Raw genomic sequence first — 115,311 nt, forward strand, 5'->3', positions numbered from 1 at the left:
CTCTGTGCCGACAGCTCAGAGCCTGGAGCCTGCTTCGGATTCTGTGTCTCCCTCTCTCTCTGACTTTCCCTGGCTCGCACTCTGTCTCTCTCCCTCTCTCAAAAATAAGTAAACATTGAAAAAAGAATTAAAGTAGGTTTCACACCCAGTGGGGAGCCCAAGGCATGGCTTGAACTCATGACCCCGAGATCAAGTCCTGAGCTGAGATCAAGAGTCAGACGCTTAACCCATTGAGCCACCCAGGTGCCCCTGGGCCTGGACATTCTTTGATTTATTTCTTGTCACTTGGAGAAACTAGACATGACTAGTCACTCTTTGGGGAACCTACAAATATATAATGGGATCAGTGTTCCTGGTCACCCTTGCTGTTGGAACCTTACATGGGTGCCTTCAGAACATCTATGACTGGTCTATGCTGCAGAATAATGACACTTTGGGGACTGCTTATAATATTTACACTCTTAGCCATTTGTAAGGGCACAATTCAGGGGCATTAAATACATTCACAGTGCTGCGTACTCATCACCACCATCTCTACCCAAAACTTGTTCATCATGGCCAACATAAACTCTGTGCTCATTAAAAAAAAAACTCCTTCTCTTCTCTCAGTCCCTGTTAACCCTAATCTACTTTCTGTCTCTATGAATTTGACTATAAGGTACCTCTATAAGTGAAACACAGAATATTTGTCCTTTTGTGTCTGGCTTATTGCACTCAGCATAATGTTAATTATACATTATGGACATTTGGGCTGTTTCTTCCTCTTGGCTATTATGAATACTGCTGCTATGAGCATGTATGTACAAATGCTTATTTAAGGGTCTGTTTATTTATTTATTTATTTATTTATTTTTTTCCCAACGTTTATTTATTTTTGGGACAGAGAGACAGAGCATGAATGGGGGAGGGGCAGAGAGAGAGGGAGACACAGAATCGGAAACAGGCTCCAGGCTCTGAGCCATCAGCCCAGAGCCCGACGCGGGGCTCGAACTCACGGACCGCAAGATCGTGACCTGGCCGAAGTCGGACACTCAACCGACTGCGCCACCCAGGCGCCCCTTTAAGGGTCTGTTTTTAATGCTGTTAGGTATATACCTAAAATTGGTGGGTCATACGGTAATTGTATGTTTAATTTTTTTTAGCAGGATTTTTTAAAAGTTTATTTATTTTGAGAGAGAGAGAGAGAGAGCGAGAGCGAGAGCGAGAGAGAGAGAGAGCATGCATGAGCAGGGGAGGGACAGAGAGAATCCTGAGCAGGCTCCATTCTGCCAGCACGGAGCCTGACGCGGGGCTCAAACTCATTAACTGTGAGATTATGACCTGAGCCAAAACCAAGATTTGGATGATTAACCGACTGAGCCACCCAGGAGCTCCTACTTTCTATCTCTTTAATTTGTAACCATCCTAGTGGATGTGAAGTGGTACCTCACTGCAGTCTTGATTAGCATTTCCCTAATGATGTTGAGCATCTTTTCATGTGCTTGCTGGTCATTTATGTATCTTCTTTAGAGCAATGCCTATTCAGGATCTTTGCCTATTAAAAAAAAAAAAATGGGTTGTTGGGCGCCTAGGTGGCTCAGTCGGTTAAGTATCTGACTTCGGCTCAGGTCATAATCTCAAGGTTCGTGAGTTCGAGCCCTGCATCGGGGCTCTGTGCTGACAGCTCAGAGCCTGGAGCCTGCTTCAGATTCTATGTCTCCCTCTCTCTCTGAACCTCCCAGCTCACACTCTGTCTCTCAAAAATAAACATTAAAAATGGGTTGTTGTCTTTTTGTTGTTGAGTTGTAAGGGTACTTTATATATTCTGGATACTAGACTTTTATCAGAAATATGATTTGAAAATATTTTCTCCCATTCTGAAAGTTGTCACTTTTTTGATAATGTCCTTTGAACAAAAGTTTTATGTTTCACTGCAATCTAGTTTATCTATTTTTTTCTTATTTTGTTCATTTTTATTGCTGTCATATCTAAGAATCCATTGTTAAATCCAAGGTCATGAATGTTTATCCTTATGCTTTTCTTCTAAGAGTTTTATGGTTTTATCTCTTATAACTTAGATTGTTGTTCCATTTTAATTTTTTTTTTATACAGCATGAGGTAGGGGTCCAACTTATTCTTTTGCATGTGGATATCCAGCTATCCCGGCACCATTTGTCAAGGAGACCATTCTCTCTCCATTGAAAAGCCCTTGCACCCTTGCCAAAAATCAACTGGCCATAGATGCATGGATTTATTTCTGGACTTTCACTTCTATTCCATTGGTCTATATGTCTGTCCTTGTGCCAATACCACACACTGTTTTGAATACTGTAGATTTGTACTAAGTTTGGAGTTGAGAAGTGTGAGGTCTTTAATTTTATTCTTTTCAAGATTGTTTTGGTTATTTGAGGCCTCTTGCAATTCCATATGAATCTGAGGGTTGGTTTTTCCATTTCTACAAAAGTGAGCATTGGAATTTTGATAGAGGTTGCATTGAATCTATAGGTCACTGTAGGTAGTACCGACATCTTTATTATTATTATTATTATTATTATTATTATTATTTTATTTTAGAGAGAGAGTGCATGCATGAGTTGGGGAGAGGGGCAGAGTGAGAGACAGAGAATCCCAAGCAGACCCCACACTCAGTGTGGAGCCTGACATTGGGCTTGATCCCATGAACTGCGAGATCATGACCTAAGCTGAAATCAAGAATCAGATGCTTAACTGACTGAGCCACCCAGGCGCCCTGGTAGTACTGACATCTTAGCAATAGTAAGTCCTCCAATCCATGAGTCTGGGATGTCTTTCCATTTACTTAGGTCTTTAATTTCTTTCAGCAAAATGTTAGTAGTTTTCAGCATACAAGTCTTTCACCTCCTTGGTTAGATTTATTACCAAGTATTTAATTCTTTTATTAAAAAATTTTTTTAAAGTTATTTACTTTGAGTGACAGAGAGAGCAGAGGAGGGGGAGAGAGAGAGAGAGACAGAGAGAATCCCAGAAGGCTCCATGCTGACAGCGCGGAGCCCATCATGGGGCTCAAACCCATGAACTGCGAGATCATGACCCAAGCTGAAATTAAGAGTCAGATGCTTAACCGACTGAACTACCCAGGCACCCCTAAATCTGGGATTTATATTTTCTAAGCCTTAAAACTTATTCTAGGTTTATTTATACATACATAAAAATACATGTATACTTTTAACTTATAAATATTATATAATGTTGTATTCTCTTTTATATCATTTCTGATGATAAATATTTCCTGCTTTTACAAAATTCCAATGATAGAGAAACCCTACATTTGGTGAGGTTTGCTGCTCTCCACCATCTCATGTATTCTCCATTCGGAATTATGTCATCATGTCACTGTGCTTTTCTTCCACTAAATGTTTTACAAAGGGCACCCTGGTGGCCAGGGCACTGTCCAGCTTTGTTCAGGCTCAGTGACCAGGCAGTGCTGGGGTTTTCTATGAGCAGCTACAGTGGATCAGCTCATATGTGGATGCATTTTCCGCTCCCAGGCGCCCAGTGCATGGATGGTGGTGACAGCTGATAGGAAGGAGAACCCTCCATTCCCGTTTTGTACTGTCTGAGGAAACAAGCTTCACGTACCAGGCATGAAGCCGTCTCTCTTCCTTTTGTAGATTGGAGAAGGATTTCTGCCTCAACAGAAGGCCACTAAAGGTCAGACCTTCTAGGGATCTACTTGCTTCATGTTTGCTTTTTACCTTGATGGTAATTTTGATACTTACTCTGTCTCATAGTACAACTGTAACAATTACTTTCATTTCACAATTTGTGTAGGTGACTTCATGTTCTGTCACCTTTCCGGTGGTACTACATTTTTACTCTCTCTGGGAAGTTAGGAGGGCAAATCTCCCACAACTTAGGGAGGGAACATTTCCTCAGTCACCTTCCCAACAGGGAGTTTCTCCATGCCACAGAGTTTTGCCTTCCACCTGGATTTTGACAAAGGGAGGTGTTTTCTTTTCGCAGAGGATAGTACTAGACCCTTCCTTGGTCACCTGTGTGCCACCAAGACCCATCATGGTCCTTGACACCTTGTGAAACTGATTGGGATGATTTTCTGTGCTGGTTCCTCCCCACCACGGCACCCTAAGGTATCACTTGGTGGACACTTCTGTTCTCTGACAGCAGCCTGGGGCCCTGACTAACAACGGGTGTCTTCAGAAGCTAGGCAGAAAGGCCTGATGAAGTGCTGTGGCCTGTAAGGTGCAGGTGGGTATTCCATCTCCATTCTTTCTAGGTCCCTGGACCCCAAACAACCAAGAGGTAGAGCCTAGGACTGGGACAGGAATAAGGGCAGTGCCCATAAAGCCTGACACCAAACTGAGGTCCACCTTAAGGCATGGGCACACCTTCCACCCTCTTACTGTCATCTAATATGCTCAGGGGAGCTGGGAAGCGATCAGATGGGTGAGGTACCTGAGTTCTAGCAGAGCGCAGGCTGGGTGCCAGGGATGCTCCTTGGCCATCTCACTGCCTGAGGGAGAAGTCCTGTGTCCTGGAGGAAGGAACAAGTACGTGTTATGAGGGCCCTGCCTTTGTCCCAGAGGCTCCTGGCTCTTATTCATATCTGGGTTCTACCTGTCCCAAGACTTATTCCTGAGATCAGCTTAAGTGTGAAGCAGACGGAGCAGACATGGCTCCTTAGCTGAGAAACCAAACTGAAGGAGGCCAGGCACATGCCCGAGGGGGCTGAGTTTCAGTGAAGGGGCTGGGGCGGAGTGATTTGGCGAAGATGACGGAAGGCCAAGGAATGAGATGGGACACCCAGAAATCAGGTTGATAGAGTACCTGGGTTCAGACGAGGGTCTCTGAGTGATCCTGGTGGCTGGCTGATGACGTACCAGGGGTAACAGCAGGCTGAGCTTAGGGTTCTGTGGGGGCACCAGGAGAGAGGTGTTGGAGCAGTCAAGATGGCCCACAGGGTGCAGGGGGAGGCCTAGGAGGCTCTAGAAAGGGCAGGTGGGTTTCTAATAAGACAGGCTAATAAAGAGAAAAATACAACTTTTGGATTTTCTTTATTTTGTTCATTTTTCCCCCCTCTCGACAGCTTAGAAAATTCCTTTGGAAAACTATCCCATCTCTGCTGAACTCAGGGTAAGGGAGGTCCAGAGGCTGCCGGAGGAGGGGAGGTGGGGCCTTCAGCCTTGGCCCCTCTCACGCACCCCTATACATCCTGGGAGACAATAGTGCAAATCTCTACTTCACACCTGAGGTGACAGGAGGTTGCACTTTCTAAGGCAGAGCTTCCTGTCAGGACACCATGCCCTCCGTGGTCTCTCTCAGAGGCCAGCCTGCAGGGTTGGCACCATGGAGTATGTGCCCGCCCACCCCTCCCCCACTGGCCCACAGTGGAATTGTCTTCTTGGGTTTCTGGTAATTTCATCAGGGCTGCATCATGTTGCCAAAGCTACAGATAGCATCTCACTATGCTCTTCCCTAACAGAGCCTCTGAGGCTGGACACAGGCTGAGAGTTGGAACAATAGGGTGGAGATCTGGGGGGCTGTGAGGGTCTGTGAGGGTCTGGGATACCGGAACAGCTTTGAGGAACGATGTCACTCGCCACTGGAACCTGTGGAAAAAGGAGAAGGGGCGGGTTTGCCTGCAGAGGCCCTGAGCTCCTGGAGCTCTTGTGCATTATGTTGTCTCCTGACAGCTCCACCTAGACAAACCCCCAATCCGGGTGTGGGCGAAGAGACCCCCCCCCCTCAGGCCAGGCAGAGAGACTGTCCCCCAGCACAGGTCCACCTTAACTGGGCAGCCCTGTGGGCGGGGCGCATTGTTGATGCCTGTGCAGACAGCAGTCCAGGCCCGAGTGTGGGACAGACTTGCAGGCAGCACTCTAAGCTCCCAGCCTGCGACCCAGCTCCTCACGCGGAGTCTGCAGCCCCGCGCCATGGTCCAGGGGGCCTCGGAGCCTGATGGCCCCGGCTGGGGCTGGGATGGGGAGGATGACTGGGACAGCGCTGTCCTCACCCTGCTGGCGCTGGCTGTGGTGGCTGCCACGGCACTGGCTTTGCACTGGTTTGGCTCCGGGCAGGACCAGGAGGCGGCAGGACCTGCATCCACAACCCCCGGGGCCCAGCCTTCTCAGGCTGGAGGAGCCAGCCCAGCCCTGCCCCTGCAGCCCAAGGTCAGTGGTGGTGTTGAGGGACACAGCTCAGGGCAGGGGCAGCCAGACCCTCCAGGACGTGGCCAGGGGAGTCCAGCTGCAGCAGGGGCCCAAGATCAGGAGCTCCGGGGAGGTGGCCTGGCTGCCACAGCGGCACCTCCGCTCAAGACACCCGGCGAGGTGGCCAGTGGAGGGGCCTTGGGACGGCGGCACGACAGTGCCACTCCGGAAGCCCTGCGAGGTAAAGGAAGGGAGCCTCTCAGGCCAGATACTGCCTTCCTGGGTCGGAGCAAAGTAGGGGGGACATCCGGCCCCCTCCTGATACACTTCACCCCTCGGAGTCCTGGCAGAGAGACTGAAGGGCAAGTGGAGGCAGGAGGTGTTCGAGCCAAGGTGCCAGCTCACCAGGCCCTGGTCCACACAGCAGAACAGGACACCAGCCCCTGGCAACAAGGTGTAGGGCCACCTGGCTCGCTAGAGAGAGGTCGAAGAAGCCGGCGGTGGCAGGTGGACCAAGGCTCAGAAGATAGACACCGCCGCCTCCCAAAGCTGGACCTCCTCCGCCTGGGCTCTGTGGTGAGTGTGTGGGATGCCGTGGATACAGCCAGCAGCCTCTCCACAGGCTCCCAGAGGCCTCCTCTCCCCTTGGAGCTGCCTCCACCACGTGCCACGCAGACTGGGCCTTTGACAGAGGGCACAGCGAAGGGGCACAGGGAGAGCAGCCTCCATCCAGCCTCAGTCCTAGCTCTGGAGAGCAGGGAGGCTGGGCCCCAGGCTCCCAGGGAGTCTCAGGGACCCCCAGCCTCCGTGGAAGGCTGGCCGTGGGAGAGGAGCTTCGTCCAGACCCCAGACTCCATGGGCCCATGGCCAGAGGGGTCGCAATGCGGACATCCACTCTTGTCTCAAGGACGGGGGACCGCAGACGCCAGCAATGCGGTAAAGGCTGGGGCTCAAGGCTCTGGAGACGGCCCTTTCTTCAGCTCAGGGCCGGGCGGGGCAGAGCAGCAACGGGGCCATGGCCTCCTAGAAGGGAGACCATCTTGGCAAGGCCAGCGCGGGCAGAGCAGCGGGCAGGAGGCAGGCAGTCTGGACACAGAAAAGCGCCCCCCAGACACCCCCGGCTCAGCCACGCTCTCCCCGTGCATCCCTAAGCCCCTCCCGCCCTTGGCTTCCCCGCCCACAGCACATCCCCATGGAGGTCTCTTACCTGCAGGCTCAACCCTTCCGACCTCCTCTCCTTCAGACTCTTTGTCCTTCAGAGTTAGTCAGGGTTCTGCCGAGGATGAAACTCTCAGGGCAGTGTCAGCCCCAGCCCCAGCCCCTGCCCCTGCCCCTGCCCCTGCTCCAACTCCGCCCTCCTCCCCAGCCCCTGCCCCAGCCCCAGCCCCAGTTCCGACCCCTGCCCCGAGTAGTGAGTCAAGGCCTATGTCCCAGGAGCCCAGTGTGGCTCTCTGCAAGGACAACCAGGAAGGGCAGATCTCATCTAGCTGGGAAAACCTTATTTCGATGGTTCTTAGGAGTCACCCTTTCCCCAGGCAAGAGAGACGCCAAGGGAGAGCCCCAAGGGCAGCTCCCAGGAGCCCTAGAGATCCCAGCACCGATGCACCCTCTGAGAACAGAGAGTCTGGTTCTCCCCCCGAAGGGGCCGCCACCAGCCTGGAGGTCAGGAATGGCTCCGCCGTTGGAATGGTCACAGAAGCTGGCACAGGGGGCCTGCCTGAGGCTGGGTGTCCGCAACAGCAGAGAAGCTCGGGTACCAGGGAGGCTCCTACCCCAGACCCTCCCTCAGGCCCGAGGCCAGATGCAGTGGATGAGAAACATCTAGACTCCCCACTGCCTGGAGCCGCAATGCCCGGGGCCCCATCACGGTCCCCTGGGCAGAGGCAACCCGGCCCTGTACCCTCCCCCACCGCGAGGGGGGTCTCACAGCCTGTCCCACGGCCCCGGAAACGCAGCATGTGTGAAATAGCAGAGAGCTCTGAGCGGGAGGTCAGCCAGATGGTACCACTGAGGCAGGAGGGAGAGGCTCCAGGGGAGAGGCCCCGCCCTGCAGGCAGCGGGGCAGTCCTCACAGAAAAGCAGGAGGCCCGAAAACTCAAGGTGCTTCTGCAGAGGCCCGGGAGCCGGGGGGTGGCGGAGGGGCCTCGGAAGCCCAGCTCCCTAGCCCGGGAGCCCGCTCTGGCCGTGGCTCGACGACAGCGGCTGGACCTGGGCAGCTGCCTGGATGTACTGGCCTTTGCCCAGCAGCACGGGCAGCCTGGCCTGGTGCAGGAGACCTATGCACTGATGAGCGACAATCTGCTGCACGTACTAGGAGACCCGGGCCTCTACCGGCAGCTGAGCGGGGCCGAGCGGGAGCGCATCCTGAGCCTTCGGACGGGCCGGGGCCAGGCGGTGGTGGGGGTCCTTGTGCTGCCCAGCCTCTACCCGCTGAGCCGCTCGGGGCTCACAAGGGGCCCTTGTGGGGAGGAGGCCCCTACGGTGGGACCCGCACCCCTGCCTCCTCGCACGCACCTGCACGTGTTCAACCCCCAAGAAAACACATGGCGGCCCCTGACACAGGTGCCGGAGGAGGCCCCGCTGCGGGGCTGTGGACTCTGCACCATGCACAACTACCTGTTCCTGGCGGGGGGCATCCGCGGCTCCGGTGCCAAGGCTGTCTGCTCCAACGAGGTCTTCTGCTACAACCCACTGACCAACATCTGGAGCCAGGTGCGGCCCATGCAGCAGGCCCGTGCCCAGCTCAAGCTGGTGGCCCTGGATGGGCTTCTTTACGCCATCGGTGGAGAGTGCCTGTACAGCATGGAGCGCTATGACCCGCGCACGGATGCCTGGACCTCGCGCGCGCCCCTCCCTGCGGGCACCTTCCCTGTGGCGCACGAGGCTGTGGCCTGCCGTGGGGACATCTATGTCACCGGGGGCCACCTCTTCTACCGCTTGCTCAGGTACAGCCCTGCGAAGGATGCGTGGGATGAGTGCCCCTACAGTGCCAGCCACCGGCGTCCCAGCGACATGGTGGCATTGGGAGGTTTCCTGTACCGCTTCGACCTGCTGCGGGGTGTGGGCGCTGCGGTGATGCGCTACAACACTGTAACGGGCTCCTGGAGCCGGGCTGCCTCCCTGCCCCTGCCCGACCCGGCCCCCCTGCACTGCACCGCACTGGGCAACACCATTTACTGCCTCAACCACCAGGTCACCGCCACCTTTACGGTCTCTGAGGGGACTGCCCAGTTCCAGGCCAGGGAGTTGCAGCCCTTTCCTCTGGGGAGTAAGGGGGTCCTCTGTCCATTCATCTTGACTCTGCCTGCCACCGACCGGCTGCAAACAGCCCTCTGAGCTGCTGCTCTCTAGGGAGACCCTGGGCCTGGGGGTCTGAGGGCAAGTGGAGCACAGGAGGTGGCTGGCAGAACCTTCTGCTGTTGTTTCTGGGACAGCTTTGTTTTTCTGTTCTAATAAGGGTCATGATCTCCCCCTTCCCTACCCCCTTCCCTGAAAGAGCCCTCTCCCCCTGGAGCTCAGGCTCCTTGCATCTGGTTAGAAGCCGGCTTCTAACCTTCCCACCACAGCATGCTGTTTACTGCCTTTTCCGCTTAGTTCTTGCCCTGACGCCTCAGCTGGCTCACACAGCCCAGCCCCTCCTCCAGGGGGCTCCTCCTCCTCCTCCTCCTCCTCCTCCTCCCCTTCTCTGGGCTCCCAGGAGCCAGGTTCCCTCTTGCGGCACTGCACTGCCTGGAAAAATCTGTGTGGGGGTCCCTCTGGTGCTTTGAGAGCCAGGGACCGATGTGTCCTTGAGGACCAGGATTTGGCCTGCAGAGGGGCTGAGTGACTGCTGAGCCAAGGAAGGAGGTGGCTAGAGAGATAGTCACACTTCTCCGTTCTGTCCCTAGGGCTCCAAGCTGGGCAAGAGGTCTGTAAGGGAATGGGACAGGGGAACAAGGAACAGAGAGTCCCCAGAAAAATGTTCTTGCCTCAGGCCTTGGGAGCCTGGTTTGGGTCTTCCTGGGAAAAACTCTGTAGCCCTCCTTTGTCCGGTTGATCCCCAGAGGCCTGGAACCCTTGCCTGTGAAACTGTTCTGCTGACTGTAGCCCCTGCCTGTAACCACTTGGGCTCATGCCCCTCTGCAGCCTGTGGGGTCTCTCCCCGCCGCTTTGCCCCTCCAGAAGCAGCCTCACTTCCCACCACCCCCTGTTCTTACGTGAGACCCAGGTTTCAACTGAGCTCTTTCCCTTGTTAGCTGCGGACTTAGCCGAGACATCTGATTCCATTCTTCTCATCTGTGTAGTGGGGAAAATGAACATCTGTTACTCAGGAGAGCTGTGAGGGCATAAGGACACATGTGAGCGCCTAGCGCAGTGCCCAGGATGAATAGATAATGTTCCCCTTTACTCATTTTGGAATCCATCACAGGAAGGTAAATAAATCTGACTGAACACTGCTGCCTGTCCCACCGTGTGCCCTGGTTTGCCCCATCTGGCCCTTTTTATTTTGCTTTTTATTCCATCCTTGGTACTACTGGCACTAAATACGTTTCATTCATTGAAAGCATCTACATCTTATGATTCTCATTTTTTGCTCACAAGGCTCGCTATGCTGCTGGGTAGGACAGAAAGGGGTCCTCAGGTTGCTCTTAAAAATAAGTTTATTGAAAAACAAGTACAGTTCATACAGCTATATATTACGGTTGCTGTTACCCTGCCAAGCAGAGAGGGCTCTGTGTCCCCGGGGCTTCTCCACACTGGCAGGCAGAAGCACGGTGGCCGTGGGTGGGCAGGGGGCCTACTGTTTGTGCTTGGTCTCAGTGAGCAGCTCTTGCCAGTTCTTCTCCATCTCCTCCTTGCAGTTGAGGAAGGCATCCTCCAGCCGGCGCATGGACTCCGCCAGTGTGGGGTTGGTGCGCATCACCACCATGTCGTAGGCCATCCATGTGGCTTGCACTGCAACAACCAGATGGGCCCTGATCAGGCTACTGAATGGGGCTGTGGCTCTGAGCACTCCAGGGAGGGCCAGATGCCTCCAGCCATGCTAAGCATCCCAGGGACCAGATCCTGCTGAGTTGCTGGTAGGCTATACCTTATAGGGTTCATAAAAACCACTATTAAAACTTCTTCCTACACAGAGCACTACTGACACTCCCCTGATCTCACACAAGTCCTAACTTCTGGATACCTCAGCCCGTGATGCTAAGACTGGAGGCCTGTCTGATATAAAATATTAGGACCATTTAGAGCAAACTCAGGTCCTTACCTATCTTCAGTTTACAGCTAGTGGTTGCAGGGTGAACCCTGAGGGGTCGTAACACCCATCCAAGCTCACATGCTCAAGGAGGACTGATTATTCCTACTCCTGCAAAGCCCTGAGCCTCATGTTACCTTACGCACAGTGGCCTGGGATGCCTGCCCACTTCTGTCTGGGTACCTCTGTGCTCTCATTAAGGCCAGCCCAGGGACTCCTCCTTCTGGAAAGGTTTGCTGCATCCCATGTTAGGTGTCCTTTGGTGCTCGCCACTGCACTGAGTTTCTTGCTGTTTCCCATCGAGAGCTACTCGAGGGCTTATAGGTGAACACATGCTTCTTATACAAATTCAACGGAAGTCTGCAGAAACCTCATCTCTGCAGCACCCACCGCACTGGTGTGGTTCTACCCTCTATAATTACAAAGAACAAAGGTCATCTCCCTTCCACATGACAGCCAACCACAGTAGATATATCTCCCCCTTAAAACTGCTCTTTACTGGGCTAAAACATACTGGACACTTTGGGGAACTGTGTCCTCAAGGAAATTAACCAAAGAGGAGATAAGCAAATAATAATAACACATGAATATCTACATACAACCAAGGTCAGCAGCAATGACAGACTTGATGTTTTACAGAAAGTAACATGTTTGGTTAAGGAAAAATTGTTAGAAAAGCTATATGCAGTATCTTAACAGAGGGCATATAGTTATATGGCGTGTACAGGAATTCTTGAACTTTTGGATGTATGAGAGTCACTTGGGACACCTTTTAAAATGTAGATCACTGGCCGCTCCCACAACTCAAAGAGGGTCTTGTCTAACATGTTGTGAATGGTGCCCAGGAACCTGAATTTTAACAAGGAGACCACCCTTATAGACTGCCTGGACAGCAGGTGCAGCATGTACCTGGGAGTCAGAACAGTTTGCTTTCTGGCTCTCTCTACTTGCTACCTGTGTGCCCACAAACAAGTGACTTAAGTTCACCAACCTCATTTGTAAAGGAGAGACAACATCCCAGTCTCACAGCTGGCTATGATTAAATGGAGGATATGTAAAATGCCTAGCATATATTATGGTGTTCAAGACAGGAGAAACCCTTACCATAAAATAAATAAGAGGTATTCAGGGCAAAGAGAGTGGGTAAGAAATAAAAATTCAGAAGGAAAAAAGAGCTTGCAGAAATGAGTCTCATACGGTTCCACACAGCAGTTGGAATTCTAGCTCTGAATTTCCTAAGGCGAAAGCAGAGGAAACATGCTCAGATTTGAAACTCAGTGGCCATAAAATAAAAACAAACCCATGAAGGACACCTGGGTGGCTCAGTCAGTTGAGCAGTTGAGTGTTCAACTGCGGCTCAGGTCATGACCTCACGGTTCCTGAGTTCAAGCCCCACATTGGGCTCGTTGCTGTCAGCATGGAGCCCGCTTTGGATCCTGTGTCTCCCTCTCCCTCTGCCCCTCCCTTGCTCACACACACACACACACACACACACACACACACTCTCTCTCTCTCTCTCTCTCTCTCTCTCTCTCATAAATAAATAAACAACAACAACAACAAAAACGGGCACCTGGGTGGCTCAGTCGGTTAACTCAGCTCAGCGTCTGACTTCCACTCAGGTCATGATCTTGTGGTTCATGGGTTCAAGCCCCACATCAGGCTCTGTGCTGACAGCTCAGAGTCTGGAGCCTGCTTCTGTGTCTCCCTCTCTCTCTGCCCCTCCCTCACTTGTGCTTTTTCTCTCTCTCAAAAATAAATAAACAAAACAACCATTAGATGCTTTTATCCTAAGAAAAAATTTTCCTATAGGTATATTCTATGAGAAGCATATAATATAGTTGAAAATGTCCTTGACAACATCTCTACTTGAAATACAAAGTGATTCTTCTATGTCTATTTTTGTAATCACTGGTAAAAGAAAGCTGTTGGCATATTGCCAAAGCACAGTCCAGAAAAGGCAATTCAATGAGACACCAAAACTCTATATCAAGAGCAAAGCCCTTTTTAATTTGATCCAAGGAAGAAAATTCAGAATGCACAGAAAAGAAAGAACTCATGATCATCAGAAGATCCTCCAGAAATGCACATCTCTTGAGTTTTTCATTCATTCAATATTTATTGAGCACCTTTGTGTTGGCATTTTGCTAAGGCACTCCTGGTCTCCTGGCAATATAGCAGTATGCAAGATAGACACACCCCACCTTCAGGAAGTGTCTATAGGGGCCACGGGAGATAGAATAAACACACAAGACAATCACAGGTTGGGAAGGGTGCTGTACGGCAATAAGCAGCATGTGTTGGGACGGAGAAATGGAGTAGGAGGAGTCTTTAAACCAGATGGTAAGGGCAGGCTCTCTCTGAGAGCTTTTGGTAAGGCCTGCACTTTAGCAAAGCCAAGGTCATAATCTCTGGAAAAGCCTGAACAGCAGATATTCTAAGAAGCCAACTAGGGCTCACCTGATACACTACCTGCTGGGTAGGACTAAAATCCTCATACAGAAATCAAGAAAAAACAGCCAAGATGTGGGGCACCTGGGTGGCTCAGTCGGTTAAGTGCCTGACTCTTGATTTCAATTTAGGTCATGATCTCAGGGTTCATGGGTTTAAGCCCTGCTTCGGGCTCTGTGATGCTGGTACGGAGCCTGCCTGGGATCCCCTCCCCGCCCTCCCCTTCCCTGTTCATACATGTATGCACTCTCTCTCTCTCTCAAAATAAATGAGTAAATAAATAAACAAATAACCACTCAAGCTGTACACCTAAATGCAGGGTTCAAAGGATGAAGATAAAGTGTTCCAAAATTCTGTTGTAGGAGAGGGGAGGACATCACTTAGGGATGTAGTAAGTGAATTTGCTCTGAGGGCCTAGAAGGTAGACAGGGAGTACAGGAATGATGACAAAGGGCAGGCTCAGCCATGTGATAAAGGGACAAAGATGGGCCTGGACTTTATAGCCACGGGCTAATTCCCACCTTTGGCAAAACAGACCAATCAACATTTTAAATGTAATTGGTGAAGTTATATCTCCCAAATCTCAGGCCCCAGATGGTCTTACAGATGAATTCTACCAAAATTTGAAAGAACAGTTAATTCTTACATAATACGATTCCAGAAATTAGAAAAAGAAGAGTGATAACCTCACTGTATGGATATAGGAGCATTCCATTTATGTTCTAGAAAATTTGAGTACAGAGATAAACAAAAATAAATACATAATTTTCCCTAAGTTAGTTTGTTCCAAAATCAAAGATTATATGAAAAAATATAGTTCTATTTTATATCAATATAGATATAAAACTCTAAACATAACATGAACTAACCAAACCTAACAATGTGTTAAAATAGCACGTTATGATGTAGAATTTGTAACAGAAATTCAGCCCTGGGGGCTGAGCGCGGGTGCCATGAGGATGCTGCGCACAGGCTCTGCTCTGCTCTCTGTGCATAGATTCACAGACAAACATGAATGGATAACAACAGAAAATGGTATTGGAACAGTGGGAATCAGCAATTTTGCACAGGAAGCTTTGGGAGATGATGTTTACTGTAGTGTGCCTGAAGTTGGGACAAAACTGAACAAACAAGAGGAGTTTGGTGCTTTAGAAAGTGTGAAAGCTGCTAGTGAACTCTATTCTCCTCTATCAGGAGAAGTAACTGAAATTAATGAAGCTCTTGTGAAAATCCAGGACTTGTCAACAAATCTTGTTATGAAGACGGTTGGCTGATCAAGATAACACTCAGTAACCCTTCAGAACTGGATGAATTAATGCGTGAAGAAGCATATGAGAAATACATAAAACCTATTGACGAGTGAAAATGGAACCCCTAAATAAACTAGTATGAAACAATTTAATCTAGCATAATTGTCTTAAATTAGTGGTGCATGGAGGATTTAAAATAGCAACTTTTGGGGCACCTGGGTGGCTCAGTCGTTGAGCCTGGGACTTTGGCTCAGGTCATGATCTCCGGTTTGTGGGTTGGAGCCCCCCATTGGGCTCTGTGCTGACAGCTCAGAGCCTGGAGCCTGTTTCGGATTCTATGTCCTCCTCTCTCTCTGCCCCTCCCCCGCTCATGCTCTCTCTTTCTCTCAAAAATAAATAAACATTAAAAAATTAAAAATGAATAAATAAATAAAATAGCAACTTTTAGCAATACTAGTGCAAAAAGAAATCACTCGCAACAACATTAACGAAAGAAAACACCCCTTAACTTTCTAATGATTGCAGATAAACATAGCATGTATCTTTTTTGCCATACCTTATGATTTTTAGGCTAGGCTCTAGTTATAATATTCAGAATCCTGTAATTATTTGTGGTTAAAAACTAGTTATAAAAATTATGTAATTCAAGGATAACACTGTCATCTTAACTCTTAGGGAATATCGTAACTTGTTTGCATCTCTCCCTGGATTGGAGTCAAAATACTTAAATGATCTATCCATTGGAAATAACTGGCAGTGGAGAAAGGTTTGTTAGTTCTGTAGTGTCAGATAAAGAATACTACCTTAATTTTGCAATATACTGTGCTTTCAAAATAGCTGGTGCTATTTTTAATATGGTGAAGCAACAGCCTTGCAGGAAGATAAATAGTTTAATAATAATACATTCAACTTCATTAAAAAAATAAAAATAAATAAAAAGGGGGAAATCATAGGAATAGCTCAATTAATGCCCAAAAAAAGGGCAGTTAACAAAATTTAATACCTATTTGTGGTTTAAAAAAATCAACTCTAACAAATTAGAAATAATGGGAGACATCTTAAGCTTACTAAAAGTGATATACCAAAATTTACAACATATATACTTAATGGAGAAGCTATGTATATATTCCCTTTTTATTTATGTATTCATTTTTACTTAAAAAAATTTTTTTAACGTTTATTTATTTTTGAGACAGAGAGAGAGAGACAGCATGAACAGGGGAGGGTCAGAGAAAGAGGGAGCCACAGAATCTGAAACAGGCTCCAGGCTCCGAGCTGTCAGCACAGAGCCCGACGCAGGGCTCAAACTCACAGACTGTGAGTACCAGTATACCCTGGTATACTGTTGGTAGGATTGTAAAATGGTGCATCATTGTGTAAAACAGTTTGGCCTTCTTCAGAAAGCTAGACATAAATTCCACTTCTAGGTAATTCTCCAAACAATTGAGAACAGGTACTCAAACACATACTTGCATATAGATGTTCACAACAGTGCTATTCACAATAGCTAAAAGGTGGACACAACCCAAATATCAATCAAAGGATGAATGAATAAAGAAAATGTGATATATCCATACAATGGGATAATTATTCAACCATAGAGAGGAATGAAGTACTAACATATTCTATAATATTGATGAACCTTGAAAATATGCTAAGTAAAAGAATCCAGAAACAGATTGTATTCACATACCATATGATTCATTTATATGAAATATCCAGAATGGGTAAATCCATAGAGACTGAAAACAGATTGGTGGTTGCCAAAGGCTGAGGATAGAGGCATATGGGGGTGACTGCTTAGGGGTACAAAGTGTCTTTTTAAAAAGTTTACTTATTTACTTTGTGAGAGAGAGAGCATGAGCCCACAGGTGGGAGGGGCAGAGAAAGAGGGAAAGAGAATCCCAACCAGCCTCCGTGCTGTCAGCACAGAGCCCGATTCAGGGCTTGAACTCATGAAACCTGAGATCATGACCTGAGCTGAAACCAAGAGTCAGAAACTTAACTGAGCCACCCAGGTGCCCCCACACAGTGTCTTTTTTGAATGATGAAAACATTTTGAACTGGATAGACTTGGTGGCTGTATGACATTGTGAATGCATTAAATGCTACTGAATGTATACTTTAAAATGGTTAATTATATGGTATGTGGATTTCACCTAAGTTGTTTTTTTTAAGCTTATTTATTTTTGAGAGACACAGAGACAGCGTGAGTGGGGGAGAGGCAGAGAGAGAGAGAGAGAGAGAGAGGGTGAGAGAGAGAATCCCAAGCAGGCTCTGCACTCTCAGAATAGAGCCCCATGCGGGGCTCAAACTCACAAAACTGTGAGATCATGACTTGAGCCTAAACCAAGAGTTGGATGCTTAACCAACAGACCTACCTAGGAACCCCTCACCTAAACTTTTCTATTTAAATTTAAGATGTTTCTATCTTTTATATTTAAATTTAAACTTTTCTCTAAAAGAGAGAGAATGAGTCCGGGAGAGGGGCAAAGGGAGAGAGAGAGGAGAATCTTAAGCAGGCTCCACACTCAGCGTGGAGCCCGACATGGGGCTCGATCCCACAACCCTGGGATCATGAGCTGAGTTGAAATCAAGAGCCGGTCAGTCAACTGATTGAGCCACCCAGGTGCCCCTCACCTAAAATTTTTCTATTTAAGATGTAGGGGGACACCTGGGTGGCTCAGTTGGTTAAGCATCTGACTCTTGGTTTCAGCTCAGGTCATAATCTCATGGTTCTTGAGTTCAAGCCCTGCTGACACTCACAGCCTGCTTGAGAATTTCTCCCTCTCTCTCTGCCCCTCCCCCACTCCCTCTTCTCTCTTTCTCTCAAAATAAATAAACTTAAAAAAATAAAAGCAGAAACTTTATACATAATATAAAAAAAGTGACATACCAAAAAAAAAGAAATGGAAATAAAAGAATGTAAACAAAAAAGGGAAGATTCTTATATGGATTAATGATGATAACATGCTGTGAGCTGAAAAGTATGCCAACTCTCTGCCAGAGAACTCTAAAGAAAAACAAACCAACAAAACCAAAATAATTAGAAAACAACAAACGAAGGACCCACTATGGTAGAAAGGGTATTATCTATTATCAATTACAAATTAAAAACATACCACACTGTCCTCATTTTGCCACGCAAGTAGGTACCATGGAAATTATCATATTCCAATATCTATTTCACTGTTAGCACTGTACTAGGAAAGGATGATGTCAGGAAGCTTAAGATACAGCTTTATTAAAGTGCATAAAAAATCAGGGAGCTAAGACACATTCATTCACTTAAAAAATATCTATTAGGGGCGCCTGGGTGGCTCAGTTGGTTAGGCGATCGACTTCGGCTCAGGTCAAGATCTCAGAGTTGGGGCGCCTGGGTGGCGCAGTTGGTTAAGCGTCCGACTTCAGCCAGGTCACGATCTCGCGGTCCGGGAGTTCGAGCCCCGCGTCGGGCTCTGGGCTGATGGCTCAGAGCCTGGAGCCTGTTTCCGATTCTGTGTCTCCCTCTCTCTCTGCCCCTCCCCCGTTCATGCTCTGTCTCTCTCTGTCCCCAAAATAAATAAACGTTGAAAAAAAAATTAAAAAAAAAAAAAAAAGATCTCAGAGTTCGTGAATTCGAGCCCTGCGTTGGGCTCTGTGCTGACAGCTCAGAGCCTGGAGCCTACTTCGGATTCTGTGTCTCCCCCTGTCTCTCCCCCTCCTCTGCTCACACTCTGGATCTCTCTATCAATAACAAATAAACGTTAAAAAAATTAAAAATATATATCTATTAAACATCTATTATGGGTCAGCATCTATTCTGGGGACAGAGCAGTGAGAAAGAATGTCAAAAAGTCTTGGCCTCATGACCATTATATAATAAATAACAGTAAGTAGGGGCGCCTGGGTGACTCAGTTGGTTAAGCTTCCAACTCTTGATCAGCTCAGATCATGATCTCCCGGGTCGTAAGATCTCCCAGTTCGTGAGATAGAGCCCCCAGTCAGGCTCTGCACTGACGACATGGAGCTGGGATTCCCTCTCTCCCTCTCTCTCTGCCCCTCCTCTATTTGCATGCTTGTGCACATGTGCACTCTCTCTCTCAAAATAAATAAACATTTAAAAAATAACAATAAGTAAACCTATGTAGTATGTTAGAAAGTAATAAGTGCTGGGGCGCCTGGGTGGCCCAGTAGGTTAAACAGCTGATTTTGGCTCAGGTCATGATCTTGAGGTTTGTGGGTTCGAGCCTTGCACTGGGCTCTGTGCTGAAAGCTCAGAGCTTGGAGCCTGCTTCAGCCCTCTCTCTCTGCTCCTCCCCTGCTTGTTCTCTCTCTTTGTCTCTCAAAAGATGAATAAAAACGTTAAAAAAAAAAAAAAGAAAGTAATAAGTGCTGAGGAGAAAAATAAATCCATGAAGGAGGGTTGAGAGTGCCAGGGAAAAAGGATTTGCAATTTCAAGAAGAGCACTTGGGGGGCGCCTGGGTGGCTCAGTCGGTTGGGCGGCCGACCTCGGCTCAGGTCATGATCTCGCGGTCCGTGAGTTCGAGCCCCGCGTCGGGCTCTGTGCTGCCGGCTCAGAGCCTGGGGCCTGTTTCGGATTCTGTGTCTCCCTCTCTCTGCCCCTCCCCCGTTCATGCTCTGTCTCTCTCTGTCTCAAAAATAAATAAACGTTAAAAAAATTAAAAAAAAAAAAGAAGAGCACTTGGGAAACACTTTACGGAGAAGGTGACATTTTTATTTATTTATTAAATTTTTAACGTTTATTTATTTTTGAGAGAGAGTGAGTGGGGCAGGGGTAGAGAAAGAAGGAGACAGAGAATCTGAAGCAGGCGCTGGGCTGTCAGCAGAAAGCCCAACGTGGGGCAAGAACCCACGAACCTCAAGATCGTGATCTGAGCTAAAGTTGGATGCTCAACTGACTGAGCCACCCAGGTGCCCCAAGAAGGTGACATTTAAATTACCTTTTGATGAGTAGAAGTTCTTAACGTTAATGTAGTTCAACGTATCAATCTTTTATTCTGTGTTTAGCATTTTTGCCTCTTGTTTAGGAAATTCTAGTCCACCCCCAAAGTCACAAGATATTCTCCCCTATTTTCTTTCCAAGTTTTAAACATTTTTGATACCTAAGCCCTTATTGTTCTGAAGCTATTGTGTGTATGTGTGGGTAGGGATGCATTTGTAATTTTTATTCTTATGGATAACCAATTTCTCCAGCTTACTTATTAAATAGTTCCTTCTTAAAAAATAAAAATAAATGGTTTATTCTTTCCTTCACTGATCTGTCATTTCACCTATTATATATAAAAATTCCTGTGTGTATGTATGTACACATGTGCATGTTTGTGTATATGAGCATGTTATGTGTGTACATGTGTGTGAGAGTGTGTGTGTTCACGTGTGTATGTGTGTGTATGAGAGTGTGTTATGTGTGCACATATCCATGTGTGTGTGTTTATGTGTGAGTGTGTGAGCGTGTGTGTGTGATGTGTGTGTGTGTGTGTGTGCGTGTGTGTGTGTCTGTCTGTTTCTGGGCTCTCTGTTGCATTCTGTTGCTCAATTTGTCTATTTCTAAGTCAATATGACACTATATTAACTATATAGTTTTATAATAAGTCCTGGTAATGGTAGGGTGAGTCCTCTGTCCTTGTCTTTCTCAGAAATATCTTAGCTATTTTTGGGTTGTAAGTCTCTCATAAATGTTTTAGAATAAACTTGTCAAGTTCCATGATAAACCCTATTAGGATTTTCACTAAAACTACTTTAAAGCAAATGATGAAGTCTGGGGAGAACAGACATATTACTTTAAGTCTTTCTATTCATAAATGTAGCTACAGCTCCATTTATTTTGATCTTTAGTATCTGTTAGTCAAGTTTTATAATTTTCTGCATATAGGCCTTGCACATTTCTTGTTACATTTCTTCCAGGGGAATTAATAGATGTGTCTATGCACGTGCATGTGTATGTTTGTGTGTTACTGTTGTAAATGCCTTTAAAAAATGTGTTCTAATTCCTTGTTGCTGGTATATGTAAATGCAATTAACTTTTGTACACTTATCTTTTATGTAACATATTATCTCCAATTACATGTGTTTTAGATGTTCTGCATAAGTGTGGTAGCCAGCTTCCAAGTTGAGCCCTGTAGTAGTCCCGGCCTTCTGCTAATCACACCCTTATGTAGTTCTCTCTCACACTGTACTACAGTAGATCCATGTGACAAGTAAAATATGACAGAAGTGATGGTATGTCACTTCTAAGATGAGCTTATAAAAGATCGTACCTTCTGTCTCTGGCTCTTTCATGTGTGTATGTAGTATTATACTATATTATATTACATGTAATTGCTCTGGGGTAAGTTACGTCATGAACAGCCTTCTGGTGAGGCCACAGAGAAAGTGGCCTGCCAACAGCTATGTGAGCTCAGAAGGAGATTCTCCAGCCTCTGGTCAAACATCTGGAGATTGAAACCACAGCCAACAGTTTGACTGCAAACTCATAAAATACATATCCAGAGCCCAGCTTAGCTACTCCTAGATTCCTGATCTTCAGAAACTGTGTGATAATAAATATTTTTTGTTTTCAGTTGCTAAATTTGGGTTAACTTGTTATGAAGCAATAGATAACTAATTCAGATTTTGGTACTTGAGTAAGTGCTCCTGTAACAAAACTGTGAAATGTAGGAGTGGCTTTGGAGTGTTTCAGGGGATGGGAGCTGGAAAAGCTGTAAGGATTCTGAGGAAAGCATTAGTGAAAGATTAAAGTACCTTGAGCACACTGTTCATAGGATTTGGAGTTTGAGGAGGCTGCCAATGAGGATTTACAGAAAAGTGAGGAAACTCTTATTGGAAACTAGGGGAGAGGAGACTTGCTATGTGGTGGCAGAAGATTTAGCAACACTGTCACAGGAAGTAATGTGGAAGGGAGAAAATGTACTTAATGAACTATTCATAGGATTTACCTTCATGTTTAATATTTTATTTGTTTTCCATTGCCCTGTGCATTTCAGACCTTCCTTCTGAGATCATATTCCCTTTACTTAAGTAAAACTTTTAGTAGTTCCTTTAAAGCAGGTCTCTTTGTGACAAATATTGTAAGTTTTTATTCATTTGCAAATGTCTTTATTTTTTCCTCATTACTGAATGATAATTTTGTTGGATGCATAATGCTGCGTCAATAGTGTTTTTATGACATTTAGATATTATTCCACTAAGTTCTGGTTCTCACAATTATTGTTCAAAGTTCACTCCGTTCTGATACCCTATGTCTTTTGGTTGGCGCATTTAGTCCATTTATCAAAGTTCACTCCAATTGTTACTCCTTTGATCTCTCTCTCTCTGGTTTCCTGTAGTTTTTCTCTTTGTCTTTGGTGTTCTGAAGTTTCACTATTATGTGTCTAGGTATGGATATAATTTTATTTTACTTAATGTATTTTGTTTCTTGGATCTATGATTCAATTTTTCATTAGTTCTGGAAAATTTACAGACATTATATTATTAGGTATTGCCATTATTCCATTGTCTCTAATGTCTTTTTTTCCTGAGATGCTAATTAGGTATATATTAGAACTTCTTGGTCTATATCACAAGTCTCTTAATCTCTTCATACTTTTACTTTCTTTATCTCTTTTTGATGCATTATCCTGCAATTAATCATCTCTTCAACTGTTGTTGATTTCGTTTTTATCTCACAATTATATTTTTCTTTTTAAGAGACTCCATTTGTTCTTTTCAAAAATGTCTATCCTTGAGTTTCTTTTATTTAAAAAAAATTTTTTTAACGTTTATTTATTTTTGAGACAGAGAGAGACAGAGCATGAACAGGGGAGGGGCAGAGAGAGAGGGAGACACAGAATCTGAAACAGGCTCCAGGCTCTGAGCTGTCAGCACAGAGCCCGATGCAGGGGCTCGAACTCACGGACCGTGAGATCATGACCTAAGCTGAAGTCGGCCGCTTAACCGACTGAGCCACCCAGGCGCCCCCCTTGAGTTTCTTTTATACTCATCTTTGTAACTGCATCCATTACTTCTGTAGCCACTTTATACACAGCTATTTGCATTCTGCATCTGACATCACCTATAGTCCTTGGAGATCTAAATATGTTGACTTGCTTCTGTGGACTTTCACTCACAGCGGCTTATCATTTCATGTATTTGGAAGGCAGCTTTGCTTGCCACTATACCACCAATACTGTATCTGGTAATATTTATCTGTGAGGTCATTGCTGAGGTAGCTTCCAATCTCTTCCACACCGCTATATAATCTTTCTAAACCCTTTCTATAAATCTTTATGTTTTTCCTCTGCTTAGCTTTCTTCAATTATTCCCCTGTTGACTACAGAATGACTTCTTAGTGTGGTACACAAAGTCTTTCATGATTTGACCCCAAATGATTCATTTAGATTTATTCTCTTACCACTTCCACTTGTAGTTTATTCTGTAGAAGTTTAACATTAAATCCAACCAACTTTCTTCTACTTTTGTTCCTTGGCACAAATTGTTCTTTCTATTTGAAAGCCTTGCCCATCACTTGTCTATTTGAGAAACTCCTAACAATTCCTACTTCAGAGAAATGCTTCGTGCCTCATCTTAAAAATTTCCATAATTTAGGGGCACCTGAGTGGCTCAGTCGGTAAGCGTCCGACTTCAGCTCGGGTCATGATCTCGTGGTTTGTGAGTTTGAGCCCTGCATCGGGCTCTGTGCTCACAGCTCAGAGCCTGGAGCCCGCTTCGGATTCTGTGTCTCCTTCTCTCTCTGCTCCTCCCCCACTCACACTCTGTCTCTCTCTCAAAAAAAATTTCCATAATTTACCAGACAGATTTCAGCCATCGATTCCAAATCTCACTGGAACTTTACTATCCTTTTATTATACCAATTAACATAGTATACTGCATTTCTTAATTGTTTATTTATTTATTAAATGTTTATTTTATTTTGAGAGAGAGAGAGGGTGGTTGGGAGGGGCAGAGAGAGAAGGAGAGAGAGAATCCCAAGCAGGCTCCATGCTCAGCACAGATCCCGACACAGGGCTCATCATGTCTAGGAGATCATGACCTGACCGGAAATCAAGAATCAGATGCTTAGTTGACTGAGCCATCCAGGCACCCCTGTATACTGCATTTATATGTCTATACATTTATTTCCCCCATTAGATTATAAGCAATTAACGTACAGGGCTTGGCATGTGTTTATTCAGGAAGTACTTGTTGAGTGAATGAATGAATGAATGAATGGTGCTTTAACCCTGCCCCCAAGTCATGATATTTCTTTGGCTCTGAGATTATATTTTTCCAGCTTTTGAAAAGTATAACTGAGATAAAAATTGTATATATTTAAGGCATACAATGTGATGTTTTGATATTTGTATACATTATGAAATGATTACCACAGACAAGGTAATTAACATTTCTATCACCTCACAGTTATTATTTATTTTGTGTGGTGAGAACACTCAATCTATATACTAAGTACATTTATTTTTTTCGGAGAGAGGGGGAGAGCATGCATGCAAGCAGGGAAGGGGCAGAAAGAGGGAGAGAGAGAATCCCAAGCAGGCTCCACTCTGTCAGCACAGAGCCTGACACGGGGCTTGAACCCACAAATTGTAAGATCATGACCTGAGCTGAAATTAAGTTGGACACTTAACCAACTGAGCCATTCAGGCGCCTCAAGAAATTTCTACAAAGACTTATATTACCCCCAAATCAGACTACTGTGCAGAACATTTATATAAAAATAGAATTATAAAAAAGAGGAAAATATGTGAAACTAAAACTAAGGAAAGAATCAGCTAAAGAACAAATAATGGACCTTATATCAATTCAAGGGGTGTGATATGGAAAAAGCACCAAGCGGAGAGGGTGTGGAATTGTGCATGATAAAAGCCTCATTTATGCCAAGTGTACATAGGCTAAACCTTTTTCATTCCTGTGAGAAAAGAAATGCACAAGCCTTTCAAGAAGTGTAGCTGCTTAAATATAATAGTTGCAAGTATCAGACAACTTTAATTTTACTCACATTTAAAAAATTGTCAAAGCTGAGTGTTTTATGTGACTTATTTCAATATAAATACCTGTCAACCTTATCTTGAAAGGAGAGAGTATTTTTAATAACACTATTACCTTAGCAACATTAACTGACTTAACTACTGTTACTTAATAACTTACTTAGCTACTACCTTAATTATTATTGGAATATTTGCTGAAAAAAGAGTCACTAGCAGATCTAAATAAAAATGCAATATGCTGTTTGGTTCCTTTGGCACACCAGGTGGTTTGGAAGTAAATGTTAAAAAGGAACACAAAGAGGGGTGCCTGGGTAGCTCAGTCGGTCCAATTCTTGGTTTCGGCTCAGGTCATGATCTCACGGTTTGTGGGTTCGAGCCCTGCACTGGGCTCTGTGCTGGCAGTGTAGAGCCTGCTTGGGATTCTCTCTCTCTCTCTCTCTCTCTCTCTCTCGCTCTCTCTCGCTCTTTGCCTCTCCCCCACTCACACTGTCTCTGTCTCTCTCAAAATGAATAAATAAAAATTTTAAAAATTTTAAAAAGAGGAACACAAAGTAAAGTAGGAGAAAATATAAGTAAATATTTCACTAATCTCAGATTAGGGAAAGATTTTCTTTTTTTTTTTAAATCCTTTTTTTAAAGTTTTTTTAAAGTTTATTTATTTATTTTGAGAGACTGAGCAAGCATCTGAAAGCAGGGGAGGGGCAGAGAGAGAGGGGAGCAGAGGATTCAAAAGTGGGCTCCGCGCTGACAGCAGTAGGCCAACTTGGGACTTGAACTCACAAACCTGAGAGATCATGACCTGAGCCGAAGTCAGAGGCTCAACCAACTGAGACACCCAGGTGCCCCAGACTTTATACTCTTAATACATAAAGACCTCTTACAAATCAAGAGATTCTATCACAGAAGTCTGCTATTTCCGTCTTGTTCTCAGTGCCAAGCCAGAGTTAAGGCTAGTTCCTTTTTAGCTTTTAGTTTTGCAAAGCTTCATAATTGATCCTTCCACTAGTCATCCCTCTCCAAACCATCCCTCCTTGGTTACCAGAGGTATCTTTCTAAAACACAAGTGTCTTCCTTGAAATCCCAATGGCTATCTATTACCTAAATAAGAAAAGAAACTAAAGGAAAGAAAAGAAAGGTCAAATTCCTTAGGCTGAAGACCCTTCTTCTCACCTTTTCAGCCTCTTCTTTGGCCTGCCCTCTTGTGGTTCTCATGCGCTAATCTTGCTCCCTATGCCCAGCTTTCCCTCACTGGCACACACACACACTTGGCTATTTCTTCTACAGGACTGCCCCTCCTCTCTACCTCCAGCATCCCTACCTCATCTGTCCAATCTGAATTCCTTCCCTAATGCGCTGTTCAGAGCCTCACTTGCCTCCCCGAGCAGTCAGCCTCTCTTTCTTCTCTGCTCCCTCCCCAGTAGTGGTATACACCATTATCAGCATTTACTAGATTACAGTTTTAATAGAAAATTAAAATGTTTTAATTTATATATTTAAATTATAATTAGTCATCTTGATGTCTGTTTCTGGCCCCCTACCTACTTCTTTTAATGAAGGAGCATCTCTATTTGAGATCTCTATTTCATCCTAATCCTACAATAGCATATAGTAGGTACTAAGTGAATACTGTTAGATAGGAGAATATTTTATTAGATTGAAGGAATTATATAACTTTTGGTAGAAAACAAATTATAGGACTTTTTAATTAATTAATTATTCGTTTATTTATTTATTTATTTTTAAAGTTTATTTATTTTGAGAGAGATAGAGAAAGTGAGAGACTGCATAAGCAGGGGAAGGGCAGAGAGAGAGGGAGACAGAACCCCAAGCGGAGCTTGAACCCATGGACCATGAGATTATGACCTGGGCTGAAATCAGGAGTTGGACGCTGAACTGACTGAGTCATCCAGGTGCCCCCTAGAACATTTAAAAAAATTTTTTTTTCAACGTTTATTTATTTTTGGGACAGAGAGAGACAGAGCATGAACGGGGGAGGGGCAGAGAGAGAGGGAGACACAGAATCGGAAACAGGCTCCAGGCTCTGAGCCATCAGCCCAGAGCCTGACGCGGGGCTCGAACTCACGGACCGCGAGATCGTGACCTGGCTGAAGTCGGACGCTTAACCGACTGCGCCACCCAGGCTCCCCATAGAACATTTTAAAAAGACAGTTTACAAAATATAAAAAACTTTCAAGTACATAGGCAAAAAAATTGCCAACATTTCAAGTAGAAATTTTCTAATTTTTTTTTAAAGTTTATTCATTATTGAGAGATAGAGAGAGACAGAGCATGAGCAGGGGAGGGGCAGAGAGAGGGGGAGACACAGAATCCGAAGTAGGCTCCAGGCTCCAAGCTGTCAGCACAGAGCCCGACGCGGGGCTTGAACTCACAAACCGTGAGATCATGACCTAAGCTGAAGTTGGATGCTTACCAACTGAGCCACCCAGGCACCACTCAAGTAGTAATTTTCTAAAGCCTGTTGTAATAAATGGAGATTGTTTGCAAACTAAAAATGTCCTTAAAAAAGGTTGTTTCTCATTTTGAGTAGAGTATGCACGCTTTCTAAAATTTGTTTTACATTATTATTTTCTCTAATAAAACTTAGGCTTATAAATTAAAGAATTATACATATTCTGAATTAGTAAAGAACAAATTAAAGAAATTATAATGGTGGGGGGATGCCTGGCTGACTCAGTCAGTAGGCCACGTGACTCTTGATCTCAGGGCTGTGAGTTCAAACCCCACACTGGGTGTAGAGATCACTTAAAAATAAAGCCTTTTTTGTTTAGGTTTATTTATTTATTTAGACAGAGAGAGAGAGAAAGAGCACATGGCAGGGGCAGAGAGAGGTAAGAGAGAGAATCTGAAGTAGGTTCCACACTGTCATCACAGAGCCTGACTGGGGGCTTGATCTAACAAACTGTGAGATCATGTTCTGAGCCAAACCCAAGAGTTGGATGCTTAACTGACTGAGCCACCCAGGTGTCCCCAAAATAAAGTCTTAAAAAAACAAAGAAATTATAATAGTATCTCCACCACTGCTGGTTATCACTTAGTGGAAACATGTGGACTAACAGACTAACATTCTTATTCAAAAATGGAGAAATTTGTTCAACTCTATTTCCACTGAACTAACTGTACCTCCCATTTCAGCACCTCATCAGTCTTAGCGCTATTACTCTGAACTCTTTCTATTTAAACGACTCACAGGAAGAATGTTCCAATTCTGTTCATAGGTGTTATATTAACATTGTCATTTTCTGAATACTTGAGCTTGGGTTTGGTACTGTGCCCAGTTACAAAAAAGAAATCACTATTTCTGCCCACAGGAGGATAACAGTCCAGTTGAAGAAGTAACATGAAAACACACATAAAGTAATCAGAAAATAATTCAAGGCAATATTTAGTGGTATTGTCAAATTTTGTGGCATAGTAGTTACATGGTATAGAAGCTGGGAAGTGGTCAGGGAAGGCCTGTTAAGGCACTTGATTTGAGCTCAGCAGTGTAGGAAGAATCTGAGCTACTGGACGTAAGGGGGAAGACATTGTACCTGAGATTTTCTCCATCTCTTCTAGTAGCTTTTCCAAGTCTTTATTCAGGTCTGACAGCATTTTCAGCATGTTGTCATAGTTTCTTTCTCCAGGATCAGAATCAGCCATCTAGGCAGTGCACAAAAGAAGATGCAGTGAGACAGACTGACGTTTCAATTCCAGCTCTATTACTTATACCTGGGTAGCCCAAGCCAGAAACCCAAGGCCATCTTTAATTCCTCCTTATCTTCTTTTCCTGACCAAATGGGCCACTGAAACTCACCAATTTTATTTGTTCATGGAATAAATATTTAATCATCTATGGGTCAAGAAGGTCTGCTGCTTGGGAGTCACCAGTGAACTGAGCACTGCCTTTGTGGAACTCATAGCCTGGCCCAGCTCTTTAGAATCTCTCAGTCCCTTCCTTTCTCTCTCCAAGGTTGCAGCTTTAATTTGGGTCCATTCCATTAACCACCATTGAATAGATTTACTGAGCATCTACTATGTGTCAGATGTCTACTATGGATGTGGATATTTCCGTGTATTTGTAGATCCAGACAGAAAAACCCATGCTCTCACAGAGCTTCCATTCCATGGAGGAGACGAATAATAAACAACGGAATGGTAAGCATACCTTCAGTTTGTGGTTCACTGCACAAAGAAAACAAGACAGGGTGGTTTAATAAAGAGGATATTTCATGGGGAGGGGTGCTTTTGCTTATAAAGTCAGATAAGTCCTTTCTAATGAAGTGACATTTGAATTGACACTTGAATGATAAAAAGGAGTTGGCATATAAAGAGCTAGGGGAAGAGTTCTAGATAGAGGGAACGGCTCAAGAAAAGGTGGGAGTGGCCCTGATATGTTCTGCTTTAAGGCATGAAAAGAAAGTAAAGAATGGGGTTTAGGAGAAAAGTGGTATGAGACGAGATCAGCTAGGTAGGCAAGAATTTTTTTTTTTTTTTTAATTTGAGAGAGAGCGAGCAAGCACACGCACATGTGAGCAGGGGAGAGAGAGACAGAGACAGAGAGCGAGAGGGAGAATCCCAAGCATGCTCCATGCTCAGCAAGGAGCTCAAGGCAGAGCTTGATCTCACAACCCTGGGATCATGATCTGAGCCGAAATCAAGAGTCTGATGCTCAACCTACTGGGCCACCCAGGTGCCTCCAGAATTTTGGTTTTATTTTGAGTGTGAGGGAAAGCCACTGGAGGTTGAGAGCAGGGGATATATTTTAAGATAATGACTTCAGGGGTGCTTGGGTGGCTCAGTCGGTTAGTGGTCAACTTCAGCTCAGGTCATGATCTCATGGTTCATGGGTTTGAGCCCTCCATCAGGCTCTCTGCTGTCAGTGCGGGGCCTGCTTCAGATCCTCTATATACTGCCCCCCTTTCCCCCTCCCCTGCTCACATGCTCTCTCTTTCAAAAAAAGTAATAAATAAACATTAAAAAAAGATAATGACTTCAGCTGCTGGTTGGAAACTGGACTATTGCAGAAGGTTGAGAGGAGGCAAAAGTGGGAAACCAGTTAGTTAAGAGAGCATTAGAATGATCTAGAGATGGATGTAGCTTGGACTAGGGTGGTAGGTAATGATATCAATGGTGAAAAGTGGAAGGGTTCATGCTATAGTTTGGAAGATGAGCCAAAAGAATTTGGAAGAGGATCTGATGTGTCTATATTTGCAGGGGTAAATGATAGGGAGAGAGATATCAAAATGATTCCTAATTTTTATGAGAACAATTTGATACATGGTGGTATTATTAGCCAAAAAGGGGAAGACTAAGAGAGGAGAAGATTAGAAGGGAAACCAAATGCTCTATTTTGAATGTTAATGTGAGATGCCTATTAGGCCTCCAAGTGGAGATTCAAATAGGCAGTCGAATATATAGGCCTGGAGCTCAGGAGAAAGGCTGGAGTTGAAAATACAGAGTTTGGAACTGATGGTGCAGGCTCTCTTCACCTTTCATTTGGACTATTTTCATAGACTCTTGACTGATTTTTCTGCTTTTAGCTTCCTCTTGTCAAATCCATCTTCCAGTTCACCTCCAGAATGACCTTACCTAACATGCAAATCTGACCATGTCACTCTCTTTGCAAGCTTTCAATAGCTCCCATCTTCTTTCAGGATAAAATATAATCTCTTTACTATAGATATAAGATCCCTTAATATCTAGCTCCTGACTGTTCCCATTCTCATCCAGTTCTGAGTTGTGACCAAATAATTGAAGAAAGCCTTAAGAGATCTAGAATTTGGGCTCCTGGGTGGCTCAGTTGGTTGTGTCCAACTTCAGCTCAGGTCATGATCTCACAGTTTGTGAGTTTGAGCCCCACATCAGGCTCTGCACTGACAGTGTGGAGCTTGCTTGGGATTTTCTCTCTCTCCCTCTCTCCCTCCGCCCCTTCCCCACTTGCATTCCCTCTCTCTCTCAAAATAAATAAATTTTAAAAAGAGAGATCTAGAATTTATTGAGATATTTAAAATCTGTAAGAGTTGTGTATTTCCATGAGACGTGATAAAAAAATATCCATGAAAAAACCACAAAACTCTGCAAGGTTAAAAAATCTACAGTTTTCCTACAAAAGAGCTAAATAAATAAAAAATATAATAAAATAATTCTATCATGTAGGTGGTTGCAAAAATCTCTGTGAAGGCAAAGTAGATACACAATTCATATCTATGTTGTGTGGGGTACTTGCTCAATTCACTAATTTATAAGATTGCAGTTATATTCTTTTACCCATACATTTAACACATATTTATTGAGCACTACTCTAGATTCTGAAAATACAGCAGTGAACAAAACAGGTTAAAATCCTTGGTTTCATGGAATTCATACTCCATGGTGAGAGGAGACAATAAACAAGATTAATAAGTGAAATAAACATAAGGAGGGGATAAGTACCAAGGAAAAAAGTCAACCAGAGATGGAGTGTGGGAGGAAGTGTGTGTAAGGTGATGGCTGAAATTTAAATAAGTGTACAGTCTTGTGATGAGCACCAGGTGATGTATGGAAGTGCTGATTAATATTACGCTGTATGCTAACTAAATAGAATTTAAATAAAAAGACAAAACAAAGGAGTAAAGGGGGGGGGAAGAAAGAAGGAGGCAAACCAAGAAACAGACTTAACCATAGAGAACTGAGGGTTACTAATAGGGAGGTGGGTGGGGAGATGGGTTAAATTGGTGATAGGGATTAAGGAGTGCACTTGTGTGAGTACCAAGTCTTATTGAAAGTGTTGAGTTGTTCACTATATTGTACACCTGAAATTAATATTGCACTGTATGCTAACAAAATGGAATATTATATTATATTATATTATATTATATTATATTATATTATATTATATTAATTTTGAGAGAGAAGCAGGGCTCATCCGAAGCAGAGGCTCATGTTTTACCCTAAGCAGGGCTCATGCTCACCAAATGTGGGGCTTGAACTCATGAATCGTGAGATTATGACCTGAGCCGAAGTTAGATGCTTAATGACTAAGCCACCCAGGTACCCAATTAAATATAATTTAAATAAAAACTTAAAAATAAATAAGTGTACAGGGAAGGTCTTTTGACTAGATTTTCACCAGAGACTTGTAGGAGGTGAGAGAATGAGCCATGCAGATATCTGGGAAAAGTGCATCCCAGGCAGAGAAGAGAGTAAGAACAAAGGCCCTGAGCTAGGAGTCAGCTGGATGAGCTGAAGGAAGAGCAGCAAAGGCAATATAGTTGGTACAGAGAGAGTGAAGGGGAGAGCAGTAGAAGATGATGTCAAAATTGCGGGGTGCAGAATTATGGTAGGCCTTGTAGTCCACCAAAAAGACTCTGGCTTTTTCTTTGAGTGAGACGGGAGCTGGGAGGATGATAATCTGATTTATGTGTTAATAAATCACCAGATTGAGAGTAGTTTGTCTGGACATGGGCAGAAGCAGGGCGACTAGGAGGCCACTGGAATAATGCAGGTAAGAGATAATAGCTTGAATCAACACAGGAATGATGTAAGTAGTATGAAGGAGAATAGAATAGTTCAGGGTATATTTTGAGGGCAGGGCCAACAGGATTTGCTGATGAGTCAGTGTGGAGTCAGGGAAGACACTAAAATTTTTGACAGGGTAACCAGAAATGGAGATACCATTAACTGAGATGGGGGGAAACTGGAAGACACTGGGTTGTGTGGGGAGAAGAAAGAACTCAGTTTTGAACATATTAAGATGCCTGTGAGGCATCTGAGTGGGTATGATGAGTAGGCAACTGGATAAAGGAATTCAGAGAGAGTAGGCTAAAGATAGAAACTTGGGAGTCATCACCGTATAGATGCTATTTAAAGACATGACAATGGGTGAGATCAAGGGAGGTAAGTCCATCATCAAGTTTGGGGAGATGTGAAGAATCTAGCCAAAGCAACTGAAGAAGAGGGGCCAGAGAGGTAGAAGGAGAACCAGTCGGAGTCTTAAGTAAAGTCCAGACTCTCAGAGAATCCCTGGACCCCAGCCAGTGTCCTCTGATCATATGACGTCTCAGGAAACTGAGAAGACAACTCTGAAAAGTACAAGAGAAGGGAACTTTAAAAATTGCATGGGATAAAATAGATGCTTCCTTAGTGAGTGAATAACTTACAATGTTGAGAAGGTAAGGAACAAAGATAGGACGTGTTCAAGACCATAAAAAGCTAGAATTACTGCGAGTATTTGGTATTTTATGCATTTCTATGTTTAAGAGAATTTGGCTTATTAGAGTAACAGGTCAACTTTGTCATTCTAGCTTAAAATGTGAAATTGATTATGGCTTATAATTTTAAGTCAAAATCTTACTAAGTTTATAAAGAGATTTAGGACATTTTTAGGGAATCTGAGGTTCATTATATTTATTAGTTTGACTTATGATATTTGTTTTATTTTATTTTTTAATTTTTTCAACGTTTATTTATTTTTGAGACAGAGAGAGACAGAGCATGAAGGGGGGAGGGTCAGAGAGAGGGAGACACAGAATCTGAAACAGGCTCCAGGCTCTGAGCTGTCAGCACAGAGCCCGACGTGGGGCTTAAACTCCCGGACCTCGAGATCATGACCTGAGCCGAAGCTGGCCGCTCAACCGACTGAGCCACCCAGGTGCCCCAATATTTATAAGAATTATTTAAGAGAGTGGGAAGGTTTTGGGGAGCCCGGGTGGCTCAGTCACTTAAGCGTCCGACTTCGGCTCAGGTCATGATCTCATGGTTCATGAGTTTGAGCCCTTCATCGAGCTCTGTGCTGACAGCTCAGAGCCTGGAGCCTGCTTCAGATTCTGTGTCTCCCTCTCTCTCTTCTCCTCCCCCTCATGCTCTCTCTCTCTCAAAAATAAACATTAAAAAAAAAAGTGGGAAGGTTTCTTATTAAGACAATTGAGATACTTAAAGAAATGAAATATATTAAGTTTATAATTAAATGAGTTTAAATTTACAAATAGAAAACATAACAATAATGTTATTTAAATAATTATTAAATTTGCTAGCCTACAACAAGATTAAAAGTTTAGAATGAGGGCACCTGGGTGGCTTAGTTGGCTGAGGGGCTGAGCGTCTGACTTCAGCTCAGGTCATGATCTCGTGGTTAATGAGCTCCAACCCCACATCCGTTGCTTCTGTCAGCCTGTCAGCACACGGCCCGCTTTGGGTCTTCTGTCCCCCTCTCTCTGCCCCTTCCCCGACTTGTGCTCTCTCAAAAATAAATAAACATTAAAAAAAAACCTTTAGAATGAGATAATCTTATTGAGGATAAGTAATCTAATAATCTGATTTAGAATAACATTTATAAACTAAACTTAAATGCTCAAGGAAAGATGGATTTTTAATATTAGTAACTTTAATAAAACATTAATTTTTAAAATCAAACATTCAAATACTCTTTTCTCTGTCTAAATAATGCCTTTAAAGGCACCAAAGCTCATATTTATCAATATCTAGCCATGTCCTCACATATACCCTAAGCTTCAGTCATATCAACGATTTTGTAAATTGGGGTGTCTACCATATGCCAACCACTACAGAAATCGGAGATTAAAAAATAAATAGGTATGGGGCACCTGGGTGGCTCAGCCAATTAAATGTCTTATTTTGGCTCAAGTCATGATCTCACAGGTTTGTGAGTTCGAGCCCTGCATTGGGCTCTCCACTCTTAGCGGAGTGCTTTGGATTCTCCGTCTCCCTCTCTCTGCCCCTCCCCGCCATGCACACACACAGATTCTCTCTCTCTCAAAAAAGTAAACATTAAAGTAAATAAATAAATAGGTACATAGTCATGCCAACAAAGAAATAAGTCTGGTAAAAAGAGACCTGGTACCGCAAGATTCTCTGAAGAGCAATAGCCATTCGTCCAAATGTCCTTGCTCAGTTTCAAACCAAATCCTGCTCATTTAAATAGCCTTTATAGCCGTGTCATTGAGGACTCTGAGAACACCATGTTCTCTCTTGCCTCTATGTGTTTATATATATTACGCTACTGCCTGAAATACCCTTGCCTCACTCTCTCTGTTTTTAAAGACTTAGTTCAAGGGCCACTTCTAGAAATCTCTCCTTACATTTCTAATCAGCCAACCCTGAAGGTTTCACCTCTCTTATGTTCCCACAACTTCTACACCTCCTTGTAGCCAGATATTGTTGTAAGCATTTGCATCTTTATCAAAACCATATAAGGTAAGTACTATTATTATTTCAACTTACAGATGAGGAAAACAAGGCTCAGGGAAATGAACTAAACTGCCCAAGGTCAGACAGCAAAGACACACATCTGAGAATTGCGTCCTGACAATCTGGCTGCAGTCTGCGTGTTCACACATTATACTACTGGTATGCAATAAATTCTTGATAAATATGTGAGTGAACACAACCAATGAAATGTAGTAAGCAACTAAAGAAAAACTTCTGTGTACCCCGAAATCCTGGGCTAGAATCCAGGCTCTGCCACTTACTGACTGTGAGACACTGGGAAGTTTAAGTCTTAGTTTCCCCTTCTGTAAAATGGAAGTGACAGCTCCTTTGTAGGTTATTGTGAAGATGTACATAGCTATGGATAGAGTAGGCACCCAAATTAACAAATTAAATAGTAGGCGTGACTGTATGTGTAACACGAGGTACACACAGAGTAGTTGCTCAGAAAACATTTTACTATAATTAGGTGAGAAAGAGATGTGAATCTAATAATATAAAAGATAACATTTATTTCATGCTTAATATGTGCCAGGAACTGCGTAAATTCTCAACAAACATTGACTGATTTCACAACAACGTGACAAAATTAAGTGCTATGATTCTCCCTGTTGTACAGATGAGGAAACAGAGGACTGTGGAAGGGTCTATCCAAAGACACACAGCTAAATAGTAGTAGGCCTGGATTCAAACCCAGTCCTGATTCTAGAGATGGAGCTCATTAGCATTACATTTTCTCACAACTGCCTCAGACAATACAGTGGGTAGTTTTGAGCTTGACAGATGGAACAAAGGGGGAGAAAGAATGGGGGCAGAGGAATGGAATGAAGAGGCTATAGGAGTTCAATTTGGGGCAGCTTGAGTGTGTGGTGCCTATGGTGTACCCAGGTAAAGTTATTTAACAAACAGTTGAAATACAGGATTGGAGCCCAAGAGAGAGGGTAAACTGAAAATAAATGTTTGATGGTAGTTTAAATTATGGGAAAAGATAAAATCATTCACGGTGAATGTATAAAAGGAGAAGGGAAAATGGACCTGGAAAAGTCCTTAAAAACCAGCTCTTAAGAGCAGTTGGAAACAAGCCCATAAAAGGCACTGATAAACAGTCAGAAATGTAGAGAACTGGGGAGTGTGTAGTCGAGACCACAGAAGAGAGGAGGGACTGGCCAATTAATTCATTTAGTCAACAAATATTTATTAAATGTCAGGAACTGTTTTAGGTGCTAGGGGTATATTAGCAAACAAAAGACAATAAGCCTTGCCCTTGTGGAGTTTACATTCTGGTCAAGGGAGACAGATACATAAATACATAATTTATGTGTATAAACACATCATATATAAATCTGTAAAATATATATGTATATGAATACATAAACATATAAAATGTCAGGTGGAACTAAGCACTATGAAGAAAATAAGGCAAAGTAAGGTAGGCTAAAAAATAACGGGAGTGGGAGGAACCACTATGGAAATCTGCTCTGAGGTGAATCTTCAAATAGCCTCAAGAAAGTGAGCACAGGAGGGGCGCCTGGGTGGCGCAGTCGGTTAAGCGTCCGACTTCAGCCAGGTCACGATCTCGAGGTCTGTGAGTTCGAGCCCCGCGTCAGGCTCTGGGCTGATGGCTCAGAGCCTGGAGCCTGTTTCCGATTCTGTGTCTCCCTCTCTCTCTGCCCCTCCCCCGCTCATGCTCTGTCTCTCTCTGTCTCAAAAATAAATAAAAACGTAAAAAAAAAAAATTTAAAAAAAAAATTAAAAAAAAAAAAAGAAAGTGAGCACAGGAGTCCTGTGGCTATCTTGGGGAAGAGTACTGTGCAGAGGGAACAGGAAAGAAAAAGCCTTGAGGGTACGTGTGCTTGGGTGTGGTTGAAGGAGATCAAGAAGGCTAGAAATGCTGGAGTGGAGTGAAGGAGGGTAGGCTGTTAGATGAGGCTGAAAGACTGGAGAGGACATTGCAGTTTATATAAGCCTTTGGCTTTTATTCTGAGTCATATGAGGAGACGTTAGAAAAATTCGACAGAGGTGATAGGATTTGAATTCTGATTTAAAAGGATCACTCTGGCTGCAACGGCGGAGATGGTAGAGCAGAGAGGAAACTGCGGCAAAACTCCAGGTAAGGGATGACAAGGCCTGGGCCAGAGTGTTAGAAGTGGGAGTAGCGAGGGTTGCTTGGATGGCTCAGTTGCAGTTAACCCTCTGACTCTTGACTTTGGCTCAGGTCGTGATCTCATGGTCCCAAGACAGAGCTCCGTGCTGGGTGTGGAGCCTGCTTAAGATTTCTTTCACCCTCTCCTTCTACCCCTTCCCCCCGCTCACGTGTGTGCACATGCACGTGCTCTCTCTCTCTAAAAAAAAAAAAATAATAAATAAATAAATAGTGGAAATAGTGAGAAGTGACTGGATTCTAAATGTGTTGTAAACACTGAGCCAACAGTATGTCCTGGCATCCAAGTAGAAATATAAATCTGGAGTGTGGTGAAAAGTCTGGCTGAACATCCTTATTTGGGAGTCACTGGGGTACAGATGACACTTAAAGCCACGGGACTAGTTGAGATCTCCTAGGAAGTGAGAGTAGATGGAAGAGAGGTCTGACCTCTTCACTATTTAGAATTTGGGAAGAAGAGGACCAGCAAAGGTAGAAGAAAAACCAGCAAAGAAAGTAAACAAAGAGTGATCCATTGTGTCTCATATAAAGTAGCATAAGCAGGGGCACTTGGGTGGTTCAGTCGATTAAGCATCTGACTCCCGATTTCGGCTCAGATCATGATCTCACCGTTGGTGGGATTGAGCCCCAGGGCTCTGTGCAGAGAGTACGAATGGAGCCTGCTTGGCATTCTCTCTCTCTCTCTCTCTCTCTCTCTCTCTCTCTCTCTCTCTCCCTCTCCGGCTCACACACGCTCTCTCTCTCTCTCAAAATAAATAAACATAAAAAAAAAGTAGCATAAGGAATAAAAAGGTGGATTTGACATGGATTTGACAATCTGAAGGTCACTGGCAATCTTGACAGAAGTTGTTTTCATGAGGTGGCATGGACAAAAGCCTGACTGCACTGTGTTCACAGAGAGGGTAAGAAGAGAAGTAGAAACTTGCGTGTTCTGGTTCAAAGAGAAGCAGAGAAAGGGCCAGTAGCTGGAATGTAATGTGCAGTCACAGGTGTCTTTCGTTTTACGTTGGGAGATGTTACACCAATGTCAAATATTACAAAAGGACCAAACGAATTTAGGACATGTCAGGCCTAAGTGAGTAACAGTAACAACAAGATTTCCACGAATAAACAATTAATGAAGCATTAGATGAAAGAGATAGCACGTGCAGATTTCATGGAGACAGGAGAAATAGGAGAGAGTAAGAAGGTGACAGAGGGAACGTTTTCTGTTTTTCAATTCACAAAGGCAGAAACCTGCCTGTGTGGAAAGAGCTAGTTGAACGGAAAAGGCTGAAGAATGCGGAGAAAGGGTAACTGAGGACTGATGGCGCAGGGACTGGTTTCCGGTAGGAAAGTGGTCACATGACCCTGAGAAGGGAAGGGAAGGGTAAGGCGGGTTAAGGGTCCAGGTGGCCCAGGCTCAGCTGAGGTCTCTAGCTCGCCCGCAAATGGCAATGAAAAGGTTCTTCTCCTAACGGGCATTCTCGGTTTGAGGAGAATAATAAGGGTTAAAGCTGTGTGCCCCCTACAGGCACCCAGACGTGCCGCGGAGAAGCAGGGGTGGCGGGCTGAGGCCACACGGCTGCACAGCACACGCAGGACTCCGGGGTGGCACAGAGAGAGGGGATGGACGTGGCTGGCCGGGGATTTTGAAACGTGTGGGGTGGACGGGCAGGGTGAGGACGCACGTAAGGCAGCGGTCTTAGGGCTAAGAGGATGCGTGGGGAGCCAGCGGAGGCCCAGTGGGGACATGAGGTCCAGGCCCAGGTGGCCTGGGCTGGGGGCTGTGGCCAGGGTGATGCTGGGTCTCAGGGGAGGGATGGCTAGACGGGGAAAGGGGGTGAGCAAGCCCGGGGCGGAACGCAGGGCCAGACCGGTGCCAAAGCCAAGGGAACGCGGGGAACAGGAGACTAGGGGGGTTGGGCGAGCGGGGGGGGGGCGGTGGGAGAGCAGGAGGGTTGGGGATCACTCGGGGCGTGAAAGGCTCGGGGTCGCAGGGGTCCCGGGCGCCGCAGAGCGCACAGGCGTGCGGAACTCCAGGGCCTGGAGTCCGAAGAGTCCGCTGGAGTCTGGGCCCCCCTGGGCTGAGACCAGAGGGGCGCTGGGGTCACTGAGGCTGTGTGAGGGCGAGGGGCGCGCGCGCGGTGGGAGTCCCGGAGCGACGGGGCGACAGGCCCTGGGGCCGCTCCCGGTGAGCGGACGTCAGGAACCGGAGAGCGCGGTCTAGCGAGCGCAGGTGCTCCAGCTGTGGCGGCAACAGGTGAGAGGGTCGCGTTGTGCGGGAAGGGGCGGGGTCTGGGATGTGCAGTGTGTGGTGTCTGCAGGAGGCGGGGAGGGGGGGACGACGAGACTGGGGTGAGGGGTGGGTGCGGAGTGAGGAGACACGTGGGGGGTCGGGGTGAGGAGACGGGGGGGGTGAGGGAGGTGCCAGGTGAGGAGACACGTGGGGGTGGGGGTGCGGGGTGAGGTGACACGTGGGGGGTGGGGCTTCGGGGGAGGAGACACGTGGGGGGGCAGGGGTGGAGGGGTCGGGGTGAGAAGACTGGGGTGAGGGAGGTGCGAGGTGAGGAGACCCGTGGGGGTGGGGTGTGTGTGGGGGGAGGAGACACGTGGGGGGGTGGGGGGAGGAGACTGAGGTGAGGGGGGGTGCAGGGTGAGGGGACACGTGGGGGTGGGGGGTTGGGGGGAGGAGACACGTGAGGGGTGGGGGTTTGTGAGGGGAGAAGACACGTGAAGGGTGGGGGTGTGAGGGCGAGGAGACTGGGGCGAGGTCACGGGTTACGTCGTGATAAGGAGTGGGGACGCTGCGGTCAGGGCGCGCAGCGAGGGCGTGGCTCACCTCCCGCACCGCCTGCGCTCGCGTCAGGATCCGCCGTCCACCTACGCAGCCTGGGGCACGAGGTCCAAGCTCGGAAAGGCACCCCGCCCCTTTCCGTTACCAGATCCGCCCCCAGAAGTGGCTTCTCTCCCTCATTGGCCAGTCTCCCGGAGCGGAAGGGGCGGGGTCACAAACACGTGAATGCGCCCACTTCTGGTTGGTCCCAAGTGTCAGCCTCCAGGTCTCATTGGCTACTCTGTAGAGCGGAAGGGGCGGAGTCGTCTCCGGCTGGTCTCGCACGTAGGGCTCTGGGTCGCAGATGGGCCGAGTTCCCAGACTGAGGACTGGCCGAGATCTCGGGAGAGCAGAATTGCAGCGAGGGTCCACTGGTGGTCCTGATCGTTGTGTTCCTCTCTGTGGTTCATGAGTGTAAGGTATGCACTCAGGGCCCTGTCTGCTTGACCACTGTGCCCCCAGTGTTCAGGACAGCACTTGGCACAGCAGGTGCTAGTAAATGTTGGTTCAATTAGTTCGACGCCCAAATATATTCAGTCTTGACAACTACAGTGCTGGCGGACATTGTTGCATCTGTCTTACAGAGCCGGAAACAGAAGAAGTACATGCAACTGGGGAGAGTGTGAGCTCTGGCTCCAGTCCAGGACTGCCAGGCATCACTGGCCTCCAGGCGGTGGAAGCACATAGCCCCAAGTCAGGACAGGCAAGAGAACCGCTCACGGTTCTGCACGTTAAGCTGTGGGTCTGCACGTTAAGCTGTGGTCCAGAGGAGGCCGGAGAGATTGCTCACACCTCAACAGGCCAGTCTAAGGAGCTCAGTCTTTACTTAGAGGGTACTTCGGAAGGGTGGGAGGCAGAGGAGTGACACGGTGAAGAGGTCTCTCTGGCTGCTGGAGGGAGAGATGAAACAGACTGTTGCTGTGTGGGTGAATGATGTTGGAGATGTGGACAGGGTGGAGGGAAGTACACAGAGTAGAAGACTTTTAGAAGATAGACTTGACAGGGCTTGGTAATGTGGGAAGTGAAGAAGAAAGAAGGAATGGGTTGGTGGCTATCTGGAGGGTGATCACTGGCTGAGTTGGGGAGCAGTGGGGGAGAAGCTGATTTGGAAGGCTGTTAACCAGTTTTGAACACTTTGAGATTCCAGATAAACCTGGGACCCACTGAATTTTCTTTCAAGGATTCTGATTTTTAGTGGACTGATTGCAGAATAGGAAACAGAGCTATAACTGAGCCAGACAGTTCTGGGCACAGACTATTTGCCCATTTATTGAGGCCATACCCCCTCCCCAAGCTGGCAGGTTCCTGCCCCTTCTGAACCTGGTTCCCTTGCTGTCCCTTCCCACCTGTGAGCTACCCTGCATACTTCTATTCCTTCCACCTTTGCTTAGACTTCCCAGAGCTGATTCCTGTTACAGCATCTCAGAAAAATACTAATCAGCAATAACTCTGATGGGTGATGAAGACAGCTTCAGGAAAGAGTAGTTTACCAAGATGAGAACAACACAGGATTTCAGGTAAAAGTTCTATCAAAGGCAAAGGCAAGGATGTGAAAAAGCCTTCTTCATTTAGGGAATGGAGAGTCTGGTTGGGGCTCAGCATTCTTGAGTTGAGGCAGAAGATCATTTGGGCTGGAATGTGAGGGCCTTGGGTACCTTGCCTAGTGGATGAGGTGGGCTATCTGAAGAACCCTGCAGAGCTCAGGCCAAGAAGGATGGGCTCTCGGTAAGCCCAGAGATGTCAGTCTGGTCTTCCCATGCCCCTGTGCATCCAAAACCAGCTAACTATTCACCAAATGTTTTCTTTATATCCTTGTCATATAGCCAGACTGTATTTTCCAGCCTCCCTTGCATTATGAGCCCTGGCCAGTGAATGTGGCAGTAAGTGCCCTGTATCATTACCAGGCCAGATCCATAAAAGCTTCCCACGAGTGATACTTTCTCTCTCTTCCCTGTGTACCTGCTGGATGTTGATGTCCAAGGCAACTTGGGACCTACTTGAGGAAGGCAGGGCTTCTGTCAGCATGCCTTTGAATAATGGTATGGAGCTGAGTCTCCATCTCAGCCAACTGAACAAGAACTAAATTTCCCTTGGGTTAAACCATGAAGATGTCAGGATTTATCTGTTATGGCTGCTAGCCTTTACTAGTGCAGATCTGTAAACCTATGAGAGACAAGTAGCTTGTTCAGGTTTCATGGGTTGTCACCAGAGGTTTATATCTGGTTTAGCACTATGGTTTCTCCTCTTACTTATTTTAACCAAGAACAAATCAGATAAAAAAAAAAAACTTTGGATTTCAACATTAATTAAAAGCCAGCTTTTTGGAGACCCTGCTTACTGATCTCCCAGAGCTGGGTGAACTGATGAGCCCAGACACCTGCCAAAACCCAGACACCTACCCAAGGTAGGTTACACAGACACCCAGAGTGGCAGAGGTCTGTGAAGATATTTTTGGAAGACCAAGAAAGCTCTGAAATGGAACGTAACATTTTGTGAGCTTACATTTAGTTTTATAAGCTTCTCACTGAGACTCAAAGGAGGTTAGGAGTCTCTGCCCTGGGAATCCTCTCATGTGCTCTTAGGGTTTTAATGATCTTCAAAGTTGTTCTCAGGAGCCTACATCTCCTTAGCTTTCAAGTTATATTTTGAAGAGTCTGAGACATTTTCACGGATACTCCCTATAGGCACATCAAACTCAACATTTAAAATTCTCATCCAATATCCCAATCACCCAAAGCAGAAAATATGAGTATCTTTGGTGCCTCCCTATCAGGTTTTTCAGACCTTCAACATTCTCAGTTTCCTGAGACTCCCTTCTTTAGTCTAAGTCCTGCCATTTCTCCCAACCCCGCCCCCCCCGCCCCCCCACCAAGAGCAGTAATGACAGGTCTCCTTTCTGTCCTTACCAGCCCCTACTTTGTTATTTTTTTTTAAGAATTTAAAAAAAAAAGCTTATTTATTGAATTTATTTATTTATTTTTGAGAGAGGCGGGGAGAGGGGCAGAGAGAAAGCGAGGGAGGGAGGGAGGGGGAGAGAGAGAGAGAGAGAGAGAGAGAGAGAGAGAATCCCAAGCAGTCTCCACAGTGTCAGCAAGGAGCCCGATGTGGGGCTCAAACTCACAAACCATGAGATCGTGACCTGAGCTGAAACCAATAGTTAAATGCTTAACTGACTGAGCCACCCAGGCACCCATATTTATTTATTTTGAAAGACAGAGCATGAGTATGGGAGGGGCAGAGAGAGAGGGAATCCCAAGCTGACTCCACACTGTCAGCACAGAACCTGACATGTGGCTCGAACCCATGAACCATGAGATCATGATCTGAGTTGAAATCAAGAGTCAGATGCTCAACTGAGTCGAGTCAGGTGCACAACCCCCCGCCCCCCCCCCGCCGTTGGTTCTAATGTCATTTAGGTTGGCCATGATGATCCCATTAAAATTTAGGGCAGGTTATGTCACCCTCTGCTCAAACCTCAACGTCTCCCCCATCATTCAGGGAAACCAGAGTCTGGCACAGTCCACCTGTCCCCCCCCCCCGGCTCCGCCCCCCCACTAATTTTGTGCCAGCCACAGACCGTCCAGTACTGTTCCTGCGTTGCAGCAGGCAATGCTTCCACCTTGAAGCTTTGGCTCTTGCTGTCCACTCTGCCAGGTATCTGCTGCCCTTGCATGCTCATTTCCTTCAGGTCTGAGTCCAATGGCCCCGTTCCGGAAGGCCTGCCTGTGCAACCCCATCTGAAATTGCCACCCATCCCTCGGTGCTCCCTCCCCTTACTTTTCTCCTTAGCACTTATTACTATCTGACTTACTATATAATTTACTCATTCTTCTTCGTTAATGCCTGCCTCCCCACTAGACTCTAAGCCCCAAAGGGAGGGACTGTTTTGGCCAGTTTTATTCACAGCTGTATCCCAGTGCCTAGCCCACGGTAGCACTCAATAAGTACTTACTAAGTGGATTATTCCAAAAGCCTCCTGGTTTCCCTGCCAGCCACTCCGTTCCCTGATCCATGCCTGTCTCACCTAATAGTGAATTCCACATAGGTCGGTGCCTTGTTCACCACTGAACCCCCAGCACAGAGCTCGACAAACAGAGCTTCATGAGAGAAGGCCCAGGATTATGTCTAATTCATTTCTGGGCTCTTTTTTTTTTTTTTTTTGAGACAGAGACAGACAGAGCATGAGCAGGGGAGGGGCAGAGAGAGGGAGACACAAAATCCAAAGCAGGCTCCAGGCTCTCAGCCGTCAGCACAGAGCCCGATGTGGGGCTCGAACCCACGAACCATGAGGTCGTGACCTGAGCCAAAGTCGGATGCTTAACCAACTGAGCCTCCCAGGCGCCCCTTCATTTCTGGGTTCTTAGCACCAAGCATAGGGCTGAGATTCAGATTCATTCTAGCATGCAGTGATAGTGCTGTCTACTTATACTTTCCAAACAAATTACTTTTTGTTTACTCCTGATGTTAATTTAATGTAAAAGCCAACCTGAGAGGAGGAGCATGTGTTGCTCCAGATTATAGTGTGTGCTGTCTCACAGACATGGCCACTTGGCACCTTGACCTCGGGCCTGAGGTTACAGCCCCTCCCTTTGGCCAGGAGGAAGCCAAGGGCCTCCACAGGGCTGTGCAGGGGTGCAGAGGGCATGACTATTCATGGAGGAGGCAGGTGGGCCCCACTCTCTGGCTGACAAACAGAAGTGGCCCCAGGGACCAGGTGAAGGTTCTAAAGCAAGAATTTATTCCAAGTGCACATGTGAGTGTGGACAGCGGTGACCTCAGGACAGACACGCATTTCAAAGTAGGTCATATGCCTCTCAGTCTCCCAGCCCCAGCTCCCCACCCTGCCACTTCTCTGGTCTGGACTTGGGCAGGGGAGGGCCTCATAGTCCCCAGCAAAACAAAGGTACCTGAGAGCTAAGAGAAAATTACACAGCCTTATCTTTATTAGTATCGAGCAAGAAAAAGAAAATCAAAATCCCCTCCCTGCTCCAACCCCACCTCCACCACCTGGGCCCTCAGCCAGCAGCATCTATCTGCCTGGAAAGTGCCGGCTGCCAGAGCTGTCCTTGGAGCCTGGACACCTGTGCAAGGCCACCCTGTGCCTGTGAGCCGACCACAGGCCCCTCCCTCCACAACGTGGGGATGAAAGGGCAGCTAGCATTTCTCCAGCTCTCAGCTGTCAGCCTTGGGAACTTGGAAAAGATCAGCGATGTCCAGCAGAGCCTGGCGGATGTGGTTCCCAAAGCGCTGGGCATTCTGTGGGAGCCAAGAGCTCAGACCAACCTTCAGGTGAACCCCTGTCCCTCTGCCCCTAAAACTGAGGACTCTTCCCCCACCCTGCCCAGACAGGGCCCCAGGTGGCATCCCCTCCTCAGGCCTGCGCAGGAACCGGGGAGACTCACTGTCTCTGAGCTTGAAAACTTGCTGGAGATGTGGAAGAAGATGGTGTTTTCGCCCGCAATCATGTAGGAAACCCCATAGCCGTCATCTGCCACCTGAGGGCAGCACGAGAGTAAAGAACAAGTAAACCAAACTTTGTGGATCTGAAAGCCAAGCTGACTTCATGCTTGTTCTCTCCACAATATTCCCAGGAAGGGGCCCCACCCCAGATGCTGCGTTTTTCCTGAGGTCAGGAACACCCCCAGGAAAAAGCGTGAAAACCAAGGGGCTCTGCCCGATGCAGCTCCAGACACTACCAGGAACCCAGGACCTTGTGTTTCTTTCAGGAGGCTCAATATCACCACTTCTCTCCGGGTGTGTGTGTGTGTGTGTGTGTGTGTGTGTGTGTGTGACAAACTAGCCCACTTGAACTTCTCAGTGGGAGGCCTGGGCTGTCTCTGGGAAGCACACACTTCAGAGGAGGAAACCAGCCCTGGGTGTGGTCATGCTGCAGCTGGGAGTATTGAGGAGTGTTGGCCTGGGTGGGCCCCAGGCACCCGTCTTCTGTCTTCTGTCTTCAGGTCAGGCCCATAGCTACTCATGCTGTTTCCATGCAGGGCAAGCCCCGGGGCCATGCTCCCACCTCTGGTCTGACTTCAAGACTGCACTCTCCACTGAAACCCCTGGGGCCCAGTCCTGCTCATCGTCCCCTTTCAAGGGCACTTACAGGGCCAAAGCCACCACCGGCGCCCAAGTGCTTCGGGTACTGCTCTGGGTCAAACATACGGATCTGGAATTGAGCGATCTGGCTGGTGGAGAGGCGCCAGGGTTCTGAGAGCACCTGCAACAAGGGGGCCCCAGCAGTGAGACACCATGCACGGAGCGCCATGCACCGAGCATGCACCTGCTGACAGGTGGTGCCTCAGCACCAGTACGAGTGACGCTGCCCCTCGCCCGCCCTGCCAGTCTGTTCTCAGCCATGTCAGCATCTGCACAAAACCCTCAAGGCCCCATGTGACCTAACTGTCCCCTGGGCCTCCTCTCCTACCAGCCTATCCCTTCCTTGGTTCTGCTCCCTCCCCTCCTGCTGTTCCTTGCGCACCCACACCCCTGCCTCAGTGTCTGGGCACCGGAGGTTCCTCTGCCTGGGTATTCTGCCCACCCTGATACTGCAGCCTCTACGTGCATACACCAGCTCCGTGAATGGAGGTTCCCACTCAGAGCCAGGACCACAAGCCTGGATGGGCTGTAGAGTGGGAAAGCCGGCCCCAGCCCTCGAGGGCAGCTTCTGGGGAGCTGGCCAGAAAGAAAACAGGCCAAGCCCCCCCAGGAGAGGGCATGGGGACAGAGGACACACCCACCAACAATGCTGACCTCAGCCAGGAAAGGGGAGCTGACCCCCAGGTACTTGGAGACCACGTAAAGGCAGAAGAGGTGCCTGTCTATCCCAGCCCCTGTCATGGCCAGGCGGTACATATTCTGGTGTTTCTTGGAAGCTTTCCGGAAGAGATCTTGGAGGTCTGCTTTCTGGGGAGCAGAAGTGGAGCAGTGAAGAGTAGCCCTGACCCCCAGGTGGGCAGAAGGTAGAGGGGTCACCTCACAGTGTGGCTGGTCGGGGAGGCTCACCATGTGGGACCCCTTCACCATAGCCTGAACAAAGGCTGTGGACTCGCTGGTACAGGAACGTACAGTCTCGGTCCGTCCCTCTCGGAACATTCTAGTCATGGAAGCTTCATAGGTCAGGCAGAACTTGCCCCTGTCCTGAGGAGCAGAGAGGGGTCAATCTGGCAGGTGAGTCTGGTGCCACCCTGCCCCCTCAGCGGCCCTGCGGGGCTCCTACCCGGAAGTGGGCCAGCTGCAGGGCAATCTGCACAAAGGCGTCAGGGCTGGTCCGACACTTCTTGATGAGGCCTTTGCCAAATGGCAAGAACTGGAAGCAGTACAGCTCCACGTCGTCTGCCAGCGCTGTGGCCACCTGGTAGGAGCTCTCGATGACCGCCTGGCACTGCCAAGACATGGAAGGGTCAGCTGGGGGCAGAGCTCTCTAAGCAGGACTCCAGGGTCACATCTGGGAGGCCTGAAGTTTAGGTGATAGACGAAAAGCGGGGCTGGGCAGGTCTCGGTGCACCTTCTCCGTCTTCAGACACAAAGGGCAACCTGGGGGCAGCAGCCACCAGAGGTCAGGTAGGGCTTTGTGGGAAGAGGGAGGCACTAACAGGTGATCCACGGATGACTCTCACACCTCACATCTTTCTCTAACCACCAAATGGACTCTGAGAAGCTCCTGTCCCTCCCCCGAGAGCATCCCAGGTACTTGTCATACTTGTCACTCTCACAAGCCCATCCCTGTTCCTTCGCAGACGGCACACCTGCTCGGGAATGTCCCACTGCAGCCGCTGGGGAGCTGCAAGCATGCGGTTCGGTTTGCCCAGGCAGTGCCCAGTCTCCGTGTAGCCCAGGTGGAAGGTGTCAGTGCCCAGGACAAACTGCAGGGAGAAGGTCAGGCTGAGAGACCACCCACGTGTCCCGCACCCAGCCTGCCCTACAGGATGCCTGTCAGAGCCCGTTACCTCCCAGAGGTGCCCTATGATAGGGGCGTCTGCCCACGCGTGTTCCGTGTTGAGGCCCAGCTGGCCATTCTTGAAGGCAATGATAGTAAAAGACTTGTCGAACCACCTGCAGGAAAGGAGGCGGGCGATGAGCGGAGCACACCGAGATGGACGGAGAGGCGGGGGGCCTGCACCGGGGCTGGGGTGCCGCACCTGTTGTAGCAGTTGCCGTGAAGTAGGGCCTTGCCATAGAGGCTGAGGCTGGCCTCATCTTCAGGGTCGTAGTGGGGAGACTCCTCGTCCAGGGCCACAAAGAAAGCAGCGCGCTCGATGGCGTCTAGAGCAGTCTTGTTCTTGCCGGAGCTGAAGAAAGCCTGGCGTGCCTGTGCCCACTCCACTCTGGGGGCATAAGGGCAGGGTGAGAGCTGGAGACACTGTGGGTGGCAGAGAAGGGCACCTCCCAGGACCCAGCAGGGCCCAGAGCTGGGGGTACCAGCCTCTCCTGGAAGGTGTCCTTGTCCTCCACACACTCCCACCTGGCCATCACCGAGCTGGATGTGGCTGGAGATGCAGTGGGTTACAGCCACTGACCAGCAGTGCCCCTCGCCACAGAGGGTCCTGCTGTGGACAGAGGATGCCATGCCAGCACTTCCCTCCCTCAGTCACGCCTCTGGCCCCAAGTTCCAGGGCGGCACTCGGGGCCAAGCCCCTCCCCTCGTGGGGCCCTGATACCTTCCCCCCGCAGTGAGGGCTGCCAGCTTCTCCTCCCCAGGCTGAGGTGGGGAGGGGTCATCCAGGATCCTCTGGAACTGCATCTCCAGGTCGCAAGGCTTGAGCAGGTGCGAGCCCTCGTAGAGCCACACCTTGAAGAAGCGGCCCTTGTGGTAGACGGCCACGTGCCTGCTGTCGGAGAGGTGCTGCAGCAGGTCTGCAGCGGAAGCGGGCAGGAAGGCTGAGGCAGCGTGGCATGGCGTGCCTTGCTCCCACTCCACCTGCTCTGTAGGCTGCCAGCTGGGCTTTCCTTCCCCGGGGGGGGGGGGGAGGTGCTGGGGTGGAGGGGGCCTGCATTGAACCAGGCCCTATGCTGGTTGCCTCCACACCTCTTGTTTAAGGCCAACACCCTGTGAAGCACTTCACAGGGCAGGAAGCCCACACACTGCCCCAGGGTCTGCGAGCAGCCTTCTGGTCCTACAGGCTCCATGAAGGGCTCACGGAAAGCTCCGCCCCCCTGCTGCTCCTTCCTCAGACTACCTTCCCCTGGCCTGTGAAGCCCGGACAGGACAGGAGGGGCTCTGTTTTGGGCCCGCAGGGTCCCAGCACTAGCATCGTGCCTGTGAATAGTAGGGTCACAATTACATGACCCTGAGACACCCAGGATGCTTGGTGATGGATGAGCAGGTGGTAGGGTGACCAGCCATGGCAGGCCCAGAGCTGGGCGGGAGGGAACTCCGTCTGGATGGTCCCACCACGGGCTCCTGGTTGTGGCCAGTACCTGTCTCCTTGCCTGGGATCCGGGTGGTGTTGAACATCCTCTCCATCTGGTAGGAGCACATGGGCACGATGCCCAGTGCCATCACCTGGGAGGAAGGCCCAGCATGGCTCAGACTCAGGCCTCCTTTCCCTGTCATGCCCTCAACCCAACACAACTCACAGGCTTGATCTCTTCACGGTCCAGTTTACGGCGATACATGATCATAGCGTGGACGATGTTTCCCAGGCGGGCTGCCTGTATGTCTGTGTTCTTGATGAGCACAAAGTCCTACAGAGGGAGGACAGAGCTTGCAGGTGGTGTGACAAATGTGCACAGGTCACCTGGGTCTCCCTGCCTAAGAACAGGGTGTCTTGACCCCTTCCCCCGGTCCATCCTGCACATTCGGTCGGGGTGCACTGCCAGAGATGAAATGCGTAACTGATCACGTAACCCCTCTGCCCAGCCTGAGTCTTTGATCTGCTTTTCCATAATCTATTTTTGTTCGTATTTTGTTTATTTTGCATCGAAAAAGAAGTTCCCACCACTAAAAAACAGTTTAAAACCTCTGGTGCGGACAAGCTATATATAAGCTGTGAGAAGGACAGTTTTGTGGAGGAGGGGAATTCAGCACAGGGTTCACAGTGTGTTTTGGACAGCGGGAGAGGAGAGAGAGGCATGCTGCATGGACCTGTGGCTGGGCGGTGGGGGGACCCTGGTGGCTGCGCACAAGCATGTGCTGGGGGTGGGGGGCTGGCCATGGGAGGGTTAGAGACCAACAGTGACCTCCTGAGCTCTCAGAGAAGCTGCTCTGGGTCCACATGGTGACACAAAAGGGAGGCAAGATGAAGGAGATTCCCTGGGGTTGGTGTTAGGAGAGCTGGGAACATGCGGCTGGGAGGCCAGCAAGGGAACCAAGGCAGGAAGTGACAGAGCCTGGGGACTCTGAGACTGACAGCGTCAGGCTGTGTGGCTACCCAGTTCTCTAGATCCCCGGTATCTCTGCGGCCCTAAAGCTGCTTCCTGACTGTTCCTCCAGGACCTCCCCCATCTTCCCTGTCCCCGAATTCTCTCGCACCATGACATAGTAGTTGCTGTTCACCACGAGGGGGGCCCTGCTGCGCAGATACACGTACTCTTCCCACCAGTCACTCACCTGCGGGAGGGAGGGAGCAGTGAGGGCTGGGGCAGAGGGCAGGGGACAGATCCCCCTGACACAAGCGGAGGTGAGGGTAAGCCCGGGAGGGGACTCACATAGTTAGTTGCCCACCATGACTTGAGGACCAGGTACTTCTGCAGCCTGGGAGCAGTCTTGTCCTGGAATTCTTTGGCCAGCGTCTCCATTCGGTAATATTCCTCATCATCCAGCAAGGGCCGCACAGACTCCAGGTACTGTCCAGCCAAGTTATTGTCAGTGTGGGGGCCAAACAGCAACAACCACCTCTGTCCCGACCCTCTTCCAACCCAGCCCCATTGCTCTAAACCGCGCTCTTCGCAGGGGACAGTTCCTTATGTTTGCAGAAGTCCTCTGGGTCCAGCCTAGCCTGCACATCGGGATGTCTGACTCAGGCCCTCACCCGGTGAATTGTGGCTGGCACACTGGGCACAGGAAGCTTGGGCAGGGATGTCTGGAAGCTGTAGAGCATGGGCCGCCGGCTGGACAGAAGGCGGACACAGAACTGGGCGTACAGAGCACAGAGTGTTTCTGGTGAGAACCAGGGGAAATAATGGAAACAAACTAGCAAACACTTGAGGACTTGGGCCCCCGACCCTCAGAACCAGGACAAGCCTATGCACCAGGCACCAGTGCCCCGTCTGCCTCTCCCCTCCAAGTTAGAACCCCAAATGAGGCCCCCAGGGTCTCAAACCAGATGCCTGAACCCCTCCCCTGGCTTCTGCTCACAGCCCAGACTTTGGTGAAGTGGCTGGTCTGGCCGTGCATCTCAAACATCCAGCCATGGTAGGAAAGAAGCATTTTCAGGGTTTGGCGGAAGAAGAAGATGCCCATCATCCAGACCCCCGTGGAGAAGATAGCCATGCTGAGAAGTGCCCGGGTCTGTGGGGTCCGGTAGGGGCCACATCTGTCAGAGAAGGGAGAGGGCTGCAGGGGGTCCACTTGAGGCCAGCCTTGGGGAAATTCTGACTCTGAAGTTTTGATGGCACAAACCATCTTGGGGGAGGTGCTGAAGAATAACATTCCTGGGCACACTCGTGTCTGAATGCATAACATACAAACTTACGAATGTGGGACTCTGGTGATGGCAGCCCCCAGGGAGGGCTGCCCTAGGACCTCCAATGGCTACTGTCCTGCATCTGCCCAGCTCAGGAACCCTGGCCTTAGAGCCTGCCCGGCCCTCTCTCATAGCCCTGCTTCTCACCCCTCAGGGAGGCATCTCTGGATACAGCAGATGAGTCCCATGGAGATGTCCACTTTGCAGTAGGAAGAACCCACGGTTGCCATGACGACGACCAGCCAGCTGGTGGGGCTGCCAGGGTACACACCCCTAAGGATACCATTCTGTGGGGCAGAAACAAGCACACTTACAGCAGCAGTGACGGCGGTGAGCAGGCACCTGTGGGGTCCCGGGTCTCTCACCTGTTGTGTTCTTCTTCCTCCCTCATGTCTGGTCTTCCCCTTCTCCACACTCCCACACCTGCAGCACCCCATTACTCACTGTGTCCCTCTGCCACTCCTTGTATGCCCATCTCCCCGCCACACCTTGAGCGCCGCTCTGGTTTCTGGACTGCTAGAACCTGTCACCCAGCAGTACTGCCAGCCAAGGTGGCGGTGGAGGATCTTAACAAAGGGGCAGCAGCTGACACCTGGCCTCTGTCTCCGGGAGGACTCTATTCTGCACTTGCTGGAAGAAGCCAGAACCACCTGCGCCCACCTTGATGCGAATCAGGCGTTTCTTCCAGGAGTTGATCCCAGACAGGTAGACGTGTTTCAGGGCCTCCCGACTGAGCCGGAAGTCGACCCCATCTGGGGTCACCGTGAACTGGAAGGCCACGGCCTGGTGCGCTTCCGCCATCCTGGAGGTTGGTCGTCACCTGGGAGGGGGCAGGAGGGTGCGCGGGCGGGCTCAGGCTGACCCCGCCCCCGGCCGCCCTCGGCGCGGAGGCCCCCTCCCTCCGCCCCCGGCCCGGCCGCGCCCCCGCCCGCACCGCGCTGGCGGCCGTCCCCCGCCCTTCCGCTTCGCACGGCCCCGCAGCCTGACCAACGGCCGCGGAACCCTCGCGCCCGCGTTCCGGGCAGGGTCCGTCACGGTGGTGCAGGGGTCGAGCCGTAAAATCTGCAGAATGGCTGCCTCGGGGTGGGGGCGAGACGCAGAGTTGGTCTGGAGCAAGGCCGGGTCTGGGCACTCCCAGCCCCGCCTGGGAGGGACCCCGGCGCCGTCCTGGTCCCCTGCTCCGGTCTGGGACTCTGAGCCGGACCGGTGGCCCTGTGTTGCCCCCCACTCCACTCACGGGTTGGGTTCGCTCCTGTCAGCGTGTGGGGCGAGTAGCTCTGGCCCGTGTCCCCACGTCCTTCAGGCCTGGCCATCCCCGCCCCGCCCTCACCGGGAACCTGACACCCACTCCCAAATTTGGGTTGAGAAAACAGATGTGGGGCGGCAACCAGAATCCCCTTCCCTCTGTGGTGGGAATCAGGAGTGGGGGCGGTCCCGGTTTCTGCAAGCTGAGATTGCTCAGAGGTCTGGGAACCTGGGGGGGCCTAAAGGGTCTCACGTGAGGATGGTAGCATTAGAGCTAAAAATAGCTGAATGTAGGGAAAAGGTCATCCATGTGTCAGCTGTGCTGCCTGTCCCCTGCTCTCCAGTGCTCAGGGTTGGGCAGCCCCACCCCAGGGCCCTCTTTGTACCCCCGTTACTCCCCAGTCCCCCACCCCAGTCTCTCTAGTGTGCATCACTTCTAAGCTGGAGCCAGGGAGAGAGAGGGCCAGGGGCTCCATTTGGCAGAGTGGACCCTTAAGGACTCTCAAGCCCAGAGCACCAAACAGCCATGCTTTTCAGAAAGGGAAAGTGAGGTTCAGAGCCACGGTCACTTTGTCACCCTGTGTGCATTCCTTGGTTGGTACTTTGTGCTGCAGAGCTAGGACAGGGTGTGAAGGAAGAAGCTTGTTTATTGTCTTAAGGTGCACAGCCCAGGGGTTCCCTCCCACCATCTTCCGGCTGTGGGGAGAGGTCAGCCTCCTCAACCCCAATCTCACTCCAGGGCTCAGCCCAGTTCCCAGAGCCCCTCCCCACCCTTTGCCCCTCCCTCCAAGGTCCTGCCCTGGAGACTCCAGGAGAAATCTGGCGGTTGGGGGCTGTGGAGAGTCAGGATGAGGGCTGGAAGCTGCTCAGCTGTCCCTTCTGCTGGAAGTAGAACTGGAACCGAGACTGGGCGTACTCCTGGGGGAGAACCCACCCCACAGACTTGTGAGAAGGGTGGGTCAGGCACACCCGGCCCCCACCAAGTCTGCCCACAGACTTCCTGGAGAGCACATGGCCCCTGATGCACCCCACCTCCCGTCACACCTAACCTGCCCACCTGGGTTACTCACCAGGTAACCAAATTCTATGGTGGACATAGATGCCTGGAGGATAGACCAGAGACCCCAAAAGAAATGGGATGCCAGAGCATACCTAAGGGGGGCAGGAGAAACAGAGGGGTTCAGAGCATACTTGGTATTACCTGGATCCTATCCCCGAGGTTGGTCAGGCCCCAGAGCTCCAACTTCTCCCCCACTGCCCTAACCCCAGCCCTGTCCTGACTGTCACCACTCTCCATCAGCCTCATCTGCACTCCCTGCCCCCACCAGGCACTGGCACCTTACCTGCAATCCTGTGAGTCGGCCTGCCTGCCTCCTTCCTCAGCCCCCTTTCCTCTGCACCCTGCTCTACCCCTGCCCCCACCCATCCTTCCTCACCGATTAGCCTCTACCAGCAAATCTTCTTCCAGTTTCCTCTGCTCCTCTTGGGAGATGGTCTCACCTTTCTTGACCTCTGCTAGGTAATGGCGAATAAAATGGAGCTGAGATCAACAGACAAGAGTCAGGAAATGAGACTGGAGCATTTCCCAGCGAACATCCTTTCTTGATATTCTTTTCAGACATCCCCTTCCTCGTCCCTCATAGGCCAGGTCCCGCTCCCCAGCCTCTGGTCCACATACCTGCTGCCCCCGGGTGGGGTAGTCTGCAGGCTGTGCTTTGTAGAAAGGCCACTCGTCGTGAGTATAATCATAAACCCACTCACAAAAATGGTTCCCAATGTCAAAGCCCCTGGGGGAATAAGGTAGACACTCAGTCCCCAAATACCCTGGGTGGCTGGGATGCAGAGAGGAAGGCCTAGTCTGTTTTCTACAGTGCTTGGAAGCAGACCCATGGAGACCATTCTCTCAACCCTCACCTGTAGTTGTAACTACTGTACTCAAAGTCGACCAGCATCAGTCTGTCGGTGTTTTCTGGCTCTGAGAGCAACAAGATGTTCCCTGGGAGAAGGGGTGCAGTTCTGGTCACTCCAGGGTCCTCTGGCCCCCCTCACCTTAGGTTAGGAGACTCAGATGCTTTCTCCTACCTTCCTGGATGTCATTGTGACAGAAGACCACTGGTGATGGGGTAGAGTCTAGCAATTTCCTGCAGGGAAACAGGGGCATGGGTCCTGAGTAGGAGTGGCCAGAGGAGGGTGAGTCACCCTCGTGGGCCAGGCCCTGACCCAGCCCTCAGTAAATCCTGGGAAGGACCCCATTCGGTACCTGGAACTGCCTCCTGTGCTATTCTGTTCTCCTGCCCTGCCTTCCCTCACCTGAGGTTACCCATCTCATCCTTCAGGCTGTACATCTCCAGCAGGTTCATCTGTGGGAGGCCAGTGTGGGGCAGGTCCTGGATCTGCTTTAGGTACCTGAAGCCCAAAGAATAAGATATGCTCGCTGTGATCCCTCCCTACTTCCCTCCTATCTACCTTTTTCCTGTCACTGTATGACTTGTCTGATGGATTTTTCTGACTTGTCTGCATTATTTGGAAGCCTGTTCTGGGAGAGACCATACTAGACGACACTGGGATGCGTAATCCGCTCAGCTGGAGGACTGGACAGTCATGGATACATTCAGTTGCAGCCCAGGGTAGTACCTGCCAGCAGTAGGGTTCAGACCAGGTGTGCAGGAGCCCCGAGGAGGCTCCTGACTCACCGTTCCATGGTCCCAAACAGCCAGTGGGGCTCCTTAGTGAACGGCATCTCCATGCCATGGAACCGGGCCATCTTCGTGGCGATTTCTGCTGACAACACCGGCTCTCGAAGCTCACACGTTTTCAGTGGCCGGCTCTGCACCCAGGAACCTATCAGGGTGGTGAGGGGGCTGGGGCAGGAGGGGGAAGGGGTAGGGGAATGGGGGGGGGGGAAGTCAGGGTCTTGGGGAAAATGCCCTACCTGGGGTAAGGGGTGTGAAGGCACGCACTGGAAAGGGGAACAGGGGCTGGGGGGAAGGAGGTGCCTCAGGGAGGTCAGGGCCGGGCTGGGCTCATACTGGGATGTACTGTTCCAGCCGGCCCTCTGGAAAGACTCCATAGAGCTGGGGCCCCAGCGACCGCTCCGCCAGGATGGCGAACATCACACTTTCAAGGACCAAGGAATCCACGCCCTGAAGGAAGACGGACAACAAAGCGGGCAGAGCGGTGCTAACACCGGAGGGCCTGCTTTCCCCTCCCATCACCGCTTCACTTCCCGCTCTACAGCCCGCAGGCTCCAGAGCCCGGCGTGGCTACGGTAATTTACAAGCTGCTTAGCCCCCCCGCCACGCTTGCTGGGAGGTCCTAATGCCACTGGCCGCTGCGGCCCACACTCCCTCCTCACCTGCAGGATGGCCCCGTACAGTCGCAGCAGCACCTCGCGGGGCTCCTTGCCGACGCTGGGCAGGTGGTCCGGCAGCGAGCAGCGGAAGAGCAGGTTACTGAGGCCTCCGCTGCAGACCCACACCGGGGTGCGCTGAGCTCGCGGTCGGCCGCCCCCGTCCCGGACCCCCTCCCGCCGGGCTTCCCCCGCGTCCGCCCCCGGCCAGGCCGGCCCCGCCCCCGTCCCCGCCCCCGCGCGCGCGAGGCTGCCGAAACGCGGTGCCCTGAGGGCCCGAGCTCGACCCCTGACCTCCCACCTCACAGGGTCAACCCTCAGCTCTTCGGGCCGCACTCGGCGCCAGGCCCCGCCCAAGTACTCCCGGCAGCACTGGTAGGCTCGGCGCTCGGCGTCACGCGATAGCGACGAGCTGCGCCGCCGGTTCGGGGCCGCGTCCAGGCACTGAGACTGCAGCAAGCCGTCCTTGGCCAGGCTGCCGCCAACAGCCCCGCCTCCGACCACAGCTGTCCCCTCGGCAGCCATGGCGCGCCTGGGCCAAGCCCAAAGTCCAGTCGCGCTCAGCCCCCTTCGGGCAGACTCGGCTCCTTCCGGCTGCGCTCGGGTCTGCTTCCGGCTAGCCTGCTCTTCTCCGGTCATACTCGGGTCTCTCCGGCTCTTTTCGGCTCTCTGCGGCGGCGCTCGGCTCTCTCCGTGACCCTGGTCGCGTACCTATTCCGAAAGCCAAACCCTGCGTGCTCAGGGAGCGTCCCGCCCCTGCTCCGGGCGAAGACCAATGACCTCTCTCGCTGGGCGGGGCCGCTGAAAAGACAGGCAGCTGTTTGGCCTGCGGCCGGAGCCGAGGAAACGACGTGGGCCGACCAGAAGTGTCTTGAGCAGTTGGTCGCGCTGCCCTGTGGCGCGTCGCGAAGGTGGGTCACGTGGGCGGGGCGGTGTGTCCTCAGGCAGCGAGCGAGCTATTCCGCTGGCGGGAGTGGGGTGGGCCGGGTGCTAAAGGGCAGGTGTACCCAGGGAGGTGCCGGTGAACGGAGATGTGCCTTCGCCAGCCTCGGGGAGCGGACGGGGCAGCGCAGGCGGCGGCGGCCACTCGCTGGATAGGTTTGCGCCCCAACCCCTCCCCCGGGGAAGTCGAGCAAGCAGGACAGCCATTGAGCGCCCGATCCTGAGTGTGGGTCCCACCTGGAGGAGGAGACGGTGTGTGTGACTCCCCTCCATGGAGTAGAGAGTGTGGGGCACGTGGTAGGTGCCGAATAAACATTTGTTGAGTGAAAGAGAGTTTGGGACCCTTGGGACAATTCTGATGACTCCAGGTGCCTTCCATCCCTAATCACCGCTAAGGCTGTCTTGTAAGTTGAAGCGCACCTCTGAGAGGAAGCTCTTGTTGTCGTGCTTGAAACCAATGTCTTCATGCCCGACTCCACTACCCTTGCCTCCAGACCTAGGCCAGTTAGAACATCAAATCCAGGAGAAGGCACACCTTGGAGCAAACACCTGGTGCTGTATAACGTCTCCTTGGCCCACCTTGGCAGTTTGAGGACCGATCAGACTCACCCCACCTTGGTGGGGTCCCACCTAAAATACACAACCTCCTGCATTTCTGCTTCTGCTGCAGACTGGAGTGGCAACCAGAATGACTTGACCTAGGGATCTGTGGCCATGCATGTTGGACCATAGTGTTCTTTGGGATAAAATAGACAGGCAGCTGACTAGAGTGTTAATTGATTTGAATAACCAGAAAGAAACAAAGAATTTGTGACCAGAAGGCAGATGTCAGTTGCTGCTGTGGAAATCAGGATCCCTCCCTCCGTTTAAATCTGAGCCAGTTCTGAGACCTGGAGTCCACTGGTTGAAAGGGAGGCTTGGTCCTTCAAGGAAGGATCCTGTGATGCCACTGAAAGCATATGAAAAAAAAAAAAAAAGTCCTCTAATCCTTCCCCAGAGGAACCTAGAGCCACTTAACAAATAATTTGCTTTGGGAAAGGGACTATCCAGCCCTTTCAAGAGCTGTTAGATACAGGATCTGAGACACTTGTGCCAAGGTACCTGAAGCATCATGAAACACTGGTTAGAGTAGGGACTATGGAAGCCACATAATAAATGGAATCCTGACCCAAGTCCTGTGGTTACTTTTTTGGTCCCAGTACATCTTGGGATAATTATACCTAGCAGTGGGCAGAGCCTATACATTGATCCCTGACCTGTGGAATCAGAATCGTGGGAGGATGAGCAAAGTGAAGCCCCTGAAACTACCCCCACACTGACTCTCACGTCCTCTAGAACACTGTAGCAAGATTCTTGCACGAAGAGTCGTGACACCGAGGCTTTTCTTTCCAGGAAGCAACTTTATTCCTGCCGGCACCGCTCAGTTGGGTTCGTACCCGAAGAACTGAGCCCTGAATGCCTCGTGGTGTAGTTTTTAAAATATATATATATTTTTTACCTCTTTGTGTCCCATATATGGTAACACACAAACATGTAGTCTGATTAAGTGGTCTCATGTTACAAGATCACAACGGATGTTGTCACGTATGCGTATAGCCAGGTTGCCTTGAGGTTTTTTTTCTTTCCTTAGGGAGGGGACCCTACCACAATACTAAAGCAGAAACGTGCTGCATTCCTGGTGGGACTGCAGAGATTTGTCACTCTCAGAGACATAAAGTGGTGATGCCCGTTACATCTTAAGTTCACCTGAATGGCCCCTGCAGAATCCAGGTGGATTCGAGTAAATGGTGGTGAGCCACACCACAAACTTAGCCAAGTAGTATCCCCAATCACAGCAGCTGTGTCAGGTGAGATATTTTTACTGGAACCAATTCATGCACCACTGGCACTTAGTAATGCAGTTCTCAATTTGGTGAACATTCTTTTCAATTTCCAGTAAATTCCCAAAAGCGTCTCACGTTTTTATAGGAGGAACAGCTGAACATATTCATTGTCTTACTTCAAGCTGGTTTTAACTTTCCTGCTCTCCGTCACAATTAATCCATTGAGCTCTCGATCATCCAGACATTCCACCTAACACTGATGACATCGTGCTAAGTGGACATGGTGAAGAAGGAAGTGCCCAGTATTCTGTCCTTGATAAAACAATGCATGGCAGAGGATGAGAGAGAAACCCTCAGAAGTTGTGAGGCTGGGGCGCCTGGGTGGCTCAGTTTGTTAAGCATCTGACTCTAGGTTTCGACTCAGGTCATGATCTGACAGATTTGTGAGTTCGAGCCCCGCCTCGGTCTCCTGTGCTGACAGCACAGAGCCTGCTTGGGATTCTCTTTCCCCCTCTCTCCGCCCCTCCCCCCACTCACTCTCTGTGTCTCTGAAGTAAATAAATAAATAGAAACTTAAAAGAAGTTGTGGAGCCTGTCATCAGTGAAGTTTTCAGGGTGCACTGTTGTAGGGCGAGCCAGGGTATCACCTCTAAGATGAGGAGAAGTTGTATCTTGCAACCCTGTCACAAAGAAGGACACATAGTACTTGGCACACCTCTGGGTTTTGGAGTTGGCGTGTACCACGCTTGGGAATACTATTCTGACCCATTTGTTGGGTGACTTGAAAAGCTGTCAGTTTAGAGTGGAGTCCAGAACAAAGGAGGGCTCTGCTGATCCAGATTGGAGGATGGGTTCCCCTGCCACTTAGCAGAACCGGTGAGTTAGTGTTGGGCTTATTTGTGGTAAGTAGCGACCCTATATGACACCTTTGGCACGCTCCCACAGATTTGTCGTGCATACGCAGGGTTTTGAAGCAAAGCCGTGCCTGCTGCAGTAGAGAACTACTCACCACTTGAAAGAAGCTTCTGGCACACTGCTGGACCCAAGTAGAGACTTAGCGCCTGATTATGGGGCACCAAATGACCATGTGACCAAAACTGCCTGTCCTGAGCTAGATCTTGACAGATCCATGAAGCCAATGGGTTGGGTAGGTTCAGCAGCAATTCATTGCACAAAAAGAATTGGATCCAAGCTTGTTCAGAGAGCACCAGTCATTTATAGGAAGAGATGGCTGTGGCCCCCATGTCTCTGTGGCACTGATGCCTCTATCTTAGAAGACAGGAAGAAAAATTCAGATCTGAATCACTGCTGCACTACAGCCCCATTCAAAGTGGCTCTAAAGGAAAGTAATGGGGGGAAATCCTCTAGAGGGCAGAGCTTCGAGCAGTACACTTGGATAAATACTTTGTAGGGAGGGAGTGGGGTGGACAGAGTAGTGGCCTAAAGAAAGAATGCACATGAAGTTCTGAGTGGTGACAGATGTCTTGCTGGTTGGAAAGAGCAAGAGGGGAATGTTGGAGACAAGGAATTCTGGAAAAGAAGACGAGCCTATGAAGTTGTCACAAATGTGTGCATCTTTGTGCTTCATATTAATACTCACTGCGGAGGGGTCACCGAATGACAAAGTGGATGGATAGATGTCATCCAGCCTGTGTTCTTGGCTACCCTTGTGCTTAAATGGTGGGCCTGTGAATGGAGTTGCTATGTTGGCAGGAGTGCAAGTTATGTCCACTAACATGGGCTCTCTCTTATCGAGGCTTATTTAATTATTACTGAATTATTATTACTAATGGTCACTGAATTTCTGACCTCTTAGCAGCCAGTATCAGTGCTGAGCCCCAATATGGCACCATCCCTAGATGACTCAGTGACAAGTTGGTTTTGGCAGATCCTTGCCACCCAGGAGACGGCATTGATTCATCCTTATTGGAACTGACACCTGCTCTGGCTGTGGGTTTGCTTCCCTATATCCACATATCCACATATCCATGTAGCCACATAGCCACACAGCCATGTATCCACATATCCGCACACCCACACACCCAACACATCCACACATCCACAGTATCTCAGAGTAACGTCCTTATCCAGGAGCTTAGAGAATACTGGATTTACTAACATAGGATCATGTATAACATTATCTTGGGCCAAGAAACTCATTTCGCAGTGAAAGAGATACAATGATGTATGAATGGCCATGGGAGCCACTGTTTCTCTAATATCCTGCATTGTCCACAAGCAGCCCATCTAATAGAGAGATAGAATGACATCTTTCTAGCAAAGGTCCTAGCTCTGGACAGTACCTTAAGGAGTTCAGATACATACACTGAATCACAGCCCGGTATATGGTGCTATCCCCCAGTAGATGCAATATAGGGATCCAGGAACAAAGACACAGGTCTAAGAACCCATGGGTTGGGATATCTTTCATCACCATGCTCAGTGGTCCAGAGCATCGGGATCCTTTCATCATCCAAAGATGATCCTTTCATCATCCAAAGCTCAGTTTGTAGAATTTGCACATTCTGTCTCTGCAAAATTAAACTCTGCTGTTCCCAGGTAGAGAACATTTATTTCCATGAGGGGACTCCACTGGTTCCAGGGAAGGACACCCATACAGAGCCTCAGTCTGAAAATCCTATAGGGTCATTTTGAGCTCCTTATGCTTGTGAACCAGCAGGCAAAGGAGTGGATAATTGATCCTGATGATTATGAGGAGATAGGGTTACTGCTACTTAGGGGGCCTTCAAGAGTTTGTCTGGTACTTTGAGGATTTACTTTGGAGTCTGGTTGCTTCCATGCCAAGTGATAACAGTGAAAAGACATTTTCAGCAGCCTCAGCCTGCCAAGGGCAAGGGAACCAAGGGCTCAGAACACCCAGGAATGAACGACTGCGTAACTTCATCAAATGCTGGCTGAGGGTGAGGGAAGTCTAGAATAGGCAGAGAAGGGAGATAATAATGAGTATGAGTTATAGCCTTAGGAGCAGCTGCAATAGTATGGACTATTTTTGTTCTGTTAAGGCTTTTGTAGAGGTTGTGACCAGCCTTCACCTCAAAGAATCATGACAGATTGGACTTAATGTGGCGCGTGGGTAGATCTGAGGGCTGTAAGGGCTGGTGTCTTGACTAATGCCCTCAGCACACCTTTAATTACAGTGGGTTTACAGAGATGCCTCCCTGGCACCTGCTGTATATCTACACTTTCTGCCCGAGCCCTTCTCTGACACCACAGGAGCCCACCTGACCTGCTTAGCAGCACAGCCCAGTCTCTAGAGGTAACCCCAGGGGCTGGGGACAGAAGGCAGTGGGTGAATAATTGGAGAATCCTAGGAGACATTCTGGACACTTCTCAGGAGGTCCTGGTGAAGTCAAGGTTGTTAGCCAGAGCAGTGACCTTAGGAACACTATGTTTTGATTCCTCCTTTCCTGTCTCACTCACCCCCTCCCTCACTTTCATTTCATGGCATCACTTCCTGAGCAAACCACTTATACCCAAGTCTCCGCCTTAGGCTCTGCTTTCAGAAGAACCCAAACAAAGACACACAATAAAAGAACAGAGATTTTTGCCAATTTATATCCACAAAAAAATACTGGAGAATATGTGTGGGAATGGATTACAAGGATACAAAGCCAAGAACGAATTGTAGATTAGTTCAAATTTATCGACATGGCTGTACTTACTCCAAACAGATTCTGGATTCAGTGTTTGGGCTAAAGCCCTGGGATAAGTTGTAGCTGTGCTTAGTTGGCTGAATGGAGCCTGGACTCATTGGCAGCCTGCACTGTGAGAAGGTGAGAATGTGCTGGAACAGACTTGTTATGTATCTAATGGCCGCCAGTCTCCCGTCTCTGTTTCTCTTCATTAATCCATTATGTTGATTTGAAAATATGTTAGATTATGTCATGAATTTCTTTTCAAGATGGTGAAGGGCTGTAAAATATTTGATATGTGTCGGGTCTGTTGGGTCTGTGAACCCTAACTGGTCTCATTTGTGCCCATGACTCAATTGGCATCTGTATGCTTGTGCTTCAATAGCAGCTGGCCTCGGCTTAATATTCTCGGGTCACCGTTAGTTTCCTATTGCCACTGTAACAAATTACCACAACCTTGGTGATTTAAAACAACAGAAATGTACTCTCTCACAGTCCTGGAGGCCAGAAGTTTGAAATCAGGGTCACTGGGCTGAGATCAAGGTGGCAGCAGGGCTGCTCTGAGGGAGAGTCCATTCCTTGCCTCTTCTGGCCTCTGGTGGCCTCTGGTGGCCACAGATGTTCCTCAGCATGTGGCTGCCCCACTCCAGGCTCTGCCTCCAGGGTCAACATCGCTTCCTCCTCGTCTGACTATGTGATCTCCTTCTGTTTTTCTTATAAGGAAACTTATGATCACATTAGGGCCAACCGGGTAATTCAGGATCATCTCCTCATCTCAAAATCTTTAATTTGATCACTTCTGTGAAGATCCTTTTTCCAAATAAGGCCACATTGACAGGTTCTGGGTTAGGATGTGGATGTCCATTCGGACATGGTTTTCTCAGCCCCCCACAGTACTTTCCCTCAGAGCTCCCAGCTCTTTGCTTCATACTGCTCCAGTATTGGATATTACAGTTGAAAAGGGCAATAGTTTTCTCCCTTGAACATGGTTTCATTTTTTTTTTTGCCTGTATACTTGAAGTATGTTATGTTCACGCTGAATGGATCTTTTACTTATGTATAATTTTGAAACATCATTCATCCATCGGTTATTTGGAAAATATTGGCTCACTAAGTTACATAGATCTTCCAAATTTGGACACATTTTATTATATATTATCAAAAAATATTTAAGCATTGGGAAACTTTAAGCTCATGGTGATAGACACAGGTTTTCCAAAATTCTAATTTTTGCTTAAAAGCTCAAAAATTTTTTTAAGTTTATTTATTTATTTTGAGAGAGAGAGAGAACATGTGTGAGCAGGGATGGGGCAGAGAGAAAGAGAGAGAGAGAGAGAGAGAGAGAGAATCCCAAGCAGGTTCTGCACTGTCAGTGCAGATGCTAATGTGTCGCTGTATGTCACAAACCGTGAGATCATGACCTGAGCCAAAATTGAGATCAGATACTTAATGTACCGAACCAGCCAGGTGCCCCATAAAAACTCAAATTTTATCAAATACTATCAGTTCTTTTCCTTGAAGTGACATGCTACATTATTCATTTTTGAGAAAGTGTCTTCCAGATACCCAAGTGAGAATAAACACAGTTTAGGGGCTCGACACGATGTGGGGCTCGAACTCACAACCATGAGATCATGACCTGAGCTGAGTGAGATCAAGCGTCAGATGCTTAACCAACTGGGCCATCCAGGTGCCCCATTTGTCCATTTTCTTTTAAGTAAAAATGGTGTTTCATGAAAAACGTGATGCGTTCAGCAGCCCAGATAAACAATGATGTAAAGTAGCTATGACACGATTGTACTTTAGTACGTAGTCCTTTATGCCATCACCCTGAATATTAAGAATTGGTAAGTGTCAAGACAATAAAATTAAAATTTTTTATTGCTTAATCAACAAAATTATTTTTTTTGAAGTTTATTAATTTTGAGAGAGAGAGAGTGAGTGGGGGAGGAGCAGAGAGAGAGAGGGAGACAGAAAATCCCAAGCAGGCTCCACACTGTGGGGCTCGAACTCAGGAACCATGAGATCATGACCCAAGCCAAAACCAAGAGTCAGACGCTTAACCAACTGAGCCACCCAGGTGCCCCATTAATCAACAAAATTCCTAAGTGAAACTGCTTTTTCCTCCCTTCGACCTCTGACCATAGTGAAGAATTCAATGATTACTGTTACAGTTTGGTACCCCAGCTTTGATTTATGCTACCTAACCATTGCTTTTGCACAATAAATGCGAATGCCAGCACAGTGGAAAGACACGTCACGTCTTAGTGTTATAAAGATAATTTGGGCCTTGTTGACCTTTAGAAACTCCAGGGTCCACGGACCGTATTTTGAGAAGCACTGTAATAGTATATCATAGGGACCATAGGATATGTGTATTTTCAGTTTTACTAAGTATTGCTAAACTTCTCCCCAAATTGATTATCCCACTTTATGCTCTGTAGCAATTAAAATACTGTTTGGCCATGAATCACAAAGACCCAGGATAACAGTGTCTTAAGTAAAAGGGAAATTTTAGTGTTGCTGTGTGTGGTTGAACACACAGAATACACTTAGTGGGGTCCCTGGAATCACACAGTACACAACATGTACAATTTTATGCAGTTTACATAAGATAATTTTATTTATCTCATGTAAGAGTTTAGAGGTAGCCGTCCCTGGGCTTGAATGGTGGCTCTATTCCATGAAGTCTGTAAAGATCTAGGTTTCTTTTATTTTCTTCTGCCTTTATGTCCTCCATTCCCAAGGTTACTTCATGATCCAAGATGACTGCTCCAACAAGTGCTTCCATTTTTAGCCAGCAAGGATAGGGATGGGCACAAATGCCTCATGCCAGTGATCTCCTAAGGGAAATACCTGGATGCTGCCCTGTGCCACTAGTGCAAGGGGGACTGAAATATGTATTTATTTTGGAAGGCTAAATGGCTGACTGGAAATCAGGGATTCTAAAATCATAGAGGAACAGGAGAAGAGAGGTTGGGGGACAATTGGCAGTTTCTGCTGCAGTACTCTCTTTTGGCCATTCTTGTTATCTGTGCACTCTGCTGTATCTGGAACAAGCTCACTTCATCCCTAAGGGAGACCATTTGTAACAGTTCCAACAGTTGCAGCATCCAGCTCACGGTTTAGGTTCTCTGAGTTATGTACAGTTTGTTCAAAAGGGTCTGATGTAGATTCTTGTGGTCCAGTGATTTAAAAATGAAATGATATGTTGTTTGTTCTCCCAACATAATCAATGTACAGTAGTTTATAAATTTAGTGATTTATAAACTGAAAAATATTTTATGTGTCCCAAATATGCAATGAGAGAGTAAGAATAGGATAAAAGGATAAAACCTCTATTTAGAAAAGGCAACATGGGAAATATATCAGTCTATGGTCCGTGGCAATTTCCAAATCCTATTAAGCATGAATAATGAAGACCTCTACCCTGGAAGAAGAGAAAGTTACTTGTTTTGAAAGCTCCCAGCTCTGTCCTTTAGGGTTCTTCCTTGTTTTATGCTTCATGTTCACATCTGGAGAGGGCACTGAAGAGTATTCTCTTGTATACTACACAGCAGGCTGCTTGTGTAGAATAACTTGGGGGAGGGACCCTATCAAAGATTTCTGGAACTCTTTCTCTGAGTTGATCCTCTCTCTCTCTCTCTCTCTGAAAATTCCAAATACCTTGGCCTCTGCAAGCTCTAACTCTGTCTTTTAAACTCATCATGACTGCCACACTCTGATTTCTGGAAGTTCCTGCAGTCCAGAAGTTCCTCTATGTGGAAAATGAGGGCAATCATAGGCTTTATGTCATTGATTCCCTTAGGGAACACAGTCCTGTGCTGTCCTTTGTCCAATGTCTGAAAATAGTTGCTCCCTATATTTTGTTCAGTTTTCTGGGGTTTCCTACACACCCCCTTTGGAAGGAAGGAAAGTCTGATAGCAGTTATTCCATAATGGCTGGAAGCCATTTAAAAAATAATAAATAATTCTTTAAAAATCATAAATAATTGTTGAATGTTATAAAATTCACATCTATTGAGATGCTTATGCAAATTTCCTCTTAGTCCATGAATGTGGTGGGTTACCATTGGAAGTGAAAGTGAGATATTGAGCCATCCTTGGATTTCTGGGATCAGAATGCATTTACAAATATAAACTGTTGAGCTTCATTATCTAGTATTTTGTTGGGAATTTTGTATATATGCTTGTAAGTGAAATAGACATATAATTCATTAATTTTCTTGAGCTAGTCTTACATGTTGTAGTTTCTTTTCTTTAAAACAATTTTTTTTAATGTTTATTTATTTTTGAGAGAGACAGAGACAGAATGCGAGTGGGTTGGGGCAGAGAGAGAGGGAGGCACAGAATCCGAAGTAGGCTCCAGGCTCCGAGCTGTCAGCACAGAGCCCAACGTGGGTCTTGAACTCACGAGCTGTGAGATCATGACCTGAGCCGAAGTCAGACGCTCAACCAACTGAGCCACTCAGGCGCCCCTATAGTTTCTTTTCATAAAATGAATGCAAATGTAATATGGCAAGCTAGATTCCTAAATAGAACTTCCTGATGAAAATGTTTTGGACTTTTTTTTTTTTTTTAGATATAGAGAGAAAGAGAGAGCATGCGAAAACAGGAGAGGGGCAGAGGGAGACAAAGAGAGAATCTGAAGCAGCCTCCATGCCCAGTGTGGAGCCCAACGCAGGGCTCAATCTCACAACCATGAGATTGTGACTGGACCTGAAATCAAGAGTCAGATGCTTAACCAACTGAGCCACCCAGGTGCCCCATAAAATGAAGGATAAACCAAAAAATAACAAGTGTCGGCAAGGATGTGGAGAAAAAGGAATCCTCATGCATTGTTGGTAAGAATGCAAACTGGTACAGCCACTGTGAAAACAGTATGGAGGTTCCTCAAAAAATTAAAAATAGAAATACCGTATGATCCAGTAATTAATACTGGGTATTTACCCAAAGAAAACAAACACCATTTCAAAAAGATATATGCACCCATATGTTTATTGCAGCATTATCTAGAATAGCCAAGATATGGAAGCAGCCAATGTCCAATGATAGAAGAATGGATATATACACACATATATTTTATACACACATACATATAGAATATATATACACACACATACACATACACATATAATGGATTATTACTCAGCAATGAAAAAGAATGAGATCTTGCCATTTGCGACTACATGGATGGACTTTAGAGGGTATTACTCTAAGTCAAGTAAGTCAAACAGAGAAAGACACATACCATATGATTTCACTTATATGTGGAATCTAAAAAACAAACAAACAAAAAGCAGAAACAGACCCATAAATACAGAGAACAAACTGATGGGGTGGGGCGTGGGCAGAATGGGTGAAGGGGAGTGAGAGACACAGGCTTCCAGTTATGGGGTAAATGGGAATGTAAGGGAATACAAGGTAGAGCATAGGGAATACAGTCAGTGGTCTTGTAACAGCATTGTGTGATGACAGATGGTGAGCACAGCATAATGCATAGACTTGTCCAATCTCTATGTTGTACACCTGAAACTAACGTAACATTATGTGTCAACTATACTTCAGTAAAAGAATGTAGGACAAACTGTTTTCTTAAAAAGTGTTTTCAAAAGTCATTGATGATCTAATAAGAAAATAAGGGACGAAGTAAGAAGGGAGGCCAGAGGGGCAGTGGAGCACAGCATATTGTGTTTGATCAGAGCCATTTGATGAACAGAGAGAATTTGATTGGGGTTTTATAGCCTATGCTATGAATAAATAGTTAAATAGTGTCCTCCCCCACAGTGCATACCCACCCAGAACCTCAGAATGTGACCGTATTGGGATACCTGGTTGGCTCAGTCAGTGGAGTGTGCAACTCTTGATCTTAAGGTCATGAGTTCAAGCCTCACCTTGGGCGTGGAGCCTACCTAAAAAAAAAAAGTGCCCTTATTTATAAATAGTGTCTTTGTAGATAAAATTAGTTAAAATAAAGTCACACTGGATTAGGGTGGGTCCTAATCCGATTACTGGTATCCTTATAATAAGAGAGAAATTTGGGCACCTGGGTGGCTCAAGTCATTAGGTATCTGACTTTGGCTCAGGTCATGATCTCACAGTTTGTGAGCTCATGCCCTGCTTCAGGTGAGTTCGGGCTGCACTTCTGGTGAGCCCCGTTTCTCTCCCTCTGTCTCTCTGTCCATGCTCACTTGTGTCCCCCCCTCAATCAACAATTTTTTTTTTAATAGAGACTAATTTTAAAAATAGGGATATTTGGACACAGACACAAAAACCTAGGAGAGAAGCTCATGGGACAATGTAGGCAGAGATTGGCGGGATGCATTTATGAACCAAGGAGCTGGAAACCACCAGAAGCTGGGAAGAGGCAAGGGAGAACCGTCTCCTAGAGCCTTTGGAGAGAGTCTCGCCCTGCTGACATGTTGACTTGGGGCTTCTAGCCTCCAGAAATACGAGAGAACAAATTTTTGTTGTTGAAGCCACCAACTTTGTGGTACTTTTTAATGGCAGCCCTAGAAAATGAATATGTACCCTTTGAAACGCAGAAGACAGAGACAAATCAGAGTCTGTTAAGGAGGAGAATTTAATAAGAAACCAATCCTCTGCAAACCTTGGACTTCAAAGAGTTAAACCCTCAGTATTAGGGTGAATTAGAGAAATACTCTGTCCTTCGGGGAGTGCAAAGAAAATTATTTCAAATTTGGGGTGAAGTGTGTGTGTGTGTGTGTGTGTGTGTGTGTGTGTGTGTGTGCAAGAGAGAGACAGAGATGCTGAAAACTTAGAAGAGGAAGCTGGCCCTCATGTAGGTTGGCAGTTCAAGTTCATATGGTCAGGGTGCTCCAAGAACCCTTCGATGGGACATTGAATATAGAGTGACCTCAGGTTGCTAATGCTTATAGGTGCCTGGTAGACAAAATACAAACTCTCCCTGGTGGTTTCTACCTCCTCCTAGGCCACAGAGTTTCCCACGAATGCAATCCCAAGGCTAATGGGCATCCCTAAGTTAAAAAAAAAAAAAAAGGTGATGAATGATATTGAGGGATCATGAGAACAAACCAGCAGTAACCACAGACAGTACGCTTCAGGTAATGGAATTATCAAATGTGTTACAAAAGGCCTATGTTCAATATCATTTAAGTAATAAATGGTAAGGCTGAAAATATGTGTGGAAACTGAGAAACTATGAAGAATAATCAAACTTTCTGAAAAGAAGTTCCAGACGGAAGTTCTAAAATAAAGTTTTAAATTAGTTTATGTTTCACTTGAATTTTAATTTCAAATAAATGTAAAACTCAGTGCGCAGCTTGAATAACAGCAAATAATAAACAACTGAAGAGTGAATGCATGAACTAAGAGATAAATGAGAATCAATTATCCTGGATATTGCCTGGAAGATGTACAGGCATTAAGAGCCACAGAGGCCAGAATGAGAAGGTCCACGGGGTCTGAGTGGGGCCCCCGGTGAGAAAGAGGAAATGGGGGAGGCGATATTCAAGGACACATTGGCTGTGAAATTTCTAAACTGAGGAAACTATATGGAGAAATCCATATGGTTAAGAGGCTTAGGGGGAGCCTGGGTGGCTCAGTTGGTTAAGCGTCCGACTGTTGATCTTGGCTCAGGTCATGATCTCACGGTTCATGAGTTCGAGCCCCATGTTGGGCTCTGAGCTGACAGCCTGGAGCCTGCTTAGGATTCTCTGTCTCCCTCTCTCTGCCCCTCCCCCTCTAACTCTCTCTGCTTCTCTCTCTCTCTCTCTCAAAAATAAATAAACATAAAAAAAAGGTTAGTAAACCTCAGGCCGAAAAAAACAGAAAAACAAATGGACACCTAGATCCACTGTATTGAAACTTCAGAAACCCAAAGACAAAGGAGAAAGTCCTAAATGAAGCTGGAGAGGAAAGAGAAATGGTCTTCAAGAGAATGGGGGACTGAGAAATGACTTCTTGCAGCAACAAGGCAATTCAGAAGACAGCAAAATGATACCTTTGAGATGTTGGTGGCAACAAATTACCTGACCTAGATTTCTGTATCCAGTAAAATGATTTTTGGGGAGTTAGGGCAAAATAAAGAATTTCCTAGACAAATGGAGAGTTTACTGCACAGAGCTCCCAATTAAAAAAAAAATGCTAAATATTGTATGTCAGGCAAAAGGAAAGGGTATCACAGGAAGGTCTGAGGTGCAAGTAAGGAAGAATACATAAAGAGGTAAACATTTGGGTAAATCTAAGTAAACATTGACTCTTTAAAGCAAAAATAACAATTCCAGGGCACGTGGGTGGCTCAGTCAGTTAAGCATCTGACTTCGGCTCAGGTCATGACCTCACAGCTTGTGGGTTTGAGACCCACATCAGGCTCTGTGCTGACAGCTCAGAGCCTGGAGTCTGCTTCAGATCCTGTGTCTCCCTCTCTCTCTGCCTCTCCCCTGCTTGTGCTCTGTCTCTGTCTCTGTCTTTCTCAAAAATAAGTAAACATTAAAAAAAACTTTTTAGGGGTACCTGGGTGGCTCAGTCCGTTAAGCGTCCGACTTCGGCTCAGGTCATGATCTCATGGTCTGTGAGTTCCAGCCCCGCGTTGGGCTCTGTGCTGACAGTTCAGAGCCTGGAGCCTGCTTCGGATTCTGTGTCTCCCTCTCTATCTGCCCCTCCCCTGCTTATGCTCTGTCTTTCTCTGTCTCAAAAATAAGTAAAAACACTAAAAAGAAAAAAAAACCTTTTTAAAGCAAAAATAACAATTCCTTGTGTGTCTCTAAAAGGAAAATTAAAATGTACAATGAAATTTAATTGGGACTGCAGTGAATCCAGTTAGAGTCTTCTAGGATCTTTATGCTATTCAGGAAGAGGATAGAAACATCCATTAACTTTAGGCTTTGTTAAGAGTAAACTGGGTGTCATAAGTAAAAGGGTGCCTTAGATCAGATTCTTTCAAAAATAGGGGCTGGGACAAGGGTTCAGGGGTGAGTAGCTTATTTGGAGGTACAGGAAATGAAGGTGACAGGGTGGGAAGAGGAGGCAGGGAAGAGAAAAAGGGGCATCATGCCAGTGGCCTGGTCCTTGTTATCTAACCTGTAGTCTGTGCTGCAAGATTGATAAAGGCAATTTTTGTCAACCAAATAAGGAAATTATGCTGGAATTTCTAGGATAACAAGTTTGTGGATGGAAGAGGCCTTGTACATCTCCACTCTGGGCCTCCCACAACCTTTCAGGACCTCTCCCTGGTCAGGCTGACCACTGTCTAGTGTGTCTTTGGGAAGGACAGGGGAAACTTGAGAAGCCATTCTCACCAAATATTCCCCAGCCTGATATTTCCTGGAGTGCTTTGCTGGGGTAGTCCCTTTGCACTCATCACAACAAATGGGAAGGTCTCTGAGATTCATGTTGTCAAGGCTCCAGTATAGTCCCATGTGGGACAATGATACTGGTCAAGTGTGAAGACTCGTGTGAAAACGTACAGTCCTCTTCTGTATTCAATTTTTATGTAACTGTCTTTGGGTGTCCTACTCTGTATGAAGAAATGTTTTAAGACATTGAGATTTCAGAGATTGTTGCTATTTCCTAAGAGTAACAATCCCTTAAAAAACTTCAACTCTGATTTATTGTCATGACCATTTTCCTTATTGGTAGAAATCTGTTTTCTGAAAGGCATAACTGTTTGTGAGATTCCTTTCTTAAACCATAAAGGATATTCTTTTACTGTCTTTTTCTTGAAGGCATAACAATATCTGTAAACACCATGACTTTGGATTCCTTGTTTATTCCTAGATTTTGCTTGTTTGCTGATGGAAATGATCCAGAAGAGAAGGAGACATTGATGATGCAAGAGAGAAGAGCTTGAATGGCAGTGAGAACAATGAGAGGGTCACCATACTGGAGATCTGTGGCTTTAGAACATGGCCCCCAATTCCTTGACACTCCTCCTACTGCCTACTGAGAGGTGGGTCTATGATCTCTCTCTTGAATCTGGAGGGTCTTGGGACTACTTTGACCATAGGTATGAAAGTCATATAGCAGAAGTGATGCCATATGACTTTCAAAGCTATATCATAAAAGGCCATGCAGCTTCTGCCTGGCCCTCCTAGGATACTCACTCTGGAGGAAGCCAGCCATCTTGTAAAAAGTCCAGTTACCCTGAGACTATACCATGCCAGAGAGGCCAGGTGTAGGTGCTGGTTGACAGCCCCAGCTGAGCTCTCAGTCAATAGTCAATATCAACTGCCAGCCTTGTGAGTGAGCCATCTTGGACATCCAGGCCAGCTGATCTCTGACAGTAACCACACCACACCAAAAGCCCCAGACAAGGACTTTTAAATCCCAAATTTATGACTGCAAAACTGTAAGCAGAATAAAATGCTTTTAAAAAAATCAACTTAGTGATAATTTTCTACACAGCAATAGTAATTGGAACAGGCTTCTTATTGGGTCAAAGCATTGTGGGTGTCATTGTGATAATAGTAAGAAAGCAAGAAAAGTAGGAGGCGTTGGTCAGAGAACTGGATGCCTAAAATCAAAATTCAGGAGGTGGTGGGGCGCCTGGTGGCTCAGTCGGTTAAGCGTCTGACTTCGGCTCAGGTCATGATCTCGTGGTCTGTGGGTTCGGGCCCCACGCTGGGCTCTGTGCTGACAGCTCAGAGCCTGCAGCCTGCAGCCTGCTTTGGATTCTGTGTCTCCCTCTCTCTCTGCCCCTCCCCCACTCACACTCTGTCTCTCTCTCAAAAATAAATAAACATTAAAAAAAATTCAGGAGGTGGTGAAGTTATTGGTTATGACAGCATTCCCCATAAAGTGTGGCTCTTAAGCTTTTCATCCTTTTTATAGATTTCTGTTCATAGTTTCAGCCATTGGCATTTTTGCTTTTTTTGTGTGTGGGACTTCTATGGTATATGAACAGAATAAAAGCAGATTAGTTTGCACTTACTTATTTTCTAATCTATGAGAAAATTGTCAGGAAACGTCCTCTGATTTTTTAGAATTGATCTGTGCTGAGGATTGCTGAAACTGTGTTGCTATATCAATTTTCCCACATAAGTCCAGTCAATTTTGTGTTTTGTAGTAACTGTCCATACCATTAGTGGACCATAGAGCAAACCGAATTATTAAAGTGGTGGAGTTGTTTAAGGGAAGGAAAAGGAGTCTGGAAGGACACTGACAATGGGTGATTAGGAAGGCAAGAGGAAAACCAATAGTGCATGGGACCCACAGGCTGAGGGAAGAAAGAACTTCAAGGAGCGATTGATCAGCTCTCTCTCTGGATCTGTTATTTCATCCATACAAGGATGCCATGAGGATCACATGAGGTGACGTGTAGATTTGAAGAAATGTAGGAGATGTAAGGAGCATAAACCCCTTCAGGAGACTTTGCCTTTTCATATCAATGTATCTCTGAGATGGAAAGAGCAGAGTCCTGAGGGCTTGGGAGGAAACAGGTCCCAGGGTGAGGAGCAGGGAGAGAAGGAATATTGAATGATCATGATTGGGATCTGGGTCCATGCCTAGAGCTTTACATGTGTTATCTCACGTGATCCTCATAGCATCAGTGTATAGATGAAGAAACTGGGGTCCGTAGGATTGGGTAACTTTCCCATGTTCAGAGAATTGATGGCAAGATAAAGATTAGTACCACAATCTCTCAGACTCTAAGGCTGGTGACCTTCCATTTGTGCTCTGGGGGCAAATGGAAGACTTCACAGGTAAAATTAGGAGTGGGAGCCCCAACTTCATGACCTTTATACTCCTGGAATCCGCAGGTGTATCATCTGATAAGAGGGAGGGAAGTAAGTGGAGAGGCTTGAAGAGGATTGTAGGAGTGATAATTTGAGACAGAATTTAGACATATAAGGATTCAAAGTTGGTGCAATTCCAGGCAGAAGTAAATCCTGAGGCTCTTTATGGGAGAGGTTGCTAGAGTTGAAAGAGTTGAAGACTGTTGACTGATCAGAAGTCAAGGAACTGTCTTACCATGGTGTTGTTGGATGGACCATTTATGTGGATGTCTAGTTTCATGACAAGACAGGATTGAAAGGAAGTCTGGGAAGTTGGGGTAAAAACTCTGTGAATTCTAGGGAGTGATCTGGAGTTTTGTGGGGGAAAGTCATGGAGTTGTTAATATGTCCAGACTCCTTGAACCTCAGAAATGAGGAATGTTCTTAGTGCTCCTAAAATTGAAAAGACAGCATGGAGACAAGGACTTAATGTCCCATTTATGGACTGGTGAAGTCCATAAGCCCTCTCATTCATTCATTTGCTCACTCACACATTTCCTGAGCATGTGCCGTGTTCCAGGCACTGGAGGTTCAAAGAAGAACCTCTTTGGAGGCTCAAAGAGAGATAAGATAGTGTCTCTGCTCTCCTGTAGTTCTCATTCATTAGGGAGGATGACATAAACTATTAAGTACCATTCTTAGAAAAATACCATAATTGAGACGAAATGTAAATTGTGATTAGGCACAAAAGCAGGCACAGTCTGCCCTTGGCCATAGGTCTTTCCCAAAGAATGATGTTGCCCTTCCCAACTTGCAAGAGCTCCTTCTGCCTTGTGGTTTCCAGGCATTAATCATTCAAGAGCCACATCCTTCCCACAGAAATAATTTAGACAAAGAAATGTCAGCGCACATAATTTCCATCAAGGGGGGGAAAGGATACTTTCATGGCACTCTTGTTGAAACTCCAGCTTCCTTCTTTAGCCAAGTCTTCTCCACAATGTCTCCCTAAACTGCCCCTCCAACCTGTCTGTGTCAACTGTACTCATAACACTGATCTGCCCTCCCCCTGCCCCAATACCTGCTGACCCTGACCTAATCTAACTCTTTGAGCTCCATTTCAACCATCGCTCTCCCCACACAGCTCCGTAACAAGCCAGAACACGTCAGTATCCTGAACAATGCCAATCACATAGTTGGTGCTCAAGATACAGTTTTTCTAGTTGAATGAACATAGCCTCAGGGTTATCACCCAATTCCCAACAGTACCTCGGTCCAGTCTGCGTAGTCTGTACTGTGTCCTGAAAGTTCCGTGTTAGTCTCAATCAAGCATCCTGTGTGATTAACTTCGAATCCAGCCAGCTCAGCATCCCTGGTCAGATGTCTCTGTCCAGCACCGATCAGCAAGATTTGGGAGAGCAGCTCCTTCAGCTGTGATCAGCTCCCGTCAGGGAAATAGCTCCTCCAGCCCAGTCAGCACGTTTTAGGGAGAAATCTCCGGCGGCCCAATCAGCACCCTTTGTGGGACAGCTCCAACCAGCCCTGATCAGCACCCAGAGGCGGACAGCTCCCTCAGCCCCTTAGGACCCGCAGCCAGCCCAGCCTCGGTCTCCATCCCCTCAGACCCAGGCTTGGGACCCCAACTCTTCTGATTCCTCGGGACGTCAGCTCAGCTCCGGGGCGGCATCCGCCCCTCCACGAGCCCCCACAATCCAATCCCACGGTTAACCAGAGGTCTGTGGACCCAGACAGCTGCCTTCCTCCACTTTCCCACCGTAGGGTTCTCATTTAAGGGTCTCACTCTGTCTCTCCCCACCCGCAGACCCTCCTGTGCATATACCTAACCCTCATCCCCGCCAATCCGCTTCTCACCTGCTCCCCCCACCCCGAGAAAAACCCCAAACCCGATCGCTCCCGAACCAGAGCCTCTCAGTCAAACCATCTTCTCTCCTCCAACCAGCTTCCCCGCCGTCCCCCTCCCTCCCTCCTCTGTCCCCTCCCTCCTCTCCCGGATCCTCCCTCCCCTCCTCCCCTCCCCTTGCGGCGCTGCCGCTCGCCTGCCGCGGTGTCCTGGCAGGGTGTCGAGGTGTGTCGGCGGGCGGGGTGTCGCAGGGCGTGTCACGAGGTGACTCGGGGAGGGCTGAGGATCGAGGGAGGGAGCGACGAAGGGCGTGCGGGGCCGTCGCTCCGCGCACCCCTCCCCCCGCCGCAGTCGGCAGGCCTTTCCCCGGAGAAGATGGCGGATCGGGCGGAGATGTTTTCTCTTTCCACCTTTCACTCGCTGTCGCCGCCAGGCTGCAGGTACGCACTCTGGCGCCCCGGGCCTCGGCAGGCCCTTATCTTCCTGCAGCCCCCGCCCCGACCCATCCCCAGCCTCCTCCGACCCGGGCCTGCCACCCCACCCCCATCGCCTTTGGGGACCCAAGCCCCAGTCCCCTGTCTGGTCCTAAGGCCTCTGACTCCTGTACATCATCCTCCTTCCCTTCAGGGTCTATTTTTGTCCTCCCCTCCTCCCCCTTCTCCAAGGCCTAATGCCCCTACCCCCATATCCCGCTAGGACCCTGTGCCGCACCCAGCTGGGGCAGCTGACCCCTCAAGGGTGGAGGACCTGGGTTGAGCCTTTGAGGGGCAGCCTGTCTGGGCAGAATGCTGAGCCGCCCTCTGTGCTTGGCAGTGTCCTTTTGGCCTTGCTGGGCCTCTCTTTGCTGAAGGCCTGTCTTGGCCTGTAAAGCTCCGGGAGGGAGAGAGTTGAAATCGAGCCTGGAGCCCTGGGGGAAGGGACTGAGGTGGGGAGAAGGTTGGACCTTTGGGTGTAGACCTGCCTTAGGCAGAATGGGAGACAAAGTGGCTAGACTCTGCTCTCAGAGCAGGCCCACCTGAACGTACCCCCCCTTCTGCTGCTGCAGCTTCAGCTCCCCCTTCCCCCCCTTCCCCCACTCTGCTCAGACTGACTCCCCTGGGGCTGAAGCTGTGACCCAGAGGGGCCTGTAGCCTGGAGGAGAGAGGAGGAGGGGGTGGGGAGGATTGGGGGGACAGATGGCTCTTCTGGACTGGTCATGGCTCAGATTGTGGGGGATCCACTGAAGAGCAGAGCTTGGGGTTCAAGGTGATGGCAGGATGTGGATCTGAGAATTGGGGTTTCTGGAGACCATGGGGCCTAGCAGCTGGGGGTTCCTCCTTAGGACCAGCCTCCAGACAGGGAGGGAGTCCAGGGGTGGTGGCTCCCTCAGGAGCCCTGTCCTTGCTCTCTGACCCTGGTCCCCTCCCCAGGCCCCCCCAGGACATAAGCCTGGAAGAATTTGACGATGAGGACCTGTCTGAGATCACCGATGACTGTGGCCTGGGCCTCAGCTATGACTCGGACCACTGCGAGAAGGTGGGAAATGGGCTGGGGTCATGGAACCCTGTTAAGGGAGAACTTCACTTCGGATCTGTTTAATGCTCACTTGGAGTTTTAGGGTGGGTCTGCGCTCAGCCTTGAAATAGAAATCCTTTGACTCCCCCCTCCCTTTTGGCCTCCTGGTCCAGGGTCTTCCTTGATATCAAACCTCTCTTTTCTCAGACTCTATGCCCTCCACAGAGGGCTGTCCCTAGCATTCCTCCCCTGGCCCTGTCACTGGGCTAGCTTGGGGGAGGGGAGGTGTGCCTATGGTTTGGGTGCCTTCTGTCTTCAGACTACTTTCTAGGAAGATCTAACCCCTTCCAGCTGCCATCTCCTTCCTAACCCTATCCCCATCTCTCAAGCTTCCATCTATCTGCCCTACGTCTCCACCCCAATCTTTTCTCCTCCCCATCTCCTCCTTCTTCTCTTCTCCCTCCCTTTCTCCACGTTTTTGTTTTTACTCACTCTAGAACATTTCTGAGGAACTGCCATGTGGCAAGTGCTGGGGGCTTCCAGGTGTGTGGAAGGAGAACGGGACCAGTGTGGCCCTTGCCCTTGGGAGCTTCTAACTCAGTAGGGGAGAAAGTCATAAGAGGCAATGGCTGGCTGCCTGAGTATCAAGGACTGGGCTCCTAGGTGCGCTGAGGGGGAAGGGAACTCAACAAAGACTGAAGCCATTAGGGAGATTTTCTGGTGGAAATGGCACACAACCTTGCCCTTAGGGACAACCAGCTGGGGTTGGGCAGGTGAGGGAAGTAGGGAGTGGAGGAAAGTGATTAACTGTGTCAAAGGCCCTGAGGTGGGTGCAAGCTTGGTTTATCCTGGGCTGTCTTCATGCATTCCACTTAGCATCCACAGGCTGAGTCTTGTTTTCGGTGTAGGGTACACAATATGGACATGGCCCTGCTCTGGTGAGGCTTGCAGCTTGCTGGGGGTGTAGAGTAATTGTGAGTTGTGTCAAAGTGCTATGAAGGCAGGAGTGCTGGTGTCAAATGTGACGAGGTCTGGGAGCAACATGAGGATGGCAGGTGGGTTGCGGCCGCTCTGAGAATTTCTGTCACTTAAGCTTAAGAGTCTGGGCTCTTAGCAAGAACTGAAGGGATCCTTTTGTATCTTATGCAGGTTGAAAAACAAACAAATAAACAACTGATCAGTTGATGGGGAGCAGAGTGAACTGGAGTCTTCTCTCCCTTAACTTACAGTTTTCTGCTTTCCCCTTTCCTGGCACCTGCTCTGGCCCAGCTCTGCCTGTCCTTCCTTCTTGCAGGACAGTCTCTCCCTGGGACGTTCGGAGCAGCCGCACCCCATCTGCTCCTTCCAGGATGACTTCCAGGAGTTTGAGATGATCGATGACAATGAAGAGGAGGAGGAGGAAGAAGAGGAGGAGGAGGAGGAAGAAGAGGAGGAAGGAGAAGGGGAGGGCAAGGAGGGAGGAGGCCCTGGCTTAGAGGCCCCTGCCCCAGAGGAGGCCCTGATCCCCTCCCCCTCCATGGAGGAGCCCCACAAGAATCGGCCCACCACGCTCCACCTGACTACACTGGGAGCCCAGGTGAGCATCCAGACCCACCTACAGCACCCTGGAACTAAACCTGGGTTTCCACCATCTGGAACTCTGCTCCCCATGACAGCCTGTCCTACCCCTGAGAGCTGGAGACCCTCCTCGGCACCACTGTCTTACTGCTGTTCCCCCCCAACCCCCCCCCCCAGGACTCCCTGAACAACAATGGAGGCTTTGCCCCAGCGCCTCCAGCTTCCTGGCAGGAAACAGTCCTGTGCTCACCTCCCCAGGAGCCCCTCAGAGGTTAGCGGGGTGGCGGTGCTGGTGGTGGGGTCACAGGAGGTGAGGGAGGGAGGAAGGGAGGAAGGGAACCGGGTGGGCTTGCTGACATATACCCCTGCTCGGCAGAGTCACCCGCCCCCCTCCAGCCCACAGACGCGAGCCCCTGCAGGGCACAGTCGCCTGTGCGCCCAGGCTGCGATTGCGAAGGGAACCGGCCGGCGGGCCCCCCCGCGCCCTGTGGGGCCTCGCCCTCGTCAGATCCTGGCATCGAGGCCGACCTGGGCAGCCGCTCCAGCGGGGGCCGCGGAGGCCGGCGCAGCAGCCAGGAGCTGTCGTCGCCAGGCTCCGACTCGGAGGACGCTGGGGCCGCACGCCTGGGGCGCATGATTTCCTCCATCTCGGAGACGGAGCTGGAGCTGAGCAGCGACGGCGGCAGTAGCAGCAGCGGCCGCTCCTCGCACCTCACCAACTCCATCGAGGAGGCCTCGTCGCCTGCCTCCGAGCCCGAGCCCGAGCCCGAGGCCCCGTGCGAGCCCCCGCGCCGCCCCGCCTTCCTGCCGGTGGGCCACGACGACACCAACAGCGAGTACGAGTCAGGGTCCGAGTCCGAGCCAGACCTCAGCGAGGACGCCGACTCGCCCTGGCTGCTCAGCAACCTCGTGAGCCGCATGATCTCCGAGGGCTCCTCGCCCATCCGCTGCCCTGGCCAGTGTCTGTCCCCCGCGTCGCGTCCCTCGGGGGAGCCCGTGTCGCCGGCTGGCGGGGCCACACAGGCCCCTGAGGCGGCTGCGGGGCCGGGCGGCGTGGAGCTGGTGGACATAGAGACGCTGTGCGGGCCGCCGCCGCCCGTGCCCTCGGCACCCCGGCCTGGCCCTGCGCAGCCCGGGCCCTGCCTCTTCCTCAGCAACCCCACACGCGACACGATCACGCCGCTGTGGGCCGCTCCGGGCCGCGGCGCCCGTCCCGGCCGCGCCTGCTCCGCCGCCTGCTCGGAGGAGGAGGACGACGAGGAGGAAGAGGAAGAGGATGACACTGAAGACAAGGCGGGGCCCCCTGGGGGCCGGAGCGCGGGCCCCGCCGCGCCGCTGGACGCCTCGCTGGTGTACGATGCGGTCAAGTACACGCTGGTGGTGGACGAGCACACGCAGCTAGAGCTGGTGAGCCTTCGGCGCTGCGCTGGCCTCGGGGAGGACAGCGAGGAGGACAGCGGCGGGGAGGCCAGCGAGGAGGACAGCGGCGGGGAGGCCAGCGAGGAAGAGACAGCAGCTGCACTTCTGAGTGGCGGTCAGGGCCCGGAGGACGCCTCCCCAGACAGCCCTGACCTCACCTTCTCCAAGAAGTTCCTCAATGTCTTTGTCAACAGCACATCTCGTTCTTCCAGTGAGTGGGAAGTGGGGGAAGGGGGACGGTCCCGGGGAGCAGGCAGGTCCCCAGAGTGCGCCCAGGGCAGCCTGAGGTCCCTGACAGGGCGGGGACGCCTGCGGGGATCGATGCTCCTCCTCGCCCCCGATGGGCTGGTTCCCTTTCCCTCCCTGACTCAGGACGACCTACAGCAGACTGTTGGGGGGAGGAAGTTGGCCAGGCCTTCAAGTACTTTCCTTTCCCACCTCTGAGTCTGTCTTTCCCTGTCTCTGTCACTCAGGCACCGAGTCCTTTGGCCTTTTTTCCTGCTTGGTCAACGGGGAGGAGCGAGAGCAAACCCATCGGGCTGTCTTCAGGTACTGCCTCCTCAGGTGCCGGCAGTGATCCCCAACCTTGGTCTGCAGACACCGTGGGGCCCGGGGGGACGCATCCCAGCCAGTGCTACCCCTCCTCCAGTGATCTCCCACCTCCGACCTCATCTCAGGTTCATCCCCCGCCATCCGGATGAACTGGAGCTGGATGTGGATGACCCGGTGCTGGTGGAGGCCGAGGAGGATGACTTCTGGTTCCGTGGCTTCAACATGCGCACAGGGGAGCGTGGGGTCTTCCCTGCCTTCTACGCCCACGCGGTGCCCGGCCCTGCCAAGGACCTGCTGGGTGAGGTCCCATCCCCGAGGTGTAGTTTGCTACCCAGCCGCCCTCCCCCCCCCCCCCCGCCACTGGTCTGAGCTAGACCCCTTATGATACTCCCCTCCCCTCCCCACCCCTCCAGGGAGCAAGCGGAGTCCCTGCTGGGTGGAGCGCTTCGATGTGCAGTTCCTGGGCTCTGTAGAGGTGCCCTGTCACCAGGGCAATGGCATCCTGTGTGCAGCCATGCAGAAGGTCAGTCTGGAGGCAGGGGTCCACCTCAGTCCTGTAGGCTTGCACAGCCTCTGGAGGCCCCACAGAGGGTTCAGGTGGGGCCTTGGGAGCCTCAGGGGGCAGGGATCCCAGCTCTGATTCAGAGGCCTGGTCAGAGGGCAGAGCTTGGCAGCTGCCTCCCAGCACCTTGGGGTCTCTTGGCGGGTTCAGTGGGACCTCTACTTTCCTGCAGTCCGTCTTCTTTTTGTCTGCAAATCAAGACCAACTCTCACTCCGTCATTTGCTCCCTCATTTGTTCTGAGTCAACATTTAATGAGCACCTGCCCTCTACTGGTCCTGTGACTGAGTAGAAAAGCAGCCGAAGAGCGGGACGGCCCTGTGCCTGAGAACTCCCATCCAGCTCGTGGGGTGGGCAGTGAGGAGGCCGGGGGTGGTGGGAGCTGGAGGAACAGAAGGAAATGGCAGGCTTTGTGCAGAGAGGTGACCAGGTGGTCCTGAGCCTAAGGAATGGCCAAGACCCCTGGCTCACACGTTCGAGAGTCAGTGCCAAGAGCGTTCATCCATAATGCAAATGTTGCACCAAGGGGAGACGAAGACACCCTTGTAGGCCCTTGACACCCTCTCTCCCTAACTTCTTCCCCAGATTGCTACTGCCCGGAAGCTGACGGTCCACCTGCGTCCTCCTGCCTCCTGTGACCTTGAGATTTCCCTTCGGGGGGTCAAGCTGAGTCTAAGCGGAGGACCTGAGGTGGGGGTGTAGGGGTCTGAGGCACAGGGGAGGCTGGGGACAGGCTAAGGCAAGAGGGTCCGACGGAGGGAGGGTGGCAGGGGTGCCGGGAGTGGCTCCAGGCCCTCCGTCTAACTTGGCAGACACCTGCCGCCTCTGCTCTAGTTCCAGCATTGCAGCCACTTCTTCCAGATGAAGAACATCTCCTTCTGTGGCTGCCATCCCCGCAACAGCTGGTGAGAGCCTTCTCTTCCTCAGAGTCCCCATAAAACCCAAGGGCCGCCCCTCTATGAGTCCCGTCCTCCACCGCCCTGACTGCCCCGCCTGCAGCCACGTGGCTCTGTGAGTTGAGCCCTTACATGGCGCCCACTCTGCACTGGGCTCAGGAGACATGGATAAAACAAGCTCCCATCTGGTCCGGGTGGGGAAACAGACACATAGACAAGTAAGCACTAGAAGCATCTATCGGGGCCTGGCAGATGTCGCTATGGGGCTCCAGTGAGCAGACCTGTAGAGAGGTGGGTGAGTTCTCGCGGGACTCAGGTGGGGACTGGAAAGCATTCTGTGAGCCTTGGAAGACAAGTAAGTAACGGGGCAGGTCTTGGTAGGGAGCCAGTTGAGCCAAGGCTGTGGGGGGGGGGCACTAGGTGTCTTGGGGAACAGCTGCAATGAGGCTGGAGGGACACTAGGAGTACCGGTGCCCTTTGACTCTGTCAAAGAGCTTGTATTTCATCCCATTTGCAGTGGTGTCGCTGAATGTGACTCAGTTGGGTTGACCAGCTGGCTTGTCAGGATGCAGAGCTGGATAGAGTGTCAGGGCTCAGACCAAACAGCAGGGCGCTCGGGCACCACAGGACTGGTCTGCATGGAGGCCACACCTGCACGGGCGGCGGGCTGAGGGTGGCACTACCGGGAGGGAGACTGCATGCGCCACAAGCTCAGGTCTAGACAGCTAAACACGACCCAAGTGCAAGCCCGTGAGAGAAGGATGGTCAGACCAGTGGTTTAGGATTCAAGCAGTGGAGGTGGTGGGTGAAGGGGAGGGGACACAGGAGCTGCTCTCCTGGCCCAGACCTTCCTAATACGTATTACTCCAGAACTCGGCGCAGTCCTTCATGGTAAGGAGGCGCTGAGGAAATAGCGTTAGGCGAAGGGGTGGCTCATTTCCTTGTGAAGGAGGCAGCGGGTCCGGAATGTGCCGGATGAAACTGGAGTATGTGGCTTGTTAGGTCACAGATTGCCACAAGTACTCCTGCGCTGCCACAGACTGGCCGTGCGTCCTTGGGCAGGTTTCTGACTGCCTCGGCGCCCCATTTCCACCATCTAGAGACAGTAGAACAGGACACTGACCTCACGGAGCTGTCGTGAAGTTTATGTGAGGTGAGAACAGGAAGGGCTGAGGGTGGTGCCCAGGACTCGGTAGACCCATCGAAGCGTCGGTGACGATAAATGTGACTGAACGCGGCGTTTGAGATGCGGCTCTTCACCGACAGCATGAGCATGTTGTTTTGGCCGTGACACTGTCATGTGGATTCCCATGTGGCAGAACCACAGGAGCCCAATCCAGTGTGACGTGGGTTGGATGGGCCACAGTGGGGGAGACTCCAGACTCAGGCCGCGGGGCTCTGACAGGCTCTCCCTCTGGACAGTAACTTTCGTTAATGTCTTCGTGAAGAGAACAGGGCAGATTCAGGGAAGAGTTGGGGCGGTGACTGAAAGGTTGTGACAGAACCAGAGTGGGAGGTGTCTCTCCACGAAGAGGGTTTTGCAGGTTGAGGGCCAACGCCATGCCCCGAATCAGAGCTCAGATAAGAGCTGCAAGAGTTTGCAGGACCAGAGATGGGACTGTGCAGGCTCACGTGACTCACATCTAGAGGGCAGGAAGGAGGCCCTGCTGTGTGCTCTGGGTGGGGAGCCACGGAGGCGGGTGGCCCTGGCGGGGCACCCCTGTCGTGGAGAAAGTAACGCAGGCCACTCACTCCTCTTAGGTGCCGAGCACTGTGCTTGCACTAGAACCCAAAAAGTCACCTTGAAATCTTGAAGTCCTGTGGCCCACACACTGTCCCTTCCCCTTACTCTCCTCCGGAGCCCTCTGTCCCCGACTCCTCTCCAGATCTTAAGGGGGGGCCTGAGGTGTGTGTGCTCTCACGTTCTTCTGCACCAACTCCCCTTCAGCTATTTCGGCTTCATCACCAAACACCCTCTGCTGAGCCGTTTTGCCTGCCACGTCTTTGTGTCCCAGGAGTCCATGAGGCCCGTGGCCCAGAGTGTGGGGTGAGCTGGGGTGGGGAGGGTTGGCTGGGGGGCGTGTGGGACGCAGAACTGGTGCGTGAGTGCCCGGCGGGGGGTGGGGAGAGTAGGGCTGGGAAGACAGGCAGGGAGGTGAGGTTTGTGGGGAAGGCCTGGCATGGGGTGGGGAGTTTGTACAGGAGTGAGGGGAAGGCCAGATGAGGAGCCATAGAGCTGGAGAGTTGGAAGAAGTCGGTGGAAAGCAAGTTTGCAGACGTGGGGCGGGAGCCTAGGGGGAGGGTGTTGGGGGTGGAAGAGGCGTGTTGCCCCACGGGGCCTGGAGAGCTGAGGAATGGGGGCCAGGGGTGACATGGGCAGGCCCAGGTGGGTGAGGAGGGAGAACTTGGGGCGTGGGGGTGCGGGTGACTCAGGTGGCCCCGAGTGGCTGGTAGATGACGCTCTCTCCCCCAGCCGCGCCTTCCTGGAGTACTACCAGGAGCACCTGGAGTACGCCTGCCCCACAGAGGACATCTACCTGGAGTAGCCGCCGCCGGTCTCCTGCTGCAGGTGCAGCTGGGGCTGGGCGTGTCTCAAGAAGCCACTGCGGCTTTGGCAAGGACTGGATTGGGGGCACGTGGGAACTGACGTCCAGGGGGTTTCCTCCGTGCTCCCCAGGGGCTTCGGGAGAGAGGAGTCCGCACCTCTCCACTTTCCCTCCGATCCGTTCTTTCTCTCTGTGTCGCCCTCATCTGCCCCTTGACCTCCTCCTATCTCCTTGTTTCTGTCTCTGCCCCTCTCTGTGCCTGCAAACTCTCACCCTCTGCTCTTTACTTGGGGTCAGAACTGGGAGGGTTGTAGAGGAAGGAGAGACTCTAGGCGGCCAGTGGCACCAAGCTCCCAGGTGATCCCCCCCTGCCCCTCCCCTGTGATTTATAAAGGAATTTTAATTTTTATAGTGAATCTCAAGGGATTATCCCCTCCTTGACCACAGGGACAAAGAGAGGGACCCCCATACTGCCCTCCGTGGAGCTCAGAGGGAAGCAGGGAGGGGTTCCCCAGAAGGGGCTTGGGGGAGATTAGGAGGAGCTCTGGATGCTTACCCCAAGCCCCCAGACGCTAGGAGGAGGGCGCCCGCCCTGGCCCTGGTCGCACCAGCGTCCGCTTCGCCGCTGCACACACTCCCCGCAGTCTAGCGCCTCAATAAACTCTCTGCTTGGTGTGACACTGGCTGTTTCTGGGGGACAGTGGCACAGATAAGGGCCTGGGAGCTGCCCCTGGCAGTGGGGCCCGAGACTCCAGGCTGATGGAGCCGTGAGAAGTACTCTCCAAAATCATGCTGTGGACCTTCCTAGGGATTCTCCCCAAATGTGCTTGATTGGCCAGGGAGGAAGCTGGGCCCAGAGAAAGAGAGGGGGCACTGGTCACACCTGTGTGTTCCTCTGTCCACACCAGAGCTCCAGGCTGGGGGTGGTCACATGGAGGAGCTGGTATAGCTCAGATCAGTGTGTGTGTGTGTGTGTGTGTGTGTGTGCGTGCGCCCATGGGTGTATATGCACGCTTGTGAGTGTGTGAGAGGGAGAGCAGGGGGTCAGTCTGTTTCAATCTTAAAACTGGTGTTGAAAGAATTTTTCACAGAAATCCAGAAGAAGAAATGTGGCTATTTGTCACTAGGCCTCTAGCTGGTTGTAGATACTATCTGCCGGAGAATGGGTTTCCGGTCCCCGGTCCCCAGGTGAGCCCCAGATCTTGGGTGCTGAGGTCAGTGTGACAGGCAGGGCCTTCACGAGGGTGGGTCTGGGTCCTTCCCCCAGAGCCAGACCAGTGCAACCAACACTAGGAAGATTACAGGACAAGTTATGAAATGAGAGTGAGTGATGGGAGGGTTAGACAGATTCACTGCACATAAATTTGAAACTAGTGTCCATGAAAACCACATGCTGTGGGGATGCCCGGATGGCTCAGCTGGTTGAGCATCTGACTCGATTTTGGCTCAGGTCATGATCTCACGGTCATGAGTTTGAGCCCTGCATGGGGCTCTGTGCTGACGGTGCAGAGCCTGCTTGTGATTCTCTCTCTCCCGACTCGCGTGCTATAAATAAATAAATAAGTAAATAAATAAACAGACTTAAAAAAAATCACATGCCTCTCCTCAAAATAAGAGTTAATAAATGGTCCGGACCTTTGGTATGTAGACAGCCCCACCAACAGAGCAGGGACTAGCTGCGCAGTGGACACGCAGCTTACAAACCAGGACACGGGAACGTTCCAGCTCTACTGTCGAGAGTCCAGGTAGAATGTCTGTGAGGAGACTTTCCCACTAAGTTGTGATGAGGCAGAGAGCCCTAGCTGTGTATGTTTGAAACTTGCACCCTAATGTACCTGGGCACGGAAGCATGACCCACAGACCCTCTGGCTGCATCACCAAAAGGACCCCCTCCAACCCACCTGCACTCTGCTCTTCCTTCACTCAGGTGGGAATTCTCCATGCCCTGCCCTCCTGTCCTCACTGCCTTTCTGTCTTCACTGTCCTCACTGTCCTCCTGCCCTCACTGCCCTCCTGTCTTCCTGCCCTCCTGCCCTTCTGTCGTACTGCCCTCACTGCCCTGTCTTCACTGTCCTCACTGCCCTTCTGTCCTCACTGCCCTCACTGTCCTCCTGCCCTCACTGCCCTCCTGTCCTCCTGCCCTTCTGTCCTCACTGCCCTCACTGCCCTCCTGTCTTCCTGCCCTCCTGCCCTTCTGTCCTCCTGCCCTCCTGTCCTCACTGCCCTCCTGTCCTCACTGCCCTCTTGTCCTCACTGCCCACCTGTGCTCACTGTCCTCATTCATCTCAGGAAAGGCGCCACATGCCCACCCACACCTCCACCTCAGTTCCTCCAAATCATCTCCCCATTTTTCTGTAGCATTAACCTTTCCCTCCAGCTTGGCCATGTTTGGGTGTCCTTTATCTGGAACGGCTCCCTCTTAGCAGGACCCTTCCCATACCTGCCCATCTTTCTTCCATCTCTTTGACCTCCTTTCCTGCACCTGCCCGTCTTTCTTCCCCTTTCCAGCTGCTCCTTGAATCTCAGGGTTTCCTCTAGTTCAGCTGTGCTGTAGACCCCATCCCTGGCTGCATCCTGGGTTCTCTCTCACTGGCTTCTTCCCTTGGACTCAATGCCTTCCCTGTACAGAGCTCCAACGTTCTGCCTCTGAGCAGACCACTTGGCTCAGTCGTGTGCTACACGTTAACTCACCAATCCCGGCTGACACTGGAAGCCACTCCTTCAGCTGGTCAGTGGGCTGGGGCTTTGCAGAGCACTGTAAATGGAGTGACCCTAATGAGAGCGCTGAGGTGCAGAGGGCCCAGACAGCTCAGGAGGGGCTGTGGACACTTAGAACTCACATAAGCATCTCCCCTCCTGCTCTTGGTTAACTGTGTTCTGGGTTTTACACTTTTTCTCGGGCACCTGAACTAGAGTTGCCCTAGAGACCCCATTGCAGCCGCGTTCACCTCCACCCCGTCACCCCTGAGTCTGCCCCTTCATCCCCCCACCTCTGCCTGGGTCTAACCACCTTGATGTCCGCCTATATACCTCCGTGCATCAAAAGCCTCCTCCAGACTTCCTGCCTCAACCCGCACCTGTGAATCCGCTGGCACTTTTAACCCCATGCTTTTATTTTATTTTTTTTTTAATTTTTTTTTCAACGTTTATTTATTTTGAGACAGAGAGAGACAGAGCATGAACGGGGGAGGGGCAGAGAGAGAGGGAGACACAGAATCGGAAACAGGCTCCAGGCTCTGAGCCATCAGCCCAGAGCCCGACGCGGGGCTCGAACTCACGGACCGCGAGATCGTGACCTGGCTGAAGTCGGACGCTTAACTGACTGCGCCACCCAGGCGCCCCAACCCCATGCTTTTAAACAGAAACCTCAGCAGACACTATCCCTCCTAAGCTGCAGTGGCTCCCTATCAAAACTGCCCTGTTCCTGCCCCTCTTGAGGCCCCAGTCCCTCCACCCCATTTCTGCCCTTGGAACCTCTGAGCTTCCTGTGGTCATCTGCTGTCCTCTGTATGTCGCTGGGTGACCTGTCCTCCCGGGTGCTGGGGGACCCTGAGCCTTGGAGTTGGATTAGGGGTCTCTCCTGCTTGCTCCCCTGGCAGAGGCTGTGGAATATGAGTCCAAGACAGCAGGGGTGTGGCTGATGCCCCCCGTCCTCTGGGAGCCCAGTGCACGCATGCTGAAGTCCTTGGAGCCCCGTGTGCTAAGACTCTAAAGCCATGGCTCTGACTTCTGGAAACCAGGCTAAGGATAGCATTCTAAACGAAAAGCTTTGTATTCATTCTTGTTTAAAATGTTGAAAGCATAAAAATCTAAATTTTGACCAGCTAAATTAAGGTATACTTACCTAATGGAAATATCGGACAGGTATGAAAAAAGTAATAAGCCAGAAAACATTTGTTATGCTATGGTAGGAAAAAAGGCGTGCAGAACCTGTGTTAGAAAAAAGAGTGAATGTGAAGAAGGGCGGTCTCACTGCTTCGCTTCCTTTTTTCCTGTATGAACTTGTCTTAATTGTTTCAAGTATTATGTGTGCTTATTAGAGACTCCCAAGTGCAATAGAAGCATCTACAGAAAAACTAAAAATACAAAAGTAAAGGTACATTAATTAAATGCAAACAAGAAAGGTTATTGGACCACAATAAAAGTACGCATCTCTGGATGTTGATGAGGCTTCCATGAACTTGCCCCGCAGACAAGGCCAAGAACAGCACTTCATCACATAGTGCTCATTATCATTTTTATAAACACTATTCAAAATAGAATTTGTCTATTTTTCAAAGTGTTATTTTTCCATTATAAAGAGCACACGGTCATCATGGGAATTTTGGACACTGCGGAAAATAGAAGGAAGATAAAAAAGTTCTCATATCAACTCAAAGACAACTATTGCTAATATTCTGGTGTATTTTTTCTAGTCTCCTTTCTCTCTCTCTCTCTCTCTCTCTATATATATATATATATATAATTACTGAAGTACAACAAACATACATCCACCCTGGATTTTACATTCTGCATATAGAGAACACAGTTATTTTGGGATGTCAATGAAAATATTTCAACAATAGATCATATAATAGGTGTGATGCAAAGCATTCAGCTCTAAGAGAAAATACCAGGGAGACCGATCTGATCAATTAGGGTACGAGGTGTGGAGGCTGGCTTGGCTACTAGAAGAAGGCTACTTGGGACATAGCAGGCTCCTTCCCTTGGTCCTGGTCTTGGGTGCTTGGTCTTTGTCCTCATGACTGCCTGAAGGCTGCTGTGCCTCCTGGCGTCGTGCTCAATTTCATGCCAAAGGAGAGCGCGGACAAAGGGGCAGGCAGCTGGTCTTGCAAGAGCCCCACTGAGTGCCCTGGTGAGGAGTGGGAAGGGGAGAGGCACTGGGGGGAGGAGAAGCTGGTGGAGACCCAAACTCCAGGCCTCCCTGAACCATCACCTGAAGGTTGGGGAACAGGAACATTTACCTGCTGGCTCCTGGCCCCCACCAGTTGAGAGCTGCCCCAGGAGTGTGCAGCCCACAGGCAGGCTGAGAGCAGAGTGAAGAAGCAAGTCCTTTAGGGATGGCCCAGCCAGCCACAGCTGAGGTCAGAAGGCCTGCCCCCAACTTCTGAGCCTCTCCAGCTGAGCAGTGTTTCTGACTTCCTCAAAAGAGGCACAGAGGGCAAACCCCATGACCAGGGAGCCTGGCGGAAGACCCCCCTCCAACTGCCAGGTGGGGATCCAAGACCACCCCCGAGGATGAGGGCGATGGGACGTGGATGGCACTCTCTCTGCAGAGGTGATGTTAAGGAACACCGCCTTGGTGCTGAGCAGAGCCAGGGCACCGGGCTCCTCGTCCCCAAAACCGCCGCCGTGAGCTGGCCTTGCCTGGCTTGCAGGTGTGGACACAGGTGTGGCGGGACCTGCACGAGTGTGAGGTGTGTGGGGGTGGGAATTGGCACATAGCATGGAATCTCTCCCCGAACATGCCCCCCACCCTGCGTGGATCATGTCCTGTGGAATTGGCACATAACCCAGAAGACAGGACCCGGCACATGTCTAGCTTCCACTCCCGAGGTCACACCCACCAAATCCAAGGTCAGCTGCACTGCTACTGCTCCCTCACACCTGTGAATGAAGTCCTTTTATGCGCAGAACTTTGCAGCGAGGAGGATAAAAGAGGCTACCCAAAGCTGTCTCAGCCTTCATTTGAGTTGGTGGCAAACAGGAGAACTTTGATTTTATTTTTTATTTCTTCATGAGATTTGGAGCAGACAGGAGCGGCTGGCTCCTGGCCCCTGCCCTGTGCAAGGCCCCACCCCTGCAGAACCCCACTCACCACCCGGTGGGCCCAGGACTAGACATCCTTCATCCAGACAGAACATGCTGACCCTGGAGGGCACGACCTGCGCTCCTTTGGGGCATCCTGCATGAGGCTTACACGCAGAGGAGGCTGACCACCCTGCACTTGTGGGCAGCAGAGGGGCATGGAGGAAGCTCCTGGGAAGGGGACCAGCCACCAGGACGTGCCCATTCTTCCCCAGGGACCTCCAGGTAGGGACTGGACTGTGCAGCCCACATGGGGGGCGGGGGGGCGTCCCAGGGGAGGTGACCCGTCCAGTCAGCGTGGCAAAGGAGACGGAGGAGGTCATGCTGTTCAGACACAGCTCGTCTCCCAGGCAGGCCCCCCACCCAGGGGTGGCAGGGTGGGCACAGGTGGGCCCCCAGGGCTGTGCCTCATGTCTCCAGGAAGCAGTGCCCCATCTGCTACCTCAAACACAGCACATTATACTGAATCTCTGGCAGGGACCTGGATGGCAGGGACCAGTCCTCTCTCCGCCAGCCCACATTTGCTGGGATTATGGGGGTGGGGGTTAGTATTTAACTTCCTTCTGTATCAGTTAGCATTTTGTGGTCACAACCAAACTATAAAAACTGACTCTTGATAACTTAACCAAAAGGAAATTTATTGGTGGGGGGGGGTGCTGGAGACTCCCAGGGGAGAAAGGAAGGCAAGACAAGGGGTGCCCCAGAGGGTCAGGGGCTACCTCGGGAATGGATGGGCAGCAGCTCTGCTGTGGGCAGATGGACTGACCCCTTTCTTGTGTTCTGTGGGTTCCCCGCACCTGGAGACCCATGTCTGAGTGGGGCAGGGTCATTGGACTGACTGTCCTTCCCTTGGGGTTAGAGGGGGCTGCAGTCCCAGTAGGGCATTGGGTATTCGCTGGGGAGGGGAGGGCAGACTCTGGGCATCACGTTACAGGGTTTGCAAAGTGATGAGAAAGTGTTTCCATTCTTGCTGTGGAATCCTGGGCCAGGCCACCCCCCACCTGTTCCCTCCAGGGCCCTGGTTGCGTGTCAGCTCAGATGGCACCCTAGACCCCTCTTTCTACCTTGGGTCCCTTTCTTCTGAGACCACCTGAGGAGAGAGACTCCGTCCTCCCTCCTTGCTGTGGGGTGTGTTGTGCTGGGGCAGGGAGAGGTCAGACCTCACCCCTGTGGCTGTGACCACTCAGAGGAGGAACCAAGGAGGCTGAGGGGAGGCATAAATAAATGCACCCCTCCCTCTGTTATTGCTAACCAGCCCTGGGGTCAAGGACAGGACACACTGGACAGTGGACAGGCACTGTCAGGGTGCAGCAAAGTGAGGTTACACTTAGTGTTACGGTTAGAACATGATTTGTGTGAGCACAGAGAGCCTGATAGTGTTTCTTACCTTGGACTGTGGCTGCAGGCATTGCCTGGGGAGCTCTAACAAGTGCACGGTCCTTTTGTGATTAAAAACATTCAGGGAAGAGGCGAATTTAAATATTAGTCCACGAACTGTCACTTTTGCTCCCCCTTCCGGTCACTTGGGGGACAGGCGAGTAAGGAGTGGGTGATGGAGGGGAGGGGTGGTCTCCCTGAAGGCGCTCCTCTGCTCCAGACACCTCCTCTTCCTTCCTAACGCACCTGACGGGAAACTGCAGCACCAATGTGTTTGTTCTGTTGGTTCCAAGCACACATAGCTCCTTCCAGAAGAGACTGGGTTGCCTGAGGAAGTCACTCTGTGGGAATGGAAAGCCGCCAGCCTGGTGAACGGATGAATCTTCAGCTCACAGGAAAAGGAGCTGTTTTTTTAATTAACAATAGCAGAGAAGAATGGGAAATGCAGGGATGGTGCAGACAGCATTTGGGGCCATGACAGGTGTGTGCACGAATATGTGTGCAGGCCTGTGTGTGCTGTGTGCTCACATGTATGTGCTAGTATGTGTGCGTCTCTGTGCATGTGTGCATGTTTGCAAGTGTGTGTGTACAAACATGGGCATGTGTGTGCACAAAGACTGTATGAGGAGGGTGCCTCCCACTAAAGCAGCGGAAACGATGCCAAACAAGCATTTCTGCAAAAGCATCAGAGCAAAATCAAAAGTAGTGACCAAGTGAGTGAATCTGCTTCTCTCTCGAGGCTTGGGTGCGGAGGGTGGGTTTCAGCACCCTCCTCAGATCTCCGCCAACAGAGAAGCATCCCTGATGTATTCAATTATCTCTGCATCCTCTCATGATTATGCTCTTATAGGACCAAGTACTCTCCCGTTGTGCTATTTACCAGCTAAATTCTCATTTCTCTCAAAGTATAAAAAACATGTGACAACGGAAGTGTGCACCATGTTTCCACCCTCAAGTTAGAGAACACCTGTAGCTCCTGAAGTTTCCCTAGTGTCCTTTCCCAGGCAGTAGCCCACATACCCACCCTCCCCACAGGAGGAGGGATCCTCTCATGCTGGAAATCCAGCCTGAGATCTCAGGGTTGATACTCATGTCCCTTGGGAAGAGGGGTGGGTCCCCTCTGGCAATCTGCACCCCAGCACTATGCACAGCACTGGGTGGCGGATAAACTACAAAGTGTGCTCCTCACCCAGGTGGGCGGCAGGCCTGGTGTTGTGCCTGGGTATTAGCATTTCTGTGGTTCTTGTTCAGTGTTTCGTCTTCGGATGCCATGCACAGACGGTGCCTGCTTCAGTTCTCAGTCCTCACTCTGAAACCAAGGCACCTGGAGGTGACCGTGTGTCCCACTGGAGGAGAAGCTGCAGGCCGCAGGGGTGCGGCACGCCTCGCCCATCTGGGGCCAGTGCCTCCACTCCGACCACACGTGCACCTGGGCCCTCCTTATGCCGGCGTCAACGGCTGCAAGGGCCCCCAAGGAAACGACTGCCCTGAGGGGGCAGCCCTAAGACACCGTGGGATCTGGGGCATGGTCAGTGCAGCACCAGACCAGACCAGAAGTGATGGGAGGGCCACATGGAGAACACAGAGTGGGCCTCAGCGCTCTGCAGCCGACACCATAGGCTCACTCTCCAGGTCACGTGCACTCATATGCGTGGCTGCCATACATCCCACTCACTCGTCTCATTCCAGCAGGACCTCTTTTGGCTGAAAGTAACATGGCCCACAAGCACTGGCTTTAACAGGTAGGGTTTATTATACTGTGAGTTCTAGGAGGTAGGTGGCTGGGGACACTGGTTTAGCAGCTGCACGATGTCTGGTCAGGGGCAGCGATAGCACTGCTCCACCCTCACTGCCCCAGAGTAGGAATGCTGGAGGGGACCCAAGGATCCTGACAGACTGGCCCCGACCTTTCACTGACCAGGACTCTTAGTTACATGCCATTCCTGGACCACTCACTGCATTGGATTGTGACTGGCTCAGACTGGGTCAGGGAGAGCCCGTACGTACCTCCTACTCAATGGGCCTCTGACCACCACTGGAACGGTGGGGGTCTGTTAGGGAAGGGGACGGCTGCCTTCTGGGCCTTGGCCACCCAGACAACGCTCTTCTCTTTGAGCCAACAGTGAGGGAGCATAGGCTACAGTGCGGCTCTGGAGGAACACGGGACCTGACGTCGGCAACACACAGGGTGATTCTGCACGGGCCCCACACTGCTGCGTGAGTCCTCTCTGCTGGCCTCACAGGGGGACAGCCAGGCCAGCATGCCAGGCTGAGGGATGAGGGGTACTGGGTGGGGAGAAGGGCAGACCTCAGAGGGTACAGGACCACTCTAAGGGAGTGAGTTTGAATTTAATTCTGAGCACGATGGGAAGTCTGCAGAGTTTTGGGCAGGAACCAAACCTGATGTCTGTCTTTTCTGGGTGGAGAACGCTTGTCTGAAGTCAAAGGAGGAGGAGGGAGACAGGAAGTGTGTGGGAAAGCGGAAAATGCAGAGCTCTGGAAGGGGCAGAGGCAGGGCCCGGGGTCCATCTCAAGAGCTTACCTCCCCTGATCTGCACCTGGAATGTGCACCTCATCACCTGCCTTCAGACAGGCTTCTCCTAAGAGCCCACGGTCCGGTTATTGAGCCTCCAGGTACGCTTCCTCCAGGGGACACCTGGTGCTCACGGGGGCTTGGCAACTTCAGGGTCTTCTGCCCACCACACCTCACACTCACCCCACCCTGTTCCTGGCACACAAAAGCACTCAGCACAGCTCTGCATGAAGGGATACGCTCACACTCAGGACCCAAGCTTGCATGCACTAACACATACAATCACAAAGGTTGTGGGGCAGCTCCCGGAGGCAGGATGCTTGGGTTCAGATCCCAGCCCAACCTCTTACTGGCTGGGTGACCTCAGACAAGTCGCTGGATCGCTCCATGCCTCAGTTTCCTCATTTGTAACACGGGCAGAACAGCACCTACCTCGGGGTTATCGCGAGGATTAGAGGAATTATCACACCTGTAAGTACCAGCTGGTGTTATTAGCATTATCAGGTACAAACTGCCTCCACACACCCGCACCACAGCAGTCAACCATCGCGTGCTCGGGTCAGGCGAGGGGCCCCCCCGGCTGGCCTGCACCAGTGCTGTCAGGGCTGGGGCTCTGGGCAGTGGCAGCAGGATGGCCGGGGGGTGCAGCTGGGCTGACAGCAGATCTGCAGGGCAGGGTCCTCGCCCCGGGCCATCTGGCTGGGGCTGAAGGTCAAGGCAGCATCAAACTGGGCCTTAAGCAGCTGAAGCTGCTTTAGTGCCTGCAGCGCCTCGGGCGTGACCTCAGCCACGCCTCCCAGAAGGTTGTAGTTCTCACCAGGGTCCTCAGACAGGTCGAAGAGCAGCGGGGGCTCGTGGGCAGTCAGAGGACTAGAGGCGTGGCAGGCAGGGTCCGCAGTGGTGTCGCTGTGGGCAGAGCCTGGGGAGGGGGGGCATGTCTGTGCAAAGGGCAAGGGCGAGAGGAGGGACCAGGCTCTGGGGCAACAACAGGGTTGGCAGGGTTGGGGGAGAGGAAATTACCCTGGGTGAAGAAGTGCGCTTTGTACTTCCCACTCCGCACAGCAAAGACCCCGTGGACCTCGTCTGGGTAGGCCGAGTAGAAGAAGAGAGACTGCCGGGGGCTCTGGGGGCAAAGTCAGGGATCACAGGGTGGGCGGGGCCCTCCAGCACTGGTGTGCACGTACCCAGAGCCATCAGCCTGGGCCCCGGATGCGTTGCTGCCCCCTGGCCCACCCGGGAACACCACTGGCAGCACCACTTGGAGGCCACTCGCCAGAGGGTCTGTGGGGTGGAGCGGGGGGGCCGGGGTCTCAGCCTTGCTGGCCCTACCTTGCCTGTACCCAGCAGCAGGGGGCTGAGGTCAACACCGTCCAAGGTGACGTTGGGCAGAGGGGCCCCGGTCAGGGCTGCCAGGGTTGGCAGCAGGTCCAAGGAGCTGGCCAGCTCATGGGTCACACCTGGAGGCAGAGGATGACCGCTCCATGTGCCACCAGGGTGGGGGAAGTGGGGCCAGGGGTTCGTGGGGGGGGGCCTAAGACTGACCGGGAGCGATGTGGCCTGGCCAGAAGGCCAAGGCAGGCTCTCGGACACCCCCCTCAAAGGTGGTCCCCTTCCCGCAGCGAAGAAGGCCAGAACAGCCGCCATGGGACATTCTCATGGTCTCAGGCCTGGGACACACAAGGAGGTCGTCAGTGACGGGGAGCTCAGGGTGACCCCTGGTGACCCCAGCCCCAGAGTTACATGCTATGCATAAAAACGGCCAGCGTGTGCCCGTCCCCTCTGTGTCCTGCCAAGACCAGCACGTGGCCCCTAGCCTCCCACGTGCCCTGTAGGTCACCGTGATACAGCCAGCATCTCCCCAGACACCCTTATCCTACCACGTCCTCAGCCAGTAGTCAGGATGGGAAGACCCCAGTGACCCGCGGTGAGGGACCAACCAGTATTTCCCCACCCCCTGCCCCCCTGTCAGCAAACCCATTGTCTGCAGTGAAGATGACCAGTGTCTCTCCGAGCAGCCCCAGGTCCCCCACCGCTGTCATCAGAGCCCCCACCGCTGCATCCAGTTCCATCAGGGAGTCCCCGAATGGCCCTCGGCCTGAGCGCCCCGAGAAGCTCTGCCCGCTGAACTGGGGGTAGTGGGTGTGCTGTGGGCAGAGACAGGAGTTAGCACTGGGTAGGAGTCAGGGGCAGCCCCGGGGGGTGGGTCAAGGTCACTCACGTGAGAGGCGTAGTACAGGAAAAATGGCCGGCCCTGGCGCTGGGCATCAGCCATGAGGTCACGGGCGAAAGCCACATAGCGGGCCTCAAGTCCAGGCAGCCAGGGGGGCTGTGCCTCCACGGACAGGTTGGCCAACAGCGGGATAGGGACCAGGCCCTGGTCACAGCTGCCATCACAGGGGGTGGATGGCGGAAAGCAGGTCAGGTTCTGGCAAGGGCCCTGGCGGAGCAGTTCCATTGAGGAGTCTGGGCTGTGGGGTGGGGCTCAAGGGGTCAAGGGGAAGGGGATTGTTAGGAGGTAGGTAGGAGGGTGTCTGAGGGCCCTGGAGGTTCCTACCTGATCATGGGAGTATGGGATGCCCAGGAATCGATGGAAGCCCTGGTGGGGGGGCAGAAAGGCCCCCTCAGGCCCCACCCCAAGGTGCCACTTGCCAGCTATCCCTGTGAGGTAGCCCCGGGCAGCCAGGACCTCAGCCAGGGTCACCTCCTCCAGGGGCAGACCCCCTCGGGAGCTGGGCTCCAGAACTCCAGGGTACAGGCCCATCCGAACTGGGAGTCGGCCGGTCAGGAGGGCAGCCCTATAGGACAAGTCACAGAGTCCGTGAGACAGAGAGAAACTAAGGCTGAAGTGGACATGTGGAGGAGGAAAGACAGGGGAGAAAGATCGAGAAACGTGAACTTCTCCAAAGAGACAGAGCCTTTGCCTCCCCCACAGGAGCCCAGAGTGAATTTGGGAGATGCTGTATGGGCTCCCCTGGCCCCCTCACTTACCGGGAGGGTGTGCATAGAGATACGGGCACATAGAAGTCGGTGAAGCGCAGCCCCCCCGCGGCCAGCTGGTCCAGGTTGGGGGTGGTGGAGCTAGGATGCCCGTAGGAGCCCAGGTCCCCATATCCCAGGTCATCAGCAAAGATCAGCATGATGTTAGGTGGGCCAGCAGTGGCCAGGCCTATGGCGAAGGCCAGAGCGAGGGCCCACAGTACCACCATGGCACACAGCACAGATGGGCCTATCACAAGAGACCCTTGGGAAGGAAAGCAAACTGGCTCCAGAGAGCTCTAACCCAAAGACCCCTAGATCCAAGCACTATCTTCCCCTGAGAACCCAGATCTCGGTACTATCCTCCCCTGAGACTCCAGGCACTGTCTCTCCTGAGACCCCAAATCCAGGCGCTATCTTTCCCCTGAGACCCCAGATCCAGGTACTATGCTCCTCTGAGACCCCAGGCACTACCTCTCCCCTGAGACCCCAGACCCAGGCACTATCCCCCTCTTGAGACCCCAGACCCAAATACTCCCGGACCCAGATAACTCCCTTCCTGAAGTCCCAGAGGACTTCCGGACTTTCCGGAGACCCCTGACCCCAACAGAACCCAGGAGACCGTAACCTGGGATATAACTCCCTGGAGACCCTCGGGGACCAGGACACCTGATTCTCAGGCGACCTGACCCTCTTCACCAGAGGTCGCAGGCTCAGGCTCGTGGTCAGAGACAGAAGTCACATGACACTGACCCGCGGGATCTGGCGCGGCTGGACGAAGGCAGTACCCGGCGGAGGAGAGGCGGGTCGGGACCGCTGGCAGCAGTGCCCTCCGCGGGCGCTTCCGCCTCGGCCCCGCCCCGCCCCCGGTCCCCACCCCCCGCCCCGCGTCCCGTGACCCTCTGCGCGCGGCGGCCGGGGACCTCGCGGGGCGGGGACGGGGCGGGGCCTCGCGGGGCGGGGACGGGGCGGGGCTTCGCGGGGGCGGGGCGGGGCCTGCTCACGCTAAGACGCGCTCCGGGTTCGGCTTCGGGTCGGGGTCGGGGTCCGCGTCTGGGGCGCGGGGCGCGTACTCGGTCCCCCTCTGCACCCCGAGGCCGTTGGCGGGGTTGGCGCGGGTCAGTCTGGGGCGGCGCGCGGGTACGGGCGGGGCGAGGCCCCCAAACTCCGGGACTGGGAGACTCGGGGTCCTTTTTGAAAGGACCCGAGCACCTGGGTGTTGTGGGCATCGCTGGATGAGCAAAGCTAAATGAAAGCCGCGGAGTCAACCGTCTGCTGCTGACTTTTCCTTCAACGTTACTTTTGGTGCTTTTTCGAAACACGAGATTGCAAATTCTTTCAGACCCTTTCCCCTCCGTGCATGTGTCTGCGTGTCAGTGTGTGTGTGTGTGTGTGTGTGTGTGTGTGTGTGTGTGTGGTATATGTGTGTGGTGTGTGTGCACCCTGTGTGGTGTGTGGTGTGTGTGCATGTCTGGGTGTCGGGTCTGGCCTGCCTCCCGCTTACACACTGGGAAGAACCTGTCTACGGAGATGACTAAGCTCCATCACTGGATCGCCTTGGACAGATGACTTCACCTTTTTGCTCCCCAGTTGGTTTAGCTGTCTCAGTGAGAGGGAGCGTCCGAAGAAGGCTGGGTGTAGTAATGGGGGCCCCCCAGCCAGCAGTTGCCCCCCGACTGCCAAGGGCAGCCTTCCAGCCTCAGGTTCCCCCACAAACTCATGTCATCCTTGTGGGACCTCTGGCCTAAGGAAGACTAGGACCTGGGTTTCCGGTTGGGGAGGCTTTCTGTGCTTCCTGACCCTGGAGCCAGCGGGACAGTGGATAGGGCCCTGGCTCGGCCTCTGGGGACTGGGGTGGGGGACGAGAACACAGCTTCCTTCCACTGGAGCCCAGCCGCCATGAAACGTGAAAGCTCAAGACCGGGGAGGGTGTGGGGGAGCAAAACTGAAAGGGTAAGAACTCTCAGAGATGCGGCTGGACACTGGGTTGGGGTCAAGGCTCTGCTGACGTTGTGGGGAAAGGAAGGGGCCAGTCTCTGGCCACCCATCCCCTTGGTGGCACATTCCAGGGTGGTTTCTGGGCCTTTGCGTGGGAGCGGTATGGGGTCGGGTGGCCAGGACAGAAAGTTTTTCCATGGCCCAGAAATCTTTGAACCTGTAATTGGAGCTATCACAGCTGGTCGGCGCTGTGAATCGGAGTTTAAAAGGAGTCGACCAAAAGCACTTTCTTCCCTTTTAACTGCAAGCTGGGAACTACCCCAGGCAGCTGAGGACCTGCCCTTATTCTTGGGAAGAGCCTGCCTGTGGTTGTAATGTTATGCAAATGACTGGCACTTTCCCTGTGGTTTCCGGAGGCTGCTCAGGTGTGCGCACACGGGACCGCTGAGCCAGCCCAGCCCTGACCTCTAGGTAGGGGGAAGGTCTGTGTGCTACCAGCTATGTTTGTTCAAAGCCAAGCCTCTGCAGGCGTCTGAGTCTTTTGGAGATGTGAGTTCTTTTTTGGCATTGCTGCAGGAGCTGGCAGGAGGGTCAGCTTGGGATAGAGCCCTGATGGGGGGCAGCCTGCCAGCGCGCAGGAAGTGGCTCTGGACGCCTGGGACATTGCTAATTTGGAACTGACGCCCACAGTTAGGAGAGGGGCCTTGCAGTGAGTGGTGCTGGTCTTGTCTTTCTGTACCTAGGGATAAGAGGCCTCCGTCTCCTGGGCCTGCGTGGGGTGGGTGGGGTGGGGGAGCGGCTTCAAGTGCGAACACCCAAGCTTGTATGAAGGAATTTTGTGGTGGTTTCTGGGACTGGCTGACTGTCGGGCCCCGGACACCGGAGGCCATCTGTGCAGGCTCCTTGCCCTCAGCTGTCGCTGTTCCCGTTTGCTTCCCCGCAGCCACCCTGAGGTAGTGTGATTGGTCCTAGTTCCAGAAGGGCACTGCTGGTGGGTGCATGTCTCAACCAAGGGGCTGAGCTTTGGTTTGCTTGACCAAACTTTAGTCAGGCTCCTGAACCTTCTTCTAGGCCCATCTGCTAAACCCAGTTTTAGCAAGAACCCTCCCCCACCACCCCCAGCTGATGTCTGATCACCTGGCCTGTCTGGCAAGAATCCTGGTAGATGGGTTTAGCCAGAACCCCTCTCACCCCTGGTTGCTTCTTCTTAGTGACTTTCTGTCTACTGGCCCCCTCCTACCCTTTGGCTATTGTAGGTCAAATTTTCCTTGACCCTCATAGGGTCCCTGGCTGGGTCTGAAAATTAAACGGACAAAGACAGATTAACTGGAGAAGCCCACACATTTGTTTAATTTTATAAGTTTTACCTGACATGGGAGACTTCATACGGAAACGATCCAAAGAAACAGTTAAACTTGAGTATTTTCTGCTACGTTTGATGAAGACTGGACAGCTGTGGAGGAATACGACAGGTTAAGGAGTATGAGGTTAGTATAGTAAGCTGAGGAAACTCAGCAAGGCCAGTTTGTTGGGATTCTTTCCTTTGTATGTGGCACAAGGATGCTCCTTTTCTCCTGGCATAGGGAGGGTACCTCTCACAGGAAGGTTTGATGGCCTGTTTCAGGGGGGAAGGGAGAGAGAGGTCAGAGTGACCGTCTCAGTTCTGCTGTTTTCTCAAATACCTTCAGCTTCAAATATTCAGTATGCTAAAGTGTCGTACTTTGGGGTAGCATGTTCTGAACCCCATCAGTATCAGGTCCCACTTGCCCATGCTGTAATCAGAGTTGAGCCCCTGCCACATAATTTTATCACAGTGGTCTGGGTACCTACTGAGATGGTCCTGAATAAATGAAGTCTGCTTTGCCACTTTCTTTAATTGGTTAAATGTATTCTTTAAAAAACAAACAAACTGTAGTTAGCTACCATACAGTGTTATATTAGCCTCAGATATACAAGATAGTGATCTAACAATTCTTTTTTTTTAGTGTTAGTTTATTTATGTATTTATTTTTATTTATTTATTTTTTTTGTTTATTTATGTATTTAGACAGGAAGAGAAAGTGTGAGCAGGGGAGGGGCAGAGAGAGAGGGAGACAGAATCCCAAGCACGCTTCACGCTTCACGGGCTCATCATGACCTGAGGCTAAATCAAGAGTTGGTTGCTTAAGTGACTGAGACACCCAGAACCCCTAACAATTCTTTAAAAAATGTTTTTAGGGGCTGTCCTGGTGGCTCAGTCAGTTGAGCGTCTGACTCTTGATTTAGGCTCAGGTCATGATCTCACATTGGGTTCGAGTCCCACATTGGGCTCTGTGCTGACAGGGTGGAGTCTGCTTGGGATTCCTTCTCTCTCTCTCTCTCTGCCCCTCCCCTCTCTCAACATAAATGAATAAGCTTAATTTTTTTTTTTAATTTTAGAGAGACAGAGTGTGAGCAGGGGAGAAGGGCAGAGAGAGAGCGAGAACCTCCATGCTGAGTGTGGCGCCTGATGCGGGGCTCAATCTCACAACCTTGGGATTATGACCTGAGCTGAAATCAAGAGTCAGATGCTTAACTGACTGAGCCACCCGGGCACCCCAGTGACCCAACAAATCTATACATCACCCAGTGCTCATCATTATAAGTGCATTCTTAATTCCACCCATCCCACCTACCTCCCCTCTGGTAACTATCAGTGTGTTTTCTATAGTTAAAAGACTATTTCTTGGTTTGTCTCTTTTTTATTTTTTTGTTTCTTAAATTCTACACCTGAGTGACATCATATGGTATTTGTCTTTGTCTGACTCATTTCTTTTTTTGTTTTTCTTTCTTTATTTATGAGGGGGCGGGCAGGGGCAGAGAGGGGAGGACAGAGGATCCAAAGCAGGCTCTGCACTGACAGCAGTGAGCCCGATGTGGGTCTCAAACTTACGAACCACGAGATCACGACCCGAGCCAAAGTTGGATGCTCAACAGACTGAGCCACCCAGGCGCCCCTCTGACTGACTCATTTCACTCAGCATTATACCCTCTAGCTCCATCCATGTTGTTGCAAAAAGCAAGATTTCATTCCTTTTTATGGCTGAGTAATATTCCATTATATATATCCCTCCAACTATATAATATATAATATCTACATATCTATATCTATATGTATATATATCCCACATCTTCTTTATCTGTTTGTCAGTGGACATAGGTTACTTCCATAATTTGGCATTGTGAATAATGTTGCCATAAACAAAAATGTACATATATCTTTTTGAATTGGTGTTTTCTTATTCTTTGAGTAGGGGAATTACTGGATCATATGGTGTTTCTACTTTTAACTTTTCGAGGAACCTCATACTGTTTTCCATGGTGGCTGCACCCCGCCAACTGCTTACCCACCAACTGCTTACCATTTTAACAAGTGTCATGAATAATTCTTTCTTTTTTTTCTCACTGTTTTTATTTATTTTTGAGAGGGACAGAGAGACAGAGTGTGAGCAGGGGAGGGGCAGAGAGAGAGAGGGAGACACAGAATCTGAAGCAGGCTCCAGGCTCTGAGCTGTCAGCACAGAGCCCGACACAGGGCCTGAACCCACGAACCGTGAGATCATGACCTGAGCTGAAGTTGGATGTTTAACCGACTGCGCCATCCAGGCGCCCCCAAATAATTCTCTAACAAGGTGCTGACTGGGAGGTTCTCATGGCATCCACTGGAATGGAGCGGGAGGCAGGAGGGCTCCCAGGAAGGGGGTGCTGTTCTGGGCAAATAGGAGAGGGGTGCCCAGGAGTGCTGTGGCTGGCATGAAGTGGTATAGCTTTGGATGGCGCTGTCCCTCGGCCCCCTGCCCTTGGCATCTTCTAGTCTTGCACCTCTGACCTTGCTCCTCCCTATCTGAAATTCTTGACCTTGTATCAGCATGGCTGGCTCCCACGTCCTTCAGGTCCATTGGGGTGTCTCTTCCAGTGAGGCTTTCCCTGGTGTCTGAGCTCCCTCTCCCACCCCTCTGTCTAGTTGTGAGCTGCTGCCCTTGGCCTCTGTTGGTGGGGGAATAAGCTAATTGACACAGGCAAGGCTTAGCCTCAGCTGGCATGTAGCAAATCTGTATTATTATTCTTACCATTATTGTCCTTATGTAGTGGTGCCTGGCCAGGACTATGAGGACTTTGGCAGGGAGGGTCTTTCACAGGGGCCACAGGGGGCTAGGGAAGATAAGGCTTATCTGGGTGACAACAAGGTGGAGAGACGAAGACAACTTGCATCCTTAATGCCTGAGACCACTTCAAAGATCCACTCAGGGCAGGAAGGAGAATCACCAGATACACTAATCACACTAGATACAAAACAACCTCTGGTTACAGTCACTTATCCGTGAATGACACTCAGCTGGGCTAGTGACTGGTTTCAGAACAAATTATGCCATCAGTAAAGTTCATCAGATCATTGCATGTGCATATTTCATCAGGAATGATGATTTCTTCCCAGAAGGAAGTTCTGCACAGACCAGGTGGGGGACAACTTTTCCTTGCCAGTGCTTCCAAGGAACTAGATGAAGCTCAGAATGAACATCTTCCAGAGCAGATCCAATACTTAGCAGCAGACTCTAGACCCCATGTGTATGGCAGCTGGGACACCCACTGCCTGGTGCAGGTCTGGCTGTGGGGCTGGGAGGCAGCTGCTCCTGCACGGGTCCAAGGGCTTGAGGGGGATAAGGTTGATGTGTGAACTTCTCAGTTGGTCATAGTGTAGCCTTTCAGAGCAAGACAGGGGCAATTTAATGTAAACACAGGAACAGAACACTTAGGCACCAAGATAATTGCACCATTTTGCACATCTTCTGCAAAGTCCTGATGGATGGATATTGGAGGAAGATGACCCTAAATCCGGTGGGACTGACAGTGAGCATCGGTTCTGGATCTGAGGGGCTGGGATGGTGTCGACTGTGCACTAGTAATTAAAACCAGGCCTCACACTGGCCCATGTGATGGAGTTGAGATGCTGCAAACTCCTTGGTTTAATGGTGTTGAAAAACAAAATTCAACAGAATAAATTTAAAGATCTAATGATCTTTGTTCAGTGATTCTTGGATGGGGCAGTATCCGATCCAGTAAGTAGAAAGGAGCTCCAAGGAACTGTACAAAATGGAAGGATTTTATAGGCAGAAGGAAGGGGGACAAGGAAGTTAAAAGAGTGGAATGCTTTAGGTAAGGTCACCTTTCCTTAGGGAAGGCAAGGGGTCTTATCATGCAGATGATCTCACTGTGCTGACTAGGAAATTGCAGATTCATTGGTTTGAAATTCCACTCCTGGGAGAGGCTGAAACTGCCATTAGGTTAGGTGATAAGTCTTGCTGGGGCTTAGCAAAAGTGACTCCATCTTGGGGCCTGCTGTTTCTTTTGAGCAATGGAGAAAAAGGCATCCAAAGACTGAGACAGGAAGGTATTGTGCTTGAATTGCTCAGTTGTCCCCTAAGTGTCCTCTGAGGGGGCCTGGAGGACACCCTGTCAACAAGACATTAAGGAGTGTAGTTTGGAGTAGACAGGGGAACAGCAACACCCTTGACAGGTTCTGGGAAAGTTGGCTGCTGTAGGGAGGAAAAGGAACAAGGTGAAGAGATATTGGGGTGGCAGAGGCTACATGGCCAGGCAGATGTGGTTATCATGATGATCAAACAAAATGGTGTGGACTCAGAGAACATTGCCTCATTGCCTTGGAGTCACCCTCCAGGACACAAACAGAGGGCAGTGCCAGTGGAGGCTTGGGTGGTGGTGGAAAGACCCTGGGTCTCAGGAACTGGCCTGTATTGACTCACAATGCAGGAAAGTCCCTCCAGCTCCTCTTCCAATTCCTGGACATGAGTCATTCAGAGACCTTGAGCCTTCTGCCAGAGGGAAAGACCTGGCGGAAACACCCGAGGCCATGCAAAGTCTTCCCTGTGGCCTCCCCTGCAGGGAGGTGCAAACTTTTGCCCAGATTGCCATGCACTGGCGAGTGGGGCAGGGGGTGGGCTGGGGAGGGACACTTGAGGTTTTCAGGGATTGTTAGGTACTGATTCTGAGCTAATGCCAGACACTCTGATGCCTCCAAAGTCTACTGATCAGCAGGGTGCTTTGAAGGTCAGGTGAGATATGCATTCTGGACCGGTTCATCTCACAATGGACACAGTGAATATGTGACTTTATCTTGTATTAATTTCCCCAGTTCTCAAAATATATTGAGCAGCCAATGTAACACTATTTGCTGGTCCAGGCAAGGACTTCCAAGGCAGGAAGCCCATATGGGTCATTGGGAGGCCTCTAGGGCTCCCCCCTTATATCAGTTGAGGAAACATCAGCCACATTGATAACTGAATCTCCAAATCTCAGAGACTTAATGCAACAGATGTTTATTTCTTGTTCACAGAAAGTCAAGTTTACAATATTGGCAGGGACTGGGGAGTCTCTGCTCCATACAGTCATTTAGGGACCAGGGCAAACGAAAGGCTGCCATTCTCAAAATGTGGATTTAAGGTCATCTTTTTTTTTAAATTTTTTTTAACGTTTATTTATTTTTGAGACAGAGAGAGACAAAGCATGAACAGGGGAGGGGCAGAGAGAGAGGGAGACACAGAATCTGAAACAGGCTCCAGGCTCTGAGCTGTCAGCACAGAGCCCGACGCGGGGCTCGAACTCACGGACCCTGAGATCATGACCTGGGCTGAAGCTGGATGCATAACCAACCAAGCCACCCAGGCGCCCCTTAAGGTCATCTTTAATGCCTGGATCCTGGATGCCTACACCCAGCAAGCAGAAGGGTGAAGAGAAAGCATGCAGGCTTGAGCAGGAGGTATTTACAGGTCAGGCCTAGAGCAGCACATATCATTTCTACCCAGATCAGTTCCAGAACTCTGTGACATGGCCCGACCTAGATACAAAAGAGGCCGAGAGGTGTGGACTATTGGTGTTGGGGCACCAGCTTTTTGACACCTCAGTTTGCCAACTGTGGCAAAAAAGAGTAACTCCTTAGGAGACCACCAGTTCTATGGTGCTGCTGGGGGAGAGTATATCTCTAGAAGTTCAGACTAGATGCTTCTCTTTCAGTCCTTCCAATGACTTTGTAGGCACTAATTCCGGTATTAAATCCTTCTCTGCTCTAATTAGCTGTACACAAGTCTATAATCTACATCCAAACTCTAGCTTTTACAGTCAGTGAGATCAGAGGTAACTTAAGTGAAAGGCTACTTTTCAAAAAAGAGAAATAAAAGATTTTGTAACAATTTTACCACAGGATGGAAATAAAATCTTTCCTCAGAATTCATGAAGTATAGACTACCTTCAAATGAGTGTGCGTTTTAAATCTAGACTACCTGGGTGGTTTGGGATTGAGTTGAAGTGGTTATAGTTTGGCAGCATTGGGGCACCTAGCAGGAGCAAATGCAAATCATCAGTCTGAACTCAATTTCTCCAGGTTCCCACAGGTTGGATTAGCCAAACATGAGATCACAATCTAAAATCACAAACCATATAAGTATGCTAAAAATGTTCACAGAGAAAAAGCAGTTGAAAACCTAAGTAAGAGATGAGAAACAATCAGAAAAGATCAGAAAAAAACAGGGAAAGGGAAAGAATCTGATAGATCTGAAAATGAACAGAATATAACTTTAGAAAAGAAAACTGTAATTGAAATTTCAGTGGGCAGATTAAATAGCAAACTAGACACAGCTGAGAATTATTGAACTAGAAGATGGGCCTACAGAAATTACCCAGAATGCAAAATAGATTAGGAGATGAGAATATTTCAGAACAAGAGGGTCTAACATATTTAAAAATTTTTAATCTTTAAAAAAATTTCACACTTTACAGTTTCATTAGATATATTCACAATCTTGTGGGAATCATTACCATTGTCCATTTCCAGAACTTTTTTATCATACAAAACAGAAACTCTGTACTCTTTAAATAACAACAACCTAGTCTCTCCTTCCCCAGCCACTGGTAACCTCTAGTCTGCCATCTGTTTCTATGAATTTTCCTATTTGAGATACCTCATACGAGTGATCATATAATCGTTGTCCTTTTATGAATGGCTTATTTCACTTCATGTTTTCAAGGTTCATCCATGAGATCTAACATATTTTTTAATAGAGGATACCAAGGAGACACAACATTAAAAAAGATAAAAGTAGTGAATTTCCAGATTTGATGAAAGATATAACCCCTAAATTTGGGAATCATAACAAATCCCAAATAGGACAACTAAAACTAAAATAACACCTACACATATATTGAAATTGAATTATATTAAAGACAATAGGTTCTTAAAAGCATCCAGAAAGAATAATCTACAGAATAAATAACTTAAAACAGCATATATTTCAATGTCAACATAGAACCCAGATGACAACAGCATAGTAGGTTTAAAACGTGGAGTGTACATAACTGTTAACCTAGAATTGTATACGCAGGGTGACAGATTGCTAGCTGCCTATTCTAATATCCATCATGTTTTCTTCCTTATTAACAGAGCCCCGATTTTGTAGGGGATCAACAATGTGTTCACCTAAGAAAGGACTTCACTTCCTAGGCTCACTTGCAGCCAGACTCAGTTCTAGCCAATGAGATGAAGCAGAGTCATCAAGCAAGATTTCAAAAAAGTTCCTTAACAAGGTCAGACATCTGTTCATGGTGAAAACTCTGCAAATGATGGCTAGAAGAGGACCTTCTAAATCTGATAAAGGCCACCTCCAAAAAAACGTTCAGGTAACATCGTACTTAATGGTGAAATATCAAACATTTCCTCCTATGACAGAAAAGCCAGGGTGCTTGCTCTTACCACTTTTATATAACACTGTACTGGTGGTCCTAGCCATTGCAACAAGGCAAGAAAAAGAAATAAAAGGCCTGACAACTCAAAAGGAGAAAATATTTTGCTATTTGCTGTTGACCTGATTCTTTATGTAGAAAATCCTAAGGAACCCATAAAAATGCTATTAGGAGAAACCGGGTGGCTCAGTTGGTTAAGTATCCAGCTTCGGTTCAGGTCATGATCTCACAGTTTGTGAGTCTGAGCCCCATGTCGGGCTTTGCACTAATAGCTTAGAGCCTGCTTCGGATTCTCTGTCTCCCTCTCTCTCTGCCCCTCCCCGCCTCTCTCTCTCAAAAAATAAATAAATAAATATTAAAAAAAATAAAGATGCTATTAGAACTAAGTGAATTTAACAATTTTACAAACTACAAAGTTTATATAAAAAAATCAGTTGTATTTGTGTATACTAGCAATAAACAATTATAAAATAAAATTAGAAACAAAGTAAATAAACAAAGGAAAAAAGAGACCAACAAAAAACAAGAGTCCTAACTGTAGAGAGCAAATTGATGGATACCAGAAGGGAAGACTGTAGGGGGATGGGTGAAATAGGTGACAGGGATTAAGAGTACACTTATCACAATGAGCACTGAGTAATGTATAGAATTAGTGAATCACTATATTATACACATGAAATTAATATAACACTACATGCTAAAAATAATAATAATGAATTCTAAAAATAAAGAAGTGAAATTAAATTTTCATTTGCAATAATGTGAAATAACAAAATTCTTAGGAATAAATGTGACAAAAATGTGTAAGAACTTTACACTGAAAACTACTAAGCTTTGCTGAGAATTGCTGAGATAAATTAAGGACGACCAAAATAAATGAGGGGATTTACTGTGCTTAAACATTGGGATATTCAATATTGTTAAGAATCCATTCTTTCTAGATATATATTTTAAATGTTTATTTATTTTTGAAGAGGGGACAGAGAGAAGATCTGAAGCGGGCTCTGTGCTGACAGCAGAGAGAACCTGAAGTGGGGTTCCAACTCATGAACCACGAGATCATGACCTGAGCTGAAATCAGACGCCTAACTGATTGAGCCACCTGGGTGCCCCTTTTCTAGATATATTTATAGATGTAATGCAATATCAGTCAAATTCCTATCAGGTTTTAAAAAAATTTTTGTAGACATTGACAAGTTGATTCTAAAATTTATACAGAAATGAAAATGACCTGGAATAGCCAACAAGATTAAAACAGAACAAAGTTGTAGGGTTTATACTACTTGATTTCAAGACTTTATAGAAATTAAGACAATCTGGTATTGAAGAAAGTATAAATATAGATGGAAGGAAAAGAACAGAAAATCAGGAATAGATATGCATATATGTGATCAACTGATTTTCAACAAAGGTGTAAAGACAATTCAGTGGAAAAGGAAAGCCTTTTCAAAATGGTGCTGGGATGCCTCTAAAGCAGCAAAATCTACAGAGGCAGAAGACAATAGTGGGGCTGAGGAGAGAGGAATGGAGAGTTAATGTGTAAAGGCACGGTTTCCATGCGGGATAATGAAAAAAGTTCTGGAGATAAATAGTGGTGATGAGTGCACAACACTGCAAATGTACTTAATGCCACTGAACTGCACACTTAAAAATGGTTAAAATGGTAAGTTTTATATTATATATATATATATATATATTTTTTACCACAATAAAAATATTTTGAAAAATTTTTTAAAGCTTATTTTTATTTATTTTGAGAGAGAGATAGAGAGCAAGCGGGGAAGGGACAGAGAGAAATGAAGACAGAATCCCAAGTTGGCTCCATACTGCCAGCACAGAGCACAATGTGGGGCTGGAACTCATGAACCGTGAGATCATGACTTGAGCTGAAGTCAAGAGTTGGAGGCTTAACTGACTGAGCCATGTAGGCGCTCTCTGAAATAATTTAAAACGTGGCCCGAGGGGTACCTGGGTGGCTCAGCCGGTTAAGTGACTGACTTCGGCTCAGGTCATGATCTCAAGGTTCATGGGTTTGAGCCCGCGTCAGGCTCTGTGCTGAACGCTTGCTCAGAGCCTGGAGCCTGCTTCGCATTCTGTGTCTCCTTCTCTCTCTGCCCCTCCCCTGCTTGTGCTCTGTCTCACTCTCTCTCTCAAAAATAAATAAATATAAAAAAGAAAAAAAAAGTGGCCCGAAGCAATTGGACATCCCAAAATGGAAAACACAAACAAAATCTAACTTGAAATTAATCGTAGACCTAAATGTTACAACTAAAACTTCTAGATGAAAACAGAGAGGTGGGGGGCACCTGGGTGGCTCAGTCCGTTAAGCATCTGAACTTAGCTCAGGTCATGATCTCACAGTTCAGGAGTTCGAGCCCCAGGTCAGGCTCTGTGCTGACAGCTTGGAGCCTGGAGCCTGCTTCAGATTCTGTGTCTCCCTCGCTCTTTGCCCCTCCCCTGCTTGTACTCTCTCTCAAAAATAAATAAATATTTTAAAAAATTAAAAAGAAAGAAACAGAGGAAAATTTTTGTGATCTTGTGGTAGGCAAAGATTTCTTAGGACAAAAGAATATTTTTGTGTCCAGAATATATGAAAAGATACTAAATTTCAGTAATTCTAACTACCCAGTTTTAAAAAAATGAGCAATAGACTTGAACAGGCATGTCACAAAAGAAGACACATGAATGGTCTATAAGCATATGAAAAGAGGCTCAGTATCATCAGGGAAATGTATATTTAAACACACAAGGAGATACCGCTGCACATCTATTAAAATGGGTAGGATTAAAAAAAAAAAGTCAATGCCAAGTATTGGCAAGAATGTGGAGGAAAGGAAAAAGTTGGAATTTAAAACGATACTACCATTCTGGAAAAACGGCTTGCCAATTTCTTAAAAAGTTAGCATACATACATCTACCATAAGACATAGCCATTCTAACCCTACATATTTACCCAAGAGAAATGAAAGCAGAAGTCCACACAAAAACTTCTACACAAATGTTCATAGCAGTTTTATTCATAACTGTCCCAACCTGGAAACAACCCAAATATACATTTCAACAGATGAACTGACAAACAAAATGTGGTATTTTCATAAAATGGAATATTCCATAGAAAAGGATGACCTGAGTGAAGTCCATCCCTAGAAGGGCTTCCCTTCAGGACAGAGGGCAGGGATGAGCAGGTGGAAGGCTACTCTGGCAGAAAGGAGGCCAGGGCTGCCCTGTCATTGAGGAAATCCAGAAGGGGGGGCTGGGAATCACTTTTTAAATTAAATTAAATTAAATTAAATTAAATTAAATTAAATTAAATTAATTTCTGTTAATTAAAAAATTAATTAAAAATTTTTAATGTTTATTTTATTTTTAAGAGAGAGAGAGAGAGAGAGAGAGACAGAGCATGAGCGGGAGAGGGGCAGAGAAAGAGGGAGACACAGAATCTGAAGCAGGCTCCAGGCTTTGAGCTGTCAGCACGAAGCCTGAAGTGGTTCACTCCCACAAATCGTGAGATCATGACCTGAGCTGAATTCAGATGCTTAACCGACTGAGCTACCCAGGGGCCCCTAGAGACTCCTTTAAACTACTATTCCATTTACAGTCCATGTGCCTGTCTTCCAATACTGGGATGGATTTATGATTTAAAAATATACATCATTCTTTTTAACACTACTGTATTGTATACCTAAAAATGATTAAGATGGTAACTTTGATGTTATGTATTTTTCACCATAATAATAAAAAAAACCTACATAGTTCTTGATTTGTCAGTGATCTTTGGTTAGGGGGAATGGAGCAAACATGTGAGCAAAACTCAGTCTTGCAATAAAATGTCATTGGAATCCTAATTGTGAAATTATATAGGCAGATATTTCTAACTTTTAATTTCACTATTAAAATAATATTTAAAATCTAATGCTCTTTCTAAGATTATACAACAAAGATCAGTCATCCCCACACATCACTCTGTTTTGCCACTATGTATGAAAATGTTCACTAGGATGCATTCCTTGGGTTGAAATGACAGAAACCAGATCTGAACTCGCTTTATGATGCTAATAAAAACTCGAGTGTTTATGTTGCACCACGCCCATGGTCAGCACTTCACGTCCATTTATCCCATCTAGTCCACACAATGGCCCAGGAGGCCAGAAGCCAACAACCTGTGAGCCTTGCCTCATACTCAGCAACTTGAAACAGGACCTGGCATGTAGTCAGAATGAATGAAGGAATGAAATAATTCCTACCATTGTCCTCAACTTACCAGAGCATGGAGCTGTGCTCTGGAGACATAGGAAAGACATAGGAAAGCTAGGCCTACCCAGCTAGGCCACCCAGGTGTTTGGAGGCAGAACTGGGACTTTAATCCAGGCACCTGCTATAAGGACAGCCCTTCAACCCGTCCATTATGTGGACTCTCAACCCAGAAGGGAAGTGTATTGGGTCTCCAAGAGAAGCAGAAGTGCTTTCAGATTTCAGGCACTGTTTAGGGACTTACCCTTCAGAGCCTTCCTTGTCTCCCGTATCTATATTTCTCTCAGTGTTGTTGTCTTCTCAAGGCTGGAATCTTGGTCACCAGTAGCTACTGAGTTCAGATCTCTCTTATGTATCTCAAGAGTGGAGAAACAGTTATAAGAGGTAAAATCCCAGGGCAGGATTGTCACTTGCCCTGGTGGATCACATGTACACTGCCATGGTTCAGGTCCTGGTTTCTATTGTCTAGCCATACGTGACTTTGGACAAGGTAAGTTACTTAGTCTTGATGGCTTTTGTTTCCTCATCTGCTAAATGAGAACAATAACAGGGGCTGGCTAGTGAAGGACATGTAGTGCTCAAACACCTTAGTAAGTAATTTATTTTCATAATTCTTGTTACATATTTCCTTTTTATTTAAGCAATTTTCATAAAGCCTTGTGGTGGTCTCTCTGTAGAAAAGTCTCACTGTGAAGTTGTAACTATTGCCTGACCCCATAAGCTTTGGAGTTTGGGTTATTTCATTCTTTGTAGTCCCCAGGACCACCAAGCTAAGAAATTACCATGAAAGTAGTCCTGGAACATTAAAAAAATAATAATAAAAAAATTAAAAAAAGGGGCATCTGGGTGGCTCAGTCAGTTGAGCGTCTGACTTCGGCACAGGTCATGATCTCTCTGTCTGTGAGTTCGAGCCCCGCGTCGGGCTCTGTGCTGACAGCTCAGAGCTGGAGCCTGCTCCAGATTCTGTGTCTCCCTTGCTCTCTCTGCCCCTCTCCCACTCATGCTCTGTCTCTCTCTCCCGCAAAAATAAATAAACATTTAAAAAAATAAATTAAAAAAAAAAAGTAAAAGTAGTCCTGGGATAGGGGCACCTGGATGGCTCAGTCAGTTGGGTGTCTGACTTTTGATTTTAGCTCAGGTCATGGTCTCACAGTCATAAGGTCAAGCCCTGCTCTGGGCTCCGCACTGATTCTTGAGCTTGCTTGGGATTCTCTCTCTCCCCTTCTCCCCCTTTTCCCCACTCAAGCATGCACACGTGCACATGCTCCCTCTCTCTCAATAAAAGAAAAAAGTTAAAAAAAAAAAAAGGAGTCCTGGGATAGTGGCACTTCTCTGAAGGGACACATTTAGGCTGCTTAGGATTCCCGCATAAATACAGGCCCAATTGAGTTCATGGCCCCAAATTACAAAATTTTCACAGAAATAATCTACCATGAGTGACAGTCAGTAGACACCACAAAGAGCAAGATTAGACCCCCCCAAAAAGTCATACAATGGAACTATTGCCTAGAAATTTAAAAATAAATAGTTCTAAATGATTAAAGATAAGAGAAGACATTTTTTAAGTTGCATTAAATAAAAAAGAAAAACCCACATAAAGGAAGAGAAAGCAGATTTGATAATGTACCAAACTGAACTTCTAGAAATAAAATCAATAGTCATTGAAATAGAAAACTATATGGAAAAAACCCCCAACTATATGGATAGAATTAACAGCAGATTAAACACAAAGAGAATATTAATGAGGTGGAAGTCAGAATTGGGAAATTATCCAGAATATAGCACACACAGAGGAAAAAAAGGTACTGAGAGGAAAATAATTGTCAATTTCAACTTCTACATTGCTAAATTTTCATTCAAGAAAGAGGGCAAAATAAGAAATTTCAGAGACTGAAAGAATTTATCACTACCAGACATTCATTAAAAATATCTGAAGTGTGTGCTTTCAGGAAAAAGAAACTTCAACCTAGAAGGAAGAGTGAGTGAAGAAACAGGTTCACATATGGCCAAATCTAAACCAGTGCTGACGGCTCCACAGTGAGAATAACAATGAAAAACATTAATTTGGAGGTGAAATGGCAGGGACAGGAACCTAGAGGATGAGGGAAATGATTGCAGCTAAAGCGTTCTAGTTTTATCATTACACAGAAAAGAGATAGAGATAGTAAATGACTTTAGAACTTGTTAATTATGCATGTTGAAAATTTAAGTGTATTTATG

At 49.2% G+C, this 115,311-nt stretch overlaps 6 protein-coding genes across 10 annotated transcripts; 2 read left to right on the forward strand and 4 right to left on the reverse strand.

Moving 5' to 3' along the window:
- The first annotated feature begins 5,909 nt into the window (after positions 1–5,909).
- Positions 5,910–9,461, forward strand: KLHDC7B (kelch domain containing 7B). The gene is made up of 2 exons (XM_047066425.1): positions 5,910–7,061; positions 7,458–9,461. Exons 1-2 carry the CDS (start codon positions 5,910–5,912, stop codon positions 9,459–9,461), a joined length of 3,156 nt encoding a protein of 1,051 aa, XP_046922381.1.
- A 1,441-nt stretch (positions 9,462–10,902) lies between these two features.
- On the reverse strand, positions 10,903–28,703 carry SYCE3 (synaptonemal complex central element protein 3). The gene is made up of 2 exons (XM_047065254.1): positions 28,595–28,703; positions 10,903–11,060 (listed from the first exon to the last, which is right to left on the reverse strand). The coding sequence occupies exons 1-2, from the start codon at positions 28,701–28,703 to the stop codon at positions 10,903–10,905; spliced, it is 267 nt and encodes an 88-aa protein (XP_046921210.1).
- Positions 28,704–44,939: 16,236 nt separating this feature from the next.
- CPT1B (carnitine palmitoyltransferase 1B) lies at positions 44,940–52,660 on the reverse strand. Of its 2 annotated transcripts, XM_047067010.1 has the most exons (18): positions 52,510–52,660; positions 51,997–52,136; positions 51,522–51,699; positions 51,196–51,297; positions 50,873–51,010; positions 50,697–50,774; positions 49,802–49,909; positions 49,643–49,727; positions 48,883–49,078; positions 48,364–48,549; positions 48,172–48,277; positions 47,971–48,087; positions 47,442–47,606; positions 47,228–47,362; positions 46,976–47,128; positions 46,329–46,442; positions 45,625–45,717; positions 44,940–45,478 (listed from the first exon to the last, which is right to left on the reverse strand). In XM_047067010.1, the coding sequence occupies exons 1-18, from the start codon at positions 52,648–52,650 to the stop codon at positions 45,395–45,397; spliced, it is 2,319 nt and encodes a 772-aa protein (XP_046922966.1). In that variant the 5' UTR covers positions 52,651–52,660; the 3' UTR covers positions 44,940–45,394. The 2 variants fall into 2 exon arrangements, with proteins under 2 accessions (XP_046922966.1, XP_046922965.1); XM_047067009.1 differs by having other exon boundaries at positions 51,997–52,601.
- Positions 52,661–53,723: 1,063 nt separating this feature from the next.
- Positions 53,724–57,125, reverse strand: CHKB (choline kinase beta). The gene is made up of 11 exons (XM_047066785.1): positions 56,745–57,125; positions 56,450–56,558; positions 56,124–56,237; positions 55,788–55,921; positions 55,405–55,500; positions 55,177–55,235; positions 55,009–55,090; positions 54,773–54,881; positions 54,531–54,634; positions 54,165–54,246; positions 53,724–54,012 (listed from the first exon to the last, which is right to left on the reverse strand). The coding sequence occupies exons 1-11, from the start codon at positions 57,080–57,082 to the stop codon at positions 53,938–53,940; spliced, it is 1,302 nt and encodes a 433-aa protein (XP_046922741.1). The 5' UTR covers positions 57,083–57,125; the 3' UTR covers positions 53,724–53,937.
- Positions 57,126–76,666: 19,541 nt separating this feature from the next.
- On the forward strand, positions 76,667–86,882 carry MAPK8IP2 (mitogen-activated protein kinase 8 interacting protein 2). Its single transcript, XM_047067375.1, has 12 exons — positions 76,667–76,855; positions 77,825–77,930; positions 79,204–79,485; positions 79,644–79,737; positions 79,843–81,096; positions 81,359–81,434; positions 81,563–81,735; positions 81,851–81,960; positions 82,583–82,687; positions 82,832–82,902; positions 84,842–84,940; positions 85,367–86,882. Exons 1-12 carry the CDS (start codon positions 76,791–76,793, stop codon positions 85,437–85,439), a joined length of 2,508 nt encoding a protein of 835 aa, XP_046923331.1. The 5' UTR covers positions 76,667–76,790; the 3' UTR covers positions 85,440–86,882.
- An 8,747-nt stretch (positions 86,883–95,629) lies between these two features.
- On the reverse strand, positions 95,630–98,989 carry ARSA (arylsulfatase A). Of its 4 annotated transcripts, none has more exons than XM_047066673.1 (9): positions 98,887–98,989; positions 98,146–98,383; positions 97,712–97,952; positions 97,376–97,594; positions 97,132–97,301; positions 96,700–96,824; positions 96,487–96,614; positions 96,178–96,280; positions 95,630–96,076 (listed from the first exon to the last, which is right to left on the reverse strand). In XM_047066673.1, exons 2-9 carry the CDS (start codon positions 98,361–98,363, stop codon positions 95,757–95,759), a joined length of 1,524 nt encoding a protein of 507 aa, XP_046922629.1. In that variant the 5' UTR covers positions 98,364–98,383; positions 98,887–98,989; the 3' UTR covers positions 95,630–95,756. The 4 variants fall into 4 exon arrangements, with proteins under 4 accessions (XP_046922629.1, XP_046922630.1, XP_046922628.1 ...); XM_047066674.1 differs by having other exon boundaries at positions 98,146–98,398; positions 98,887–98,983; XM_047066672.1 differs by having other exon boundaries at positions 98,146–98,398; positions 98,803–98,979.
- Positions 98,990–115,311: the final 16,322 nt, after the last annotated feature.

Source organism: Lynx rufus, unplaced genomic scaffold (assembly GCF_022079265.1).
Source record: "Lynx rufus isolate CCGP_SWC_20201006 ecotype Redwood Valley unplaced genomic scaffold, mLynRuf1.p SCAF_7, whole genome shotgun sequence".
NCBI classification, from domain to species: Eukaryota; Metazoa; Chordata; class Mammalia; order Carnivora; family Felidae; genus Lynx; species Lynx rufus.

What these genes read in the sequence shown, in the direction of transcription:
- KLHDC7B (XM_047066425.1), top strand. Translation starts at nt 5,910, where the DNA reads ATGGTCCAGGGGGCCTCGGAGCCTGATGGCCCCGGCTGGGGCTGGGAT. An exon ending in CCGCAGACGCCAGCAATGCG is followed by an intron (nt 7,062 to 7,457) that starts GTAAAGGCTGGG and finishes CCTGCCCCTGCC; the next exon opens with CCTGCCCCTGCTCCAACTCC.
- SYCE3 (XM_047065254.1), bottom strand. Translation starts at nt 28,703, where the DNA reads ATGGCTGATTCTGATCCTGGAGAAAGAAACTATGACAACATGCTGAAA. An exon ending in AGAGATGGAGAAAATCTCAG is followed by an intron (nt 11,061 to 28,594) that starts GTACAATGTCTT and finishes TGGTTGTTGCAG; the next exon opens with TGCAAGCCACATGGATGGCC.
- CPT1B (XM_047067009.1), bottom strand. Translation starts at nt 52,286, where the DNA reads ATGGGGTGCTGCAGGTGTGGGAGTGTGGAGAAGGGGAAGACCAGACAT. An exon ending in CATGGTGGGCAACTAACTAT is followed by an intron (nt 50,775 to 50,872) that starts GTGAGTCCCCTC and finishes TCCCTCCCGCAG; the next exon opens with GTGAGTGACTGGTGGGAAGA. An exon ending in GCTCCCCTTTCCTGGCTGAG is followed by an intron (nt 46,443 to 46,975) that starts GTCAGCATTGTT and finishes CCCTTGTTGCAG; the next exon opens with GTGCTCTCAGAACCCTGGCG.
- CHKB (XM_047066785.1), bottom strand. Translation starts at nt 57,082, where the DNA reads ATGACCGGAGAAGAGCAGGCTAGCCGGAAGCAGACCCGAGCGCAGCCG. An exon ending in TTGCTGGTAGAGGCTAATCG is followed by an intron (nt 54,247 to 54,530) that starts GTGAGGAAGGAT and finishes TGCCCCCCTTAG; the next exon opens with GTATGCTCTGGCATCCCATT. An exon ending in CCATAGAATTTGGTTACCTG is followed by an intron (nt 54,013 to 54,164) that starts GTGAGTAACCCA and finishes GTTCTCCCCCAG; the next exon opens with GAGTACGCCCAGTCTCGGTT.
- MAPK8IP2 (XM_047067375.1), top strand. Translation starts at nt 76,791, where the DNA reads ATGGCGGATCGGGCGGAGATGTTTTCTCTTTCCACCTTTCACTCGCTG. An exon ending in ACTCGGACCACTGCGAGAAG is followed by an intron (nt 77,931 to 79,203) that starts GTGGGAAATGGG and finishes TCCTTCTTGCAG; the next exon opens with GACAGTCTCTCCCTGGGACG. An exon ending in CCCTGCCAAGGACCTGCTGG is followed by an intron (nt 81,736 to 81,850) that starts GTGAGGTCCCAT and finishes CCACCCCTCCAG; the next exon opens with GGAGCAAGCGGAGTCCCTGC.
- ARSA (XM_047066673.1), bottom strand. Translation starts at nt 98,363, where the DNA reads ATGGTGGTACTGTGGGCCCTCGCTCTGGCCTTCGCCATAGGCCTGGCC. An exon ending in TCCTGTACTACGCCTCTCAC is followed by an intron (nt 97,302 to 97,375) that starts GTGAGTGACCTT and finishes CTCTGCCCACAG; the next exon opens with CACACCCACTACCCCCAGTT. An exon ending in TGCTGCTGGGTACAGGCAAG is followed by an intron (nt 96,281 to 96,486) that starts GTAGGGCCAGCA and finishes CTTTGCCCCCAG; the next exon opens with AGCCCCCGGCAGTCTCTCTT.